The sequence below is a fragment of the Chaetodon trifascialis genome, chromosome 22 (assembly GCF_039877785.1).
Source record: "Chaetodon trifascialis isolate fChaTrf1 chromosome 22, fChaTrf1.hap1, whole genome shotgun sequence".
Taxonomy (NCBI): domain Eukaryota; kingdom Metazoa; phylum Chordata; class Actinopteri; order Chaetodontiformes; family Chaetodontidae; genus Chaetodon; species Chaetodon trifascialis.
This window is the reverse complement of record NC_092077.1, coordinates 20,261,026-20,373,525: the sequence shown is the minus strand read 5'-3', so window position 1 is coordinate 20,373,525 and position 112,500 is coordinate 20,261,026. Positions and strand designations below refer to the sequence as shown.

The following is a 112,500-nucleotide window of genomic DNA, read 5'->3' as shown; positions in this document are numbered from 1 at the left end:
GACAAACAGGAGACAAACATGAGACAAGCAGGAGACAGAAAAACACATGAGACAAACATGAGACAAGCAGGAGACAAACGTGAGACAAACAGGAGACAAGCAGGAGACAGACACATGAGCTTCGTGATGATGCTTCATGAATACTGAGCAGTGTCTCGCTCGCGGAAACCGTTTCCCGCCTCGCCGGTTCCATCCGTCGACTCTGCAGTTCCACTTCCTGCTCCGCTGTGAGATGATTTCCAGCCTTCGTCACGGGACAAATATTAATTATCTCTGATTAATTATGACAGATGAAGAGGAGGGGGAGGAGGGGGAGCCGCAGCTCACAGCCGTGATTAACAGAAAAGTTTTGATCAACAGATGAGGTTCAGGTTCAGGTCTCTCTGATCCGGATCAGAGCCTGGTTCGATTCCATGAGTCCTCCTCTGGACCTCCGAAACGTTACGAGGTTTCCTCACAGATCATTCACACATTAAACACGTTCTACTGGTGCAACCCGCCAGTAAATCACTGGTTTGAAACCAGTCAGTGTTACGAGCCGAGTAGCTGCTGCGCCACATTTCAGCCTCAGGGGGGCGCTAACGTGGCCGCTGCGCCACATTTCAGCCTCAGGGGGGCGCTAACGTGGCCGCTGCACTCTTCGCTCTTCTTTGACGTGGAAAACAAAGCTGAGCTGGAGGGAAGGCGTGTGATTGGTCGGAGCCGCTGAGTTGTATACATCCAACAGCAGCGTCGTCAATCTTTAATGAGCGAGAGCAAACATTAAAACGCTGAAATGTGGCTGTAATGTCGGCGGAGGACTGAAGGCGGTCTGATCTCTGTGTTTGTGTCTGAGCCCAACATGAATAATAAAAACAGCTTGATAAAAGTTCCTGAGTGGATCCAGAAGATGCTTCTTTGAATATTCTCCTCTCATTTAAAACATCCCAGGGACCAAATATTAAAAAGGTTCTGCCTCTGAAATTAAAGCTGTAACTCACCGATGACGACCAACAACCAGGATGTTAATGCATTCAGCGGCGCGTCGAGCGTCCCGCTTCCACGGAGCCGCTGAGGCTTCGCTCTTTGTTAACTGCCTCCACATTAATTAATTACACTCTGATGAAAGCTGCGTGCGAGGAGCTGCAGTCGGCGGGTTTCTTCTTCTTCTAATGACTCCAACAAACAAATGAAGGTGCAGCTGAAGCTTCCTGCGTCCTCCATCAGAACACATGGAAACAACCTGCTGTGTTCAGGTCACACAAGCGTCACGCCGTCGGACGAACGCTCTCAGCAAGCGGCGAACTGAACGCACCTCATACACCTGCATGGTGACGCTATGACCCGCCCCACTCTGCCTCTGATTGGCTTCCCCCGACTCTGACCAGTCTGGCTCCTCATGCTTAAGCCTGACAAACCCATCGACAGTCCGAACACTGCGACGTTTGTCCTGAGGGTGGCGCTAGACATTAAGCGTAAAGAGTTCATCCTCTGGACAGCAGGACAATCTGCAGTAAGCTAATCTGAGCAGTAGCTGTTGAGATGTCTGTCTCCTGTCCAAACGTCTGGACAGACAAATGGTCTGAACTGATGTCTCCTGTGATGAAGGGACAGAGGTGAGTCCATCAGCCAGAGGCCAGCGGAGTCCAACACACGACGATGCAGAGACTTAAGAATAAGTGTCCTCAGGCGTCCTGCAGAGACCGTCAGAGATGATGGATGAATGAGATGATCGTGGAGAATAAATCTCCGTCCTGAGCGTCAGTGAGAGGACATCAGTTTGGACGAACAGATGAATAAGAGACAAGTTTGGATGAAGTGATGCAGCGACTCCTGACTAAACTTCAGGCGCTCAGTTCAAACACATCCGGACCAGAAGAAGAACAGCGGGTCGTTTTCAGGGGAATAAATCAGAAGTGAAGCCTGAGCTTTGTTTTCATTTCACCGTCTTCACAGCTGGGGTATTCTGGAGACGTAGACGTCCATCAGACACCACGTCTCTGAAGAGGACACGTCACACTGGAGTGAGTCATTGTGCAGTAAACCAGCGTGAACTTCAGTTCTGGTCCCGGCGTCCTCCGGTCTGAATGTGTCTGCTGGGTTTAAGCAGTCAGACTGTTGGACGAGAGGTCGAGTCCACAGCTGTAGAGACATCTGGACCTGCGGTTGTTGGACTGGTAGACAGAAGGCTGTCCAGTCGTGGCGTGAACACGAGCACGGACTCGACTGACGCCGTTCATCCATCTGAACGAATGGAAGGGAACGCGGCCAGCCTCGGCCTCTTCATCACCTCTGTCTTTGACGGCGTCCTCAGAGACGGACGGTTTGTGCTTCATCCACCAGCTTTGGATCATGCAGCATCGAACACTCCTGACCTTCACAGACGTCTCCTGGTGTTTTGTCTCCTGGTGTCTTTTCATGTGGCTTTGTTTCATGCTGTTATTTTCTCATTTTGAGCGAGGACAGAAAAATGTGTCTCATAGAAACAAACTCGGCGTGACATTCAAACTCTGCTTTGTCTTCCTGCACATGACATTTTCCCTGCGGTCACATGACCTGAACCTCTCAGCTGATGATCAAAAACAGCTCCTGGATTCACTTGAACTCATCGTTTCCTCCTCTCTGCTCCTCATCTTTAAAAACAGAAATTATTCCGTGTGAAGAGGCGGAGCTGCGACCTGGACGTGACATCGCAGGTGTCTCTGTGCGAGCACATGAACCAAACATGAATCAAACGACTGGAAGCACCTGAATGCATCGCAGATGTTGTTACAGTGAGTCCTCTGCAGCTTCAGTCCTCTGGAGGACGGACGCGATGACGGACTCACCTTCAGAGGACGAGTCCTTCAGGAGGGACAAAGCAGGAGTGTGCTTCCTTTGTTTCCTGTTACAGTCCAATGACGAGCTGAGCTGCCGTCTGTCCACACAGACTGAAATGCACTATGTGGACAGGGGTGTCCCCGTGCGTCCATTGTAATCAGTCCAGACGTGTCCACACCTGAAGCATGTTTTAACGCTTCATGTGCAGATTTCACCCGTGATGATTCCTGTTTTATCCTTAAATGTGGTGGAAACGCTTCCAGAGGACTTGAGGCCTTTACAGCGGGGACAGAGCGTCCAGCTGTCCATATACTTCTGTCCATCCAGTGTCTCTCTCGCTTGCCGTTAGCAGAAGGTCTTTCCAGCTGTGTGGTCAGCAGCTGCATTGATTTTCTTTTGTCGGCCTGTTAAAAAGAACAAAAGCTGACAATAACCACGACGTCTTCATCCCGCCGCTGACGGCGTGCTGAGGCCGAGGAATTGTATTTCACTCATTCTTCTTCTTCTCCACAGATATTCAGGCAGCACAAGCAGAGAGTGAGTTATAGCAGCTTATAAGCAGAAATCTATAAGCTGCAGCCGCGCTGACAAATGATCCCGGTTTGATTTCCTCGGGGGGGAGGCCGAGTCTGAGCGAGCGTGTCTCAACCGAACGCGTTTAAATTTTTATCACATAACCAGCTTTTATTCGCCCGGAGTGAGGACGATGATAAAAGCACCGAGCGGCTGATGGGACGCGAAGCCCCGAGGCAGAGAGCTGGCAGAGCGCTGACCAATCACAGCGAGCGGAATCGTCACGGCGTAAAACATCCTCCAGATCTGTCCAGTGGACACAGGAAGCTGTGGTCTGAGATAAGGCGCCATCTCACGGACGGACGTCCGCTTATTTGAATGGAAGACACCGTTGGACACAGCAAAGACTGAAAAGGTTCGTCCTGTGGGACGTGGGACAGCGAGGTGACCTTTGTGTGACCTGAGGTCTGTGCACACGCATGTACATTTACATCATGTGAGGAAACCACACGCGCACGGAATCCCAGTTTCTAAGTCCTGAGAGCGCCCCCTTCAGGCCGGAGTCCTAAACCGACAGACAGACTTTGCACATCAAGCTGAACTGAAGCAAAGTGTCCTGTTTGTACTGACGCCGTCCGTCCCTCCGCGCTGCGTGTCCACCTCAGACTGGACTCTTAAATGTCCAACAGATGAGACTGTTGTTGTTGTTGACTGACCTGAACTGACGTCATGTTGAGCTCTGTTTGTTGTTGTTTGATCACAGAGTGACTGTGTGCTGCGTTTCATTTGTTCCCTCTTTTTTTACCCATCGAACTTTTCCTTCAGAGTCCAAACAGCAGACGATCGTCTGCCTGCATTATTCATCAGGAAAGTTTCTCATGAAAGAAACAAGACGGCAGCGTTCTGCTCGAAGCACCAAGTGTTTGTGTGTTTCTACCTGCAGCCAACAGCAGAAGACATGAGCCCCCACACAGCAGAAGAAGAAGACATGAGCCCCCACACAGCAGAAGAAGACATGAGCCCCCACACAGCAGAAGAAGAAGACATGAGCCCCCACACAGCAGAAGAAGAAGACATGAGCCCCCACACAGCAGAAGAAGACATGAGTCCCCACACAGCAGAAGAAGACATGAGTCCCCACACAGCAGAAGAAGAAGACATGAGTCCCCACACAGCAGAAGAAGACATGAGTCCCCACACAGCAGAGGAAGACATGAGCCCCCACACAGCAGAGGAAGACATGAGCCCCCACACAGCAGAAGACATGGGCCCCTCTGCTGCTCTGTGGCGCAGCAGTTAACAGGATGAAGGTGTTTGTTTGGGGTCGCGGAGCTGAAACCAACATGCGCTCAGCAGAACACGTGAGGCTGGATCTGATCTCAGCTCATGAATATAGATTTCAGCTCCGGCTCGCGCTCCTTCAGAGCCTCCACAGAGCTGCTCTGCAGTCCAACAGGATGCGACCTCGGACGCTTCGGCACCTTTACTCAGTGATGAACGAGCTGCAGGTGATTAATGAGAGAAATTTAAAGCTTTTCAGCGGAAACTGAAACCACCACAAGCCGCCTGAACGTTTGCTAATGAGGTGAAGATGAGTCGTTCGGGCTTCGGCTCGGTTTGGCTCAGTGAGGACACGCTGACATTTATGATGGGAATAATAATAAGCATCACTCAGAGAGGCTCTGCTGGAAGGCCGGTGCGTGAAACAACCAGAGGAAAGGAAACAAATGAAACTTTAGGAACTGGCCGAGTGTCAGATCGTGAATGTGAGCAGGAATTTCTTTTTCCTGAAACCTGTTGATTCAATCTGTGGATCGTCTTCTGTCACCTCAGCCTGAAGCCGGCCGCAGACAGATTGTGGTGTGCTAACCAGAACATGCTAAGAGACCAGCCTGTTAGCATCAGTGCTAGCTCGATGGCGTCAAAGTGTTTCGTTTCCTGCCGAATCGTCTTCACGCTGGACGTTTCGCTCCTGTAAACCTCCGTCTGACCCCCTCCTCTCTAACGTCTCCCCCCACGCTCTGATCCTCCTCAGCCATAAAGCTTTCTGAGAGGAGTGAAGTCCCGTGGACGTAATTACCTGCTGCTGCGAGACTTGCTGGAGCTCCAATCGGCTGAATTACCCAGAGGTCCTCTGGTTGTTTGGGGGCGGGGGGGGGGGGTGGACTGTTTTATTAACTCAGCCCTGAACAGCAGAGGAGGCGAACGGCTGCTGCTAATGGGATGATTCTGCATGTAGACAAAAAGCTGAACAGAAGGACGAAGAGACGGGACGTGGACAAACATGGCGTCATACACACACACTGTACGTCTGAGCTGTCCGAGGACACGTTCAGTGTTCTGAGTCTCCACCACGAGACATTTTGATTGTTTGATCACGAGCAGACGAGACGACGTTCGTCCCATCAGAAAACTGATGAACGACAGACCCGAGCGTGGACCAGCGCCCCCCGCAGGACGCTGCGTCACACTGCAGCCAAAGATTCATGAAGACTGCAGTGAAACACGAGTCACTTTAAGAAAATACTCGAGTACAAGTACACTAAATGTGTACTGGAGTACAGAGCTTGTGTAAATGTACAGATGTTAGCTGTTAGCCGTTAGCTTCCTGAATCTGCTTCTTCATCTCGTGTTTTTAAGAAAACAAATGAACTAAAGTCAAAGTTTGTCTTTTCTTCTTCTTCATCCACATCACACAGCTGATGTGAATGAATCCAGGAGGAAGGCTCACCTCTCCTCCTCCTCCTCCTCCTCCTCCTCCTGTCATCAGACTTCAGCTCGGTGAGTCCATGAACCATCAGGGACGTCAGAGTCCAGCTGAATCGAGCTGAAGTGAAGTTTCAGGGGACAAAGTCAAAGTGCTTTAACGTCCCGCAGACAGTCTCACAGGCTCGCCCTCCTCTCAGCCAATCAGACGACAGGCGTCACAGAGGTCTGAGGGGTTCCTTCAGGTCAGCATCGGCTCAGGTACAGGTGACTCTGACACGTCACTAACAGGCGTATCCTGTGAGACTGTGAGTAAAAACAGCAGAAGAAGAAGATGAAGATGAAGGTTTGTGTTGTGATGATGACTCATCCTGTTACACTGCAGAGCTGATCTTCATCTCTGTGAACGAGTCGTTTGTTGTTACTGTTGCTCATTGATTACAACCACGAAACAGAAGTACTTGTACTTCAGTTTTCTTATATACGTTATTAAAGTACTCAGCAGTACACAAAGTCATTAAAATGACTCCACCTTCATCAGCTGCAGCATTAAGAGATGAACACATGAACGCAGTAATTAGGAATATGATGAATATTATCTGCATAACGAGTTATACAGTACCCTGTGTAATTGTACTGTGATGCTTGTGTACTTTCACACTTTGAATGTAGGACTTAACTGGTAACACAGTATTTCTACACTGCAGTACTATTACTGCTGTTACTGCAGTGTTTGTGTTTTTACGGAGCAGAGAGTGTGAATAAAGACGAACGTCTGCAGCAGGAAGACGTCGTGTGACTCGTCTGCAGACGGTGCGTTCAGGGTCAGATCTGCTGTTCGCAGGTTACAGACGTGTTTGCTTTGACTTCCTTCACGTCCGTGAGGTGACGCACACACCTGATGGACCGTTAAACTGTCAGGCTGGCGAGGAGCTGCAGGAGGCGGCTGTCAGTCTGGATGTGAAGGGATGAACTTTGAAAATGAAATCCAGACGCTGAAGAGCACACGTGATAAATAATAAATCTGACTGCGTGGAGCACTCAGGATTCTGCAGAGCGCCGGCTTTTCTGCTGGAATCTCTTCAAGGCCAAACAGCAGCATCCTCACAGTTCACACGAGCTGCTGCAGACCCCAGGGGCTGATGGGAAAGGGGGGGGGGGCTCACTTCACACCTTTCCTTTGTGAAGATCGACCCGCGGCCTCCGCTGGAGCTCTGCGCTCTTGTTGTTGAGGTTTTTCTCCGTCAGCAGACGGACGAGGCCGTCGGGGGAGTTGGAGGAAGCTGCTGCCTCTTCTCTGGATCTCCTCTCACTGTCTGAGCGAAGACGAGTCGCACGGCCTTCTGGGAAACGGCGCTGGAGTCGCTGCGAGCTCGGAGGGGAGCGACATCAAACCGAACGTCCCCGAGCTGATCTGAATGCAGCTGCAGAACAAACAGTCAGCAGAAAGCTGTCGACCAGCTCTGAGCCTAGCTGCACTCACATGAATAATCATCAGGAAACTTTATTTAAACAGCACATTTCAGACAAACACGCGCAGCGCTGTGGAGGACGACAGAGGAGACACTCTGAGGCGTGAATAAATCAGACGTTTGGAACGAGACGTTTCGTCTGATGTCACACGAGGAGACAGAAACTACATCACACGTCCACCTCATTCCCCACCTGTCCACCAGACGTCCTGTGACTGTCCCACCTGTCCGGGCCTGGACCCTGACGGACCTGAACCTGAACCCTGGCCCCTCAGGTGAGCTCCTGCTCACCTGTCGTGTCCTCCTGTTGCCAACCTCTAACTCCTGAACATCACCTGGAGTGAATTTCCCATCATCCTCCCTGCTCTGCACCTGTCTGACTGTGAGCTCTCTCATTGGTCGAGTCACTTCGGAAGAAGTCAGTGAGCGAAACCGAAAACAAATGAAAATAATTATGATCTTTGATTTTTCATTAACTTTGAATTCACTAAATCACACAAATCCTGGCCTGATTTCATCCTGTTCATTTCTGTGTGTGTGTGTGCGCGCGTGTGTGTGTGTGTGTGTGTGTGTGTGTGTGTGTGTGTGTGTGTGTGTGCGTGCGTGTGTGTGTGTGTGTAATGGAGCTTCAGACATTGAAGGAAATCCAGGCTAGAAATGCCTTCAGGCCACTGCAATACACACACACACACACACACACACACACACACACACACACACTCACTCGCTGAGCTGCACACTGAACAGATGCTGCGTTCAGGTTCATGTGAATGACGTCGTGTTTGTTGATGAACCTGAACGATGACGACGAATAAAAACGAAGTTAAAGGCGTAAAAACTCGTCTGACGCTCGACGCGAACGCCAACAAACACCAGAGCGTGAAAACGAGGATGAGGAGAAACGAGCCTCCACAGAGGGAGGTGGAGGACAGGTGCGTTCAGGTGTAGCAACAACAGGAAGTCAGTCCTTGTAGTGTGAGCAGGAGGTGAAGACGCAGAGGAAACAACATGGCTTCTTGCCGTGGACGCCGAAGAGGTCGATACGTCTGTTTGTGTCCAGGAGGTGTGAACGTTTCAGTCGGAGTCTCCTGAGAGGCTGGAAGTGCCAGAGAAGAAGAAGAGCAGGAGGATCCATATCGATGAAGACGCTTACATCGATGTGGGAGGAAGAGGAGGTGTGAGGCCTTGTGGGTAAAAACCTTCAGAAGAGACGGTAATCAGACACACCGAGCAGAGAGAAGACACTCGTCAGTTCGTCAGTCTTTGTCTCGTGACGCTTCGTGTAAACAGGAAACAAAGGCTTCAAAGGAGTCTTCGTCAGTTGTTCATCAGGAGCAGCTTGAAGGTCTGACTGAAGGACGAGTGCGAGCGAGCGTCCGTCCAGCCTGGACGTCCTCCAGCTCCCTGGTTATGAGTGTTTTCATTGACATTCCTTCCGGCAGGCTGAGTCTCCCGTAAAGGTCGCGGCGGCTCTGATTGGTCGAGTTGTCGTAATGGCACTTCAAAGTGAATCATGGCGGCTCGGCCTCAAACTGATGAATAAAGATTTGTTCATATTTCAAGTGTGAGTGAAGCCTCCAGCTGACCAGCTGATCACTGATGTCCGCATCGTGTTTCACTCCTCGTGCTGATGCAACGTTCGTTTTTTTAGGATCACTGAATCTTTATGTCTTAACGTCTGCTGTGGTCAAACTGAAGGTGAGCTGGATCTCCTCACCTGTCACACCTGAGCTCTTTGCCCTGTGGGGCATCCGTTTGGGCAGGTGTGAACAGGTGTGTTTGTGGTGGGAACGGGGTTCGACGAGTGTGAATGAGTGAAGCTAACGGTTAGCAGCAGGTGAGTGAGTGAGTGAGTGAGTGAGTGAGTGAGTGAGTGAGTGAGTGAGTGAGTGAGTGAGTGAGTGAGTGAGTGAGTGAAGTGTCTCTGAGTCACAGCTGATTGAACAGAGTGACTGAATGTGAACGCTGTGAGTCTGTGAGTGACTAATAAGCTCTACCTGAAGTTGTTATTTGAAAATCCTGTCGTATCAGACTGCCGTTCACTTCCTGTTTCCTACAAACAGACTGCCGTTCACTTCCTGTTTCCTACAAACAGACTGCCGTTCACTTCCTGTTTCCTACAAACAGACTGCCGTTCACTTCCTGTTTCCTGCCAGTGGTCAGTGATGGTTTACATACGTGCGACAGAACAAACGTAATAAATATAAAAGTGTTCGACTGTTCGGGTTGGACGTCTCGTCGTGTGGACCAGGTGATCATCGCAGGTGAAACACCTGTAACAAAACTGAGCTCACATTCTGGAAACGGCTGACGCTGTCTTTGTGGTCACGTTTCCCTCGTTTCATTTCCCTCTGATGAGACTGTTTGCGAGTGTTTCTCTGAGCTTTTTTGTCCCTCCGTCTCTCTGCTGCTCTGTCTCCGTCTCTGTCATCTGTTTGTCCAGAGGGACGTGCTTCTGCCAGCAGAGATAAGGCTGAGAGGGACGAGTGCAACAAACACAGTCACATGTGACCGCTGAGGAAACCTCTGACTTTATCTTCCTCATCGTCGCCGTTGTCCCTCTGCTTCATCCGTCTTTCTGTTTGTCTCCTTTGAATCGAGGCTGTGGACAGACACAAACTACAGAATCGTTTGACTGAACAATAATCAATCAGCTGTGGAACAGAAGCAGTTAAACACCTCTGAACTGAAGGGACGTCTTCAGTTCTGGGGACGTCTTCATCAGAGCTGCCAGGTCCACACGTCAGAGTCCTCCTCCTCCTCCAGCGCCACCATCAGGTCACATGTTCCTCTCCTCTGTTGCTCAGGCTGTAGGGAAGATGGTGAGAAGTCTTTCTCAATCGATCTGTTTGACCTTTGACCTGTGAGATACAGACTCCTTCATGTTCGACCAGAGGAGAGCAAGGAGGAGGAGCTGGCCTGTCAATCAAAGGTATTGATTGTTTGTGTTTGCAGACTGAGCAACACAAAGCGAGCAGGATGCTGCAGTGATGTTGTTGTTAGCCTGTTAGCTCGTGTTAGCCTGTTAGCTCGTGTTAGCCTGTTAGCTCGTTGTGTCCAACGCTGCACGCTTTAAAGAGCAAACGCACTGAAGCAGCACGAGAGACAGAAGAAGTCCGAGCTGCTGCAGGGTCACATGAAGACGAGGGTATGAAGGCGACGAAGACAAGACAGGAAGAAACGACGATGAAGATGTTCTGAGGGCGATGAAGACAACACGAAACAAGTCAGAAAGACAAGAGCAAGTTCGTTAAAGACGTGAGAAAACTGGAGGAAATCAACAGGATCTCAGTTTATCAGTGATCTGATAAATCAGGAAACAACGTGTGTGTGAGCCCAGAATGACAGGAACACACACACACACACACACACACACACACACTGTTCACACTCCTGTTAGTTTGCACCGAGCCATCAATCAAACATATTGATTGATGGTGCACACAGGGACCTTCTGTATAATGTAAACACACACACACACACACACACACACACACACACACACACACACACACACACACACACACACACACACACACACACACACACTCAGCATTGATCTGAGCTCCTCTGGGTTCTTTTTGTTCAGTGATTTAGGAGCAGAGTGAAACCTCCTGCTCCAGCCTGCACCTCCCCGACTGCTGGTGTGTGTGTGCGTGTGTGTGTGTGTGTGTGTGTGTAAACAGCTTCTTTTGTAAAAAACAAGAACCGTTTTGTATTATCAGATCAAAGTTTTTGTTTTTCTGTTTTTTGTGAACTTCCTGTTTGCAGCTCGGTCGTCAGAGGAGCAGCTGAGCACGCAGGCTGCTGATTGGCTGGAATCACCTCCAGCTGCCTCCAGCTCAAACAAACATGATCATAAATATTATGGAGGAAAAGCAGCAGAACAAACAGCAGCTGCAGTGAAAAGCTCTTCATCCATCATCATCATCATCATCATCATCGTCATCGTCGCCATTGAAACCTTACAGCTGAGGCCAAACCGGTGAGTCAGACTCTTCATCAGCAGCTTCATCATCACACCGTTTGAAGGGGGGGGGAAGAAGAAGAAGAAGAAGAAGAAGAAGAAGAAGATGAAGATGAAGATGAAGATGAAGAAGAAGGTGCTGGTTCTGATGTCCCTCTGTTTGTGGGTGTCTCCTGTTGGACTACCGTCTGTCCACATAAATAAAGTTCGTTTCATCTCAAAGTGAGACTGAAGACAGAAGTCACGTGCCACGTCTGAGACCTGTGCGCGCTCCCTGCAGCTGAGCGCCGACCCGCCTGTTGACACCGCCCGGGCCGATTACCAAACACACCCCTGACACACAATTAACAAGAGGCCTGAAGGAACAACGTCTGAGGCGGCGCGTGAAGAGGCGCAGAGTCTCCATCAGATCCACGAGGGTTCTCCACTGCCACGCCCCCAACCGGAGAGAGAGAGAGAGAGAGAGAGAGAGAGAGAGAGAGAGAGAGAGGAGGGAGGAGGAGAGAAGAGGAGAGGGGAGGAGAGAGAAAAAAGAGTGAGGAGAGAGAGACAAAAAAGAGTGAGGAGAGAGAGAGAGAGAGAGAGAGAGAGAGAGAGAGAGAGAGAGAGAGAGAGAGAGAGAGAGAGAGAGAGAGAGAGGGAGGGAGGAGGAGAGAAGAGGAGAGGGGAGGAGAGAGAAAAAAGAGTGAGGAGAGAGAGACAAAAAAGAGTGAGGAGAGAGAGAGAGAGAGAGAGAGAGAGAGAGAGAGAGAGAGAAGGAGGAGAGAGGAGAGAGAGAGAGAGAGTAGAGAGTGAGAGGGGCGGGACTAACGTGGCTCTCCGTCTCTCCAGCAGCACCTGTGCAAACGGAGGACGCGCCGCGGCCGCTTCGCCTCCAGCTCAACATGTTCTGATTCTCCGCTCCGGTTCCGCTCGGTCCTCTCTCTCTCTCTCCGCGGGGAAACTCGTGTCGCAGCGGGCCGCTCACTGCGGGATCAGTTCGGGGACCGTGAGACTCCGGGGGGAGATCCAGAGGGGAGCATGCCTGCGGCGGATCTGTGTCAGCTCCGTGTCCGGGTCTGGAGCACGGAATTACCCTGATGCATGCTGGACTTGTTGCTGCTGGAGGAAAGACGCGCGGTGTGGAGGGAAAACACGACCAGCACAGCGGGGAGATCCTGCACCGAGAAACCGGATTTTAACGGATCTTTGAGGTAACCTGAAGCTCTTGGGGAGTTTTTTTCTGAGGAGGAGGGTTTGTGTTCTGGCTGTTTGCTGCTTTTACGCGTCCAAACAAGCGGACTTCTGATGAGGACAGACACATGTGGACTTGTCTGTTTTACGTGGATTCTTGAGCGTTTTCTTGGCTTTTACGCACCGAGTTCGTGCGTAAAAATCTCTTTTTCCTGGTGAAAGTCGGTCCATTAGTTCCATCTGTTGCCTGGCTTTCTGTCTTCTCCCTCCTGATGCTCTGTCGCTGCTCCGCCGCTCCGTAATTCCTCCTCCACGAGCCCCCGTAGAGCTCCAGAAGCAGCATGGCAGCAGGAGTGGCGGCGTGGCTGCCGTTCGCCCGCGCGGCGGCCATCGGGTGGATGCCGGTGGCCGGCGCGCCCATGCCGGTTCCCCCAAAGGAGAAAACCCGCGGGCAGGAAGGTCTGATCATGCTGAACGTGAGCGGCACAAAGTTTCAGACCTGGCGGGACACTCTGGAGCGGTACCCGGACACCCTGCTGGGCAGCACGGAGCGGGACTTCTTCTTCCATGAGGAGAGCAACGAGTACTTCTTCGACCGCGACCCGGACATCTTCCGCCACATCCTCAACTTCTACCGCACCGGGAAGCTGCACTACCCGCGGCAGGAGTGCATCTCCGCGTACGACGAGGAGCTCGCGTTCTTCGGCATCATCCCGGAGATCATCGGGGACTGTTGCTATGAGGACTACAAGGACCGGCGGCGGGAGAACCAGGAACGGATCCAGGACGACGAGGAGCTGGACCAGACCAACGATCTGGTCTCGGCGGACATGAGTTTCCGGGAGACCATGTGGCGGGCCTTTGAGAACCCGCACACCTCCACCATGGCGCTGGTCTTCTACTATGTCACCGGCTTCTTCATCGCGGTGTCGGTGCTCGCCAACGTGGTGGAGACGGTCCCGTGCGGCAGCTTGCCGAACCGCGTCAAGGAAGTCTCGTGCGGTGATCGGTACGCGCTGGCCTTCTTCTGCCTGGACACCGCGTGCGTCATGATCTTCACGGTGGAGTACCTGCTGCGCCTCCTCGCCGCGCCGAGCCGCTACAAGTTCGTCAAGAGCGTCATGAGCATCATCGACGTGGTGGCCATCATGCCGTACTACATCGGCCTCGTCATGACGGACAACGAGGACGTGAGCGGCGCCTTCGTCACCCTGCGCGTCTTCAGGGTGTTTCGGATTTTCAAATTCTCGCGGCACTCTGCGGGACTTCGCATCCTGGGCTACACGCTGAAGAGCTGCGCGTCGGAGCTGGGCTTCCTGCTCTTCTCCCTCACCATGGCCATCATCATCTTCGCCACCGTCATGTTCTACGCAGAGAAGGGATCCAGCGCGAGCAAGTTCACCAGCATCCCGGCCGCCTTCTGGTACACCATCGTCACCATGACAACGCTGGGGTAGGTGATGCTTGCTGAGTGAAGGGCGTGTGTGTGTGTGTGTGTGTGTGTGTGTGTGTGTGTGTGTGTGTGTGTGTGTGTGTGTGTGTGAAGCGGAACTTCTCGGCTGATCTGAAGTCAGCAGGTGTTGATGGAACAAGTGACACATTCAAAACTCCCTTTAGATTTTCTTCGATTTTTGTGGAAACAGCTGGAGGGAGAAAGCTTCACGTGGCTGTGACGTCACAGAGGGTCACGTGTCTGGCCTCTGTCCAGGTGTCCGCTGTGAACCTGTTGATGACCTCGTGGCGGCTGCTCTTTAAAGCTCGCTCAGCTGTTTTCGCCTCGTGTTTCTGGTCTCGTGCGGCCTTCGTGCTCTTCGTCGTGCTGAATGAGAGCGAAGCTGAAGTTCTGCACACCGAGCTGCTCAGCTCTCTGATCGGCACGTCTCACTCAGATTTCATCGATCACAGTGACGCAGGTGACGGCTGGCTGAGTGTTTGATGATGTCATGACCTGCTGTCAGGTGATCCGTGATGGCTGGACGTTACCTGAGCTCTGTTCACCTGTCAGCTAACGTCAGCTGGTCTCTGTAGTCCACGAACGTGTCCGAGCACTCAGACTTAAACTGGACTCTGGACTCTTTGATGAGCCTGTTGAGTTTTACATGAAGGCTTTTATTTTGTTGACTTTATTTTGACTTCCTGTCTGTGTTTTTCTTAAACTGGAGAAAATTTAGTTTTGAAGCTTTATCAGATGATGGTTCTCCTCTTCCTCCCTCGTCTTCCTCCTCCTCTATGAAGACTTAGATCTGTGCATGTGTGTGTGTGTGTGGTCACCTCTCGGTAACCTTCGTCTGCACTGAGCGCGCTCAGTAGAGTAAATCTCTTCAGCTGTAGTTTGATTCAGTTTGAGGATCAAATCTGCATCTGTCAGAGGGAAATACAATCACAGCGTCTCCTCCTCCTCCTCCTCCTCCTCCTCCTCCCCCTCCTCCTCCTCCTCCCTCTTCTTCTCTCCACCCTCAGTAACACTTCCTGTCAGCTTCTGCTGTTCGATTCAGCTCAAATATCCACTTTTTCTTCCCGTTTCTTTCCGTCTTTGGCAGTTTTTGCTCTTTCCCGTCTGTGGTGCTGAAACTGAGCTTCCATCTTCAAACCGTCTTTAACCGTTTGGTTTTTAATTCAGCCCGTATAAATTAATCATTTGTGAAAGATGAAGGATTATTTCCATCAATAATCTTTGAATGTCCGTAAACATTGAAAAATGTTTCTGATCTGAACTGAACGAATGTTTTCTGTCCGCCGTGCTTCTTCTTCTTTTTGTTTGGACATTTATTTGGACTGTTGGATGAACTCTTCCTCATCTTTAAAGCGTCTCCATGTTTCCTCCTCATCCTCAAACAAACCAACAAGAGCTGCTGATCCAATCACATCTCTCGGTTTCAAACACGACAACAGAGGCTGAAGTGTGTCAGCGATGAGTTTCAGGTGTTTGTTTGTTCAGGATGAAGAGCAGGCAGAGCGTTTGTTCACGCTCGTCTTCTGTTCGCTGATTGGCTGAACTGAAAACAGCTGATTTCCTGATGGACACGAAGAGTCGAGCTGTGTGTTTCAGCAGGTGTGACGTGTTCAATGACAGTGAGAGAGGCCTGGTTACAGAGTAAACACACACACACACACACACACACACACACACACACACACACACACACACACACACACACACACCTGCTGCTCTAACCAAACACACAGGTTATGTAATCACACAGGGTTTGGGGCTCTGGAGCTGCTGAACAAAGTGACACAAACATCACATGACTGAACGCTTCACCGTGACGACGTCCCAGCATGCACCTGGCTCAGCAGCTCTGCTGGATGAGGGTCGCCCATCGTCAAATACATTCAACGAGGAAAACATCAAATGATTTTCCAGCAAAAATCAGTGAAACACTAAAACAGATGATCAATCATTTCCTGTCAATCAGCTGATCGATTGATCGTGTCAGTAAACTGTTCAGTTTCTAAGAAAACACCAGATTTTATAAACTCTTCATGTTCTGTTGATCTGTCAGATAAACGCAGTACAAAGTACTCGAGTGTTACTTGTTTTGTTTGATCACAGTAAAAACCTCCTCCTCCTCCTCCTCCTCCATGTGTCACATGGTCATTGAGGTGGTTATAGTCACAGGTGTGTGTGTGTGTGTGTGTGTGTGTGTGTGTGTGCGTGCGTGTGTGTTCTCTTGTTGCAGCTCAGTGACCTGGACAAACACACATGTATTATTCAGTCACATGACCTGGAGAGATCAGATCTGTGATCAGAGTGAAAATCAGGCGTTTTTCAGACTGAAGGAAAAACTTTATTCACAGTTTAGTTTAAAGAGACGAAGATTTGAAGACGACGATCAATCGATCAACGTAACTGACCTCATCAGAGGGTAACGGACTGTCTGTAGCTACCAGCAGCCAATCAGGAGAGAGGTTTTAACTCTGAGCAGGTGTGAAAATCACTTTCCAGGTTAAAGATTCGACTGTTCAGTGTCGAGCTGCTGGACTGTGATTGGACGACGGCGTGCGAGTCCTTTAGAGAGATGACGCTCAGTGAACTCATCAAAGCTGTGTCACGCTGTGTTTGTCGGTCGTTCACAGAATTGACCTTAATCAGCCGCAGCGGAGCCAATCAGCTGCCTCGCCGCCGCCGGCACCTGCATGCGTCCCATCGTTCAGTCCACAAAGGTTCAGTGAGACTCTTTCGGTCAAAACGTGTCGTTTTACGAGTCAGACATGGCGTCTGTGTCTGTGTCCTCCTCAGCACCAACACCGTCGCTCCTCTTCCTCCTCACCGTGTCCACAGCTGAAGAGCCGCTGTCAGGACGAGCCGTCAGACCGTCATCACGCTGACATGCTGTCACCTGACCCCGGCCTGCTTTTATTTTGCTGTCCACAGTCAACAGGAAGTGAGAAATAAGCGTGACTTCCTGTGTGACCTCCAGGCTGCTGCAGTTCAAAGAGGTGATTCTGAAGCCTGGCAGGGAAGCGAGTCGATCACAGATCAGAGGCCCTGATGGAGGTCTGCGGCTGCAGGTCTGGACCTCAGGCTGTCCTCTCTCTTCAGGCTGTCCTCCGTCCTCAGGCTGTCCTCACTTCTCAGGCTGTCCACAGTCTTCAGGCTGTCCTCTCTCTTCAGGCTGTCCTCTCTCTTCAGGTTGTCCTCACTTCTCAGGCTGTCCACAGTCTTCAGGCTGTCCTCTCTCTTCAGGCTGTCCTCTCTCTTCAGGCTGTCCTCACTTCTTAGGCTGTCCACAGTCTTCAGGCTGTCCTCTCTCTTCAGGCTGTCCTCACTTCTTAGGCTGTCCACAGTCTTCAGGCTGTCCTCTCTCTTCAGGCTGTCCTCAGTCTTCAGAATGTCCTCACTCCTCAGGGTGTCCTCTCTCTTCAGACTGTCCTCTCTCCTCAGGCTGTCCTCACTCCTTAGGCTGTCCTCAGTCTTCAGAATGTCCTCACTCCTCAGGCTGTCCTCACTCTTCAGGCTGTCCTCACTCCTCAGGCTGTCCTCACTCTTCAGGCTGTCCTCCGTCCTCAGGCTGTCCTCTCTCTTCAGGCTGTCCTCTCTCCTCAGGCTGTCCTCTCTCCTCAGGCTGTCCTCACTCCTCAGGCTGTCCTCACTGTCTCTCTGCCCTCCTGACTGTCTTCGTCTCTCCGTGGGATGATACGCCGTTAATGCTGCTAATTAAATTAATGCATTAGCTGCTCAGAACACACACGCGGACTCTGCGTGTGTGTCTAAGTGATTCGTTTTAATGGGCTCGGTAATGAAGCCGCCTCAGAGGAGCAGCCGAGCAGAAAAGATGGCGTCGTGTCGTCGAAGAGAGCTCGCCTCGTCCCAAAACGCCGCTCCTGTTTAATTTGGAAATGACCGTTTTAATGACGCTCGGAGCGACTCGCCGCCAGAGTCCCGTCAATCTCCGGGTGCCAGACAATCAGCGGAGAGAGAAGAGGAGGAGGCTGATGAAGATCAAGTGTGAGGATTTACATATTTGGAGAGTGATGAGGCTTTTCCCAAAACTCCGAGCCTGACAGGAAGATGAACGGCGGCGAGCTGAGCGACAGTCGCAGGCCGGTGGCGGCTGAGTCCCTGCTGAGGTGAGGAAGATGGAAGACGTCCGCTGTGACGTGATCGAGGCTCAAACTGCAGACGTGCGAGTTCAGATAGAAAGTCACATGAAGACTTTATTTATCACTGACAGGAAACGTGGGGGGAATGTTAAGGAGCAGCTGGGGGGGGGGCAGCACGACGTCATTCCTCAGTTTGTCTTTGAGTCTCTTTTTAGTCCAATCAGGTTCAAACGTCCACAAAGACTCTGGTGGATCAGGGACTCTGTGGTGTTGTGCTCCATTTTCTTCTCCTCCTCCTCCTCCTCCTCCTCCTCCTCCATCCCTCAGTCACTCTGGAGGTTTAACTCCACCCCCCCCCCCTTGTGACGAGTCAGCCAAAAACGAGCGAGAAACAATTTAGTCGAGGTTTCGTCTTTAGACACCGAAATGAAATAATAGTCAGAGTGTCGGAGCTCATTGATCCAGAGCTGGCTGTGAATATCAATGACAGACAGATAAATACACTGCTGCACAGCTGCAGCTCACACACACACACACACACACACACACACACACACACACACACACACACACACACACACACACACACACACACACACACTCTGGTTCAGCTGCAGGAAGAAGACCTCCTTTTATTAAAGGAACACAGCAGCAGCTTCACTGAGAGGAGATAAAGACGCCCCGGAGAGGCTGAGCTCACTCTTTCCTCTCCCTCATTTCTCTCAGCTGATTTCAGATCAGCTGCCGTCAGCAGAACAAAGCGGAGACGTGCTGGATGTCCATCTGACACACGTCCCGCCGCCGCTGACGGGCGAAGGCGTGATGCTGCAGTTCAGGATGAGGAGAGAGTGACGAGAACAAACAGGTTCTGCTCAGTTTGTCCTCCGTCAGACGCTGCTTTCAAGTCTGCCTGTACGTCTGTGTCCTCTGTCCTCTGTCCTCTGTCCTCTGTCCTCCACCTCCAGGCCCGGTTCGCTGCTTTCAGTGATTCTTTGTGGACGTTCTGGCAGTGGTGACAGACTGATTGATCGATTGATTGAAGCTCGTTTAGTTTTTTCTTATATGATCGATTCGATTTGAAAGAAAGCTTTAAACATTTCTTCAGTTTGACTTTATGTTTCAGCCGCTGGCGGGGACACAGCCGCAGGTGTCACTCAGGTGGTGTTGCACCTTTCGGGGCCCCCGGGGGCCTCACCTGCCGCTGTGCACTGCTGTGATCCCTGAGTGCTGATCAGGATCAGCTTTCCTCTCCGCACGCTCGCTGTGACCTGATCTCCGCTCAGTGAACCACGAGAGGATCACCTGTCTGCACCTGTGACCTGCGGCCCCGCCCCCGAGTCACACCTGGAGCTCCAAACAAAAATAAACAAAAACGACTGATGAGCATCAAAACTGAAGACGCGGATTCAAAGAGTGGATTATTTTACTCCTCGTTTTATCTGCTAGCTTAACGTGCTCAGGTGTCCAGGTGTCCAGGTGTCCAGATCTGCTGAGAGTGTCCTGCTGAGACAGAGACAGGTCTCGGACAAAGTTGATCTTTTCCTGACACACACACACACACACACACACACACACACACACACACACACACACATTAAGCTTGTATGATGTCTGCTTCAGTGTAGTTCAGGTGTTGAGCTCCACCCCTCACCTGTCAGGTCACCTGTCAGGTCTCTGCAGGTGATTCAGACATTTGATCTGAAGCTGCTGCTGTTGGGTTGTCACGCTCAGACACATGTGGAGACGTAACATGATCACATGACCTTGCGTCTCTCTCACACACACGCACACACACACACACACACACACACACACACACACACACACACACACACACACACACACACACACAGTTAAAGCTGCTCGAGCGACTCATTCTGTTTGTTTCACAGATTAAAAACGTCCTCGATGTCTCCCAGAGGACCGAAAAACACAGTAAAACTCAATAAGAGCCGTTTGAGGAGAACTTCCAGAGTTTGATGGATGTCCTCTGAGAAGACGTTCAGCATGTTTTCTCTTCTTTATGATGTTTTCTCATTAAGGCAGAAGCTCCCTCGACACACGATGTGAATCCATTAACGGCGTCGTCGCTGCAGCTCGAGAGGCAGGAAACACATTAACTGCTAATATGCTAACGCGGCTATCAATCAAAGCACAATGATAACGCTAAACAGGAAGCTAACGAGACTCAAACAGCTCCGACTGTCACCGCACGGCTGACGCGTCCACCACCACCACGACCCCAGGAACTGCCCCACCAGCCCCACAGCCCCACCAGCCCCACCTCCACCTCCACCTCCAGCTCCATCTGGCACCAGGATGGAGTGAAGATCTGTGAGCGCAGTTTGCTTCACAAAATCAAATGCATTGATTTCAGCAGGCAATAACACAACGTGATGGGGGGGGGAGTCTGAATGAAGCTAAAAATACAAAAGCAGCTGCTTCTGTTTATGACTGCAGAGCTGCAGACACACAAACACACAGCAGAGCCTTTACACACTGGACATATGAATATATAATTATAAGGATATGTATTTATATTTATAGGGATAAGTATTTCTACCTGACAGGAGGTAAAGTACATAAAGTGCGCAGTGTTTCCGTCTTACAGTCGTCTCATCAGTTACATGAGATTTTCTCTCGATTCTGTTTGTTTTTCTTCACTCATGAAACTGAAGTCGAAATAAAATCAAACATTGAGACAAACATGTCCTCTGCCTGTACGGTGTGAAGGACGTCCAGGACGCACGAGGACAACAACAGTAAGACTGAGGACGACAGACAGACAAATGAGCAAACCCCTTAAACATCCATGAATATTCTAACAGAAGAAGATTGATTGATTAACTGATTGATTGGTTTCTTAGAATCACTGATCGTCTCACTTCAAAGCTTCTCGAGCTCCAGCAGCAGTTTGACGAGTTCACTGCCTCAGACTTTGTTGACCTCAAGGTCAATATGACGACTGATGGGACCAAGTGGAACCTGGTCTGGTCCAGTCTGGCTCTGTTGGACCTGGTGTGATCCAGCCTGGCTCTGTTGGACCTGGTCTGGTCCAGCCTGGCTCTTTTGGACCTGGTCTGGTCCAGTCTGGCTCTGTTGGACCTGGTCTGGTCCAGCCTGGCTCTGATAGTGTGAATCCTATATGTCATGTGGTTCTGGAGGTCTTGCAGTGGCCCCTGTTCTTCAGGAGGGTCTGGAGATCCGGCTCTCTTCCTCTCTGTTGATTTGTTGGATCCTCTCCGGTGATCTCGCTCCTGATTGGCCATGGGTCGGCGTGTTTTGGTTCGTCTCTCATGTCTTTTTAATTTGTGAAAACTTCCTGTTGTGTTTGCTGACTGAGTGATTTTCCCTCCTGATTCTCTGGAAGCTGAGACCTTCATCCTGCTCATCATCAGTGTTAACAGGTCGTTACGTCACCTGACAGCTGGGTGTTATATCACCATCCGTCCCTGAGGGTAATTACAGCAGCAGGTGTGGAGCTGAGAGGAGAAACTCACCTTGTTTCTACGTAACGGCAGGATAGAGTGACACACACACACACACACACACACACACACACACACACACACACACACACACACTCACACACACACACCTGACTGACGGTTGTATAAAACAACATCACTCCTGACAGCTGTTACCTGTGAACACCTGGCCGACGCTCTTTGTCTCCTGCGGGGAACAAACGACGCATTTCATGTTTTATCTGTTTATCTGGAAACTGCAGAAGAAGAAGTGACTCGTTAACACCAGTGCTGACAAACACACTGTGTCCCAGTTAGACCTGTTTCACGTGTCCTGTGTTCGTACTGGGAGAACTGGTCGGTAACCTCCTCCTCCAGTACCAACACAGCTGACATGAAGGAGCTTCTACATGGTTCTTGTCATCATTCAGGTGGCGGAAGGTCCTGCAGGTGGTTCTGGTGCTGATTTAAGAGGTTCTAGTGACCATTGAGGAGGTTCTAATGGTCAGTGGGGAGGTTCTAAAGGTGTCGTCCTTATAGTCGTTTAGGTGGTCCCAGTAGATCTTTGTGTCTTCAGAGGGTTCTAGTGTCTTTGTGGTTCTGGTGGTTCTTAGGGTCATTAAGACGGTCCAATGGTTGGACCTGTATGGGCCTGTAGTGGTTCTCGAGGAGGTTCTAGGGTTCTTTTAGGTGGTTTTGTGTCCCGTAGGAGTCACTGAGTAGGTTCTAGGTTCTTTGAGAGGTTATAGGGATCATGTACTTTTAGTAGTAGGTGCTTCTTGTGGTCGTTCTGGTGGTTCTAGTGGTCTGCAGGTAGTTTTTCTAGCCCTGGAGGTTCTAGTCTTTGAGGCTGTGAAGCCACCGAGGAGGTTCTAAGCATCCTGTAGGATGTTTTCGACGTCTTTTTGTGGTTCTTTGATGAAGGAGCTGAAGATGAACGAGTGTCGCCTCTTTGTCTCACGTCTCCTGTTTTCAGTGTGAATCAATAGAACCTCAGAGACGGATCATCGCCGATGATCTGTGGAGCCTCGTGTTGTGCTCAGAGGAACATCAGAACGCGAGCTGTTCTCGCTCTCATCACGGCGTGAACGCAGAGCGCTGAGCGGCGTTCTGCCTGCGTCTGCTTGTTTAATGCGTGTTAATGTTGTTCTGTGGACGTGATGGACGACGTGCTCTGCGCCGCTCTTTGTTTTTCATCGTTCTCTGGGTTTAATATCGATCCCCCTCCTCTAATGTACCGATCTGTTTAATGTGCTGCCGGAGGGACATCAACGCTTTGTTTCTATGGCAACAAACAGGACGGCTGTTTGGGTCCCACTGTGACTCTGTCTGTCTGTCTGTCTGTCTGTAGTCAGATCAGCTGACTGTGCTGCAGAGCACTGAAATCTGCCCGACGACGTCATCGAGCTTTGATGTTGACTTAATTAAAGGGGTAATTAATGGATAAACGAAGGATTGTATTACAGTGTCTCTAATTGATTTACCAAGACATCCATTAATATGTCCCTTTAAACAGAGACGGACAGACATGAGGAAGGTAAGACAAGGTGAAGGCTCTTCTTCCTCTTAAGAAACTCGACTGAAACACTTTAAAACATGAGAGTCATTAAAAACTCTGAAGAAGAGGAGGAGACGCCATGGACACCAGCAGTGTTTCAGGAAGTCAGCGGAAAGAGAAACTCACCAAATAATCGACTCTGTGTGCACACACACACACACAGGCGCGTGCACACACACACACACACACACACACACACACACACACACACACACACACACACTCACACTCCGTGTTGGATTAGGTGATGCTATCAGGATGAAGGTGTAGCGCCAACGTTCACCTTGGACAGAACATTATTATGGAGATAAAGACACAAAGTGATCTGCAGTGTCCTCCTCCCGCCTCCCTCCGTCCTCCCATCCTCCCCCTCTGTCCTCACCCCCACCGACAGGACGGCGGGACCGCCAAACAGCAAAGCTCTCTGGGAAAAACACAGAGGTGAGAAGTGAAGGATTGAGCTTTGGAGCAGACCAGAGTTTGAGAGGAAACGGGGAAGCGTCTGATTGGACGACGAGGTCACGTGATGAAAGATGAAGGATGAGCTGAATCTGGGGGATCAGGGCGTCCTGAGCTTCATCGTCCTCCTCATCCTCGAGTCAAATCCTCCACCAGTCACAGCTTTGAAGTGTCAGAGATCAAAGCTGCTCAGCAGGATGTGAGAGATCCGTCTCACAGGTACAGAGCTCACCTGCTGCAGGTCACATGACACAAACACACACACACACACACACACACACACACACACACACACACACACACACACACACACACAGTGTTTGTTCAGGTACTCAGGTGAGGACCAGCAGATGGGGTTTGGTACTCAGTCCACACATGGACGTGGTCTTCCTCTTCCTCTTCCTCTTCCTCTTCCTCTTCATGATGATGAAGATGGTGATACTTTCTGGAGACCAAACCTTCGTCTTCTTCTCTGGTGTCAGAAGCTTTGATGGCGTTCATTGATAACAAACCGTCCAATCCCGTCTCTGCGTTCACACCTGGTACTTAAACGTGTTCGTGTTCCTGACCTCTCACCTCTGTGGCAGCTGAGGAACATGAGGCCTTCGTCGCTGCGTGTCGTTGTGTTTGGGCTGTTTCAGTGCAGCGTGGAGGTGACAGCCACAGGTGACAACCACAGGTGACAGCACCTGTCACACACTCAGGTGTTTCTTCCTGTGTGTCAGTCAGGTCCACCTGTGTCACCGTTCAGGTGAATGAAGCATCAGAACAGACAAATCATCCGTCCTCAGAGGCGTCTCTCTCAGCCCCCCAGGTGTGTCCAGGTGTGTGTCCAGGTGTGTGTCCAGGTGTGTGTCCAGGTGTGTGTCCAGGTGTGATCAGACAGATATGATCATTTCCACCACTGACGAGCTTCTTTCACCTGGACATAGGTCACCTTTATTAACAGGTGTGAACAGAATCATCACACCTTCTGTCTCCATGGAAACATGATGTGTTAAACCAGGTGTTACATGTCCGTGTTGTTGTACCCGTTATCGTGTGTGTGTGTGTGTGTGTGTGTGTGAGTGTGTGTGTGTGTGTGTGTGTGTGTGTGTGTGAGTGTGAGTGTGAGTGTGTGTGTGTGTGTGTGTGTGTGTGAGTGTGTGTGTGTGTGAGTGTGAGTGTGAGTGTGTGTGTGTGTGTGTGACTGTGAGTGTGAGTGTGTGTGTGTGTGTGTGTGTGTGTGTGTGTGTGCGTGCGCAGCAGAGCGTGAACTGTGAACGCTCCGCTCTGCTGTATCGCCACGGTGACCAGATGGTGCTGCTAGGAGACCATCGCCAAGGTGACCTGTGAGCTGTGGGGGCGTGGCCTGAGCGAGACGACCTTCATCAAACACACAAACGTTTGATGTTCTGTGACGCGGTCCTGGTCCAGACCTGAACCCGAACCTGGTTCAGTTTGATGTTGGAGGCCTGTGTTTCATTCTTCATCAGCTGACTGAGGATGAGGAGGGTGAGGATGTGAAGATGAGACGATGAAGCTGAAATCAGAAAGTTTCTAAAAATCAGAAGAAATCATCAAAACGTGTTCAGATTAAAGGGATAAAAAACAGAATCACATGAATCAAACGTAAAAATAAGAAAGAATGAAACTGATCGACAGTTTAAAGAATTCAAATCTGTGAGTAAAAGACGTTTCTTCAGTTTCAGCTTCAGGAAAAGCAGAATGAAGCTTCTGGCATCCTGTAATAACTCTCATCTCCTTTATTTCCCCTGATCCTTCAGCTCAAACCGTCAGCTGCTGCACGTCCACCTGAAAACACTGCAGCTTCACACAGCAGCACACAGCAGCGTCCCTCCTCTTCCTCTGTGTGTGAATTGATGTCTGGACGTCAGCCTGGTTCTGTTTTTATGAGTTTTAATCCTACGAACTGGAGGAGGAAGAAGAAGAAGAAGAAGCAGAAGAAGAAGAAGAAGAAGAAGAAGAAGAGAAGAAGAAGAAGAGCTCTCTTTGTAGTTTGGAGGATGTAAAATGATGAAACAGTCGAACCTTTATGGAAGATCATTTCTGCCCAGAGAAAATGTCCCTCATGGTTGAGGTGGAGGTGAGCGGCTGACAGGAGGAGCTTGTCCTCTGTTCATGTGTTCATTCAGTGTCCTCACTGCAGCGATGTCAGCGTGAAGGAGTGAATCTGTCAGCATGAACGTGGAGAACAAGAGACAGGATAAGATGAGATAAGATAAGATAAGATAAGATAAGATAAGATATAATGAGTCCTGCTGCTCTCTGAGGCTCCTGCACGTCGTGACCTTTGACCCTCATTAGTGTGAGAACAAATTGTCCCTGAAAGCAGATTTAATGTTCAATAAGATGATCAGGTCTTAATGCAGGAGTCAGCAGAGTCAGAGGGAGACGGGAGAGGAGGAGGAGGAGGAGGAAGAGGAGGAGGAGGAAGAGAAGGAGGAGGAGCATGAGGAGGAGGAGGAGGAGGAAGAGGAGGAGGAGCATGAGGAGGAGGAGGAAGAGGAGGAGGAGCATGAGGAGGAGGGGGAGGAGCATGAGGAGGAGGGGGAGGAGGAGGAAGAGGAGGAGGAGGAGGGGGAGGAGGAGGAGGAGGAGGAGGAGGAGGAGGAGGAGCAGGTGGGGGAGGAGGAAACAGGCGAGTTGAGGAGAAAATCTGGATTCAAACCGTTTCTTGAAGCTTTGATCAGGTTTTATTTTCTGTCGTCATCAGACTGAAACTTCAAAGTGACAATGGAAGTACTCACAAGTACACACTAATATCACTAAAAACCAAGTACACAGTACTTTGAGGATGTGAGAAGTACTACATGAGCGTGTGTCCTCACAAAATGAATTAGAAAATGAAAGAACATTTAGATACAGAGGTGGATTAGCAAGTACATTTACTCAAGTACTCGACTGAAGTAGGATTTGAGGTAGTTGTACTTCACTGGAGTATTTTGAGCCCGTGCTTTGAATGAACGTGTTTGTGATGACGACACGATGAAGATCATTGCTCTCAGCTGACCCGGGGGCAGTGTTTCCTCTCAGAGGGTCACGTGACCTCAGAAACATCACAGCTAATGAGCCAATCAGGACGTGACGTGTGAACGTTATGAACGTTTGACTGTGAGGGGATTTTCCCTCCTGAGAGCGACAGATTTACATGAATGGATCAAAGACTCTCAGCTGATCTGATCATGTTTGTATTGATTAACCGCTGAAGTGTGATTATTCTGCTCGTCTGGCAGATTAACGAGAACTGGTCACATGATCAAAAACCAGTTAGCAGCTCTGTCATTTCCTCATCAGCACTGGTGTGCTGATCAATAACAGTGATCGGTTTGGATGTGAGGACAGGAGGCAGGAAGACTGAAGATATTAATCGGAGGATTCGTATTAATATATTTATCTATTTTCCTTCCTGCACTATTATTGATTATCAGTCAGTTTGTTGATCAGTGTGTGAAGGGAAAGTAACTAAAAGTACCTGTGAATGCATCAATATTAATACTCCAGAAACAGAATTCATCGCAGTACTTCTACTCAGGTCGTCTCTCTGGTGATACTTTGATTGTACTTTTACTTCGAGTAAAACACGAACCTCAGGACTACAGTATTTGTACTTTGGTTTTTGTGATGTTGCTGAGGAGGATCTGAGGACAGACCGCTTCCTGTCAGCGTGTCCTGATGCTTCTTTGGATCAGGATCACTTCCAGATGTGAAGACGCAAATGTCAGAGATGCATTTTCCTTTTCTCTGCATATATACTGCGATAGTATATATGAGGATAGTATTACTATCCTCACTGAATGAACTGATTTTTGAAACTGAGCTCTTCAATGTGAGTCTTCCTTGTTTCATTTAAGTCTTTTGGGCCTGAAGGGTTTTTGTTATTGTTGTTTTTTACCATAAAGAATCTCCAACAGCACATTTCTGAGCTTCATTGGAAACTTTGTCGGTTTTAAGGTCATTCTTTTATATTTAACGCTGCGCTTTCAGAAAGTGTTTCCAGACGTTGATTTTGTCTCTGCTCGCTGCGTCTGTTTGATCTCAGACGGACTTCCTGTTCTCACCTCTGATCCACAGAAACTTGTGCAGCAGTGAAGCCTGAACACAGAGAACATGAATAAATGATGCCGCGGAGAAAAGAAAGTTTGCACTTTTTTAAAGAAACTTCTCTCGCTGAAAACACACCAAACCTCCGTTTTACTGCTCCGAAGAGCTGTTGTTAAATCGATCTCAGCTGCTCTGCTGGTGAAATGATCAGAGTCAGTTCTGCACAGAAATAATGAGCTAAAGTCTACTTTTATGTACTTCACTGTATTCTCTCTTTGATGTAATCCCGCCGTGCAGCCGCATTAAAGATACATGAAAGACGTACAGTTCATCAAATGTGTGTACAAGAAAACATAAAAGCTCATTTCATTCTAAAAATATGAGCGTTTGTCACTATGGCACACATTCACGGCTCAGACTCATTTCCTGTCTGCTGCTCTTTCAAAGTAAAACAACCTGCTAACTGCAGTTTGAGCCCCAAAGCAGCAAATAAAACCTGTTTTCACCTGATGTCGAAGCTCAGGTGAGACGAAGAAGAGCAGCCGGTCGTTATTTTACTGGGATCCATTTTCAGAAAAGGAATCTGATGATCATGATTCTGTTTTCACTTGTGTAAAATCACCTGAAAACAAAGAAAACGACGTTCAGTTCAGTCGTTTTTAGCTTCACCTCCTGCAGTTTAACATGATGTAGAAATCAGACTCAGTGAAAGAGGCTCAGTCCTGGTTGGATTTAGTATCTGTGGCAGACAGACAACACACACACACACATGCACACACACACACACACACACACATGCACACACACACACACACACACACGCACACACACACGCACACACACGCACGCACACACACACACACACACTCACACACACACACACACACACACGCACGCACACACGCACACACGCACACACACACGCACACACACACACACTCACACACCCTTCAGGCAGCTAAGCTGAATTTCCCTCCTCACTCAGATGATAAAGAGCTCAATAAGATGAAGATAAATGAAGTGGGTCAGTGAGCTGCAGCGCATTGAGATAAAAACCAAACAAAGAACAAAGAAGAGATTCTTCTTCTGTGGTTCCTCCTGAGCTTTCTCCCACTTTGAAGTGTTTCGTTTGTTTTCATTCAGCCTTGACGGACGGCGGCGCGAACACGTGTCTGTTTCTGTCTCTGTGATGAAAACACCGAAACAAATGAAGTTTGTCAGAAATAACATCCGCTCACAGGAGCAGGGGGGCACTGAGGGGGTTTCCACGGCGACAGCAGCATCCCTCAGGCTCACCATGGTGATCACCTGAAAAGACAATCAGCCTCCACATCCTCCGCCCGGATTAGAAAGAGAACGCAGTTAAAGAACGTAGAACGTGAAGAAGAAGACGGGGAGGCGATTAGAAAGCTGCGGGTCTCTTCCTGCCTGGAGACGCTGCAATCTGTCCTCACAGCAGCACACAGGGGCGTCACGGCAGCCTCGTGCAGTCAGAGGCTGATCTGAGGACAGCCCCCTCTGCCTCTGTGCTTTTCTGTGTTCAAGGCTGGAGACAAAGCACCTGACACACGCCGAGAGACGCTGAACAGACGTCCTCGATGAGGCCTTAAAGGCACTGAAGGAAGTTTGAAAAAGGTCCCTGAAGACTTTCTGTGGCTCCTGACAACGGTTGAAGAGGTTTTAATGATGTTCCAGGGGTCCTTGAAGGGGCTTCCTCTGAAGGCAGGAGGTCCTTGAGGATGCTGTGAAGGTTCCCTTCAACCTGAGGGACGTTTTCAGGTCTGGACGAGGTTCCAGTGTTGACACATGGTGGAGGGTTCCTCAAGGTTTGGGGTTCTCCTTTGAGGAGTTTGAGGAGGACTTTGGAGGTTGCAGTGGTCTGTTGAGAGATCCTTAAGGAGGTCTTCCTGCCCGTCGGAAAGTTAACTTCACTGTTGTTTTTGTGTCTTTATTTGTAAACCTGGTAAAGCAGAAAGGACAGAAGCTGATGACGTGGACACGCGACTGTCTGAACGACAGAAAGTATTTTTCGGGAAAGCTTCCTCTTGGATCGTAGATACTTGTGAGTTATGATGATTGTAGTTGTTGACAGACTTTCTGTTTACATTTGATTTCCAATATGGCGGCCGCTCTGATGAGCAGCAGCCAATGACGTGTCTCCACGTCCTTATCTATGGACTTTGTCTAATTTCCACACGCTTCCTCTAACCAGCTGTCTGTCCTCTGAGTCCATGTCCTCTTAAACATCTTATCACAGACACGTCCAGCGAATCCAGATGTCTTCGGTCCTGACGCTTCAGTCTTGTCTCGGCCTCCGTCTCCACAGACTTTATTATAATATCAGTACGACTCAAAGATAGTGAAGGACTGAAGACGCAGAGCGGAGGAGAGAAGCGACGCAGCTCGCAGACGTCTGGACAGGAAGCTGTTAAAGAAGGAGCTGCTGATGAACCTCCGTCTCCTTCTGCTCCTCATGGAGACAGACGGTGAAGACGAAGCATTAAAATGTGTTCGTCCTCCCGCTGAGTCGAGTCCCAGCAGCTCATCGTTCACGTCAAGCTGTCACAGCGACGCTGATAAAACCCTGAACGTGGTCTGCGTGCCCCCCAGGACCGCCTCAGGCAGCTGATCACTGGACAGGTTGTTCTACCTGCTGGTTCACACCTGAGACACAAGCATCAGTCCTGTCTCCTCTCAGCTCCAAACAAACAAAGTTTCCGCTCTCTCAGTCCAAACGATGGTAAATAATACATCAGCAGCAGCTGCGATTGTTCCCGATCAACAACCACCGGCTCTGTGTATTTACTGGAAACACTACATTTTCCAATAACGCTCTCAAAGCTGCCATCTGGCTCTGTGTATTAACTGGAACCATCCATTCTCTAAAGCTCCTAAATTAGCCTGTGGAAACAGGAAACAACAGAAAGCAGCGGCGGCCAGAGACGATGTTAGACTGGTTACCGTGTGACGGCCTGATGATGATGATGATGATGGAAACGCATCATGACGAGTGCGCCATCATCGTGCTGGAGACGCGGTGAAACTGCAGCCGTTCGCAGTGTTCTTGTTTTGTCCTCACTGAAACAGCTTTTTCTGCCTCTCTTCATCTTTTCTTTGAGCTGTTGTCTTCAGTCCATGTTCATGTCATCATGTGTTCATCACAGATTAATTACCCAGCATCCCGTGCTGCTGTCTCATGACAGTGAGCGAGCGTGTGTTTCTGGTTTGATGGATTCTGGCTTCCTGTTGAGGGCGAGGAGATAACGAGCCTGAAACACACAAACATGCGTGATTAAACATGTTCATGCTAACGTATGCTAATTCAGACACGCAGCGGACACACGACTATAAATAAACACGGCGAGGATCAGAGTCGGACTGAAGCCGAGCTGGCGACAAAGCGTCAGGCATCAGCTGCTGAACACGAAGCCGACGCTGCTACAGAAGCACGTCTGATCCCGGAGCGTCCACCAGCTGCGACGCTCTGCTCGATCTGGTCTTCTCGTTGACTTTAACGCTGAAATGATTGAAAAGTCAGCTGAGCTCAGAGCTGATGTCGTGCCTGCTGACCCCACGTGAGGATGGATGGAGCTTTTTCTCATAAAATGCAATTTTTCATATTAAAATCTGCTTATTGAGCTTCCTGTGCTGGTGAAACGCTGACACGATGACGGAGAGCTTTCATGAACGTGGTGATTATGAGCTGCAGGTGCGTTCGGCGCCATGAACGCCACATTAAGGACGTGATCAGCAGGCATCGATCGTCCGTCAGATGGATCTCTGGCGGAGGCGTTGTGATGTTTCTTTAACGGGACAGAAAGCTGCTGCTGAATCAGGTCGAAATGATTTATTGTCTCATCGTTTTTCATCCTTCAAACCAAACAGAAGCTAAATCCTCGCCGTCTCTGTTGTTGTGATGTCAGCTAGTTGCCGTCACAGCGTTCTGCTGCTGATTCAGAAATCATCAATCGGCGGTGGGCGGGTGCTCTCCGTCCTCTTCTTCTGCAGACGCCGAGCGTGTCTGGCTTTAACGGAGGGCGGGCGTTTAGACGGTTCAGGGGCGGAGGGGGAGCCGGCGGCCTGAGGGAGCTCCAGCCTCCACAGCACGAGCCGCCGGAGGAAACTGAAGCTCTACAAACCGATCGATCGGCTCTGAGTCCATGAGACCTGATTCTCCCACAGCTCGGCTCGGCTCGGCTCGGCTCGGCTCGGCTCGGCTCAGCTCAGCTCAGCGTTGGAGCTGCTGAATCGAACGCGTGAAAGCAGCGGCCCGATGGCGCAAGCACTCACTGACCTTTGACCTCAAACTGAAGACAACACGTTCACGTTGGACAGAAAGGACACAAGCATCAAACGACGAAACGCTTCATGTTTTCTGCTCTGAACACACGTTGTACGGAAGCCCTGAACGGCCACGATTCAAACATTTCACTTCCTCTGTTTTCCAGCAGCCGCCTGGTTCGCTGGATTTCAGCCTCCTCGCCTCCTGCTCGCCTCCTCCTCGCCTCCTCCTCTCCTCCTCGCCTCCTCCTCTCCTCCTCGCCTCCTGCTCTCCTCCTCGCCTCCTGCTCTCCTCCTCCTCGCCTCCTCCTCTCCTCCTCTCCTCCTCCTCGCCTCCTCCTCGCCTCCTGCTCTCCTCCTCCTCGCCTCCTCCTCTCCTCCTCTCCTCCTCCTCGCCTCCTCCTCTCCTCCTCCTCGCCTCCTGCTCACCTCCTCGCCTCCTCCTCTCCTCCTCCTCTCCTCCTCCTCTCCTCCTCCTCGCCTCCTGCTCACCTCCTCACCTCCTCCTCTCCTCCTCCTCTCCTCCTCCTCTCCTCCTCCTCGCCTCCTGCTCGCTGCAGCTTTCTGCGTCACTTTCACCTCCTGTAGTCTCTTTCTCATAATTATTTATCAGAGCGAGTGTTCCTCCAGCGGCCGTGTGTTGTGTCTCTTCTCTCATTAGTTCATCGGTTTAGTGGAGACAGATGAGTCCCATCAGCTGGTTTTTACTGCACCTCATTCAGCCGCTTTAATGAACCTCTGCAGCGCTCGCCTCTGATTGGCTGCTCGAACTCCTGTTTCTGTCCACTCGCTTTAATGTCCAACTTGTTCTCAAACACTTTGTTTGCACATCCAGCAGTTAAAGAACAACCTGATGATCGATGTGGGGACGTGTTCGTGTCTCCTGATGGACGTCAGTCCAGTCTTCTCTGTCTTTCAGCTCTGGTTTTGGTCTCCTCCGGCTCCCGCATGCAGCGTCCGAGACGATGGATGTGTTGACGGTCACGTGGTCCTTCAGGAGTTGCTGTTGCGCTCTGGCCCTGTAGAGGGCGCTGTGGATGAAGCTACAAAGGCTCCTGCAGGGAAATCAGGCCAGTCGTCAGTAATTATCGTGTTTTTGGAGGCAGATCGTCATAAATTTGAGCTCTGCTGATGAGCCTCACGGCTTTCCGTCCACGCTGCTTCCTTTCAGGCTCACATGGATGCAGAAAATCCTCTGCGAGTGTTAGATGTTCTGATAAGGAGCCGTCACATTAACAGAGACCTCGCAGCTAATCTCCTCGCTCTCTAATAGCCCCATGATGAGGCGCCGCGCTGTCATTGGCTGACTTAAGTCTTGATAAATAGCAGCGCTGCTGCCGAGACGTTAATCTGGTGCCGCTGGAAGCCTCGTCGCCTCTTCATCTCATCCTCCCTCCTCTTCTTCTTCTTTGATTCCTGACAGGGGTCACAGCCGAGCTCAGAGGAGAAGAATAGGCTGAGCGCTCACATGATTCTACCGTGTGATGAGATGATTAATAGACCTCAGCTCTGAGGAAAGAAGGAGATCCTCCACCATGAAAACCTGAACATCATTCAAACAAAGTTAAACCAGTTCGTCCTCCTGCGGTCAAATGGATCAGTGCTCTGATCAGACTGGGACAAACCAGCAGGGTCTACAGCTCAGAGCCTCCTGGTTCAGTGTTCTTGAAGCAGCTCCGTCGGTCTGAAGGCTGGAAGTCGTTTGTTTGGAGCTGAAAAGGCTTCATGAAACACCTGTGACTCACCTGTGAATACTGATCGATTTCTCCCTTTGAAACAGTAATTAACAGTTTTTCCTGGTGAAATCTTTGTTGATGTCTTGAGAGTCGAGTCCATTGATGAATTTTTGGGACAGTTTTCAGCTGAACAATGAACACAAAGAAAATCTGCATTTTCGTTCCTCGCTGCGACTGTTTCCTCCTCAGATGAACAGCAGGAAGCTCAGAACGAGCAGCAGAAACGTCAGCTGTTCACGTTTAAAATTCAAATTCAAGTTTTGTGTTTTTGCCCCAAATTGGCTCAAAGAATCGTTTTTGTGAAGTGATCAAACGTCTTAAATGGAGCAGCACAGTTTTTGAGTCTTTGGGGACACAAGCAACATATCTGGAGGAAACTGTGCAAATTAGCGCTAACAGCTAACAACTCTTAGCATAGCAGAGGATTCAAACCATTGCAGCTAATTAAGAAGCTGAACGTTCACCTGCGATGATTGTGCATCATCTCCTCTCCTGAGAGAAAACTCTGAGCTTCTTACGAGGAGGGAAAGAGGTGATGTGATTGGCTGTAACTTCAGAGCTGAAGAGGTTAAGAGCGTCCAGTTTCAGCAGCATCACATCATAAATCCTCGTCTGCCCGCGGCGCTGACGCCAGGTCAGTTTAATATTCGACTCAACGCTGACGTGGGTCTCCTCTGTCGACACTGAAGCTCTTCACGGCGAACTGGCACGCTCAGAAACCACATCTCCCAGAAGGCCGAGCCATTATGTGATTAAAGGGAGCTGAGGCCGAGCCAGCTGATCCTGATTCACAGTTCAGCTGGAATTTAAGCCGCAGAGCTGATTCAATTATTCACATCACATCTTCACACGAGGGCACGTCGATGTGCACCGCGCCGCGTTCTGCACGCGCTCTGAGCGCTCCGCTTTACATCCTGGTACTTTACATGTGGCCACAGCGCAGAAAACAGACTACGAGGCTGTGCTGTGGTTTCATCGATGGTGGTTCTCGATCGTCCGCGTTGGTTTTCCAGTTTCTTCAGTCATGAAGTGACTTTGAGTCCAGAGCAAAGCTGCAGGCTTCAGTTTCCTCCAGCCAGCGCTGCACAGGATGAACTCTGCTCACATGAACATGCAAACGTTCCCCTTTCACGTCTTTTGGTCGGGTAGATTCAGACTGAAGGTTTCTTTAGAAATGAAACCGTTAGCATTGTGGCTAGCAGGGTTTACGGCCTGTTGTCTGGGCTGTCAGCTGGTTTCGTCCTGCTCTGACATGTTTGCAGAGGCGCCGCCGATGTTTCAGAAGAGAAAAGGAAATCAGGAGCTAAATGTGTCCGAGCATTCAATCCACACTTATTCTAACCCTGACCGCTCCAGCCGATAACGGCGTCTGACGCTGAGCGAACAAGTTCTTCCTGCAAACACAAACACGACCACAGGTTCTGCCCTTCAATCTGTCGGGTGATTGGTGGAGCCGCAAATGAGCGTCAGCCCAAACAAAGGAAGAAAAATGACTCCATTTAAAGAGCGGAGAGAGATGGTGTGTGTGTGTGTGTGTGTGTGTGTGTGTGTGTGTGTGTGTGTGTGTGTGTGTGTGCTTGTGCTTGTGTGTGTGTGCGTGCGTGTGTGTGTGTGTGTGTGTGTGTGTGTGTGCACGTGCATGCGTGTGTGCATGTGTGCGTGCGTGCGTGCGTGTGTGTGTGTGTGTGCGCGCGCATACGTGTGTGTGCGTCTTGACTTTCTTCTTCTGGAAGCTGAACAGTTTTGTTTCTCTGCCGTTGAAGTAAATGTGAATATGAGCTCATGCAAATGAAGTCACATATAGATTGGATGAGGGACAGAGGGAATCAATGCATGCGTGTGTGTGTGTGTGTGTGTGTGTGTGTGTGTGTGTGTGTGTGTGTGTGTGTGTGTGTGTGTGTGTGTGTGTGTGTGCATATATCAGCAGCCTGCATGTGTGTATCCTCCATGTTTAATTAACTCCATCACCCCCCGAGTATTTCTATTCATGCCTCTGGTACAGTTACTCACATTACACACACACACGCACACACGCACACGCACACGCACGTGCACACACACATCATTTCATCTTCTTCTTCTTCCCATTCTTCAGCCTTAAATATCATCAGCCCTCCCTAATGTGTAATCACAGAACATCTACTGTATGCACACACACACACACACACACACACACACGTGCACACACAGGAACACACACACACACACACACACACACACACACACTCAGCCGCGATGCTGCTGCAGATCGTTTGAGCTTCTTGGTTTAGTTTAAAGTGGATTGAAGAACCTGCAGATCCTGCAGAACCTGGAGAACCTGGAGAACCTGGAGAACCTGGAGAACCTGGAGAACCTGGAGCTTGGCTGAACTGATGGCTCACACCTGAGGAGGTGCAGAAGATGGAGTACGATGCAGTAGAACTGCAGTAGTGTGAGTACAGTGTGTACCAAAGACACACACATGTGAACTCACACACCGATGGTGCAGCACCTGGAGCAGGTTTGGGGTTCAGTATCTTGGATCAAGGACACTTCGACATGTGGAATCGAACCACCGACCTCCTGAGCACAGCCACAGCCGTCCCTCAACTCACCCACCAAACAAGGCTGACTGAGCGGCGCGGCGCGGCGAGGAGTTCAGGTCGGCCTCCTCTCATTGGACGAGACGCTCTGAGCTCTTTTATCAGGTGGTCCGTCGCTCTGACGTCACTGATGTCACAGCTGATGCTCTGCGCTGCCCCCTGCTGAGCTGGAGGAGAACATCAGCGTGATCTCATGAAGAGTTAAAACGCGTGAGAGTTAAAACAGGAGGATCCTGGGAAAATGTGGGGTGCATTGATCTTCATCCTCACGTTATTTCCTCAGCGTTCAGACAGACTCATCTTCAGAGGCGGAGATCAGGTCGTAACCGGAGATGTGATGGCGTGATGGGCATCCCTCCTTTTCCTCCTCTTCCTCCTCTTCCTCCTCCTCTTCCTCTTCTGCTCAGACTCAGACTCTCTGCTGTATCTCGGCGGTTTTACTCTGGCTGAACATAAATCTGCCGTGCTGCTGATTGAAGAGAAAGGAGAGCAGTAAAATGGAGGAAACGGCTCGCGAGGGAATAAACTGACCTGCTTTTCTCGCTCTGGTTATGAACTCTCCGCGGCTTTTTATGAATCGTAGAGTCTCTTCTCTCTCAGCGATGCTGTCCAGGGTCTGCTGATTTTCCCGACCTTGAGCTCCTCTCAGCTTCAGCAGAGGAAGACTTTCTTTTATCTTCCTTTAAAGCTTAAAAGGGGGGGGTCAGTGTATGAAACCATCTTTATCTCCATATTCAAGTTCATCTCTCCTCGCCGCCTCAGATCTTCGCTCTATCGTCCATCACTGAGCTCTCATGCTAATGTGCTGTCACGGTCCGCCTGAGGACGCTCGCCGCAAGGAGTCCGTCAGGATCCGTGAGGACGCAGAGCTGATCCTGGTTCAGCCGGGGCAGGACTCATACATAATGCTGCTCGTTTATCTATATCAGGTTATTTTTAGCCGGACTGAGCTCAGGGAGGCGTTCACTGACGCTGTGTTCACGTAAAACGCAGCATCCTGTTTTCATCTTCAGTCTCAGCTTTGTTTCGAGTTCATTTATGAATCACTCGTCAGTGAAAGGTCGTCAGCTGAGACCTTTTCAGAAATATTAGGACATCCGTCCTCCCTGGAGACACGCAGGACATCTGAAAGTCTGACATCACTGTAATCCTGGTGTAGATCACAAACTCTTGATGTCTCTTAAAATCTGAGACTTTTCAGATTTTTGTTTTAAACACACAAACGGCAGAAAAGACATTTTAGCCGTTTTCATTTTGCTGCTTTGAGAGTCGCTGCAGCCAATCAGCTGCTGCGATTCTGCCAAAGTGACCAAAAAAAAAAAGATTTCCTGAATCTCATAAAAACAGAGGAAAGCTGAAGAGGAGGAAGTGAAGAGGAGGTCATGAAGTGAAGGAATAAACCCCAAAGAAGCGTCTCGTCGCTTCACTCTGATGCAGCCAATCGCTTCGCTTCCCTGTTTCTATGACAGATGTGCTGTCAGCTGACCTTTGACCTCATCAGCGTCTCTGAGAGAGAAACAATAAAAAGCGAAGACGAGGATGAAGAGTTATTGCTCTGCCTCTGATCATTAAAGTCATGAACGTCTTCAGAGGCGTCGGCAGCGTTTCACCTCGTCCTGGTTTTCTTCATGAGACCAGATTCCGTCTCAGACGTCCAAACTTTACGTCCTCACAAACTGAAGCGTCCTTCAGTCTCATCTCCAGACGGCTGTCCAACAGTCGTGATGTCAAGTGCAGAGACCTCACTTTTATGCTTGAGGCGCTGAGAGTCAGCCGGGACCATCGAGGACAGCGTATGTCCATGTCCTCACAAGACCAACGAGACCTGATTTTCACTGCATTGTGGGGACGGTCCTCCCGGCTGGAGGACACCTTTGACTTGTTTTCCTTTGGCTGCTGTTTTTATGTGTCCTCTGAGTGGAAACACTGCTGACGTCCAGCTGGACAGGACCTACCGGTGTCCAGCTGGAAGGGACCTATCGCGTCCTGTGTCGTCCATGTCTCATGTCTGTTGAAATTTGACTCAGTTGTGTCTCTGAGGAGGAACCTGTGAATGTCTCTAGCCTCCTTCAACTCTCCAGCCGGGCCTTTGTGTCCGTCTTTGGTCTTTGTCCTGCTGAACGTCCTCCACTGTGACCGCATCAGGAGCTGAGTGTCCGTCTCCGTCCGTTTCTTTTGGGTGTTAAGAATCTAACAGAAGCTCGTTCTGATCAGATATGACTTTCCACTGAAACCTGCGTCTCAGCTGTCGCTCTGTCCTCTGTCCCCTGTCTCCTGTCCTTTGTCCCCTGCAGTGAAGGAGCTGATGGACTGAAAGCTGAGCTGTCTCCATTAGAGACACTGTTTAAAAGCAGTTTACAGTAATTAGAAAGTGAGCAAAGGGAGAGTGAGCTCTTAGTTTACAGCCGCTCATTAGAGGATTTTCACAGCCGGAGACCCGGCGGCCGCCTGCCGGGGTCAAAGGTCAACGCCGCAGCGCAGAGCCGACACATAATCTGGCTTTTCAATTAGTTACGTTAGAAGTGTTTCAGAGCCTCACAGGCACACAACTGAAAATTAGATTTACTCTCTCGTCCTCCACATTTCTGCTGTCTTCCCCCAGGACTCCATTTATTTTCTGTTATCTCGCTCCATCTCCTCCTCCTCCTCCTCCTCCTCCTCCTCCTCCTCCTCCTCCTCCTCCTCTGACAGGAGAATGAGTGAGAGTTTGAATGGATCAGCAGAAGACAGATTACTGAGGACTGAAGACGGCTGTAATATTTCCAGATGCTGCCTCTCAATCTGTCTCTGCCAGACTCTCGTCCACAGTCACAGAAATGGTCTCAGGTCTGAGAGACAGACGGACGGAGCTGGATGTGTGTGTGTGTGTGTGTGTGTGTGTGTGTGTGTGTGTGTGTGTGTGTGTGTGTGTGTGTGTGTTTGTGTGTGTGTGTGCGTGTGTGTGTGTGTGTGTGTGTGTGTGTTAACGAGCTTCATATTAATTGGATTAAAGCACATTAATGGTTTTAATGTCAAAGTGGATCCTGATCATTTAAATGTCTCTTTACTGTTATCAGTGATTGACAGGCGTTAATACAGCGCACACACACACACACACACACACACACACACAAGCGCGCGTGCGCACACACACACACACACACGCGCGTGCGCGCACACACACACACACTCTGAGGACTGATGTTAATCGTCTGTCTCGTCTCAGACTTCCAGTCAGTGAGTCAGTGAGACGTCACAGGTGAACTTCAAAGAGACAGAAACTGAACTGTTCTCAGATCAGATCACAGATCAAACTGCTGACTGATCTTCACTCGTCCTCTGTGTCTCAGGTTCGTCTGAGAAGACAGCACATGTCTTTCAATCCTCCTGCTTTTATTGGTCGGACATTAAAATTGTGTCTCAGCCTGGTGTCCCTCTCTGTCCCAGTGTCTCAGCCCGGTGTCCCTCTCTGTCCCGGTGTCTCAGCCCGGTGTCCCTCTCTGTCCCGGTGTCTCAGCCCGGTGTCCCTCTCTGTCCCGGTGTCTCAGCCCGGTGTCCCTCTCTGTCCCGGTGTCTCAGCCCGGTGTCCCTCTCTGTCCCGGTGTCTCAGCCCGGTGTCCCTCTCTGTCCCGGTGTCTCAGCCCGGTGTCCCTCTCTGTCCCGGTGTCTCAGCCCGGTGTCCCTCTGTCCCAGAGATGAGTCTCTGTCTGCGGTGTTTGAGTGACGGCTGTCTTATTAAATGTGCCAGCAGCTTTTCTGAAACTCAGATCTGATCGTCGTTGAATTGAAGTGAAACTTTGAGACTTTCTTCTTTGTCGTTCAGCTTTTTGTTTCCAGTCTTTGTTCCGTCAGAAGCTCAATGATTAATAACTCCATCTTCACTGTTTGGAGCAGCTCGTCAGTTTCTCAGAGGTCGAAGCTTCAGGTGAACTTTTGACAGCAGGTCTTCAGTTTGTGCTTCATTCTGAGCAAACGTGTCTCATGTCTCATGTCTCATGTCTTGTGTCTCATGTCTCGTGTCTCAGCTGCTGTTCAGATTCCAGGAAGTCTGAATCTGAACATTAAGGCCTCGTTTTATCACATTGATCTTCAATAAGACGACACGTTGGACAGTTCCTGATCAAAAACTCCTGCAGGAGCGTCTCTTGCTAAGACGTGGTATGATGTCCATGTTTAATGTGGACGAACCCTGATGTGTGGACGGCGTCAGAGAGGCTGTCCAACAGGAAGTCGCTGGGATGAGACGGTTGGACGGCAGCTGTTCAGAGCGTCACAGAGGACTTTTCAGTGGACGGTGTGTCTCATACAGACGATTAAAGACGTCTCGTGTGTCTGTATTGGACGTCGGTGGACGTGACAGAGTGAGAACTGGTTGACTTCCTGTTTCCTGCTGACAGGACTGATCCATCCGGCTGGTCTTCGTCGTCAAAGCCTCTTCAGTTTAAAATCAAAGGAACCTTGTGAACACATGAACAGCTCATGTCTAACCCCTGACCCCTGACCCCTGACCCCTGACCCTGACCCTCGCAGCTCCAGACGACGACCTCTGACAGACGGTCGTCATTTCAGTGAGATCCACCATAAAAGAAGCTGCTTTTGTTTGTTTCCGTCTGGAATCAGGACTCGTTGTTTGTGGGGATAAAAGAGGAACGCAGAGCGAATGATAATGAAATCAGCAGCAGAACCATCGTTCAGCTCAGAGCCGACGGCTGATTGGCCGTCAGACTGCAGTTCACTTCTTCATCCTGGTGTTTGGCTCCTCGTTATCTGAGCGCAGGTCAACAGAGCGCCGGCGAGGATAATTGAAGTGTGAGTTTGTAATTAAGACGTGAGGTGAGATAAGCTGAGAGAGGCGAGCAGGTGGTTCCAGTCTGAAACCGAGTGAGAAGACGCCGCTCTTATCTCTCTGCAGGAGTGAAGACGAGGACGGAGAGGATGGACGAGGACGAGTCGGTCCGTCCGATAGGAGCCGAAGCTGCTGTTGAACCAGCTCCTACAGTCGGCTGCTGCTTCGGTCTGCTGACACAAAGCTGAACCCAGATCAGATGGAAACCAGTCTGCTGGTGTCAGATTGAAGCCAATGGGAAGATTCACAGCTGGATGTGTGGACGGACTCACATCTGGGCTGTCTTCTGTTTGTGGTAGTGACAGATTTAATCTCCTGGGCCACAAAACTGGATCGAATCTCAGCGAGGCTCTAACTGCTGTGACCCCTCGCTGTTCGCCTGCACCGTCTGATCAGAAGACGAATGAGTGCGTTTGAAGACATGACAGCATCTGTTCGGCTCTTTGACTGCAGAGTTCATTACCAGCTTCTTCTCCTGAGGAGGCCCGCTGAGTCCTTCAGGAGGGTGTGGGGTCTTTGAGGAGACTCGAGGGGGCTCCTGAAGACCATGGAGAGCCACGTGTCGGATCATGTGACTCAGTTCCTCTTGTTGGGAGGAAAATCATCGTTTCACCAGCGGCGTTTAACTTTCCTGTAGAACGAACGACTATAAGATCGTCATGGACCAGAAAAACCAGTAAAGCAGAACTGGAAACCAGAAGAAACAGTCCGAGGTCGTTAAACAGCAGAACGTCTGTCACAGTTTCCAGAAGTCTCAAAACGTCTCGTTTGGTTCGACCGACAGATGAAAACCAGGCGAGGTTCAGGACGCCGAGCGAGCAGCAGATTTCTCTCCTGCCTGGTTTAAAGCTGCCGCAGATCACAAACGCTGATGAACACGTCAGACAGCAGCAGGAAGGAACGCCGGTCTTCATCTTCGTCATCATCACCCTCCGTTATGACTGGAAATCATGGCTCCATTCATGCCGTCTTTTGTCTCGCTGCCCTCATCGTCCTCTGTGCAGTTTGCGTTTGAAGGTCGGACTTAATTGCAAAGTTTCTCCGCTGCGTGGTTGAATGAACGGCTGAATGTTGGTTAAAGGCGGCGTGCTGCGTCTATTAGCGGCTAATGGCTGCCGGCGGAGCAATCAGTCACTTATTATCGTTATCGGCTGCGAGGAGTCCCAGTCAGACGGGACGGGAGGTGAATATCAAACATCAGGCCGCATGTCCGGACGCCGTGCTCGTACCACAAGGAGAACGTCCCGGAGAACTTTCCTCACACGGCTCGTGTCCACAGGACGAGCGGGACGAGTGGGACGAGTGGGACGGGTGGGCTGAGCAGGACAGGCGGGACGGGCAGCCATGTTGGAAAATGGAAGCGCTCATTGAGCGGGTTCTGCTGGTTCCACAGGAGGTTTTCAGGGCTCCTTCAGGTGGATTCAGGCCTCCTGCAGGAGATCCTAGAGCTAACTGTTGAACCTATGATGTGTGTGTGTGTGCGTGTGTGTGTGTGTGTGTGTGTGTGTGTGTGTGTGTGTGTGTGTGTGTGTGTGTGTGTGTGTGTGTGGTCCTCATTAGTGTAGAACAAACAGCGGCTGAGGAAGATATTTCCATCCTCTCGCTTCTTCTTCATTTGTCGTGCTCCTCCCCACTTCTTCTTCTGCTGTTCAGCCTCCACAGCTGCTGCTAATTGGTGTTTGTCTGGATGTGTGTGTGTGTGTGCGTGTGTGTGTGTGTGTGTGTGTGTGTGTGTGTGTGTGTGTTATAGAACACACAGATTCGAGGTTATTTAAATGTTATGAAGGACAAACTAAAGATCACGACATCATTAAGACTGTGCAGATTAACAGCAGTAGAAGAAGAACAAAGCCACTGAAGGGGAGAGATGGAAGTCTGTTCCTAGCTCCTCCTTCCTGATGACATCACACAGGTCGTGAAGGACGGTGAACTGTGATTGGCTGGGGACCAGCACGTAATCCATCACATCTGTCGGCCGAGTCATCACAAGATCGTATGATGACAGTCAAATCAAAGTGAGACACACCAGGTGTGTGTGTGTGCGTGTGTGTGTGTGTGTGTGTGTGTGTGTGTGTGTAAGAAGGAGATGGGTGTAGACTCTGACAGTTTTAATCTGTTTAGTTTCTTCTTCTCTCGACACAAAGAACAATAAAAAGAATTCAGCTGGAGCCAATCAGGTGCCGTCTTCCTCTCAGCCAATCACATTAGTGCAGATTGGAAGGTGATGTGATCAGGTAATGTTACACCTGCATAGTCACGCTCTTAGCCTGTTAGCTGTTAGCCTGTTAGCCGCTGTGAAGAGGAACCAGATGTATTAAATATGAATATAAACTGTTCATAACCCTGTGTGTTGTCAGAGTGGCCTCCATCACATCGCTGTGAGCGACCTGTTTGTGTTAACAACACACACACAACATGCACACACAACACACACACCATGTTCAGAGATGATGCTAATCTATAATGAATGTGTCTCATTAAGAAGCATTTTACTACACATCTGAGTGTGTGTGTGTGTGTGTGTGTGTGTGTGTGTGTGTGTGTGTGTGTGTGTGTGTGTGTGTGTGTGTGTGTGTGTGTGTGTATGTGTATGTGTGTGCGCGCGCATGTGTGTGTATGTTCAGGCTGTTTGTCGAGCACTTCCTGTTAGTGGCGGAGCAGAAAGCGAGGCGTCGTTCGGCCAAATTGAAACATGAATGATTCAGACTTCAACATGACTAAAACATGCTGTACACACACACACACACACACACACACACACACACACGTCTCTGTGGGTCTGTGTGGTCGATAAGGTAAAGGTGGTGGTGTGTGTGTGTGTGTGTGTGTGTGTGTGTGTGTGTGTGTGTGTGTGTGTGTGTGTGTGTGTGTGTGTGTGTGTGTGTGTGTAAGGTTGATGATGAAGGTGATTCTGAGGAAAAAGAAGAGAGAGAAGACCTAAAAATACAGAAGGGGAGCAGCTCTGACTGACCTCAGATCAGCTCTGTGTCCTGTTTGTCAGCTAGAGCAGCTCTCTGACTGACCTCAGATCAGCTCTGTGTCCTGTTTGTCAGCTAGAGCAGCTCTCTGACTGACCTCAGATCAGCTCTGTGTCCTGTTTGTCAGCTAGAGCAGCTCTCTGACTGACCTCAGATCAGCTCTGTGTCCTGTTTGTCAGCTAGAGCAGCTCTCTGACTGACCTCAGATCAGCTCTGTGTCCTGTTTGTCAGCTAGAGCAGCTCTCTGACTGACCTCAGATCAGCTCTGTGTCCTGTTTGTCAGCTAGAGCAGCTCTCTGACTGACCTCAGATCAGCTCTGTGTCCTGTTTGTCAGCTAGAGCAGCTCTCTGACTGACCTCAGAGCTGATCTGAGTTTGTTTCTGTTGTTTGTTTCTCATCTTTTAAATTTGGGTTAGTTATTGATCAGAGGGTCCTCATAAATACAGAAGCACACTCGTGTGTATGTGAGTGTGTATTAATGAGCAGGCATACACACACACACACACACACACACACACACACACACACACACACACACACACACACACACACATCCTTGATGAAGGACGCAGTCACATGACTGACACACACCTACACTCTGAGTGTGTGTTTCTAATTTTATATGCTTTACTGTGACACACACTCACACACGCACACACATAGACAAGGTCGCAGCCTCTGATTGGCTGTGACTCGGGGCTTTGAAGGTTTGGAGGAGGAGACGAGGCGATTCGTCTCTGACACAAAGTTTAGCGTCACCTTGGAGGAGCATGAGGAGCAGACAGGAGACAAAGACGAGCTGATCTCAGACCAGAGACAAACACGTGACTGACGGCTTTCTGGAGCTTTGTTCTGATTGGACGTCAGAGACACTGATGTCCACAGGAAGTGAAGTCAGACTGAGTGACCTCAGCTTGTGTTTCCTTCTGGGTTCACTCTACTTCACCTCCTGCAGTGTCTCTGACTCCCCTTCAGCTCCCCTGAGGAGGCCTTTGTCTTTGTCCCGCTGAGTGTCCGTGTCCATCCGAGTCCATGTCCTGTAGTCTCTCCAGGCTTACAGTAACGTCCTGAAGGCTCAGTGAAGACGTGGCTGTCCTCTTCTTCCTCAGCTGCTGTGGAAGCAGCTTTTAGAGAAACGTCCTCAGTTTCACAGCAGACTGACGGAAACGTCCGTCTTTATTCCACGTCTTTATTCCACGTCTTTATTCCACGTCTTTATTAAACGTCTCTTCATCCCTGCTGGTAAAATGAGTCAGATGTTCTTCTTCTTCTGTCACTCTGGACTCTGGACTGAACTCGCTCTGCAGATCTCTCCTGTATTTGCTGTGATGGGGAGTCACAGGTGAAGTCACTGAGGAGCTCCATGGCTCTCTGGCTCCTCCATGTGGACACTGACTGAACTGCAGCTTCGTTCTGAAAACGCTGCCTCAGCTTCATTTTCTGCTGATTGTCTGAAAAAGTAAATTGTGCATTTTGTTCAAACATGGAGTTTGTGTCAACAGCAGCCGACTGAACGCTCATTATTCATAAATACAGTTTGTCTGCAAGTTAAACTCTGCAGTACTTTAAATAGACATTGAAAAACACAGCAGCGTCTCAGAGTGTCATAAAAAGACAGAAGATAGGTCCATGTTTGAAGGGTGATCGTGATACTTTGGCTCATTGTGCTCATACACAGAACATTTGAACTAATTTTTAACCTTTTAACCTTTAGCTTCAGATTAAATGTGACATGTTTTGAATTTCTGCTCATTTCCGTCTTGAAAAGCTTTCCGTTGTGTTTTGTGAAGACATCTTGTCGTGCTGTTTGTATGTTGTGTGATGTGTTAAACTGTCGTTGGAGGTTGTTTCATGAAACTCCTGATCTGAAATCAGCTGTCTCTCTCCGTCAGATACGGCGACATGGTACCAAAGACCATCATGGGGAAGATCTTCGGCTCCATCTGCTCCCTGAGCGGCGTGCTGGTCATCGCCCTGCCCGTTCCCGTCATCGTCTCTAACTTCAGCCGAATCTACCACCAGAGCCAGAGAGCCGAGAAGAGGCGAGCGCAGAAGGTGACCACGCTCGCTTTAAACCCCAAACTTCCTCCAAAACACCCTGATTTCTTAAAAACAGCACGTTCAGCGTTCAGTTTGTGACATCAGTCGTGATTCTGGGCTGATGTTTGTGCATCGAGTGGTTTGACTGATCCTTGAACTGAGGACTCTGAACCGAGTCTGTCCTCGAGTTGTTGGTCTCTGAAGACGTAAAGCTGTCGGTGCAGTCAGAGGATGAAGTGCTGATGTGCTGTCGAGGGTTTGTTGAGTTCGCTGCAGCAGATCTCCACTTCATCAAGAGGAAAAGTCAATTTGAAGGAGACCAAAGAGGCAAAAACACAAAGTATCTGCCGTCTGATCACAGCTGAACTCGTGCTTTGCCCCTTTTTTCTGAATTAGAAATGTAGCTTCTGCGTATCCACGGGAGGACAGGGAGGAAGGAGGCGAGAGGAAGCAGTCCAGGCTTCACTTCCTCCCAACATCAACAGACGAGTTTTCTGCTTGTGCTGCAGTCTGTTTATCCCACAGGGAGGCTGAAGAAACACCATGCTCACAGTAAAACCACAAACTGTCTGCAGACCAGCATCGTTTTCTGCAGCCTCCAAACGAACCGTTTATCAGCACTGTAACGCGTCATCAGCACGAGTCCAAAATGATATTTGTGGCATCTTTAATGTTCAGATCTGTATCTCACTCTGACTGCTGTCCACGTTCAGACCTGCCAGGAAAGTCTTTTATACGTTTGAGATCTTCTTCATATCATTACTGCAGATTTAGTGCTGATCAGGTTTCTGCAGCAGAGCGCTGCGTCCACCAGAAGACAAAGACAAACTAACCGTGTCCTGATTCTCTGAAAGATGTGAAACAGCAACGTCATGTTTCATCTTGTTATCAAGTCTGTATTCACAAGATGAATCAGGACAAACGAATCTGAAACTTTACACCAAGCTTTTCAGTGTCTCTGTTCACACACACACGCACACACACACACACGCACACACACACACAGTGCGGTGGGCGGGCTAAATGAAGCCTTTGTGTGTGTTCACAAACAGAAAACCAGGCTTGCTAGAATTCGCGCGGTGAAGAGCGGAGGGGCTAACGCTTATTTGCAGTACAAACAGAGCCGGCTGCTGATTGACCTCGAGGACGAGGTAACCACGGACGTGCATCGTCGGCGGGTGGTGCTGCTGTTTTCCATGCTTTGGTTTCTTCTTTCTTTGGTGTTTTCGTCGTCCTCGTTGGCCGAACGTGCTGCAGGCTGCTGCATGCTGGATGCTTGATGTGAACCTCCTCACGCTGCCTTTCCTTCACCGTTCATTCAGGGATGTTTCTCCTTCATCGTCTCTTTACCATGTCTTCCTCTCTCTCTATCTATTGATCTGTTTGGCTCAGCTCTAGCATTTTGCAGCTGATCATAAAACTTCTGAACGTGATAAAAAACTGTAATTTTCACATTTGGTTTGAAACGTTTGACATGAACTGAAACATGCAGCCTTTTCGTTTGAAGCCTCTGAACACTGCAGTACTCATGAGTACTCCTTGTTCAGAGTCAACATATGCCGCTGAACCCGATCCAGCTCTGAGGGTCGACTGGTTCCTGTCTTCAAACCACATTAGAAACAAGGAGAAGGTTGTTGGCAGCTTTGTAGAACTGAAGGTACCGTCACTGCGAGCAGCGTAGAACGCCTCAGGCACCTTGTTTGTTCTTACTTTTGAGCCACATGGAGACGCTGAGCGCTGATGTGGCCTTAAAACTGATGCGGGTCAACAGGAAATGTTACTGTCACCTCTCACACTCACATAAGAGCAGACCAACTTTGTCCACCCCTCCATGCGTTCGTCCGTCACCTGTGCATGCCCTGGTCCTCAGGTGTGGGCCACCTCACCAACAGGAAACCAACATCTTCATCTACAGACGCTCTCCACCTCCATACCTCAGCTCCTTTCTTCTTCTCTGCTGTGCGTTTCCTTCTCTTCCTCTGTGTTTTGTTTGGTCTCATGCATTTTGATTGGCCGTCCCATGTGGCTCGGCTTTGACCGTTTGGCCTGCGCTGCTCATGACATCAACACTTCGCGTCTTGGGGTCCGTTGCTGTGTGGAGGAATGAGATCCGGCTGAGCTGCATGTCACTTAGCCAGCCACGCGGCATGCACAGGGCAGGCCAATGCGACGCAGAGGCGACGGTGGACGACAGCAGTGCTCGACAAAGTTCGCAGGAGCAGTCTGACATTTTGAGAAAATAACTTGTTCGATGTCTTACCCAGAGTCAGAGGAGGAGGCTGAAAAGAAAAAGTGTAGATTAATATAAAAGACAGATCTGGGACATACTTATATTGAACCAGGTGGTAAGCTCGGCCACCAGTCAGCCCTCGAGGTCTGCTGCAAGTCCTCGGGAGTGAGATGTGTCACCTCCTTTAGAGTCCCAACGAGGTCCCCCAGGACAAAAGATTCATTACTTGCTTTTGAAGGTTCATGACCTCCTTTACAGTCCTTAGGATTAAGGTGCATCACTTCCTTTACAGACTCGAATTAAATACTTGCCATCGTCTAAGATACCAAGAACTTGTGAGCAGACGAAGGCTTGTGTTTTTTTGAGTCCCCATAAAATAATAGGGTTACCCTAGGGTTAGGGTTAGTCCCCCAGGTGGGACTCTTAAGTCAGTCAGTCCAGGGCTGGCTTACTCTGACAGCTAACAAGCATATTTCCTAAAGTGCCGGACTGTTCCTTTGGCAGTATCTGAATTCCCCATGATCGCAGAGTCTTCAGTCCCTCTGTCCGTCCAACTGCGTCTCATTCAGCCTGAACCCCTGAGCAGTATGATTACGGTGGCTCTCTTGGATCAAATGAGGCTTGAACCAGTGAGCGCTCCGTCACTTTCTAACTCTGGCCAGCAGGGGATTGTGGGTAAAAGCAACTGCACAGATGAAACATTTTTACGGTGACTCTAAGAAGAAGGTGTGGGGAATGTTAGCCCCGTCCATGTGTGTCATGGTGGGACTGGCCTCTCTGGGCTGTGGTTCTGGGTGGGGTGAAGGTGTGTCCAATGGCGTGTTCACTAAGTGATCATGTGATGTATCTTTGTGCCCTAAAGGCGTCCAAGGAAGCAGGACAGGCGCTGGTGTGTAAGGCCAACCCAAACTTTGAGGTGCACCATCATCACCTTCTGCACTGCCTGGAGAAGACCACGGTGAGGACATAAAGCACACACACACGTCTGTAATATCGTCGGTCATCCACAGAGCAGCGTCAAACATGTTGGAAGTAGCAAACACAGTTTTCAGTCGTCAGCCAGTGAGGGACAAACAGCCAGTCTGTCCTTACCCACCTGTTCTGTGTGTGCTGTCCACCAGGAGTGGCCAAAGACAGGACGTTTCAAGTCCTACACACAGTTTCTTTAATACGACACCGCGATAAATGCTCCACCTTTAACCTTCTTCCTCAATGTCCTCTAATGTCCCACCACTGCATCTGTCTCAGAACCACGAGTTTGTGGACGAGAAGACATATGAGTCAAGCTGCAGGGATGTAACGCTGGTGAAGCAGGTGTCTCGCTCTTCCTCCATCGCCTCCTCTTCTTCACCTCACGGCTTCACCTCCTGCTGCTCACGCAGGAAGAGGAAAACCTTCAACGTCCCCAATTCCAACATGTCTGTGGGTCTGCAGGGCAGCATCCAGGAACTGAGCACCATCCAGATCAGAGAGAGGCCGCTCACCAACAGGTAGGAAGCAGATTTCTGTGGCAGGAGGTTTTACATAACGACTAGAAGTTTCCAAAGGTCTTTGAAAAGATTTAGTGATCATTGTCAAGGTTGCAGAGGTCCTCAAAGAGATGTTAGATGTTGTTAAGAAGGTTCTAATGATCCTCAAGTATTGTACCATTCATGCTTAGAAGAGGTTCCAGGGGTCCACATGAAGGTATCAAAAGTCCCAACGAGGTCTCAGGGTTCTTAAAGAGGTTACAGTGGTCTTTCAAAATGTTTCATAGGGGCTTGGACATGTTTGGTGAGCTCTTGAGGGGACTCCTGGCACACTTGTGAAGGTCCAGAGGCGATTGAGATGGTACCATTTGAAGTTCAAATGGTCTTTAAGGATAGTTTTAAGCTCTGTGTGAAGGCTGTAAAAGCTCTTGAAGAGAACGTTCCAACGGTCATAGAAACGGTTGCAGAAGTCCTCAAGGAGCTGTTCTAACACCTAACACCTGACACAAGACAGCCAATCAGAGAGGAGGATGTTTTCACACTTTGGTATAAAGGAAAATATAATGGTTTTATATTATCTCCCAAATCTTTTGTTGCTAAAGCTCAGTAGCTGCATCTGAATGTAATTTGTGAATTCTGACAAAACATTCTGCTTTAAACTTAAAATGTATTAATTGAAGTCAGAAACATTGACAGTATGAGCCTCACACTCACAGACCTGCTGTATATAAACACATGGCACGAGAGATCATGTGACTCTGTATTCCCATGTAGAGTCAGTGAGCAGGAATCCAGAATATGTCCAGCTGTGGGAGGCTGTGGGAGGTCTGGGAGCTCTGGGAACTTTCTCCTAAACATGGACAGCTGGGAAACCTCCTCCTCTCTGTCAAAGCCTCCTCCTGTTTCTGTCTGACTCACATTAGAGTTATCACTGCTGAAGCTCTGCTGCTCATCACCATCTCCTATGAGATAACACTTCCTGTTGGCTCAGTGAGCTTTCAACTGGTGACTCGCTGGTTAAAGGTTTAATCACCAAACTGCTGTACTGCCACCTTTAGGTCAGTGGTCAAATGTAACTACATTTATTGTTCTTGAGTTATTTATTTTCCTGCCACTTTATATTTCTGCACCACTAAATCTAGCCATGAACAAAACTATTCTAAGGTCTTAGTTTAGTTTAAATTCATCACATTTGGGGGCTTCAGTCCTACTTGAAGACCTCGACTTCACGTCTCTGTTGGTCGGACGGTTGCTTGATGTCTTTGTCCCTGAGCTTTCAAGCTCCTTCGTTTAGTAAACTGAGTTATCTGAAGTTTCCTGTTGAGTCTCAATCACTCCTCTGTCTCCTCTCGTAGTCGTTCCAGTCGATCCAGTCTGAACGCTAAATTCGAGGAGACGCTTCCTCTGAACTGTGACCAGCCGTACATCACCGCCGCCGTCATCAGCATGCCCACCCCGCCTGGCACCACGCCCGAGGGCGACGATTCAACCAGCTCCACCAACTACTCCCAGGCCAACATCGTCCGGGTGTCGGCACTCTAGAAAACAACATGCCCCTCCAAACACAAGAACACAAGCCACCCAGCAGGAGGACGATGGGGGCAGGGATCAGGCGCCAGCGGTCGACGGCCCTACACTACAACAGACTCAGACGGCGGGAGTTTGGATCATGTGTCCATGATGGAAGTAACGGCCTAGCTTGAACGCACCTCTGGTGGAGGAAAACATCAGTCTGTACGCACTAAAACTCAGCTGAAGCCGCCTTGAATCGCAACTTTTTCTTTTGTTTTGTTGGAAGGATTTCTGTCTCCTTCAAACGGTGCAGCGCTTTGGGTGACAACTCATCTCGATCTGAGAGAAACTGAAATTGTCACCATTGCTATTTTTCCAGTCCTGTATGTCTTTGAATTTGATGTCTTAAAATACAAAGAAAGTTGACATTGATTTCTTAATTTTGAAAGCAGATTAAAGGAAATGTTAATTCTTACCAGGGTTTGGTGAGAAATATCAGTTTCACATGTGTTCAGCCTAGCTTAGCACAAAGGATGGAAGTGGGTAAACTGCTAGCCGAGCTTCATCAAGCTGCCAGCAACTCCAAGTCAACTTAATCAAGCTAGTCACCAATCCATCCGAGTTAACTGGAGCCAAATTAAAGACAATTATTTCAGGTACGATGATGACAAATGAGCTTTTCTAAGCCATAAACACAGAGGAGCTCTGATGTTGGTCCTTCTTGTCCTCAGACTTTTGTATCTGTTGAGTTAAGCTAACAGTCCAGAGCTAACTGCTCATGTCTCGTTTTCTATTTAAAGTTTCTTTCTCTCGTAACATCAGCATTCACTTAGCAAGGCTAGCAGTTTCCTCATCTTCTCATCTGTCTCTGGGTGTGTTAGCCCTGATTCAGAACTGTCTAACTTCGTATCGCAGTCCTGGACAGCTTTCATACATAAAACTTCAATCGGTCAGACGCTCATAGAATTCAGAATAGAGAGAATGCTAAAAATACAAACTCACTGAGTGGTGAAGATGGAAAACAACAACAAAAATCAACAACAATAAAGCAACAAAATACTTCAAACAAGTCGAGTTACGTCTGCGACCACAGCACTGCTCACGTTACTCGGTCACTTAGCGTTTTCTATGCAAACCTTTATTCAGCAGCAGGTTGCGTTTTCGAAGTTTACCTGGGCTGAAACTAACGATGAAGATTTCAGCTGTTTCTGCAACACGATGAGCAGCTACAGCTACGAACACGAGGTCACGTGCTCAGTATTTTACAAAATAAAGATGACCCCACAAAATTTGATTGATTTGAAAATATTATTTAAAAAAAAATAATTAAAAATGACTCCTGGCACTGTGGTGAAGGATTTTAAAGAAAATGCATCTGAATAAATGAACATGTTTTCGTTGGAGTTTTGGTGGAACTTCAACTATTTTTAAGATTATTTGTATTTGACTTAATCTCATCTTATTTCATTTAATTCATTGTTTGTATTTATTCTAATTTTGTTATTTCTCGTTGTGATTCACATGAGGAGGTCTGGGGTCACAAACAGGGCATCCCACGGCCGTGATACGGAGTTGAGTTCTGGATCAAGGCTACAGAAAATGGCTCAGAAATCGTCTCCGGACGAGGAGGTTTTCCTCTGATGATTTGATTTATGGAGGAGGTTTTGTATTTGCAGCTGTGACGTTGAAGGAGAAGATGATGAAGATCTTCGAGCATGTTCAGTATCTGTGTGTGTTTGAGTGCATGGATCGGTGTGTTTCCTCTGCATGCAGATCTGTCTGAATGCGTCACCCACAGCTCGGGGTCTGGTCCTGACTCTGTATATATCAGTTTTTTACTGGACTCTCAGTCAGAGCTGCCTGCCTTCCTCTCTGTACAGAAACCATCATGAAAAGCACTGATGTCAGTTTGTGATAAGAAAAATGTTTTTGTTTTTGCACCGGAGCTTCTATCTTTATTGTCTTGCTTGCATTTGTTTAACGCACATGTTGCCTCATGTTTTTCTTTCTTAATGTATTTTGAGCACGGTGTCGGCCACATGTTACTTTTCTGAGTCCCCAGAAATGGTTTGAGGATGTTTGCAGAAGGTTTACATCGTCCACACCACGCTGCACTGACAGCGGCTGTCTCAATCAAAAGATGGCGAACTATCATAACTGCTGTTATTGCAACAATAACCTTTAAAACATTAAATGTCAACGTCCTTCACTCAGCTGTCCCCATAAAATGAAGCACCGTGGACACCGTTAGCAGCTTCCTCTACTTTTATTTCATGAGCTAGCCAAATGAACAGCTGATTGATTGAAAGCTAAATGACGTCCCGTATTCTTTAAACATTTGAAACGTTAGCAGTGAAAGAGTCTCTTGATCGCTAAACTGTGTTCTTATATATTGTAGCGTTAGCTTCCTGTGCACTCCATTATTAACCCGCACGTTGTAGCTAGATAGCAATGTCGCACTGACCATGCTGTGCAACAGATAAGCTAACAGATGGTAAATATTAGTCTGGATTCCTTAGTTATTTTTGTTAGCTCATAGCTCATCAGGACATGGTTAGCCTAGCTTAGTTAGCATGTACCTCCCTCCAAAACCACAAACTGTGGTCACAAATTCTTTTTGGGCAGATGAAACCAATGAGATATTTGTTCATTCACAGAGCTAGGCTAGCTGATTGATAGCTATCTAGCCGTTTCGCTCTGCTTCCAGTCTTTATGTCGCTAGGCTATTCCCCAAAATGTTTAACTATTGCTTTAACTGTCAGCTCATATTTCTCCTGTATTTCTTTGATCAGTGAGACGACACCACAGTCTTTACTTTCTGCAGGAGGCCCAGCTGAACACCTGCATCCACCTTTTCTTCAGAAAGTCGTCTTTGTGTATTCGGCCATCATCCAGTCAGAGTCGTATTAAGAACAGGCCCGCTGTATTTCAGGACTTCAGGGTGATATTTCAGACTACGTGTGGTTCGTAGGTCAAATTCAGATTAAATCTGACCCACGTTTTTTTAGACGTCCACGTTACATCAACATTATTTTATCCACTGATTGGATCTCAGCGTGCTGGTCGGATTTATCTCACACTGAAATATACTTGCTGTGGTTTGGCTTCTCCTGACACGTGGAAACTCTAAAAATGTGTTATTTTTGGTATGAACATGGTCAAATGTAAAGATATTGTGTGTCCTCTCTCAGAATATCAGTGTGTGGTCAAACCGCGGCCTCAGTGCATCGTTTCACCAGTTGAACTCGTCTGAATCCATTTTGATACGAAGGCTCTTCCTTTTCTTAAATAACGCACCTGGACTCCCCTGTCCACACCTGTACTTTCACTTCCTGCGTGGATTATGCAGATTTGTTGAATTGTGGATGGATTTCTTTCGGATTCGCCTCGTGGATGTTTCTACTCCACAGCTGGATTAGAGTTTGTTGGGAGAAACGAGCAGCGGGTACGATCATGTGGTCTGGATTTACTGGACTTTTGCTCTTTGTACCATCGTAGCACTGAAGCATCAAACATTCATGGACGGCTGAAATCAATTCAGCACTGATGCAAATATATTCTCATCTCTGAGAGCTGGAGTCTCATCCTGGACCTGATTAAAAGCAGATTGATTTCTTTGCTATTTGTTTTTTAAGACGGTCAACATTGCCCGATAAGTGGGCATGAAAATGCAGATGGAGACCCTGCAGCAGCCCCTAAATCAACCCAGCCATCCATCACTGACTGAAGTGACACATGCAACCAACTTCTCTTCTAAAGGGACCTTATGCTTCAAATTTAGGGATAATGGAAAAAATAGAAAAGTTTTGGGGATCAGATTCTTGATTTTTGGTTGTAAAAGAAAGAAATGAGGATTGTTATTATTCTAATTATGACTGTTGCTAGTGCATATGTGCTGTAGTTGTTCTTTATAGTGTAGTAAAGCATCTTTTTTTCAGTACTTTCTGTATGAAGCTGTAGTGTCTCATGTTCAGTTAAGATCCCACATCATATTTTTCTAAAGCGTCCCCGATACAACATGCATGCGTTTGGACCCGTCGTCACGTCGGACGTAGGAAGTGACAGGCCCACGTTACACCGTGTCCACCGAAGGATGATAACGCTGATTATTACTTTGGCTTCGTTACAGCTTGTGTTATATTGATAAAATATGAATTATTGAGGATAATATGAAAAGAGAGAAGCTGCCATGCTTTTAGTCCGGTGCAGTAAATAGAATAAAATTTGTCCTATTAAAACAGTGTGAGTCTTTGTTCTTTCAGTGTTTCGTGCATTCAGCCTGGAAGAAGCAACAAAAACCACCTGAAGGAAACGCAGGTGATGAACACGCTGATGAATTAACAGTGAAGTGATGAAAGTGAACCATGATCAGCTGGTTTGATGACCTGGACGCACGGCGCCAGTGTTAAAGGCCATCATCATCATCATCATCATCATCATCATCATCATCATCATCATCACTGAGCGCTCACAGGAGGCAGACTGTAGATTTTTGACGTGATGCTGGACGTTATGATGAGATGTGATCAGATCTGATCTCTGAAAACAGACGATGTGAAATCCTTCAGTAGTGAACGCAGCAGAGCCACGCGCGCAGACGCTGACAGGAAGTCAACTATTAATACACTCCACGGTGGTGAAGAGGTAGAATTTCATACATGCTGCACGATAAGAGCTTCTCACACTGGACAGCTGACAGCGTGTGTGTTCATGTGTGTGTGTTTATGTGTGTGTGTTCGTGTGTGTGTGTTACATTCTCCACTTTCTCAAACAGCTGCAGAACGACTGAAGGAATGTGTTTTAGATTCAGAAGACTGAATCTGCTCTTCATCACGTTTGGATGGACACACAGTACACACAGTATATACACAGTGTACACACAGTGCATACATTACATACACAGTGTACACAGATTACATACACAGTGTACACACAGTATATACACAGTGTACACACAGTATATACACAGTGTACACACAGTGCATACATTACATACACAGTGTACACACAGTACACACAGTATATACACAGTGTACACACAGTATATACACAGTGTACACACAGTGCATGCATTACATACACAGTGTACACACAGTACACACACAGTGTACACACAGTGTGTATGAACATGTAATATCTGTATTGTTGGATTAGACTCGAGCTTCCAACCTTTGAGCTCCTTAAAGTGCAGTAACGTCTGCATGTGCCCCCCATCAGAGGCTTGTTCTTCGGTGTGTTCTTGATTTTTTGCCATATTTTCTTTGCTGAGATGGATTTTTAGAAGCCAGAGGAGGCGAAAGGTGTGTTTGACTTACCTGATAAACGTTTAGGGGCCAGAAGTCTTCATTGTCTTTGTCATAATAATTCAACGCGCAGCAGAGACCTGAGGCCACCTGAGACCTTCAAAACCAGGAAACCTTGAAAACTTTTCAGGAGAACAAAATCATTTGTGAGTTTGTGATCAGGACGGCAGCTGGCGTCACCTGGTCATTACGCTCCGACACACCTGTACACCTGCTGTGTGTCGTGGTTTTGGTTCTTACTTATTTCCTGTTTTATGCTGAAAGAGTTTTCCTCATGTGTCATCTTCTGCTTTACTTCCTGTGTTTTCCCTCCTCTGCTCATCTGTCTCACCTGTCCCTCATTAGTCGTCCCTCCAGGTGTATTTAGGTCAGTGTTTTCCCTCAGCTTGTGCCAGTTCGACGTTCCACATCATGAATCAAGGCTTCCGGCCTTTCCGGCGTTCTCGCGGTCTTTCTGGACCTCAGTTCGGTTTTTCCTGGACCCTGCCTGTTTGGACTTCTGTATTCTGCTCGGTGCTGGCTTTGTTTACCTGTTTGGACTGCCTCCTTGAAGCTTTTTGTTCTCTGCCTTTTTGAAGAAGAAAAATGCACCAGCTCAGCGTTTGAAGTCTGGATTTGGGTCCTTGCACTCATGATCCTGGTTTCCCCGCATGCACGAGCATACGACAGGAGAGATATGGTATGATTGATTTGATCAGTGAGAAGTGGGAATGGTGAACGGGGCTCCCGGCTGATGTCCTTCCCCATCACCACTGGGTGATGTGGAAAGAACGCCGTCGTCTCGACGACTCATTGGACATGCTGATGTTTCACAGCTGCACCAGTGTAAACAATGCACGAAGGTCCCGAAGCTCCACACTCATCACCAGATGTTCAGAGGAGGATCTGTGTTTTTTTTTTTAAACAGTGAAGCATCGTCCACCCACGTGTCTCCAGCCGTCACCCCGCCCGGCTCATCTGCAGAGAATGGTGACTAAATCAAACGTCCAGTTTATTCTAAAGTCAACATCAGTGAGATTTGCTTTTAATGTGTTTTTATTCCAGTGAGAAAATGATCAAACACTCCAATAACTGTCATTAAATACTCAACACATGCACATTTTCTCAAATACAACTCAGATAAACACGTCTGCTTATCGTCCAGTGGGTCCTGACGAGCCTCCGCCACGAGTTCGAGGCCATTCCACACAGGAGTTTCTTAAATAGTCATCATTTTAGTCTTTTTAGTGGTCAAACAGGAAGACAGTTCCTCTTTTGTCCATAAGAGCTTCGCTTCACGTTCACATACAGTGAAATCCACAAAGTACCCAAAAAGCACCAGAATCCGTCACTTCAGGTTCAGCTTAGAGTTCGTGACGCTCTTCATCTACAACCTTGTTCTTTGTACCTCTTCATCATCACAGAGTTGCTGTTGAGTCGACTTCAGATCTGCAGTCATCACATGACTCCGGTCGCACCTGAACTCTGACCACGTTTGGTAGTTTTGTAGTTTCTCATTTCTATCTGGATCACAGCGACATTGCTGAAAAGAAACTCGAGCGGTCAGAAGATGGAAAGCTGGAAACAAGTTAAAGGTCAGTGACGGATGAAAAAAAGCAAAAATACCTTCAGATCTCAGATTTGGCAGCACCAGTTTTCTCATGTAAGGAGGCAGTTTGACCTCAGAATAAAGCACTGAAGATAATCTGGACTGCTGCTTCACGTGTTTAGAAGTTTAGACAGAAACGTTGAATAAAACCAGACTTGAACTTTCTTTTCCGTCAGCTGTTGTTTGAACCCAGCCGGCCGGCTGCTACGACAGACGCTCCATCTCAAACTGGAGCTCGCTCAGTTTGGTGGCGGCGGCGGCGGTCGTGACACTACAGCCTTTATTCATGCGGTGGCAGCCCGGCTTTGAAGCTTCGGCCGAGGGTCCATGTGTCACGGCGAGGGGGGTGGAGTCGCCCGGCGGCGCTGTTGTGGAGTCCAGCTCTGGAGACTTTCGGCCATAATAAAGCGCCCAGAGCAGCGTGAGGGTGAGCGCCATGGCCAGGATCTGAGCCACGCCGATGGACACGCCCAGGAAGCGCAGCGCCTGCAGCTGCTTCGTCCCTCGAATGAAACTGTAGATCTTTGGACCGCAGCCCTGAAACACAGAGAAGAGTCAAACCGTCCGTCCACAGCTGGAAGCTGACTGACAGAGACGTGAGACGAGTCCTCAGCCTCTCTTCACTCTTTAGTCCTCAGCACTGAACTTTTATGTGTTTATGTTTCCTTCTATTTTCCTCAAAGACATCAAACTATGAAAAGATTTCATTCTGCGATTGGATAAAAGCACCTCTGACTCCAGTGTTTCTCGTCCAATCAGAGGTGACGCTGTCTCACCTCTTGATGGAGGTCACTGAGGTCGTGGTAGTGGGCGTGTCGGGCGCATCCTGGATACGGATTGGAGCAGCAAGAGTCAGGTGGCCACTCCATCTCTGTCATCTCCAGCCAATCAGTGAAGTAGATCACCCCGCAGCATTTGAACTGTCCACAGGTAAACATGCACACCTGTCAGCACACAGGTCACATGACCACAGGTGTGTGTGTGTGTGTGTGTGTGTGTGTGTGTGTGTGTGTGTGTGTGTGTGTGTGTGTGTGTGTGTGTGTGTGTGTGTGTGTGTGTGTGTGTGTGTGTGTGTGTGTGTGTGTGCGTGACCTCTGACCTCTGTCTGGAAGCTGTTCCAGGTGTGTGTGAGCCACTGGTAACGCTGCAGGCCGTAGTTTGGCATCCGAGACTTCAGACTGATCATATCAGAGCGCTGCACTGAGGGCTGCAAACACACACACACACACACACACACACACACACACACACACACACACACACACACACACACACACCTGGTCAAGTTGGGTAGAACAAAAGGACGTTCAGCTTCATGTATATTCCACCTTATAAAACAAACCAACACAACAACAACAACAACAGAAAGCTACAGATTCAGCAGATCTGATGGAGGAAGAAGGTTCCAGACGGCTGAGATCAGAGGATCGGGTGGAGGAGTGGAAGTGGCCCGCTGTGACGTCAAAGTCACGACTCATCGGATTTAAGCCATCAGACTACTGTTGTCCTGATGGTGGCGCCAGAGGAAACATCAAAACTCAAATCATTGGTATTCACTTCAAAAATCTGCTGAAGTCACCTCTCTTTCACCCCGACCCCCCCCCCCCCCCCCCACCCACTGTACCCTCAGATCACCCACCTGTCGGCCAGGTGTGTCAGCTGTCTGCTCTGCTGATAAGAAACCATTCACGCTGACTACAATACCCACAAATCCCTGCAGGCAGGCAGGTCAGGCCTGTCGGCCTGCAGGTAAACACACACAGCTGCTCTGATCTGATAACCTGCTGCTGATTGTCTTCAGAAGGAACACTCTGCTTGACCTCACTGCAGCTGTCTCTTCAGGTTCTTCCTCTTCTTCTACTTTTCCCTTCCACTTATTTCTCTTCTTCTTCTGTGCTGTTGTGTACAGCACTTGTATAGTTGTTGTGTGTAGTTGTGTAGTTGTTGTGTGTAGTTGTGTAGTTGTTGTGTGTAGTTGTGTAGCTGCACACAGCTGTGTTTGCTGTCTGAAACTGGAGCTGATCTGAGAGCAGCAGCGAGCTGCTCGTCTCTGACATTTCTGGTTATTCTTAGAACTGAGACCTGTCGCTAATTTCACTTTCCATCAGCGGCGGCTCACTACCTCCTCTCTGATTGGTTGGTTTGAGACATCCAGAGGCGGATCACATCTTCAATAAATATTCCCATTTTCACTTTATGAAAGTTAAAACTACAACAGAGTATTAGACCACTGTCAGCCATGTTATATTATATATACCACTTTATAAGAAAAAAGTGTTGATTGTAAACATGCTGCGAACATTTAGAAAGCCTCTGAAGCGTTGAGTCGTCTCACCTCGTCGTAGGTCCACACGGCACTCGCCAGCTCCACACAGAAGATCACCAGCAGACTGCAGAAGTACTGAAACACACACAGACACAGAGAAGCTGCAGGTCTGTAACCCTGTAACACACACTGTAACACACTGTAACACACACTAACGCACGCTGTAGCGCACACTGTAACACACACCGTAACATGCACTGTAACACACACTGTAACGCAAACTGTAACATGCCCTGTAACATGCACTCTAACACACACTGTTCCGCACATTGTAACGCAGACTGTAATACACACTGTAACACACACTGTAACGCAGACTGTAATACACACTGTAACACACGTTGTAAAACACACTGTAACACACACTGTAACACACACTGTAACGCACGCTGTAACGCACACTGTAACACACATTCTAACACACACTGTAACACACATTGTAACGCATGCTGTAACACACACTGTAAACACACTGTAACACACACCGTAACACACATTGTAACGCATGCTGTAACACACTGTAAACACATTGTAACACACACTGTAACGCACACTGTAACACACACTGTAACGCAGACTGTAACACACACTGTAACGCACGCTGTAACACACATTCTAACACACACTGTAAACACACATTGTAACGCATGCTGTAACATACACTGTAAACACACTGTAACACACACTGTAACACACATTGTAACGCATGCTGTAACACACACTGTAAACACACTGTAACACACACTGTAACACACATTCTAACACACACTGTAAACACACATTGTAACGCATGCTGTAACACACACTGTAAACACACTGTAACACACACTGTAACACACATTGTAACACACACTGTAAACACACGCTGTAACATCATTCAACTGTTTTAACTGTTCATTTAAATTAATGATCATATATATTTCTTGCAGTGAAACGTCACTGTGAAGCTCAGTGGTGGAAAGTAACTAAGTACATTTACTCGTGTTACGACCGTCCTTTCTGTCAGCGGTGGTTAGTCTGGCCTCTTCCTGTGTGAGCCTGCAGTCAGGCAGTGCTGTTCAGGTAATGTGGTAGCACCTGGGAGGTCCCCCTCCCACCCAGGGCTGTACCCACCAGCCTGGTCTCATGGTCTCATCCTAGTCTCATTTCGCTGCCACCAACACAAAGGCCATCCCTCACTCATTCATACGCTTCACTGTGCTGCAGCTCATCTTCACTCCATCCCTCTCTTTGTGAAAAGTTGTTTCTTAGCTGCATCAAGCTGACGACCACAGTTTGCGGCACATTTGTGTCCGTTGCTTCTGATAAAACTCACAGACTGACTCACAGACAGTTTCTATGACAAATCTAAAAAGTGTCTGAGACGAAAACATACCCACGACAGCAGCAGCAGGTTACACCTGAGCGTGCCGCAGTATCCCACCATGGCCACGATGATGAGGAAGCAGCACACGGCGATGATGACGGGATGAACAGCTGGAGAATACGTGAGGACGGCCGCTTCCTCCAACCTGCAGACACAAACACAACGTCCAGGTCAGTCTCCTCTTCCCATGATGCCCTCTCCTCCACCACACCTCAGAGGAAAACTACTTTTACTGCACGACATTCAGTCTGACAGCGGTAGTTACTCTAGAAACAATGATTTTACACACAAAACATGAAAACTTTAGAAAATCTGATTATAAATCAAACGGTTCACAGAATCCAGCTGAAACGACCAGTTAATCGATCAGTGTCTTGACTCAAAGACTGAAGATGTTGGAGAGACGTCAGTCAGGCAGCGCTGCTTCTGCCAGCTGCTGTGTGACGTGGTTCAGGTGTTCAGGTGAAGCAGACTGACACCTTGAGGCTCCTCGTGGGTCTGACTGCGTTACCTGAGCTCTGCCTGTGTGTGAGACTCACCTGGTGTGTGCCGTCAGCGTCAGGACGGTGTTCAGGGAGTCTCTGATCCACGCTGCCACTCCCAGCACACATGCTGACATCAGCTGGACACACACACACACACACACACACACACACACACACACACACGGATCAGTTTCTGCTGCCTACAAATAACACCTCAGAATGTGAGACATGCTCTCGCAGACAGACGGTGGCCTACTTTCACTGCAAACTTTCACTATAAACACGCTGCAGCTGAAGGATGAAGCAAACCTTCACTGTGATGCACAGAAACTCTCCGTTTGGGCCTTTTAAACCAAACATGGCTGACTGTTTCCTCGTGGTCACGCCTGGATTTTATTTATCTGAAGTACATTTACTCAGTCACTGTCATCGTGTTTCATTACTTTCCTTCCATCTGACGCCACGTTGTATTTCTTTACACTCATTTTCATGCAGTTATCTGACAGCTGAACTCACTTTATAGATGAAATTCAGAATTTAAAATTTGCCCTTCTGTCTGTGTTGATTCTTTAAATCTGAGCTTCACGTGTCATAAATCACATGTTTATGTGGGAAATCATTACATGAATGCTTTCACATGAGAAACGTGAAACTCTTATATATAAATAGGCTACATGTCCAAAAGTATGTGGCAACAAACTCCTCAGCAGCCTGTACTTTGTGTCCACATACTGTTGGCACACACACACACACACACACACACACACACACACACACACACACACACACACACAGGAGGTAGCTCCTCACTGATGTTTCAAACACATTCATGTGAAATTATTGCATGAAACCCTTTCACATGTGAAGTTTGCACAAACATCTGAAAATCACATGTGATATTTTAAGTATTTCACATGTGTGAATGTGTGTAAACATCATGTGGCTGCGTGTTGCATTAAAAGTGAACTCTGACGTTACACATGTGAAATGTCTCAAATTCACATCTTCCACGTGGATTTATCACATGAAACGCTCATTTTTACACATGAAAGGTGACAAACACGTGACATGTGACAGCTCCGCGCGTGATTTTTTCACAGAAAATCGGATGTGAAATGTTTTCACCTGTGGAAAATGTGAACTTGTTTTCACAGGTGAGTTCTCTAAAACAAACGTGTGACCTGGTGCTCCACGTGTTAGAGGAACGTCGTCCTGTCTCGATCGATTACTGATCGATAAAGCTATCAGAGTGCAGTGTAAGCCCTGGCCGCATGCTGGCGGCTCCTCTCACCCAGAACAGCAGGTTGAGCGCGTACAGCAGGCAGCGCAGACACCTCACCGCGTCCTCCCGAGCCATCCCGACCGGAGCTCCGCCGTCCTGCTCATCTGAGCCCGGGGCACCATGGCGACATGCTCACTGCAAACACACAACACGGCGGCTGGAGACACGTCTGCGGAGATTATCGCTCATTAGACACGAGCCTCTTCTCAGAAACCGCGTCTGCTCCGTGCGTAAAAACCGCACTCCGCTCTCTACGCGCCTCTCATTCGGCTCTGTCCGGCGGCTTGTTTTAGCAGCTCGGGTTTATCCGTAAGAGGCTCCAGGAAACGTTCACAACAGGTGGTTTCTTACTTTCCTTCAGCCCCGCCGGGATGATGGAGTGTGCGGAGCTGACATTTCCAAATCAATCATCGCTCACCGAAAACGCGCACAGCATGGCTCGCTTTAGAAGCGCGTTTCTACGCGGACTCCCGCGAGCATTTAGGCCACATTTCATTTGTTTATGATCCAAAAACTTCAAGCCGAAACTATAAAGCTGAAAATACCGACTTAAACCCAAGAAAACGTCCCAACATCCAGCCTGCTGTAAATCCTCCTCCGCGCGCTGCGCAGTCTGACTTTGACGCGTCAACGTTCAAAGTCCAGACGGTCGAGCTGAAGTCCGGACTGTGGCCGCAGCTGAGCCCGAGGCAGCCTTGAGGGGGGCGGATCTCTGTCCCGTCCTGTCCTGCCGCTTCTTCTTCTTCTTCTTCCTCACTAATTAAATGCGTGCAGCAGCAGCAGCCTCCTCCTCCTCCCTCCGCCCGGCAGTCAGTGAGTCCTGGGGGAGGACAGAGGAATGTGTCCGCCTCCAGCCGCAGAGCCGCGGGGTCAACAGGGCAGCAGGCTGGAAGCGTTGTGCTGAAGAGGATGAAGCTGCAGAGAGGAAACCACACGGACACACGGAGGCCTCTGCCGGCGGCTCGTCTCCAAAAACTAAAGACCTGACGCCCTGTGTGTGTGTGTGTGTGTGTGTGTGTGTGTGTGTGTGTGTGTGTGTGTGTGTGTGTGTGTGTGTGTGTGTAATGGGTTGATAAAAGGGATCAATAATATAATTCTTCTTCTAGTGTTTTCTGTCCTCATACTTTTGTCCATAAAGGGGTCTGGGCACAAACTACGCAATAGATAAAGGATGTGGCCAAAAGTATGTGGACAGACACATCTTCTTCTCAGGAAGCTAATATAGCCTACTTTGTCCACATACTTTTGGCCAAAAGGATGAAAGTACCGTAGTAATTATCATCCCCATACTTTCCCCATACTCAGCAAGAGTACCTGTGATACTTTCCTAAAGACACCAGGTGAGTTTTCTGCAGGAGGAACACTCACTGAAAGGTAGATATGAGTAACTGTCATCATTTATTAGAAGCACTTTAATTATTAGATTGAATTCTATATTTTGTATATTTTGCTACTTATTGGAGGATGGTGGAATTTACCTAATATATAATAGAATTCGGTAATTAATGCTTGATTCTTAAACAAAGATGGAAATTCACGCTTAAACGCTGTGGTGACTGATTTGGGGATTTATTTATTTATTTATTTATTTCAGGAGAAAGAATATAAGCATTATTGTACTACAACTCCCACAAGGCATCTGTTGTCAGAACGCAAATCAACGCCAGCGTAGATTTCGACCAATCACAACACACGCAGCCGTTTGCGTCACATTCTCTGACCTCAATTTTTCGGGGTATGTTTTTGTGAGCGAAACAGCGGCTGGCGGCGCCATATTGAAAGAGAGAATTTGTTTCATAAAACGCTAAAACCGTCAAATTTACCACGATGTTGTACCTGGAGGACTATCTCGAAAGTGAGTATCGGATTCTAACAAAGCCTTAGAGGCCTCGTTGGCGTGTATTCTTCATTAAATATGTGTTATTCGGGGCCTGTGCGGCTCCGGCCGTTAGCCTAGCCGTGCTAGCTTAGTAACCGCTTTTTCTTCTTCTGGCAGTGATCGAGCAGCTACCCATGGATCTCCGCGACAGGTTTACGGAAATGAGGGAGATGGACCTGCAGGTTCAGAGTACGTACAACACAGCGGAATACACCGGTGTTAACGCACGGTTTAACATACGCATTCATGGTGAACAGCCCCGTAACGATTCAGTAAAACATTTCAGCCACATTATTTACCATTACACGGTCATTAGCATGAAGTTAGCTAAGCCGGCTAACAGGCTCTGCAAAAACAGACCGAGTTTGAACTGGAGCGTTTATTGACTGAACAGCACCTGGTTTGTCTGGTTGTACTTCAGAGCGGATCTCTGCCGTATTTACTGAAATAATAAACATTAAGATAGGAGTTACTGACACGATACAGCAACTGAAAAGTTAACTACAAACTCCCGTCAGCTTGTCATTTTAATATGTGTTTGATATTGGTTATCTGCAGTGATTATTATGTGTGAGAGCATTAATGTCCCGGATGGACAGCAGTCAGTCAACAGTATGGACCAAAGACGTGTACAACAATGTTCAAATGAAGCTTAATGGCAGCACTAAGTTATTGTTTTGGTGACTTGAAGAACTGAAACGACTGGTCGAATAATACTTGATCAATAAGTCTTAATAACTTTTCTGTCTCAGTGGACTGAACGTCTTTTGGTTTTGGACTCTAAGAATCTGAGATGGACATTTTCACAAACCCCCACCCTTGTTTCATATGTGGAAAGTGTCCATCTCAGTGTCTCAGAGACAGAAGACGTCTTCAGATGATTTGTTCAACCAGCCCTCCAAAATCCAAGGATTCAGTTTGCTGTGAAGAAAGAGAAAAGCAGAATCACAGAAAGTTAAATATTACAGTTCTTTTATTGTCTGTCCATTGATTCTGATCATTGATTGTGATCATTGAATATTATCATTGATTGTGATCACTGTCACTTTGGCGTCCAGGATAAATGTGAGCTTTAGTTGACTGATGTTTTAATATCTGTATTGTGTTTCTTAACTAAAACTAAATGCTGATTTTTGCTGAACAGGACATGAAGTAAACTGAATAAAAATGTGTGTCTGTCTCTCTGTGTCTCTGTCTTTGTCCCGTCCAGACGCCACAGATCAGCTGGAGCAGAAAGTGATCGAGTTCTTCGTCAACGCAAAGAAAAACAAACCGGAGTGGCGAGAAGAGCAGATGGAGGTCATTAAAAAGGTGTGAACAGCTGTCTGAAAGCACCGCCTGCTGTTTGTCAGTCTGATGTGTCTCCACTCTGCTGGGTCATGATTTATTACAGATTTATTAGAATGACCGGAGAGTAAATACTACACAGGTTTATGCTGAATACTACAGTGACAGTAACACAACTGCTTTCTGTTCAGAGCTCACCTGAGTCACAGCTCCCCCCCCTCCACAGGTGTGAGACACAAAGAGTTAATGAACAATAACTGTGTTTCAGGATTATTATAAAGCTTTGGAAGACGCAGATGAGAAAGTCCAGCTGGCCAATCAGATTTATGACCTGGTGAGTAAAGACTGTGTTCAGAAGACTGTTTGTCAGCTCTGTTCAGGTGTTTATCATTGAAGCATAAAGAACAGATCAGGTGGAGTGCAGGTACGGAAGCTGCTGAAGATCAAAATGAACCAATCAAACCCGTTCATGGTTGATCTGCAGGGAGTGAACAAAGAAAGTTCAGAACATCGACAGGATGAACGTTTTGCTGTTGTTCACTTCTCCAGCCACCAGGTGGCAGTCAGAGGTTCATGAGGTCAACACTGTCAATCTGAATCACCTGGAAACCTCCTGAGAACAGTGTAGAGATGAAGATGAACGTACTTCATTTAAGCTCTAGTTTGGACTTTAATCTACTCTCTGAACATTTTGAAAGCTGGAGAATTAGTTTTGTGGAGCGACAGGACGAGCCTTTAGAAGATGGGGGCCGTGTTTCTCTTCCCATCCTGATCCGAGTAACTCCTCTGTTCTCCAGGTGGACCGTCACCTGCGTAAACTGGACCAGGAACTGGCCAAGTTTAAGATGGAGCTGGAGGCCGACAACGCCGGCATCACCGAGATCCTGGAGAGGCGTAAGTCCCTGACAGCCTTTTGAAGAGGTCTTTGTGCCCTGAACTTGAGGAAGTGGAGTGTATTTCATTTACTGTCTTCTCCTCATCAGGGTCTTTGGAGATGGACAGTCCATCTCAACCAATCAACAACCATCACATCCACTCTCACACCACAACTGAGAGTAAGTATTGGCTCCTCAGAGCGAGTCCGTCCGCTCTGTCGGGTCTGCTGATTGGCCTCACCGGCCACGTTCAGAGCTGAGGCGAGGCTGTTTTTAACAGGAAAAGAGGAGATGATGTGTGTGTGAGCGTTTGTCGTGTTTGTGTTGGAACAGAGAGGAAGTACAGCACGCCAGCTCACCACACGACAGAACACGTTCCAGAGAAGAAGTTCAAGTCTGAAGCTCTGCTGTCCACGCTCACATCAGACGCCTCCAAGGAGAACACACCAGGTAAGCGCACGCTCACCTGGACGTGTGTGTGTGCGCGCGCGTGTGTGCGTCCGCTAACTGTGACTTCTGTCGTCTGCAGGCTGCCGTACCAACAGCACGTCCTCGTCCACCAACAACGTGTACAGCGTCAACTCGTCTCAGCCTCTGGCCTCCTACAACCTGAGCTCCCTGCCTGCGGGGCCCGGGGCCGGAGCCGGGGCCATCACCATGGCCGCCGCTCAGGCTGTGCAGGCCACGGCACAGGTGAGGACACGAACACGCCGACGCGGCTCATTTCTGCCGTCAGCCGTTCAGATCGTGGTAACAAACATAAATCCGACCCGGTTAAAGTCTGATTCTGGTCCCGTTCAGATGAAGGAGGGCAGGAGGACGTCCAGTCTGAAGGCGAGCTACGAGGCCATCAAGAACAACGACTTCCAGCTGGGCAGAGAGTTCGCTCTGTCCCGGGACAACACCGGATACTCCTCCTCTGCTCTGGCCTCCACCCTCACCCAGACCCTCACCCCCACCACCGCCTCTGACACCAGGGGGCGCAAGTCCAAGTAAGACCTGCGCGCACACACTGCAGGGACACGGCTGGTCCTGGAACAGCCATTATGATCGTTTTAACTCGTCCTCCTGTTTTCCAGAAGCGGCATCAAGTCTTCCAACCATCAGTCGTCGTCATCGTCCTCCTCTTCCTCTCTGTCGTCCTGCTCTTCATCGTCGGCGCTGGCTCAGGAGCTTTCCCAGCAGGCCTCGGCACTGCCCGAGGTCGAGGCCAACAGCCAGGTGGACTGGACCTACGACCCCAACGAGCCGCGATACTGCATCTGCAACCAGGTACGCCACAGGCCGACGCCCATTCAGCCCTCAGGCCCGTCGGTCACTGACCTCAGAACAGTGTTCAGGACAGGAAGTGAAACGTGTTGATGGCGGTCAGTTTGGACGTGTTAATACAAACAAACAAACATTCTGCTCTGATGTTCTCAGGTGTCGTACGGAGAGATGGTCGGCTGTGACAACACAGACGTGAGTGTGACGTTTATCACATTTATTGTTTATCAGATGTTTGTTGTTTATCAGATGTTCATTGGTTGATCAGACGTGTCCTGAGCTGCTGGGTCGTCTTCAATCAGCAGGAGTTAATTATCCTCATTGGTTGTTTTCCAGTGTCCCATCGAGTGGTTCCACTACGGCTGCGTCGGTCTGACGGAGGCGCCGAAGGGGAAGTGGTACTGTCCTCAGTGCACGGCCGCCATGAAGAGGAGAGGCAGCCGCCACAAATAGACCCTTCACTGTCCGCCCGCCATGTTGGATTTTTACCTCCACGTCGACCAGCGCGGGTCAGAGGTCAGAGGTCAGCGCCAACAGGTGGCTTCAAGCACACCGAGGATTCTGAAGACGCATAAAATACAGAAAGTAAAAAAGTGGACTGAACAACAGGTCATTTCCTCCTCCTCGTTGTCCTCGTCCTTGTCCTCCTCCTCGTCCTCCTCCTCCACACAGAGGACTCAGCTGATCCAGGTGAGCATCAGGTGTGGCACAGGAAGCCACTTTTCTTTCAGCTCAGCGTTAAGGTTTCAGTCTGAACGTCCTCGTGTCCTCACACGTCTGAGTTCATGAAGACCTTTTCACGCTGGACCGACCAGGTGTCCCCTGCAGCTTCCATACGTCCTGAAAAGACTCAAACATTTTGTCTCCAGTCGAACAACAAAAGAAGAAACTTGGACCTAAAATCACCTCAAACATCTTTCTTTGACTTTGTGAAAACAAACTGAATCAGAGCTCACCTGGCCAGGTGAGAGGTCAGAGGTCGACCTGTCCGAGTCTGACTGGAGGACGAGGACGAGGACGTCACAAGAAAACAAGTTTGACTGAAAAAAGAAAAAAGTTTTTTATCCTCAAAATTGTGATTTAAAGGTCAAAATCCAAAAGTGATGAATGAAACGAGCCGTCGACAGTTTGAGAAGAAAAACATTCAAAAGGTTCAGATGTGACTTTGAAAACGTAGAAATTCAAACAAAATAACTCAAAAGTGATTTTGTCTGCAAGAACTTCAACACAAACAACAACAACAACAACAACAACATGAGCGGCGTCTCACTGGTTCTGGCCTCTGTCATTGGTCCTCCTCCCTGATAAACTACAACTACGGAAGCCTGATGGAGCCACTCCACATTCAACCTGACGGCATGAACGATTTTATGTGTGTGTGTGTGTGTGTGTGTGTGTGTGTGTGTGTGTGTGTGTGTTTCCAGGGATGTTCAAACTAAAATCCAATAAACGATGTTTTTCTATCTTCCTGGTTTCAGTTTGTCTTTGATTAGTTTTTGCTTTCATTCAGTCTCAGAGCTCACCTGTCAGCTCACCTGTCAGACCACAGGTACCTGTGGGGCTGCAGGTAGACACTGTGTGTGTGTGTGTGTGTGAAGCTGAAAGCTTGTGCTCAGGTGACATCACTCACCTGTACAAATGCTAATGAAGTGAAGTCATCAGAGATCCTGTGTGAGGGAAGACGCTCCACTCTGCAGCTGCACTGAACGACCTGTAGTTCAGCAGAGTGAGACCTCCTTCCTCTACAGGATCTCAGTCAGTCTGAAGGGTGGACGGCATGATGGCCAGCAGGGGGCGAGAGAGGGCTGTGATTGTATGGAAGTCTATGGGAAAATGACTCCTCAGGTGAGTTGTGACCTCAGACAATTTCATGATGCGTTTGTGGTCTCAGTCTTCAGTTTGAGTCTTTCATTCAGTAAATTCTGGTCCCGTTTGGAGTGAAGTGGACGATAAAGCAGAGCGTCAGAACCACAGCAGGTCCTCAGTCACATCTTTGACTTGGATCAATACTTTGAATTGATCGTTTGGATCAGAGTTCAGAGTCTGTTTGACTTCTTCAGAACTTTGCTTTGATCAGAGGCTGAACGCTGAATGGATCCACGCTGAGTCCGGACTCGTTCAGGTGTGTTCAGGTGTGTTCAGGTTGAAGTGAGGATGACGAGTTGAAACAATTCTTTAAAAGTGATCTCAGTGTTTTTAGGAGTTCACAGAACTGAACTTCTGACTTTGAGTCCAGTTATTGACGGAGAACCAACAGAACCTTCATCCACTGCCAGGACCCACCCTGAGGATCCGGAGGTGAGGCGGCAGGTGAGCGTCCTCACTCTGCACCTTTAACAGTCCAACCATAAGTCACCTTTAACCTTCATGTTTTCTGCTGCAGTAAACTGAGACGATTCGTCAGCAGAAAGGTGTGTTCACACCTGGGCGGGCAGCCATTTCCTGCCGTCCACAGGTGACCAATAAAGAAGGACGTGTGTACTCACAGGCATGTCTCCTCACAGCGGTTCACACCTCATCATCATCGTCATCATCATCATCAGGTGGATATCCATACAAGTGTAGATGATCCAGGTGTGCTCAGGTTCTTTTTTGTGAATGAATGAATGGAATCAGGACTGCAGTGGTAGTACGCAGTGGTAGTTTTTTTCATGTAGTGTTGGACCTGTGCCCAGTACTGCTCCTGTAGTACACAGCACTACTGCTGTAATACTGTGTACTACAGGAGCAGTATTAATAGCAATAATTGAAGGTTTGATTTCTGACATCAGAAAGTTTAGAATTGAGTTCAATAAAGCAGTTTATTCAAGTACTTAAGTACAACTTTGAGGTACTTATACATTACATGAGTACTTCACTGGATTTTTCTGAAGCTTTAGTTACTTTACAGATTAAGATTTTTACATTAAAACACATAAGAAGTTTGTAAAATCTGACGTTTCAGCTGAATCAATCTAGAATGGAAAGAATCTTTAGTTTCAGTTCAAATGAGGAACGTCCTGCTGAGACATGAAGGAGGAGACACAATGATCTAAGAGACCAGAGACAAGAGGACAACAGACACAAAGATCTAAGAGACCAGAGACAAGAGGACAACAGACACAATGATCTTAGAGACCAGAGACAAGAGGACAACAGACACAGGAGACACTTTACTGCACTCAGTACTTTTACTTCACTACTTAAAGTACTTCTTCCTCATTATACTGACATACTTTTACTTTCAACGCAGGATTTTTACTTGTAACAGAGTATTTTTGACAGTGTGCTGTGTGTGTACTTTTACCATATCTGAATACTTCATCTCTGCCGAGTTTTACAAGAGATTCTAAACATGTTTCACTGACCAACACACACACACACACACACACACACACACACACACACACACACACACACACACACACACACACACACACACACGGTCTGTGTGTCTTCCAGAAATAACTCAGCCTTCAGAGTGTTTCAGCAGGAGGAGGAGGAGGAGGAGGAGGGTGAGGAGGTTCTGACCTCCTACAGAGCAGCAGCAGCAGTTTTTCTGTCCGGACTGAAAAACGCAGAAAAGCAGAGAGTTTCATCCTGTTTGAGTGGAAAACAAAGCGCAGAAGAAGAGCGTGTCCAGCGTCCAGTCCTCCAGCGGAGGACGGACTGAAACGTGAGGACTGAGGCTCCTTTTTCCTGCTCTGCTGGATTTAACTCAAACCAGATGGTCTGACAGACTCCACCGCCGCGCTGCTGCGTTTCAACCGACGCCACAAACTTCAGCAGCTTCTCCTCCACTTTCACCTCGAGCTGTGGACGGAAGCGCTCAGCTGGACGGGCTGTGGACGGACTGTGGACGGACTGTGGACAGACTGTGGACAGGCTGTGGACAGGCTGTGGACGGATTCTTCTGACGTCCGTCAAGAGTCCAGTTTTCCTTTGACTTTTCATCCGCTGACGGACGTCGGTGTTCAGCACAGACGCTGAAGTTGAAGCTCTGGATTGAGACGAAGCAGGAGGACACTCGCCTGAATGCAGACGTGTTGTCTTTGAGGTGTCTTCTGGTCGTCTGTCTCTGGAGACACGTGAAGATGCAGCTCGGCCGCGCGCGTCCCGGCGGCTCTCTGCCTGCTTTTGGTCCATCCGCTGCGCGCAGAGCGCAGACTGCAGGATCAAGGCCTTTAAAGTCTGATTGATCCGGATTGTCAGCAGGAGTTCGTAGTTTTCCAGACTCCCGCGGATCCTCCGGAACATCCGGCGTCGATACAACCGATTGAAAGGCTCGTTATTCCAGGAAAACCCGTCGCACTGAATCACGTCCAGCCGAGACGCGTTCATGAAACGAGCATGTCGCCAAACCACAGAGAAAAATAAGCTTTTTAACTTTGGGTTTGGTCATCAGCTGAAGTTCTCTGGACTTCCAACTGAAGTTCACACGTTTTCAGCCTCCTCCAGATTCACTGCTGGATCCGGGATCAATAGAATCGACCAAAGAGAGTTTCTGAAATTAAGCTGTCAGTAACAAACTCTCTGACATTGATGTTTGAGGCAAAGTGAACCTGAAACCAGGAGACGAAGGTGATGAAGATGAGGGATGAAGGTGAAGCCCTCAGGAATGTGAAGTGAAGGATCGGCCGTCTCATGCGGTGCCTCCTGGCCTCAGCCGGCGGACTCCTCCTGAGGGACGCCGGGATGCTGCTCCGCCGCCGGTCCTGCTCCGGCCCGCTGCTGCTGCTGGGGGTCGCGGTCTGTCTCTTCTACCAGACCCTGATGGTGGCCCGGAACCGCCTCCGGTCCGGACAGCAGCAGCCCGCCGCCGACATCCGAAGCAGGAAGCCGGCAGATGAAGTCCAGATGGAGGAGACCAGGAGGTTCATTTCTACTCTGGAGGCTTTACAGAGACACGCACAGGTGAGTTTAACCTGCGCTCAGGTGTGCGCGTGCTTCCGGTGCTGCTGCTGCTGCTGCTGTGACCTGCAGAGCTCTCAGCTGCGTGTAGAGGAGGACCATGAGGAGGGTTGAAAGCTCTGGAAAAAGCTCGTACTCAGACTTTGAATCCAGCTTTTTTTTTTTTTTTTTTGAGGAAAACGAGTTCATCACCAAACAAATTTCTACATCTGGACTTCTGACTTTTCTGACTTTTCAGATCTTCTCTTAAACGAGGCGCCAAAAAAAAACAAACATTTTATTTCAGTTTAACCAAACTGTGGAACAGAATGACGACATGAACGTGTGAATTCATGTTGAATGTAACATCAGTACACGTATATACATGTATATGTATATGTGTGTGTATATGTGTGTGTATATGTGTATATACACACAGTCTTTGACTTGAATAGAACAGAACTGAAGCCAGATGAATTCAGCGATGGACAAAACTAGTATATCACCAACTTTGTTCAGAAGTTTTGAAGCTTTGAAGTTTAAAACCTAAATACAATAATGTTTAATATAATTATCAGAAGTTTGGCACAAATATAATCAAACAATAGTTCATTTTGAAAAAACAGCCTCCTTCCAACACAGACGGACCAAAAGCCTTTGCCAAGGTTAAAAATCTGCCATGAAACAGTGAGTGCTGTTTGATTTGACCGACTGACTCCTGATCAGCTCTCTGAAAGCGAGGCGTCTTTAAAAGGACAGATTTTCAAATGGACTTTTGAATGGACCGTCTGCCTGTCACAAAGAAAGGAAGCCTGCTGGGTCAAACCTCCTGCTGGCTCATTGTTGCAGTATTTTTAGATTATGAGGGGATCAATGGCCGCGTGCAAGAGGTTTTATTTTACTGCAGGATGACAGACAGCTGGAGGGACCAATCAGAGTCAGAGTATCCTGTTAGTATGTGTGTTGGGTATTTTAAGTGTGTCCTGGTCCTCAGTGTCCCAGATCCAAATATTTGTATCATTAATCAGAGGAGGATACAGTTCCTGACAGATGACTGAGTGTGAGCTGACAGCTGACACACACACACACACACACACACACACACACACACACACACACACACACACACACACACACACACACACACACACACACACACACTCTCAGGCTGTTAATGTGGTCAGGTGTGGCTGGTCAAACTGGGCTGACCCTCCTCTCTGTGTTTGCTTTGTCTCATCGCAGCCGTGAGACGTTGGAGGTCTGAGGTGACGACAGCTGCTCCCTTTAAAGCAGCAGCCGACACGTGAAACGCTTGTGGTGTGAACGGAGTTCAGGCTCCACATGAAGTGAACTTACGTCAGTTTGTCCAGCAGCATTTGGACCACTGCAGCATGTCAACATTGACGCCGTCTGTCTCCTGAGCTAAAGACAGAAGGAGAAGATCTATTTTTAGAGTAAAGCTGCTGCTGCTGCTGCTGCTTTCTTAAAAAGGTCAAAGAAAAACCTCCACGTTGGTCTTTCAGCCTCTGAGGCTGCAGATTTTGGACGTCGTGCCAGCTCGTTATGCTGCGCTGACTTCCTGTTTACGCAGCTGATTGCTCTGATTGGACAGAGCTGCAGACGTTTCCCAGCAACAAACTGACTCCAGACTGAACATTTGTGAGGTTTTAATCGTTCACACACACACTTCAGGTCAGATGACACTGTACAGTGTGTGTGTGTGTGTGTGTGTGTGTGTGTGTGTGTGTGTGTGTGTGTGTGTGTGTGTGTGTGTGTGTGTGTGTGTGTGTGTGTGTGTGTGTGTGAGTGTGTGTGCGCACCACAGGAGGAATGTTTCTTAAAAAATGCAGCTGATGGACATGTTTGTCTCCTGGGTGTCTGTCCTCAGCGTCTGTGATGTGGTGTTAGCGGCGTGCTAACAGGCGAGCGTCATGTGATCGGAGTCTCCGGTCATGTGACGCTGATGATGGCGCCTCGGTTGAGCGCTCTGTGGTATGAGACCTCGTTAGTGTCTCTGTTTGTGGACACAAAGTTCAGCTTCATCGTCTTGAGGTGAGGACGACCCAAACTCTCAGACTGAGTACTTCAGTATCACTTTGTGGTACTTGTACTTCACTTGAGTATTTCCTCTTGATGCTGCTTTTCTTCTGTGTTTATGTGTCAGCTGCAGATCCTGGATCAGCTGTTAAACACTGAAACCATTTAAAGTTTGACTCGTTTCTCAGTTGAATAAATATCAACGTGTAACGAAAACCACTGCGTTTTATTTGAACTGTAACTTGAAGTCGACTGAAACTCTGACAGACTTTCTGCTCGCGGTCGTTTGTTGGCCTCCGTCGTCCATGAGAGGAAGAAAAGAGGCTGAAGTCAGACTGAAAGCAGAAGGTCTGCCAGCTTCTCTTCAGTCTGTGGACTCGAACTGACTGCAGATCAGAAGTGGACAAAGACACGAGGAGGACGACGTGAAGACAAAGTTCAACAGAGTTCGGCTTCAGTCGGCTCTGCTGCACGACTTTCTTCTTCTGTGGTTTCAAACAAACTCACTGACCCAGCTTCAGGTTTCAGCCTGAGTCTCCTCACAGGCCCCGTTCACCCGGATCCTTCGTCCTTCACCTGCCGGTGCGTCTCATCAGTCCACGTCCGTCTGTCCGCGTCACATTTAAGGTTCACCCGAAATATTCTGTTTTATTCTTTTACGTAAGAGACGTGTGTTTCCACGGCAACGTTATAAACTGACAGGCACAAACAGGAGGCGTCACTCTGTCTCCGTTTCCAGGAACCAGAAACATATCCGAACTCTCTGCAGGACACTTTGATCAAAGCAGGACATGTCCCAGAGACACGTCTAACATGTTCTCCTCCGGGAAAGAAGCTCCTTCAGCACCAAGTCAGTCACATCAGGAAACACATCGTCCAGTGTGACATCACTTCCTGTGGAGATCATTATCTCTGATGTCCAATCAGAACAAATCCACTGAGACACCAGAGAAGAAGACTCTGAGGAACCTCCCTGAGAAGCTTCATGTTTTTCAGTTTTCTTCAGTATCACAGTCTGGACAGCCATACACTGCTAACAGCTAACTGCTAACAGCTAACTGCTAACAGCTAACTGCTAACAGCTAACTGCTAACAGCTTATTCAGCAGAATGTTAATGGAGACACTTTGACTGAGTGGAAACAGCTCACAGCTGACTGACTGTCTCCATGGCAACATTATTCTTCCTGTTTACATCCCCCTGAGCATGATGGGAAGTGGAGGTCCAACGCTGAGAGCCTGATCATCGATGAAGCAGAAGAAACCAACGACCCGTGAGAGGATGTCAAACGTTTGATGCTGCAGAGCTGACGGCACTGAACCCTGCAGGACTTATATTTAGTTCATGTTATCTGACACACACACACACACACACACACACACACACACACACACACACACACACACACACACTCTGTCAGACCACAGCTTCGTATCAGGTGACTGATTCTTCGTTAAAGTGCACGTAAACACGTCGGCGGCTCGTTCAAACTTAATCAAACCTGTGAAACAGGCTCGTTGTTAGTTCTGGTTCAGGGTCTGAACGGCCTGAAGGACGAGGCTCCTCCTCATCCTCCCCGTGACCTGAGCCTGCTCTCGCTCACAGAGAGAGGAAGAGGAGGCCGCGAGCGCTCTGTTATTCCTCCCACAGAAGAAGAAAGCGTGTTTGTTGTTGCTGGGACGGAAACATGGCGAGCAGCAGGCCGCTGCTTTCCCTCGCTGTGACTGAGCTTCGACATTTCCTGTCAGATGGAAACAATCACAGACTGAAACGAGACACCGAGGAATCCACAGCAACAGACGGAAGGACGTGAGCTCGAGGGTCACATGATCACAGTAACAAACCTGCTGATTCAGCACATTTTCATGGACATGAAGGGACGAGCAGGTCCAACATTTCTGCCTTAACATCAGCTGCAGAACACTAACACACTGTAGCTCATGTTAGCTAACTGTGCCCAGCATAACACCGGCTAGCAGTTTCCCCCTGCTTCCAGCCTTTGTGCTAAGCTAGGCTAACCGCATCCTGGACCTGACCCAGGACTTTCATCACAGTGGAGGTGAATCATGAACATCAGCGTGTTTTTTCTCCGTGTCTCCTCAGGTCCGGGTCCAACCTCAGCCGCAGCCTCGGCGCCGTCAGGCCGTGCTTCTGACGGGTCGACATCTGGTCTCAGACACGGAGGTCCAGCTGTACCAGCGGGTCCTGCAGGAGATGGACTACGAGGTGCAGCTGTCCAGATACGCCGAGACCAGCAGCGTCCTGAGGACAAACCACGGTAACGGTCCACTGTCTGACCTGAGGGGGCGCTGCAGGTGCTGCTGTTGTTAGTGTGTGTGTGTGTGTGTGTGTGTGTGTGTGTGTGTGTGTGTGTGTGTGTGTGTGTGTGTGTGTGTGTGTGTGTGTGTGTGTATTTGTATTTGTGTGTGTGTGTATTTGTGTGTGTGTGGTGTCATACTATCAGTTCTTCAGTGAGTGTGTGTGTGTGTGTATGTGGTATGTATTCCGTACACTGTGGGGACATAAATCTGTTTACACAGTCACATTCCTCATGGGGACAACGTGCAGGTCCACATAATGTAAATCATTAAAGTTTAGGATGAAGCCTAAAGTTAAGGTTAAAGTTAAGGTTAACGTGAGGCATGTAGTGGTTTTGATTAACTTTCCAGGATGCAAGTCTATGTAATGTAATGTCCCCATAAGTTATGTATACATGCATGTGTGTTAGTGTGTGTGTTCAGTGTGTGTGTATTTGTTTTTATATCTTTGTGTGTGTGTGTGTGTGTGTGTGTGTGTGTGTGTGTGTGTGTGTGTGTGTGTGTGTGTGTGTGTGTGCTGGGTGGAGACTTCCTGTGCAGCTGTAGGTCAAAGTGGACAAATTTCCCTCAGACTGACTGTGTGTGTGTGTGTGTGTGTGTGTGTGTGTGTGTGTGTGTGTGTGTGTGTGTGTGTGTGTGTGTGTGTGTGTGTGTGTGTGTGTGTGTGTGTGTGTGAGTGAGTGAGTGTGTGTGTGAGAGAGAGAGAGAGAGAGAGAGAGAGAGACTTTAAGACATCATTAAAAGCTGAAAATGGACCAAATGTGCCCCTGTAGTTTTCCTGTCCTGTGAAGTTTCAAACGTGAGGAAACTTTTTCTTTTCTCTCAGGTTTGTCAACTCTGAACAGGAAATGACAGAAATGTCTTATTTTGAAAAGAATGGTGACATCAGGTCCTGTAAAATAACAATGGCTTGACTTTTGATTGAAAAAGAAGCTTCTGCACTGGAGCATTAGCGCCCTCTGCTGGGCCCCTGCACACTGGAGGGGGGAACCCCAACATTGCTCTCTGATTAGCTTCCTGTTGTTTTGAGTGTTTTCTTCATGTTTGTTGTGTTCATGATTTGTTTGTATTTGTTGTGTAGTTGAGTTCACCTCATTCTCACTGACGTTGTTAGCTTTGTTAGCTTGATTGTAGCTTCTGCTGTATGAACATTTAGACTTCTGTTAGCAGATCAATGGCTGGTTTGTGTGATTCATCACAAGTTCTCCACGCTCACACCGCACACACGATCTTTGCACACATCGTCGTTTCTTCACGTCCACAATGAACCTCCAGATATCCACTTCACTGAAGAGACGGTGCAGAACGTCATGATTTTAGTGCTAACAGAAGCCGCTAACAGGAGCCGCTAACAGCTAAGTGCTAACAGGAGCTGCTAACAGCTAAGTGCTAATAGGGGCCGCTAACAGGAGCTGCTAACAGCTAATTGAGCAGACTTTAACAGGATAGATTCACTGAAGTGGCTGAAGACAACGAGGCTCTGTAGCAGCAAACTCATCTACCTGCACCTCCCAAAGTGTGAGATGAAAGAAAACATGCCACTGTCTGAAGAACAGGTGTGTCAGGTGATTGACAGCTGTGTCTGCCTGTTCTGAGCTAGTAAACAGATGGGGGTTGGGTTGGGGGGGGGGGTGAAGAAGAAGAAGGAGACGGTTTGTGTTTTATAACCCTCATAAATCACAGAGTGACGACCAGCTGCTCTTCAGTCAGAGGACCCCCGTCTCTCTGCTAGCGAACTAGCTGTGAGACCATTAGCACTAGCCGTTAGCTGCTCCTGTAAACTGGTCTTACTGGTCTGCAGTTTAGACTGTGTTGTTGTTGTTGTTGTTGTTGTTGTTGTTGTTGTTTTTGTTCTTGTTCTTGTTCTTGTTGTTCTTGTTGTTCTTGTTATTGTTGTCTAACATTTCCTGTTAGCTGACGATCACTTCCTCATGTTTCTGTATGAGTCCATGTTTGGACAGATGTCTTCCTGTCTCTCCTCCATCTGACTCCCTCTGTCTGTCCTTTTGTGTCTCCCTCTATCTGTCTGCCTGTGTCTGTCTCTTTCTCTCTCAACATCAACAGTAAAAAAAGGTCAGGTTTTCAGGTTACAGGTGTGACTTCCTGTCTGTGTCTCCGTGGTAACAGGTGTGACTTCCTGTCCTTGTCTCCATGGTTACAGGTGTGAGTGGGTGGAGCCTGTTGCTGTGTCTCAGCAGTTCAGAGAGGAGCTGTCTGAGGAGAATCTCCTTCTCTCACCTGCAGCATCATCAAACGGTGAGACTCACCTGAACAGGTGTTCCAGCCAATCGGAGACAGTGTTACCTGAGCTGTAGTGAACTCACCAGTCCCTCTGTGTCCTCAGGTCAACTTGTTGCCCGGGGTGATGGAGGCATTCTCTGATGCGGGTGGAGGTCTCTGTCGCCTCTACACTCACTCACACCTGACAGGTGAGTCTGAAACAGCTCATGTGACCTGTCCAGGTGAGCACCTGACGTTTTGATGTGAATAATGTTTATACTGAAGATTAACCACCCACAGACTCTACCTGTTCTACCTGTTTGTGCTTCTCAGGATCTGAATTACCCATGAGACCATATTCCTGTGGATCAACCAATCACAAGCTGCAGTTTCCTCAGGACTCTGTGGGAGCCGACAGGTGAGCTTGAGGCAGATCACCTGAAGATAAATACACCTGCTGCGTGCGCTCATCCTCTTCTCTCCCACAGTCACTCACCTGTCGGAGCTCCGCCTCCTGCTCTGGTTGCCATGGTGAATGTTTACGTCCTGGTGACCTCAGTGAACCCGCTGACTTCCTTCCTGCATGACATCAGCGTGGTGATGACCAATCAGGAGCAGAGGGGGCGGGCCACAAAGGTTAAACACCAGTAGTAGCAGTAGTAGTATTCGTAGTAATATTTCTGATGTGTTCAAGCAGTCATCCTTCTGTCTCTTTGTCTTTTTAGTTTTTCATTGATTTAGTTTCATCTTGATCATCTTCATCAGTGCTGATCGATCTGATATTGATCGGAAACAGGGAACAGGCTTTAAACTGTCCAACGCTCTGTGAAAGACACTCATCTCCTAAGTCTCTAAGTCTCCGTTTCCTGTATCAGCTCTGGAACTTCCTGCTGCAGCAGCTGGGACCAACGACATCCCATGATGCTTTGGGGCAGGTGAAGGAGGTGATAGGTGAAGTGCTGCAGGCTGCTGCGTCGACCAATGAGAGGCAACAAATGCTCAACAGGTAAAAAAGACAAACAGGGAACTCTGTGGACGACGTTTTCATCACTTCACGTCTCTGCAGCTGCAACATGTCCACACCTGAGTTCACTGTCCAATCACAGGACAGAGTTTTTGTGCGTGCGTGTGTGTGTGTGTGTGTGTGTGTGTGTGTGTGTGTGTGTGTGTGTGTGTGTGTGTCTGTGTGTCTGTGTGTCTGTGTGTCTGTGTCTGTGTCTGTGTGTGTGTGTGTCTGAAAGGTATATTCTGAGATTCTGATCATTGATTGGTGGATTATTGATAATTGTTGATTATTGATTGTTTCAGGTGTGTGTTGTGTTACCAGCTGTTGACCTTCACTCTGCTCTTCAGTGGCTCCATCACACCTGTCGTCGTCCAGGTAAGAGAGGTCGCTCCTTTATCTGTGTATCGTTCAGGTGAGAGACAGGCAGGTTACAGACAGACAGGTGAGAGACAGACAGGTGAGAGACAGACAGGTGAGAGACATGTTCAGATCTGGTTCAGAATTTCTTAGATTTAATACAAACTTTGAATTATTGTTTTAGTAACTTTTTGCCTGCATCCTGTTTCCTTGACAATGTTTCCTTCATTCCTTTCCTACCTCCTCTTCTTCTTTCCTTCCCTGACCTCCTTCTTTCACTTGTGTCTCCTTATTTCTTCTCTTTTCCTTTCTTTCTGTTTAGGAAATGTTTATCATTTCCTTTCTGTCACAACTAACTCTTGTTTTTTTCTTGCCTCCTCTTTTGCTTCCTCACCTTTCCTCCTTCTTCCCTAACTCCTCATTTCCTGTCCTTTCCTCCTCCTCCTCCTCCTCCTCACCTTCTCACCTCTTCTTCACCTTTCCTACTTCCTTCTTTGTTTTCTCACTTTATTAATTTGCCTCTGTGCCAGCTCTTATCCTTCCTTCCTCGCCTCCTTTCCTTCCTCGTCCCCTGTCCTTCCTCAGAGGAGGACGTCTCTTCCTTAAAGGCTCAATCTTCACACCACTTGTTCTTCCTCTGTAATAGATCAGCAGTGGACAAACTGTACTGGGATCAGTCTCAGGTGGTTTGTCTTCACAGGTGAACTGACGGTAAACGTCCACCAGAGGTCAGCAGCTCGTCTCACACTCATGATATCTGTCTTCTTCAGGTGGACACTGATCTGACATTTTCTCCTCTGAGTGAGGACACGTTTGAGGGACAGATCACCAAAGACCTGATCCTGGAGGACACGCTGCACTTCCTGCTGCCGTCTCACACACACCTGTCCTCAGAGACGCCCCTGTCCTCAGAGGCACCGGTGAGACAGGTGAGACGGCGCACAGCTGACTTTACAGAGAAAATGAATCCGTTTCGTGTTTCAGCGTCAGAAAGCTGAAACTGATGAGATCATCACTTTGAACTGCGTCCCCGTACTTTGTCTCTCTGTGGTCAGGACGGCGGCTGCAGAGGGACACACAGCGTCTGTCTGTCAGAGGACGACTTTCTTCTTCTGCTTCAGTTTCAGCAGCGCATGAAGACGCCTTCAGCTTTCCGACTGGTAAACATCCTGCGTCAGCTCGCACTCACTGTGTACAAATACACGTCCCGATGAAGTACACGCTGTGTACTTTGCGTCCTGCAGTCTAAATGTTTGTACACTCAAGTATTTCTGACGTGAGTCATCAAACGCTGTTCACTCACTCTTTCAAGAGTCTGAATGTCCTCAGATTTGGAAACATGTCCATCATTTGTCTCACAAGTCTCAGTCTGTCCAGTTAAATATTTAGAGTTCAAAGAGAGACACTGATGAGACATTCTGTCTCATCTGAAGACTGTCCAGCTGACTCAGCACTTTATCTGTCCTCTGTCAGACTGGACGGTTCAGTCCTCTGACAGTAAGACAGACAACCGTCCTTCACTCTGTGTCTCCAGACTGAAGACGTTCAGGAAGAACTGGATCAGTTTCTCCTCACTGTCAATCAGATCTTGGTCTTTTGCTGGTCTCTGATCAAAGCATGAGATCCAGCAGGTTCAGGACCCTCATGAGGGGACTCTGGTGGACAGTGAGATGTCCTCCTCAGAGCAGGACTGTGACTGTGTGTTCTCTCTCTGTAGTTGTATCCCAGCATCTCGTCTTCCTCCCCCTCCTCCTCCTCCAGCGTCTCTGGTCTTCTGATCAGGATCAGTCGGTTCTACGAGCTCCAGAGAAACCAGAGCCACAGGTGAGTCCAGTCCGTCTGTAAGCTGTCGACCAATCAGCAGCTTGCTCAGTGACAGATGAACGACGGCTTTCATGTTTCCCACAGAGCTGAAGAGACAGAGGAACTGGCCAATCAGGAGTCAGCGTGGTCTTCTTCACAGGATGAAGGTGAGAGCAGCTCACACAACCATTAATATACCTACTGCTGACCAACAGGCGGCCTGCGGTCGCAGGAAGTGAAGTCACTCAACGTCGGTTTGTTATTGGTTTAATTGGTGCGTCTTTCAGGTCCCTGTGTGGACCCCCACCTAAGACAGATCTACACCGACCCCCCCCTCGCTCTGACCCCCACCTTCAGCCCCCGGGTGAAAGAGTATCGGGCTGAAGTGACCTTTGACACGGTGACGGTTCGAATCCGGCCAGAGACCGTCAGTCCGGCCTGTCGCGTCCACCTGGACGAGCACCGAGGCCCCAGGTGAGACCGGGACCCTGACCCCTGACCTCTGACCTCACAGAACAGGTTATTGACGGGCTTTTTTTTTCTTCAGGATGGCAAACTACCCGGTCGGCCTCGGGAACAGCAGGATCAGCATCCTGGTGACGAACGATGGCGAGCGAGAGTCCGCCGTCATGACCATCTACACCGTCTACGTGTACCGCGAAAGCCGACCCAGCCTGCCCACGTTCGGAGATCACGTGATGTGCAGCTTCCTGCAGGTAGGTCGGCTGTTTTCCTATTGGCTGCTGGGCTGTGGGCGGGGCAGGAAGTGATTCATGAAGTAAAAACGTGAAGAAAAAACGTTTGAAGTGTCAGAAATGGACGTTTGTGTTTTTGTGTTTCTGGCTCGTCTGGTTGGTTGTGAGAACACGTGGAAGTGATTAAAGGAGCAAACAGCAGACGGCTGAGCGAGCGAGTGAGCGAGCGAGCGAGCGAAGGACGGATCCCTCACACGGCGCCGTAAACCAGCTCTGAGGGTTTCAGGCCGAAAGCTCGCGGCCTTTTGTTCTCTCGTGGTTTCAGTGGAGCAGAAAACATCAGCTGGTGCTGTTTGAACATTTGTGCCTCATTTCCTGTAACAGCAGACCAAACCAGACCAGAAGAAACTGGCTCCATCCAACAAATGCCAGCAAACACTGACTGGGGGGACATCTGTGGTCTCCAGAGGACGATGTCCTCAAAGGATGCAGACCAGGCTGTGCTGAGACGTTTTCATGTGTCTCTGTTGCTCGTCCTTCTGACAGGAAGACAAAGTGATGAAGATCAGAGCGATGATGTTTCACATGTTTCTGAGGACCACAGACATGTGAGACAGGGATGATTGTCCTCCAGTCAAACATGTCTTCAGTCAAAGCGTCAAAGTAAAGTCAGGACAATGACCTGAAAGGACTGAGGCCTCACACTCAGTCCGTTACGTAACTGTGGGTATTTCTCAGGATCACTCTGTTAAATTGGCCTGAATCTCTGAGTCATGATCTAATCTGTGCTGATGGTCCACATGGACCAGATCCAGGACCACAGGACACCACCGCTGTCCTCCTTCACCTCACTAATTTTTCTGTCCTTCACACTTTAGCTTTTAGCTCTTTTTGGCTCTGATGTTAGCCTGTGGACCTAACAGTGATTGCAGCGTCCTTGTTGTCCTGCAGCGTCCTCATTGTCCTGCAGCGTCCTCATTGGCCGTCAGTTAAACGCCGTCAGTGCTGAGTGAAGTCAAAGTCCGGAGGAGTTAAACACTGAATCTGTCTCACTCAGAATGAAACTGTCCTATAAACGTATAGAAGACATTATGGTCAACGTGAATGTTGACGTCAAACTCTGTTTGACTGTGTGGACACAGAGACAGTTTGGACAAACCAGATTAAATCTGACTCTCACTTTTCTTCAAACTAAATGAAGAACAGAATCTTTCTTTCTGTCTGTCTGTATGTCCTCAGGACGTCTGCGTGTCCTCGTCCTGATCCGGATCGTCTCACAGCGTCACATGTCTTCAGCTCAGCTCTTTGATCAAACTGAGGATTATTTCTCTGTTTCTGTTGGACACGATGCACAAAATCAGACCTTCACTTTGAACTGAGACACTGTTTCCTCGTCCTTCAGGACTTTTTAGGACACTTTCTATAAAAAACTTTATGGACTTCATCTCTGACCTCAGATCAGCTCTGAACACAAACAGCCCAAAGCAAGTGAGGACAGAGAAAAGAGGAAATCAGACCCGTCCAAGTTCAGGAAAGAAGGGACAAGAGAGACAGAATACTGCAGTAAAACACATTTAAGAACACACTAATACTGTTTTCATTGTTCACAGCGTGAAGTATAAAGTACCTTTGATACATGAATCAACAATCAATCAATAATCAATATACAGCTCAATCAATAACCAGATGAATAAATCAAACAATAAAGTCAAATGATTAAAGTCACACAAACATCAAAAACAACATCTTTTTCTCTTCAGCTCAACTTTTACACCAAAATCAGACAGTCTTCATCTTCATCTTCATCTTCATCAGCTGCTTCATCACAATAAACACCATCATCATCATCATTCTCATTCATTCAGAATAACACGTTTAACAAGAAGCAGGAAGCACGGATTTCATCTTAAACTGTTGGTGGTCAAACGTCTCACCTGTCTGTCCTCTTCCTTTGATTTTGTCTGTCTTCTTGTCTGTCTTCTGTCTTCGGTGTGTGCTTCAGGACGATTCGTCTTGTTTTATTCTGAAAAGCTTTTGGACAGAGACAAAGCGCTGAGTCGTCGACGTGGCAGCGAGCTCTGAGACGGACGCTTGTTGTGGGATGAAAGGCGGCGTCAGTGTTTTTGGTGTTTCTCAGTGCTGTCAGTGTGTTTTGGCGGTCGGCGGCGGCTGATCTCAGACCAGCGTCCCGCCTGTTTGAGCGTTTACACTGAGCTCAGGTACGAACAAGAAAATCCCTGTTAAGTTTTCTTGTTGCACTTTGTTGTGAGCTGCGACGCCGGCGTGCGGAATGTGACGCCGCCGCGCCGAAACCTGCAGCAGAAGAAGAAGAGTGTGTGTCTGAGAGGACGTGTGTGTGCGTGACGGCGGCGGCTCTGAAGTCGGGGCCAGACGTGGCGGCTCCCACGGGGCCCCTGAGCTGAGCCGGTCGGGTTTATTTGACCTGTGACCTCTGAAATCAGGAGAGTTTAATGGGACGACGCTCACCAGAGATCTGTGACAAGAAGAAGAAGAAGAAGAAGAAGAAGAAGAAGAAGAAGAAGAAGAAGAAGAAGAAGAAGAAGAAGAAGAAGAAGGCTTTGATTTACAGCTGAGAACAGAAGAAGAGAAAGAGGTCAGAGGAGAAAGACATGAAGTCATGAGGACAGGAAGTCAAGAAGAAGAAGCTGCTCGCTGCTCCCAAACAAGACATCGATCAGACTGAGGAGTTGCCACCTCACTGTGGCCCTGTTGCATTCTGGGACATCTGTCAGTACTTCAGAGTCGTGTCCTCGGCCTGAGATGGCTGGACCCATCGGACGACTGTTTGTCTGAATGTCACCATGTTCCAGTGGACAGTGGACACACCGGTCCTCTGTGTGTCTCACTGAGCAAAAACTGACCCCCTTCCTGTTCTGGACTCTGTTTCAGGACTGTGGTTTGCTGGTTCAGCCGGATCGGCCCTGCGGTCTTCAGCCCTTCATGGAGCCTCAGAGTTCACTTCAGCCCTGCGGCTCAGGACACGTAGCAGGTCTGATGTCACTTCCTGTGTCTAATGGACCAGTCTGTCCCTGAACTCGTCTTTGTGTACAAAGTAAATTCACCGAACTGTCTCACCTGTCTCACCTGTCCCTCTGTCTCACCTGTCTCTCTGTCTCACCTGTCTCAGGTCAGTGGGTGGTTCCGTGTCTCAGCTGTTCTGACAACAGGACATGTGATTGGCGGGAGGTTGCCTGGCAACCAGACGGCTGTTATCACCCGATAGTCCACCGTCCTCTGCTGCAGGACTGTATGACGGACAGGAAGGTGAGGTCATGTGATCACTGTGACGTCATAGCAGCAGCACTTTAAAGTGAGGACGGTTGGAGGTGGACTTCTGCGTGATGACACTTCAGTGTCAAACAGTGTGTGGTCCAACATGTGGACCTCTGTCCACACGGTGTCCTGATGGACGAGGTGTATAAACGAATCATCCCTTCCCCCCTCAGGTGTTGTTCATCGGTGACTCGACCAATCGGGGGATGATGTACTTCCTGATGGAGCGAGTGAACTCCAGTCTGGAGGACTGGGGGAAGGCTCACCACACGCTGGTTTACAGGAACCTGAACGGAGGACGGACGCTGGTCAGCTACTCGTATTACCCTCAGTTCTGGCTGGAGAAGAGCCAGAGACCCACGTTCAGACAGGCTCTGCTGCAGCTGCTCGACAGGTGAGACGAGGAACACCGACGCCGGCGGTTTCAGCGGCGGTATGAAACAAGGTCATGTGATGTTTACTGGTGAGTTTCCTCCCTAAAGGTCACGACCTCTGGCGAACTCTAACCTGACAGTGCTGGTGGTGGGAGGAGTCCAGTGGCTCAACACCGATCACCTGAGGACAATCCGAGAGGTGCTGAACAGGTGAGCAGCTGCTCCGACGCCTGCAGCGACAGCAGAGTGTTGACGTGTCACGACAGCAAACACCTGAGCAGAATTTAAACGTTTTAAATTCTCTGTTCGGACGCCGTTTCTCCCATTAGCGTTAGACACAAAAGGACTCGACAAATAAATGTTGGTTTGTCTACAGTCATGCTAGCAGTGGTGCTTTGAGCTAAATGCTAACATCAGAATGCTAACGTGCTCACAGTGACGATGCTAACGTGCTGATGTTTAGGAGGTACAGTGTTTCATGTTCACTGTCTTGGGTCAACGTGTTGGCATGCTAGCATTAGCTGATTGCTATGACAACACGTCCACCTTGTCCGTCCCTCAGAGAGTCTCTCGGTGACGTCGTGGTGGTGGTCAAGTCTTTGGGGATGGGCTTCCACCTTCCTGTGGACGGGATTCGCTCTCTCAGTCTGGTACGTTTCTGATTCTCGTTGTTTCTGCATGTTTTCTGAAACATGACGCCGCGTCCACGTCAAATTAACGGCCTCTGTCTGCACCTGGACATGGACCTCTTTCAGACCGAGATCCAGGAGCTCTACACAGACAACCGTAACCTCATCGCCACAGCAAAGCATCATGGGTACGAGGTGATCGACACATTCAGCATCACCATGGGTCGATACAAAGAGTTCCTGCAGGGACGATGTGCCTGCCATTTTCACGAGGTAACGCCGCCTCACTGAGAGCGTTTGTTGATCCCTTAAAGGGTCATGTGACGTCTTTAACTGGTCCATGGAGACAGAGAGAGACGCTGTGGCATCTGCACTGGTTTCAACACATTTAGACTCAGCTGTGAACATCTGTCCAACAATCAGGTGACAGATGTTTGATTCTGTCAAATCTCTGTTCAGACCAGTTTTAGGATGACAAGATGTTTCAAACACTGTTAAACAAACGTCGCTCTGAACGCAGCAGCTTGTTAAACTCCACCAATGAAAAGCCAGATTTCAGCTTTCAAGTCCAAACCTGATCAGAAAAGTCCTGGACCAATCTGACAAGGTGATTTTCTGATTGGATATCACAACTTAGAAAATTAGAAACTTGAAATTAGAAATTCTTCCGCAGGTATCAAACCAGGTGTTGGCGTCTCTTCTTCTGTCCTGACAGGTGGAGAAGTTTTGGTCCTCCAGACTTTCAGACGAGACGACGTCCACAGCCAACAGAACCAGATCTGGCAGAGCAGGATCAAAACTCAGCAGCCAATCAACCGTGCTGGATGCAGAGCAGAGGGCGTGGCCTAAAGCCTTGTCCTATCACGTGAGAGGACCAGTGAACCAGGTGTACTCTGAGATCCTGCTGAGCCGCCTGTGTCCCAGAACCAGAAACTGAACAAACGAATGTGTGTGTGTGTGTGTGTGTGTGTGTGTGTGTGTGTGTGTGTGTGTGTGTGTGTGTGTGTGTGTGTGTGTGTGTGGACTCACCTGTGTCATTCACCTGCCGCAGGACTTGAAGGTTAGCAGGGTGTCGGTGAAGGGGAGGATGAATGGAAGGACAGAAAGGGACTGAAAGCTGAACATGTCCCGCTCTGTCCTGCAGGACTCAGGACTGTCCGTCCCTTCATTTCAATGTCAAACACAAAACAAGAAACGTTCAGAAAGAAAAAGTAAACTTCCAAAATGAAAACTTATAGTTTGTCTGACCGAAAGTTTCCCATGATTGAGAAAGTGTCTGAGAACCAGCAAAGTTAGCTTCAGCAGAGTTAGCTTCAGCAAAGTTAGCTTCAGCAAAGTTAACATCAGCAAAGTTAGCTTCAGCAAAATTAGCTTCAGCAGAGTTAACATCAGCAAGGTTAGCCTCAGCAAAGTTAGCTTCAGCAGAGTTAGCCTCAGCAGAGTTAGCTCCAGCAAAGTTAACATCAGCAAAGTTAGCTCCAGTAAAGTTAACATCAGCAAGGTTAGCTTCAGCAAAGTTAGCCTCAGCAGAGTTAGCTTCAGGAAGGTTAGCCTCAGCAAAGTTAGCTCCAGCAAAGTTAACATCAGCAAGGTTAGCTTTAGCAGAGTTAGCTCCAGCAGAGTTAGCCTCAGCAAAGTTAGCTTCAGCAAAGTTAGCCTTAGCAGAGTTAGCTTCAGCAGAGTTAGCTTCCGATGCTACAGCCACATTCTGCTGAGCACCAACCAAAGTGCGCCGGCGAGTTCCTGATGTGCACCTGCTAGTTTTACTGCACAGTACTTCTTATGAGTACTTCCTAGCTTTTGTTGCAGACCGGCTACAGGTCTCTGCAGTATTTCTGTACTCAGTATTCTGGCGCGTGCTAGCTCGCGTCAGTCAGGCTCTGTTCTCTGACGCTGACCTCAGATCAGCCTCTTCGTGCTTCCACACACAGACTTTATACCTCATTCACTGACTTTATCGTGTATATCTGAAAACCTTCAGCACCAAAGACTCGATGATCTTGATCATGAGAGACAAACGTCTTACGTGACCTTCTGCTTATATTTTCTATATTTTTCTACAGATGTATTTTGTGCCTTAAGCTCTCAACATGTTTACACTCTGGAAAACAGAATATATGAATATTTATATGAATGTTAAGAGTCCTCTCTGTTCTTTATTTTCTTATGAAAATGTTGACCAGAACGCAAACGGACACAAACACAATTTATCCTGAACAAATTCAACCATGAAGACGAGAAATCGGTTTCATTTTTAATAAAACTCATTTTCTTTATTTCTTTATTCCATGAATGTTTCAAGATGTTCACTTCAGAACTTTTTTTTACCTTAAACTTCAGCATTTTATTTTTAAAAACTGTGCAAATTGTGTCTTTATACATTTTAATATATCTTTGCCATGAAAGTGATAAAGTGACTGTTTCTTCTTTTCATATCTGAACTCACTCGTCTTAGTTTGAAGAGAAAAAAACATGAAAAATTCTGTTTCCAGTCAGAACAAAAACTTCTGATTAAAGCCCAGTATGAATGAGATGGAAAAGATCATCATTCATTAATTTATTATTGGCCAATCTGAACCAAAAATCTGTTTTTTTATGATTCATATTTTCTTTTTATATCTAATGTTGGTTGTCAGTCGTCTCTGATCTTGAATGAATTCAGCTGTAAAATGTCTTGAATTTTGAACCATTTTTTAATGTCCACGGAGTTAAATTGACAAACATTTGACTGGAGTTTGGTTTGATTTTGGGATCGTAGTTGTTTTGGCTGCTCTCATGTCTCACCATGATTAATCTTGACCCCAAAACCAAACTCCGTTCAAAAATCGATTGTTTAAGAGTTTTCTAATCTGTCACTTCCTTACAGAAGTTGACTGAATCTATTTTGTCTCGATCACGGATCAAACGTAAAATCGGCTCATGTGAGGTGTTAAATTGGCAAACCTTTGGCCGGAGCTCGGTTTGCTCTTTGGGTTTGGTGTTCGGTGTTTTGGCCTCTCTCTCTCTCACTCTGTGAACCTTCTCACCAAACTCTGAAGAAAAATCACTCAGTTAAATTTTTTATTCCTTGAAGATCTTTTTAATCTTTATAGACCAAGTGTCGCATAAATATCCAGAAAACTTTCTGCGTTTTGTCTTTTTGATCCTTCTGGTCGTCCAATCAGCGTCCAGCTGTGACGTCAGCTGCTGAATATGAATCCTCTCCTGGTCCAATGAGGAATTTTCGGGACTCAGATGGTCCTGCCTCGTCTCCTGCAGACCACAGCTGGCCTGGAGGCCAAACCAGGTCCCCCCTCCTCACATCAGTGCCGACAGTCAGAGAGGGACTGCGCGCGCCGAGGACCATTACGCACCGAGCCCAGGATTCACGAATGCGCTCCTGGACCGGGTTTTGGTATGAGACAGGGACTCCCGCTGATGGACAGAGTGAGAGCGCAGCCCGGCGGATCAGACAGGTGAAGAGGTCATGGAGAGACGGAGCTGTGAAGTCCGACACATGTGCGCTCTGACTCTGCTGCTGGTGTCCGTGTGCCCCCTGTGCTGCAGGGCCAGCTGGATGTAAGTATGACCCCGCCGGTCCGGGAACAAACTCCAGGAAAGAAAGGGTCAATTTAAGAGGGACGGTTCGCTCACAGCGCGCGGACTGAATCAAAGTCTGTACCGGATTTTTCCCCACAAAACACACAGAGCGAAGTTAAAATCTGGGTTTTCCAAAAGTTTCCTCGGAGTTTTCGCCGGACGCGCGTCGCTTTGATCCAGCGCAGCCAAACTCTTCAGAAAAAAGGGTCAGTTTAAGGCTTCTGATCCGTCCCTGCAGTGCGAGCACTTTCCAAAGTTTACTTATTTCAATAAAAACACCGAGTTGAAAGTTGGAATTTTCTGAATAAATCCAGTTTCCGCGGTGTCCATCAGATCTGCCCTCAGGGATCTGCTGGTTTTAACCAGATCCACTGAAGCAAAGTCCATTCAGGAAACAGCGAGTTTATGGCTTCAGTTATTATTTCAGGTATTATTTTATTATTTTATTTTATTTTATTTTATTTTATTTTATTTGTTTGTTTGTTTGTTTGTTTGTTTGTTTGTTTGTTTGTTTTTCGATCCACTGCAAATAAAATCGTTCTATTTAACTTTAACTTTTCTTCTCACTGATCTGTCTGTTTGCTCAGTGGAGACAAGAATTCATCTCAAAATCTCAAAATGTGGGACAGCATAGTGTCAGCACGGAGCCTGAAAACCAAGAGTTTTCAGGCTCCGTGCTCCAGGACCAGGACTCAGACCTGCTCAGCTCCTGTTTAGGGCTGAAGGACAATCTTTACGACATGTTCAGGAGCTCTTCTGTCAGTAAAATGTCTTTTTCATGTCGTGTTTCGTTGGATGTGAGTGTTCAGAAAGTGAACTTTAGGCCAAACTGACTGTCTGGATTATCTTCAGGATTATCTGAACAGCTTGTCTTTAACTCGATGCTCATGTCCAGTTTCAGCACTGGAAGCTGCTCCTCTTCATCGATAAATGACAGATTTAGGAAAATCCAAATTCCAGAGAAAATAACTGTTAAAATGTCAGATTAGAAATAAACCAAGACATTTAATCCATGAAAGGACAGTTCATCTCACACCGTGCAGGCCTGCTAATCCCGACCGGTGTTCCAGTATTTTATTTGAATTTGACTAAAAATGTTTTTTGTCGCTTTGACATTCACCAACACCAACGTTTTAAAAACCCTGAATAATCCTAACCAAGTCTGGCGTACTGTCCTGACCCAGCCACACCTGTCTCACCGCCGCTGTTGTCCTCAGGTGGCTGGGCGTGGCCTCGGCTGGACTTCCGGAGAAGCTGGGCTGCGCTGACCTCCCCCTGAGCCACAGACAGCGGGACCTGTGCCGGAGGAAGCCGCACCTGCTGCCCAGCATCCAGGACGGAGCCCGGCTGGCCATCGCCGAGTGTCAAAGCCAGTTCAGACACGAGAGGTGGAACTGCTCCACCAGGGACGAGCCGCAGGTGTTCGGATACGAGCTGACGAGCGGTGAGGACGAGGACACAGCATCAGAGGACAGGCTCTGTCCTCCGTGTGGCGGCCATTTAGGACATGAGACTCAGATTGTCAGACTCACTCTAGTTAGTTTTTAACTAGTTCAGCACTGCTTAACCTTCAGCTGAGCCTAAACACACCTGAGCCCAGGTGTAACTGAAGCACCTTTAACTTTGTGATACAGAAAGAAAAACTTAATGGAAACAGTTTTAATGCTGATGTAGATCATGTGGAGGTTTTATAAGCAGAAAAAAACTCTTTAGTAGTTTAAATGAGGTGCAGCCCTGATTCCACAGACATCTTTGTTTGTTGCTTAAGTAACTGCTAACAGCTGTTACACTTAGCATCTGTTAGCAGTTATCCCAGTTAGCCGTGCAGCTAGCAGTCTTAGTAGCTGAGTCATCCCCAGGAGAAAACCACCTCGGCCCTGTTTCAGTCAAACTGGCCTCTGTTGGTTGTGTTCGGTGGTCTGACCTCCAGCATCTGTTGATGGGGCCGCTAACATTAGCTGCATGATGCAATTGGTTCCTGTAAACACAAACGAATGTATGTGACAAGTCCCTCGCTAGCTGCATGCTTTCACAGGAAACATGTAAATATGAGGAAGCAAACATGCTCAGCGAGCTGCTTGAAGTGTTTTACCACTTTTATTCACATCTGGAAGCATTTGTGTTCTTCCTCTTGAATTTGTACTTGATGTGATGCTAACCCCCCCAATGTGATGCTAATCCTCCCTGATGTCACGCTAACCCTGATGTCACGCTAACCCTGATGTCACGCTAACTCACCCTGATGTCACGCTAACCCTGATGTCACGCTAACTCACCCTGATGTCACACTAACCCTGATGTCACGCTAACTCACCCTGATGTCACACTAACCCTGATGTCACGCTAACTCACCCTGATGTCACGCTAACTCACCCTGATGTCACGCTAACTCACCCTGATGTCACACTAACCCTGATGTCACGCTAACTCACCCTGATGTCACGCTAACCCTGATGTCACGCTAACTCACCCTGATGTCACGCTAACCCTGATGTCACGCTAACTCACCCTGATGTCACGCTAACCCTGATGTCACGCTAACTCACCCTGATGTCACGCTAACCCTCCCTGATGTCACGCTAACCCTGATGTCACGCTAACCCTCCCTGATGTCACGCTGACCCTCCCTGATGTCACACTAACCCTGATGTCACACTAACCCTCCCTGATGTCACGCTAACCCTGATGTCCTGCTGACCCTCCCTGATGTCACGCTGACCCTGATGTCACGTTAGCCCTCCCTGATGTCACGCTGACCCTCCCTGATGTCACGCTGACCCTGATGTCACGTTAGCCCTCCCTGATGTCACGCTGACCCTCCCTGATGTCACACTGACCCTGATGTCACGCTAACCCTGATGTCACGCTAACCCTGATGTCACGTTAACCCTGATGTCACGCTAACCCTCCCTGATGTCACGCTGACCCTGATGTCACGTTAGCCCTCCCTGATGTCACGCTGACCCTGATGTCACGCTAACCCTGATGTCACGTTAACCCTGATGTCACGCTAACCCTCCCTGATGTCACGCTGACCCTGATGTCACGATAACCCTCCCCCTCTCTCGGCCCATAGGAACCAGAGAAACAGCGTTTATCTACGCTGTGATGGCGGCGGGGCTGGTCCATGCCGTCACGCGCTCGTGCAGTCAGGGCAACCTGACAGAGTGCAGCTGCGATGGTCGGCTGAAGGGCAGCGTCTCGCCGAAGGACGGCTGGCACTGGGGCGGCTGCTCCGACCACATCCAATACGGGACCTGGTTCAGCCGCAGGTTCATTGACAACACCAAAAACATATCGACAAGCAGAGGAGGGTACACCACGACCACCATGAACCAGCACAACAGTGAGGCGGGACGACAGGTGAGGACACAAACGTCTTCTTACGTCTCCTCAAATGTTTGTCCATGTTTTGAAAATCTTTACTCAGAACAAATATCAGTAAGTTTTCTGTCGTGTCAAACATCTGTGGACGTAAACTTTATGTCCAAGTTCAACGATAAACAAAGTGAAAGACAGCAGAGACACGTCCACCTCAAAGAACCTCAAAGACACAGCAGAGCCAGAAGTTCTCTGTCCTTCATGTCTTCACTCTGTGTCATGTCTTCTCAGTCCTTCATGTCTTCACTCGGTGTCTTCTCTGTCCTTCAGGCAGTTCACAGGAAGATGAACACACACTGCCGTTGTCACGGCATCTCTGGCTCCTGTGCGTTGAAGACGTGTTGGAAGACGATGGCGCCTTTCGAGCATGTCGGCGTGTACCTGAAGGAGCAGTACGAGCGCAGTGTTCAGGTGTCGGATCGCTCGAGGAAGAAGGCGAGGAAGAAGAGTCCGCGCCGCCTCCCCGTCGACAAACATCAGCTCATCTTCTTCAACTGGTCTCCAAACTACTGCCTGGAGGATCAGCAGCGCGGCATCGCCGGCACCAGAGGACGCCACTGCAACCGCACCTCCACCGGCTCCGACGGCTGCACGCTGCTGTGCTGCGGCCGAGGATACAACACACACGTGGTGAGACACGTCGAGCGCTGCGAGTGCAAGTTCGTCTGGTGCTGCTACGTCCGCTGCAGGCGCTGCGAGAGCATGAATGACGTGCACACCTGCAAATAAAGACAACAGCACACCTGTAAATAAAGACAACAGCACACCTGCAAATAAAAACAACACACCTGTAAATAAAGACAACAACACACCTGCAAACACGACCACAACACACCTGTAAATAAAGACAACAGCACACCTGCAAATAAAAACAACAACACACCTGCAAATAAAAACAACAACACACCTGCAAACACGACCACAACACACCTGTAAATAAAGACAACAGCACACCTGCAAATAAAAACAACAACACACCTGCAAATAAAGGCAACAACACACCTGGTACCAAAGAGGACAACACGTCACACCTTGAGACAAATGTGCTGAAAAATATATTTTTTTAAGAGACGAGCGTTTGAAGACAAACTGATGTGTCAGGCTTGGATGACCATTACTGGATTCTCCTTCAACCAATCAGGAGCTGTTTTATGGAAAAGCTCTGACTCACACGATGATGTCATCAGATGCTTTGACGGAGATAATAATTTTAAGTCAAAAGAAATGAGGAAAAAATAGAAGGAGGGAGAGGAGGGGGAGAGGTGAGGTGAGGAGCCGGTGTGAGGTGAACGGGACAGGTGCAGGAAGAGGAAGAGGAGGAGGAAGTGGAAGAGGAAGTTATGGAGTGGAGAGTAACGCTTCAGTGTTTGACATCATGGAGAAAAGACTCTGCAGTTCTCTGAGGATCAGCTTCAGCTGTCTCCACTGTATCTCTCACAGTACGTCACATTAACGTGGCAGAGTCCACCGTTTCCATGCTGGACATAAAAGACATAAAGACATGTGGACTTTATGGACATAAAGGACAGGACGGCTTCACAGAGACACTTTTCCACATTCCACAGCTGCAGCGCCGCCGTCAGGAGAAGAGCAGAACTGTTTCTGAGCTGGAGCTCGGCTGCTGTGAAGGATTGTGGGTGAGCGTCAGTCGGCCGCAGTTTGACGCTCGATGAGCGACAAACTCACATTTCACGTCTTCTTTGAATCTGAATTTTCAGTTTTTGTCAAAGAGGAGAAAAAACAACGAGGCGAAAGGAGAGGACAAAGTTTGACCACAGTTAATGAGGACAAGTCCTGAGGACAGGAAGACAGGAAGGACAATTATCAGCAACAGGAAACATTTTCACTCATAATCGTCGTTTCGTCTCGTTCAGGAAGAAAAAAGAAAAGACGTCCTGATCAAAGGATGTAATTAAATCACTTTTTGTATCTAAATTTGACAATAAACGTTAACCAGTGTCCATTTTCTGTTTGATCTGTGTGAAATATGAACGAGTGTCGATGTTCACGTTCGAACTGTGAAGAAAAACAGCTTTGATGAAGTCGTCAGTTATTCCTGTGAATGATCCGATCACATGATTAGTGACACAGTGAGCGTCTGAGAAAAGCACTTTCTGATTAGTTTTCTCATCAAATCCATGAACATCATTCCAACATCACACGTGATTATAACAACAAAAGTGATCGATCAACAAAAACAGTTTGAACATAAAAGCTAAAAAAAAAAGAAGGAAGTGAAGCTTCAGACGAAGATCAGCGTTTGATTGATGATGATGAGTTTAAACAAACTCTGTGTTCGTGTGTCAGTGCTGCGACTCAGCAGTTTGTGTGTGTGTGTGTGTGTGTGTGTGTGTGTGTGTGTGTGTGTGTGTGTGTGTGTGTGTGTGTGTGTGTGTGTGTGTGTGTGTGTGTGTCTTATCAGCAGTGTGTGATGACAGAGCAGAAAGTTTCAGGAAAGAGAAAAGAGCGACAGAATCTTATTTACAGTCCAGGATTTCCTGCTATTCACCAAACACACACACACACACACACACACACACACACACACACACACACACACACACACACACACTGACTGTTAGCTTCATGTTATCTGTGCTCTGATCAGAAGTGAAATGTTTTGTTCTCCTGATGTTTTTCTTGCTGCAGGTTCCTCAAACAGACCTTCAGTTCTGGTTTAGAACCAATCATCATGTACGGGTTAGCTGATTGGCCGAAGGCTCGAGTTCAATAAACAAAACAGGATGTAAAGTGTGACGAGACGATGAGTCAAAGTTTAGGATGATGAAGAGCAAAGTGATGAAAAGTTCTTCATAATTCACACCTTTGACCAGGTGACAGCAGGGTCAGCTGATCCACAGCTGGTCCACAGCTGGTCCTCAGCTGGTCCTCAGCTGGTCCACAGCTGGTCCTCAGCTGGTCCACAGCTGGTCCACAGCTGGTCCACAGCTGGTACTCAGCTGGTCCTCAGCTGGTCCACAGCTGGTCCTCAGCTGGTCCACAGCTGGTCCTCAGCTGATCCACAGCTGGTCCACAGCTGGTCCTCAGCTGATCCACAGCTGGTCCACAGCTGGTCCTCAGCTGGTCCACAGCTGGTCCTCAGCTGATCCACAGCTGGTCCACAGCTGGTCCACAGCTGGTACTCAGCTGGTCCACAGCTGGTACTCAGCTGGTCCACAGCTGGTCCACAGCTGGTCCTCAGCTGGTCCACAGCTGGTCCACAGCTGGTCCACAGCGTCACTGATGTTGGTGATGGCTCTGTGCATTTCGACGTGCGAACCTGAGAGAGTGTGAGTGAACACCTGAACATTTCAGCTGTGTTCATGTGTTCATGTGTTCATAGACTCGTGGTCGAAGGATCCGTGACAGAAGTTCTGCTTTGTTTTCTTTGTTAATGACGAGACGCTGTCCGAATAATTCGTCTGCTCAGATCAACTCTGATTGTTTCTGTGTGAGCAGAAAGCGACGCCTCCAACAGAGTGAAGATCAGCTGACTCAGCAGCTTTCTCTGAGCGTCAGGAAACACATGGAGGACTGATGGAGGAGGGATCAGAGTGGAGGGAGGAGGAGGAGGAAGGATGGGATGCTGAAAAGGACGAGAGACACTGAGAGACTGAGCACAGATCAGCTGAGACACTCAAAGAGGACAGAAGTCATGGAGTCCTGTCAGAGCCTAAAGCTGCTGTTTGTCTCTCTGATGATGATGAGGATGGACGGGATGAAGATAAGCTTTGCTGCATCACAACAGGTAGAATCTCTTCATTTATTCAGACAGAAATTCATGTGTTCATATGATGTTGTTGAGAACATTAAAATCTATAAAACGACTCGTGTGGAACCTTCAGCTCTCGTGAAGGAACCTCAAGTTCAGACACAATATTTGAACCTGCATTCAAGGCCTTTTCCAGGCCTTCTCCAGGTCTGTTCCAGGACCTGTGAGTGTTTCATGGGTGCATTCAGATGGAGCGTCACGATGACCACGACAGCTCGGAGTCATTCCTCTCACTTCCTGTTTACGCTCCACGCCGAAGAATCTGAAAAACTGTTTAATTCATTTTATTCTGAAAGTCTGCCGTCAGGTCATGTGATCAAGTTTTGAAAGAAAAGTTTGACTTTCATTATAAGCTGCAATGATTGGTCGGAACACCACTGATCAAGAAATACCATGACCACTGCAACTACTACCAATACTACTACAAGTACTGCTGCTACGACTACTAGTAATAGTACCAAAGTCTCAGTCCTGGTTTAAAGGCAGAAGGTGTGTTTGCTTCGTCAGAACTTCTGCTCCAACTCGACGGTGATGAGGACTCGGACAGCGTGTCACTCCTGCAGCGTCAGCATGTTGATGCCCTGTCCGTCAGGATACAGACAGACCCCCAGATCCACCTCTAAGGACTGCAAGTGAGCAACATGACACTCTGACTTATCAAGTAAAAGTATTCATTTCAATGAGTAAACGTACAAATACAACAGATCAATACGCACGCACACGTCAGCTAACTGAACTCAGTGTTTTTGATACTTCAGAGTCCTGAAAGATCCTGTTTGTCATCTTATTCACAGACATTATTATCCTGTTCATGTCCTCTTCATGTCTGTGATGAAGGTTTTTCAGCAGCACTTTGAACAAACCATCTGTTTGCTTTGGATGTTCACGATGCGTCTTGACATTTAGCAGCAGCACAGAAACAGGTGTGTCTACGTCTGTGCAGGTACTACATCAGGACCTCGAGCCTGAGCCTGCCCATCAGCGGCTGCTCCTTCGAGTGCTACAAAGAGGTGGAGGTGAAGAGCTGCTGTCCGGGCTACTGGGGTCCAGACTGCATCGGTGAGTACAGGAACATGTTAAGGTCAGGGGTCATCGTCTGAGGAGCAGGAAAGTGATCGGAGATAGAAACGTTTCAGAAAAACTTTCCTTTGACGGTCCAACTGTTCCTGAGCTGAAGTCTGAATTTGGACCTCCTAACAGAAAGACAAGGACCACCAAGTACGAGCCCTGATGTACTCCCTCGTGTACTGTGGACGTGGTCTTTATTTGTTTCACAACAGAAGTCAAAATGGAGACCACATCCCGTCTCCTATCAGCACTCAACTTTCTTTCAACCTGCTGTACGTTGCAAGCCCAAACTTAACTTAACTTAACTTAACCGCAGATGTCAGATCAGGAAACTGTCGTCGTTAATAGTTTACAGTTTTAGAACGTCGTCCTGTCAGCGTCAGATCAGAAAACACTTCTGGGATCCAACTGAAGTTATATTTTTCTGGATTTCTTTAGACACTGAAATCAACGCGACAGGCCACTTTGACTTTTTCAGTACTGAACCAAAACCATCTCACCTGAACCTGAAGCAAGAAGCAAAATCCGAAAATGATGTAAAGTGATATAAAAACCGTCCAATAAAGAAATCAAAATGGCTTTTTTAAACAAGTCTTAAGCAGTGATTTAAAAAGATGTCACTAATTTCAGCCTCAGGTCTTCAGGCTACACAGAGGGGCCCTTCAGTCTTGAACCAGGACTTAGGAACAACCAAAAGGGCTTTGCCTGAGGATCTGAGCCTCACAGAGGAGCAGAAAGTCACCAGTTTAACTGATCTGATGACTAACTGTGCATCCACACGGCACACTTATAAGCCTTCAAAGGCCAAAAACGTAGTAATTGGAGTGTGGAGGAGGCCTCCAGGTGACGCCTGTCACATGGTCAGAGCTCAGCCCTGCAGGATGCAGATCATCCTGCAGGAACCAGGACTTCCTTCCTCTGCAGAGTCTCCGTCAGCAGGACAGAAATGTGCTGACAGTCACACACAAGCTGGACTGACTGGACGCTTCACGTTTAACCCCCCAAAGACAACAATGTATGTGTCCACAGGTGTCCTGGGATTCAAACCGGCAGCTTCTGCTCTGTCACGTCGCCTCTGACTCCTGTCTGTTGGATCCATGTAAACTTTGATCTTCTGATGTGTCCTGATGCTAAAAGTTGTAAATGACAGTCGGGAAGGAAACAGAGCTGTTTGGTGATCTGTAGAGATAAGAGGGGGACGGAGGGAGAGGACAGACAAAGACTGAAGAGAGGGAAGAGGAGGGGGAAGGACGTGGATCTGTTTCCTCACAGAAAACATTAAACAGCTTCGTCTCACATCTCTGCAAACCTGTGCTGACCGTTTCCTGTGGTGTCCTCAGTGAGCTGTGAAGGTGATGTCTGTGTTTCAGAGTGTCCCGATCAGGCGGACGGACCCTGCAGTGGCCGAGGACTCTGCTCTGATGGACTGGGAGGAAACGGGACCTGCAGCTGTCAGGTAACACCTGGACACAGGTACTGTCAGAGTCAACATTACACTTTAAAAAATGGAAACTGAGGTGTTACAGCAGCACGCCAAACAGACCAGATGCATGGTTTCCAAACTGCAGTTCCCATAATGCTTTGGGGGATGTAAACAGGAAGTATACTGGTGCCGCTGAGTCAGTGAGTGACGGTTCATGTCGGCAGTCAGGTGGTTTCTAGTGATCCTTCAGGAGAAGCAAGTCTGGGTTTATTTAACTTTGTGTGTGTGTGTGTGTGTGTGTGTGTGTGTGTGTGTGTGTGTGTGTGTGTGTGTGTGTGTGTGTGTGCGTGCGTGCGTGCGTGCGTGCGTGCGTGCGTGCGTGCGTGCGTGTGTGTGTGTGTGATGCATTCAGGTGGGCTTTGCAGGAACTGCATGTGAGGATTGTGCATCTGGTCGGTACGGTCCCACCTGCAGCTCAGGTAACTTGAAATAACACCAAACAATGAAATCAGTCTTTTCACGCACAGTTATTTCTCATGCATTCTCCATCTTTGCTTTCTGTCTGTCTGTCTGTCTGTCTGTCTGTCTGTCTGTCTGTCTGTCTGTCTGTCTGTCTGTCTGTCTGTCTGTCCGTCCGTCCAGTGTGTTCCTGTGTCCACGGTCTGTGTGACTCGGGGTTAAAAGGTTCTGGCAGCTGCATCTGTTTCTCTGGATATAAAGGTCCAAACTGTGATCAAGGTGAGTCTGCTGTTACTGATTTCTCTCCTGATCATCGTCAAACACTTTTTACAGTGTGAGCATCGGATCAATAACTGCTTCAGAGCTGGAGGCGAGCAGGACTTGGACTGGACCTTTACCTGTGCTGATGCTGTCTTCAGAGTGGTGTGCAGCTCTGAGCTGGTTCTCACCTGTGCTGTGATGTCACCTGTTGTGTTTCAGAGTCACCTGAGTGTGGCGCTCTCAGCTGCCAGCAGAACGCTCGCTGTATGGAAGAAGCTCTGACGGGACGGCTGGTGTGTCAGTGTCTGCCCGGGTACCAGAAATCAGGAGCTCAGTGTTTGTGTGAGTTAGAAAAGTCTCACCTCATCAACGATCGTTCACCTGCTGCTCAGGTTACACGCTCACGACGTCACTTCACTGCAGATTTATCAGCTGGTTTGGAGTAATAAGACTGATTGCTGAACCCAAGTGGAAAGGACGAGTCTCACACTGTACAGTGTCTAAAGCAGTGTTAGCTCCGAGGCTAGTCACGTCCACATTGAGACACTTGTCTTTTATAAAGTCAACTTTAAGAGGAAACTGTTCCTCCTCAGGTGATCAGTTTATTAAAATGTTGTTTAATAGTTATTAAATATTTTAAAAGAACAACTTTGGTTCCTGTCTGATTTGACCAATAAGACGTCCTACAGAGGACATTAAAATCATTGTGTGTTCTCCTCTGTCTCCACAGCCATAAACCCTTGTCTCCAGCGGGTCTGTCATGTCCAGGCCTCCTGTGTCCACACCGGTCCAAACCAGCACCTGTGTGCCTGTAACCAGGGTTACAGCGGGGACGGGCGGGTCTGCGTGGCCATCGATCCGTGTCAGACCAACCAGGGAGGCTGCTCTGCCGAGTCTGCACGCTGCGTCCACGACGGACCAGGGACGGTAAGGAAACACTGAGGACAGGGACAAGATCGAGATCAGGGTTAGGGTTTGCAAACAAGAGCAGAATCAGTATCAGAAACAGGGTCAGAAATTAGATCGCAATCAGGATCAGAAACAGGATTAGGATCATCTGGGACAAGGTCAAGACCAAGATCATGATCAGAAGCAGGTTCAGACTCATGACCAGGGACACCGTCAAGGACAAGATCCGAACAAAGGACCAGCATTAAGAACAAGATCAAGATCAGCCACATGTTTAGGATCAGAGTCCAGGTCAGGAACAACATGAAGATCTTGAACTGAACCTTGATCAGGAACAAGATGAAGAACAGGGCTGGGATCAGTTTAATTCATACGTATGTACATAAGGGGGCAGCAGTGCATCTGTTCACACTGAGTCTGCATTCATGGGGGAAAATGAACCTCTGCTGTGTTTTCAGTCTCACTGCGAGTGTCTTCCTGGGTTTGATCATCTGTCGGACGGCAGCTGCAGCCTCAGGGAGTCCTGTAGACCTGATTCCTGTCACAGGAACGCCAACTGCACCACCGTGGGACCAGGACGAGTCGAGTCAGTCACCGTGCTCTCTGGATGTACAGATGAACGTGTTGTTAACATGCATAACAGCGTTATTGGTGCCATCATACAAATCACCTGTCCCTGCAGGTGCACCTGTCTCCAGGGTTACCTCGGTAACGGTAAGGTTTGTTATGGGAACATCATCCAGCGTCTGAACGCTCTGAACACAGAACCTGGAGGGCAGTGGAGCGGTCAGCTGAGCAACGCCGTCGCTCTGTTCGGTACGATGATCATTTCCTCTTTTTCACTGAAGAACAAACGCCACAGGTCAAAAACCACGTGAGACAGGTGAGACAGACACCTTGTCAGGTGCTTGTGGGTGGAGTCTGTCTTAATGCTAAGCTAAGCTAACGGTGACCTGAACATGCAGTCATGACGGGGACTCAAACTGAGATCTTTGTCTCGGCAGCTCCTCCTCTTCCTCCTAATGCGACCACACGCCGCTCATGTCCCACATGAATCTTGGTTTTCTAGAAAGATCTGGACAAACATGTTCTCCACATTGACTCGAGCAGTTAAAACACGTATCTCCAACCGTTTGTGCAGCACGGTTTGTTTTCATGTCGAGTGTGTTGAGAGGAGGCCGTGTGAACGTCCTTCATCTTCATCATCTTCATTTTTGTATTTCCCAGCATGCCTCAGGAAAGTTGCTGCTGCTCTTTTCACGACGTTTGACCGTAACTTTTCTTGTTTCTTCAGGTTTTTTGTGTCTTCGTGAATCATCTCTCTGAACGGCGACTCTGTGCTTTCAGGTTCTCTTTCGTGGCCTCTGCAGAATCTGGGTCCTTTCACTCTTTTCGTCCCGATCAATAAAGGCTTCAGAGGAACTTCAGTAAGAATCACTTCCTGCGAACTGAAGGATCAGACTCGTGATGCTGAACTTTCATCAGCTGCTGTTCTGAGTTTGATCTTTTCAGTCTTATTTTGGAGCTCTTGCTTTCCTTCCTGTTGACGCTGATAACAGGATGAAATGAATCACTGATGGCGGGACGCTCTGCTGTCATCGTCTGTTCTGTCTGTTTGTCGAACAGGTGAGGACTCTGACGGCCGACCTGTCCAAAGCTAAATACTTGTGTAAGATGCACCTGGTTGCCGGGGTGATGCCCTTTGACACTCTGAAGAAAACTGATGTCTTTTACACTCTGACCGGAAAATCAGCTGAGACGGACACGTCAGAGGGGGTGAGAGTCAGCGCAGCTCGTCTTCATCGATCCACAGATTGATGATGACACTCTGAAGTTGGGTTTGGTTGCCTTCACACCATCAAACATCAGATGGTTGTGAACAAGCTTTGACTGACTTTTCCTTCCTCAGAACGTCTTTTCGTTGTCTTCCAGGACACTCAGACTAAAATCCGCATCCATGGCAGCAGGAAGAAAGGTGTGATCCTCCAGTCGGACGTCGTTGCGTCCAACGGGATGATTCACATCATCAATAAGCTGATGGACAGCGTCTCACCCACGGTGGAGAGCGACACACAGGTGGACAGACAGAGACGTTTTCATGTCAAACCTGTCCAGATGTTATGGATCATTTCATTGATTTGTTTGTCTCATCACACGAAAACATTTCCTCACAGGAGAATCTGATGAAGATCATTTCTGACTACGGGAAATTTGACAAGTTCAAGGTTTTATTAGAGGTACGTAGACCAGGCTTGTCTTTGGCCTGGACCTCAAACATTCAGACCACATTCAGATGAAATCACACTCAGACACTGAGTCTCCCTTCCAAAGACATGTCCTCATCTCACTGCTGCCCTCCAGAGGCTGCACCTCCCAGGTTTTAATGACCACCGTGACCGAGGTGAGATCAGCTGACTGTCCCACGGGTCATTCTGGACTCAATCAATAAACTGATAATCACATTTACTCTGGTTTCAAACTGGATGTGGGCTGAAGGTGATGAGGACAGACAACTGGACAACTGAAGAAAAGTGATGCTGCAATTTGTGCATATTTAACAACATTATTTTTTACATTTATTTTTTACATTCAGCACATATATGTTCTTATCCATGAGAACTATTTCTGTACATGCAATGCAGGTGAAGCAGAGCGTGCATTTTATATAAGTGTGTAAATAACTGCGACCAGAAGAGACCCTGACCCTGACCCTGACCCTGACCCTGACCCTGACCCTGACCCGACCCTGACCCTGACCCTGACCCTGACCCTGACCCGACCCTGACCCTGACCCTGACCCTGTACATGTAGACCACGACCAACTAAATCACTGCATACATGAAAATAAATAACTAAGCACATAAGCTCAACTCAAAAAGCACAAGTCTGCAGTTTGTCTCCAGATGTAAAGGCGACATCCTTTCTCTGCAGAAAACTGACCTGGCATCAGTCCTAGACCGTCCTGGTCCAATCAGCGTCTTTGCTCCCAGCAGTTCAGCCTTTGATGCGATGACTGAAGGACACCTGCAGTACCTCAGCACTGCTGAGGTAAGGACCAATCACAGCGCTGACCGTTCCCTTCAATGAGCCGTTATCTGACACGTTCGTCCTCCACCTTCAGGGTCACAACAAACTGGTGGAGCTGCTCAGGAACCACATCGTCCCGTCCACCGCGGTCAGTCCAGCCGACTTTCTAATGTTTTAATTCACTAATTACGTTTTGCATCCATCAAACCGTCTGACTCTGCTTCACTCTCCCGGGTCGAAGCTGGAGGTCTATAACGCCGTGTCCAGTCCCAGAATTGTGACGATGGCCAATCAGGTTCTGACGGTCAATGTGACAGAAAATGTAAGTGTGGATCTTAAAGGTCTCTTTCCATGTTGCTCTCACAGATCTGTGCGTTTAACCATTTTAAGATCCCAACGTCGCAGCTTCAGCAAGACAGAAGTGGACAATGAAAATGAGTCGTAGTAACAGAATGTTTCTCCAGGTTTGCTTGTCTGTCAATTTAGTTCAGTGTCATTTCATCGAATTCTGACTTTTCCAAAATAAAGTCCAAGATCAGGACTGTCATTAAGGGGTTCAAGAGCAGGAGCTTTATTTTGTCATCTGCACCAAAAACGGCTGCTCGTTAATTAACAAACCAACTAATTTCTCTTAGACTCATGTTTTCTTCTCAGGGTCAGATTTTGGTTAATGGAGCGGCGGTGCTGGAGGCAGCGGTGGAAGCTAAAAATGGACGTCTGTATGTTCTGGATGCAGTTTTGACTCCGCCCTCCATTGAACCTGTGCTGCCTCACAGGTGTGACGTCAACACTACCAAAATCATCAAGGTGAGCTTCAGCAGCAGCCATGTTCCTTCATACGCTCACCATTTTGGTCCTGATTTGATTTACTTTTACAGTGTGTTCACACCAAACGTGAAGCTAATTTTCACCTCTGGTTGCTGTGGCATCATTCATTTATTCATTCACCCAGAGTCACACTGGATTCTGCTCTGGATCCAGAGTCACACTGGCTTCTGCTCTGGATCCAGAGTCACACTGGCTTCTGCTCTGGATCCAGAGTCACACTGGATTCTGCTCTGGATCCAGAGTCACACTGGCTTCTGCTCTGGATCCAGAGTCACACTGGCTTCTGCTCTGGATCCAGAGTCACACTGGCTTCTGCTCTGGATCCAGAGTCACACTGGATTCTGCTCTGGATCCAGAGTCACACTGGATTCTGCTCTGGATCCAGAGTCACACTGGCTTCTGCTCTGGATCCAGAGTCACACTGGCTTCTGCTCTGGATCCAGAGTCACACTGGATTCTGCTCTGGATCCAGAGTCACACTGGCTTCTGCTCTGGATCCAGAGTCACACTGGCTTCTGCTCTGGATCCAGAGTCACAATGGATTCTGCTCTGGATCCAGAGTCACACTGGATTCTGCTCTGGATCCAGAGTCACACTGGATTCTGCTCTGGATCAGAGCAGTTACTTGCGACTCATCTCATTTCATGTTTTTTGTGTGCACCTTTGTGTATTTGCGTGGCATCGTTCACACTGTTGGTGTCTCCTGGCTGTTGTTGATTTTCAGGGCGAATGTGTCAGCTGCTCAAAAGTCAAACTGTCTCAGTGCTCGTCTGGAGTCTATACAGTAAGACATCTCGCTCCACCTCATGTTACATCTGCGTGAATTAGATCATCAGAACGAAATGTGATGATCTGAAACATGTTGATCCACCTCTTTATTGATCAGGGCTCCTCCACCTTCGGATGTATTTACACTCTGTCCATCAGCAGACCAGCCGTCAACCTTCCAGCAACGGGCTGCTCTCCTCTCTGCAACGCAACGGTCACGGTAACCAAACAGGACTCTGATGTCAAACACAGATTGCATCTTTACTGATTCATGTTCAGGATAACTCCTCAGATTAGCACCAGGACCATCTGCAGTTACAGATTAGTGGAACAGAAAGCCTGTAAACTAGAAACGTTTTTAAAGCAAACCGGTGTGAAGGAGGCCTTCGCTCAGTGTGTTTCTGTGTTTGTTCAGACTCCAGCATGTTGTAAAGGTTTCTATGGTCCAGACTGCAGACCCTGTCCAGGTGGATACCAGACTCCCTGCTCCGGACACGGTCAGGTCAGTTAACACGGCCTCAGCACTTTCTGATGACACCTGACGTGTGTCGTAACCATGAGGTCCATTTGGAGGGGATCAAAGGAAATGACGTGTTTGTCTCTGTTGCAGTGCTTCGAGGGGATTGGAGGAAATGGATCCTGCACCTGTGACTTGAACTTCGGAGGCTCTCGCTGTCAGTACTGCTCCTCCAGCAACAAATATGGGCCGAACTGTGACAGAAGTAAGTTTGAATTGTGACATCATGCAGACAGCTGTGACAGGAGGATGAAAGCTCACCTGGGTCAAACCTCTCCTGTCTGTCCTCAGCCTGTCCCTGCGTCCACGGACAGTGTGATAACCGCCCGGACTCAGACGGTCGGTGTAAGCAGGACTCCTGTCTGACAGGTTTCACCGGTCGGTTCTGCGATCGCAGGACGGCAGCCTGCGGCGTTCACGCTCAGTTCTGTCACGCCCATGCAGACTGTGACTTCAGCCAGGGAACCACCAGGTGAGTTCACCTGCGTCCATCAAACTCAGGTTTAACTTTACAACCACAATTCTGAGTTTCTTCACTTCATCCTCAAAAATCCAACTTCTGACGAGACGTTTAGGGAAACGTAGCGCCAACAGGCAAAGCTGGTTCATCACTGAACGTCCCAGAGGTGACCTCCATCACTGCTCTGCGTGTGTTCTCAGGTGTGTGTGTAAACCTGGTTACCAAGGTGACGGTATCACCTGTGTGGAGTCAGACCCCTGTGCTCCACCTCACCGAGGGGGCTGCAGCGTGAACGTTAGTCACTTATTAAACTAAAGATTTAAGGATTTTAAATGAAGACGTCTGGCCTATCCTGATCCTCGACGCTGTGTCTGCGCCCCCTGCAGGCTAAATGTATAAAGACAGGACCAGGCTCTCACATCTGTCAGTGTCTGACCGGATGGAGGAGTGACGGAGACGAGTGTCAGCCAATCAACAACTGCGATGGTGCTGACAGAGGAGGCTGCCACCCCAACGCCACCTGCATCTACGTTGGACCTGGACAGGTAACATCCAGTCAGGCTTCATCATTTTAAGTGAGGCTGCACGATCTAAGTCAAGCCTTTAACCCCTTCGGTTCAGCTGTTCTCTCTCTTTATTTACGAGCTGTCCATGTCCATGGAGCCCAAACAGTGAATCACAAAGACCGTTCAAACTGTCCAAACCAGAGAACAAAAACCAACTCAAACATCACATTTTCCTTTTTCCTTCATGACGCTGTGAACTCACAGAGTGACTGCTCGTGTAAAGCCGGCTACAAAGGCGACGGGCGAGACTGCGAGGCCGTGAATCAGTGCGTGACCACAAGGGGAGGCTGCCATTACCTGGTGAGTCTGATTAACGGTCAGCGGACTGTCTCTGTGGTCACTGTTTCGTCTCCTTCTCTGATGATGAGAGACGAAGCTGAAGACAGAATCAAAGACTGTGTTGTGTTCAGGCCAGCTGCCACCTGCTGTCCTCTGGGTGGACGTGTGTCTGCGATGACGGATATGCTGGAGACGGACGAATATGTTACGGTACCGTCGAACAGGTGAGTCTCCGCAGTGATGACACGGTCACCTGTCAGACGGCGTTTCTCTACCTTCAAACCTGAGTCTGTGGTCTGTTGTCTCGATGCTTCAGGAGCTGATGGCTCTGCCGAACGTCTCAGAGTTCTTCACGTGGATGACTGTGAGTATCAGACATGAAACACGCCGACGACGCTGAAAATCACTTCATGTCAACATGAATCGGCCTTACACTGATGACGTTTGTCTGTCTTTGACTCCAGGAGTCCGGTCTGTCCCTGTCTCTGTCGGAGCAGAACTTCACCCTCCTGGTTCCGTCTTCGGCTGCTGTCGCTAAAATGTCTTCAGAGGACAGAAACTTCTGGAGCATGAGGGGAAACGTGCCGAGTCTCATCAGGTCACAGCTCAACACGACCGGGCGGCTCAGGCTCATGTTTTGTTTGAGGGCTGGACTATTGAAATGATTAAAGTAAGTTTACTTCAGTTTGTCTGTCCTACGTCACAGAAATCACATGATCCCAGGACGCCATCCGTTTTACAGCCTGCTCAGCGCTTCTTCTCTGACTTCCTTTCTCAAGACAACACTTCCTGTTTCAGCAACCATTGAGGTGAGTTCACAGGATGATGGTTTACTTTTACTTTACTTTTATCATTTCTACCCTCAAGACTAGATGAAGCGATAAAACTGCCAGCAAACATCTTCTAACTTCTAGTGACTGAGACTGTTGTATTTATTGATGGTTATGTAAAAAGTAAAGCTGAGAACTGAAATCCAAATTAAATCCTGTCATTTCTCAAAGAACGGTTTTAGTTTGGCTTCCTTCTCTGGGTTGCTCTTCATCCTCATCCTCTCCTTCAGTGCCAACCCCAGATATCCGCTCTGGTTTTGGAATGAGTGCTGTTTTTCGGTGTTTTGTTGGTAGCTTTGTTGTCTTTGATGTGTGCTGCTCACAGTCAGGTACCTGTTTGCTGACCTCACCTGCGCTGTTATTGGCTGGAGGCAAAGGTTGCAGCCCAGAAATGTCCTGAACAGCAAAACACAAAGGACATTGGGGTCTCCTGAGAGGAGACGCTGTCCTCCTGCTCAGACGACCTTTGACCTTCCCTGGACAATGTTCACATTTGATCTGGTGTGTTCTCAGGTCGCAACTGTGGGAGGAGCGACCATCACCACGCCGAATGTATATGCTACCAACGGACTGATCCACATCATTGATAAGGTACAGAGCTAATAATGCTAACGATGCTAACGGTGCAGCGAGGCGACACTGAGACGCTGTTTGTTCTCTGTCCAGGTTTTGGTTCCTGACAGGAAACTGAGTGAAGGCCTGCTGGCGACGCTCGCTCTGAGGCCTGAGTTCTCTCTGTTCCGATCTCACCTCATCGTACGAACACGCCGCACACACAGAATCAGCCAGCAGAGGGAGCATTTATGACGTTTGTCTACAGTTTGTGTGTCGCTCTGTTTCGTTCAGGATTACAACCTGACAGACGAGATCGAACAGGCGGACGAGTTTACCGTCTTCGCTCCGACAGACGCCGCCATCACCGATTACCTCCAGAAAATGGCTGCGACTGCTCTGGTACTTAAAAGTTTTCAGGGGAAATATTTCCATTTCTGTAATTAAAGAAACATAAATAGTTCCATTTTAGTCGATAGCTGCTCATGATGCATTCATGTGAACGTTTTGGATGTTTATTTGCGTTCTCGGCTTTATTATTGTGTTTGTTCATCCTTTTCTTGTCACTCCTCGCAAAGTACAACCTCTGAATGATATCCCCGGCCCAGAAAAAGCTTGTTGTGTCGCAGTGAAAAATGTCTCTGTGCTTTTATTTTGTACAATAAACAGGATGTGAATACGACTCGTTACCACGTGGTGGCGTCAGAGCGTCTGCTGAAGACCGACCTTCAGCCCGGAGGATACAAACAGACGCTGCTCGGCTTCTCCTTCCAGCTCGGCATCTTCCCCCGAGACGGAAAGGTCTGAGTCTGGATCTCGCAGAGATGATCAGCGATCAATCGTCGTGGGTCACGACACAAAAAATAACCCAAACTCTGTTTCTCGTGCAGCTGTTTGTGAACGAAGCTCGGATAAACTCCTCCAACATCCTGAGTGGAAACGGAGTGATTCACGGCCTGTCAGCTGTTCTCCACATCAACAGGAACCGCTGCGATGAGGCCAAACACCTGAGAGTCATGGTGAGGTCATCACCTGCACACCTGGAGCTACCTGCAGAGCTCCGCCCACACAAACTCAACACCTGTCTGTTTTCTCTCCAAAGGGAACCTGCATGGACTGTTTGTTCCCACAAAGCAAAATCTGCCCCAACGACACAGTCCCAGACGTAAGTAAGATGTCCGACGTCCACCTGAGAACCAGGAGG

The 112,500-nt window shown here is 48.4% G+C and overlaps 6 protein-coding genes across 7 annotated transcripts in view; 5 read left to right on the top strand and 1 right to left on the bottom strand.

Moving 5' to 3' along the window:
• The first annotated feature begins 12,391 nt into the window (after positions 1–12,391).
• Positions 12,392–55,588, top strand: kcnd2 (potassium voltage-gated channel, Shal-related subfamily, member 2). Of its 2 annotated transcripts, XM_070992622.1 has the most exons (6): positions 12,392–14,083; positions 46,001–46,163; positions 47,201–47,299; positions 49,241–49,336; positions 49,627–49,868; positions 51,203–55,588. In XM_070992622.1, the coding sequence occupies exons 1-6, from the start codon at positions 12,972–12,974 to the stop codon at positions 51,387–51,389; spliced, it is 1,899 nt and encodes a 632-aa protein (XP_070848723.1). In that variant the 5' UTR covers positions 12,392–12,971; the 3' UTR covers positions 51,390–55,588. The 2 variants fall into 2 exon arrangements, with proteins under 2 accessions (XP_070848723.1, XP_070848724.1); XM_070992623.1 differs by lacking the exon at positions 47,201–47,299.
• A 2,100-nt stretch (positions 55,589–57,688) lies between these two features.
• tspan12 (tetraspanin 12) lies at positions 57,689–64,584 on the bottom strand. The gene is made up of 7 exons (XM_070992231.1): positions 63,719–64,584; positions 62,482–62,564; positions 61,952–62,087; positions 60,586–60,651; positions 59,350–59,457; positions 59,027–59,170; positions 57,689–58,787 (listed from the first exon to the last, which is right to left on the bottom strand). Exons 1-7 carry the CDS (start codon positions 63,782–63,784, stop codon positions 58,455–58,457), a joined length of 936 nt encoding a protein of 311 aa, XP_070848332.1. The 5' UTR covers positions 63,785–64,584; the 3' UTR covers positions 57,689–58,454.
• Positions 64,585–65,433: 849 nt separating this feature from the next.
• ing3 (inhibitor of growth family, member 3) lies at positions 65,434–70,484 on the top strand. The gene is made up of 12 exons (XM_070992187.1): positions 65,434–65,564; positions 65,706–65,777; positions 66,799–66,899; positions 67,144–67,209; positions 67,673–67,769; positions 67,859–67,930; positions 68,084–68,200; positions 68,280–68,443; positions 68,552–68,742; positions 68,830–69,022; positions 69,173–69,211; positions 69,353–70,484. The coding sequence occupies exons 1-12, from the start codon at positions 65,537–65,539 to the stop codon at positions 69,467–69,469; spliced, it is 1,257 nt and encodes a 418-aa protein (XP_070848288.1). The 5' UTR covers positions 65,434–65,536; the 3' UTR covers positions 69,470–70,484.
• Positions 70,485–73,498: 3,014 nt separating this feature from the next.
• Positions 73,499–91,016, top strand: cped1 (cadherin-like and PC-esterase domain containing 1). Its single transcript, XM_070992121.1, has 21 exons — positions 73,499–73,909; positions 78,025–78,199; positions 80,401–80,495; positions 80,584–80,668; positions 80,793–80,877; positions 80,948–81,095; positions 81,335–81,465; positions 81,768–81,840; positions 82,593–82,751; positions 82,878–82,982; positions 83,540–83,646; positions 83,731–83,792; positions 83,913–84,099; positions 84,173–84,341; positions 87,231–87,330; positions 87,469–87,605; positions 87,788–88,008; positions 88,097–88,198; positions 88,551–88,638; positions 88,744–88,890; positions 89,333–91,016. Exons 1-21 carry the CDS (start codon positions 73,640–73,642, stop codon positions 89,552–89,554), a joined length of 2,868 nt encoding a protein of 955 aa, XP_070848222.1. The 5' UTR covers positions 73,499–73,639; the 3' UTR covers positions 89,555–91,016.
• Positions 91,017–91,970: 954 nt separating this feature from the next.
• Positions 91,971–96,448, top strand: wnt16 (wingless-type MMTV integration site family, member 16). The gene is made up of 4 exons (XM_070991999.1): positions 91,971–92,175; positions 93,414–93,640; positions 95,273–95,559; positions 95,848–96,448. Exons 1-4 carry the CDS (start codon positions 92,084–92,086, stop codon positions 96,304–96,306), a joined length of 1,065 nt encoding a protein of 354 aa, XP_070848100.1. The 5' UTR covers positions 91,971–92,083; the 3' UTR covers positions 96,307–96,448.
• Positions 96,449–99,211: 2,763 nt separating this feature from the next.
• The window catches only part of stab2 (stabilin 2), a 25,272-nt gene continuing 11,983 nt past the window's right edge, over positions 99,212–112,500 (top strand). Inside the window, 36 exon segments of the mRNA XM_070992413.1 lie at positions 99,212–99,325; positions 99,857–99,981; positions 100,293–100,408; positions 101,788–101,873; positions 102,253–102,319; positions 102,483–102,578; positions 102,780–102,902; positions 103,291–103,487; positions 103,928–104,055; positions 104,152–104,285; positions 104,817–104,896; positions 105,096–105,245; positions 105,402–105,545; positions 105,644–105,706; positions 106,401–106,517; positions 106,591–106,644; positions 106,738–106,818; positions 107,151–107,303; positions 108,049–108,108; positions 108,211–108,312; positions 108,508–108,594; positions 108,703–108,814; positions 108,901–109,081; positions 109,270–109,363; positions 109,456–109,614; positions 109,840–109,935; positions 110,046–110,138; positions 110,231–110,278; positions 110,379–110,512; positions 110,621–110,723; positions 111,258–111,335; positions 111,411–111,500; positions 111,591–111,698; positions 111,966–112,097; positions 112,187–112,315; positions 112,399–112,461. Coding sequence (XP_070848514.1) covers positions 99,233–99,325; positions 99,857–99,981; positions 100,293–100,408; positions 101,788–101,873; positions 102,253–102,319; positions 102,483–102,578; positions 102,780–102,902; positions 103,291–103,487; positions 103,928–104,055; positions 104,152–104,285; positions 104,817–104,896; positions 105,096–105,245; positions 105,402–105,545; positions 105,644–105,706; positions 106,401–106,517; positions 106,591–106,644; positions 106,738–106,818; positions 107,151–107,303; positions 108,049–108,108; positions 108,211–108,312; positions 108,508–108,594; positions 108,703–108,814; positions 108,901–109,081; positions 109,270–109,363; positions 109,456–109,614; positions 109,840–109,935; positions 110,046–110,138; positions 110,231–110,278; positions 110,379–110,512; positions 110,621–110,723; positions 111,258–111,335; positions 111,411–111,500; positions 111,591–111,698; positions 111,966–112,097; positions 112,187–112,315; positions 112,399–112,461 — 3,876 coding nt within the window. The 5' untranslated portion in view covers positions 99,212–99,232.

What these genes read in the sequence shown, in the direction of transcription:
- kcnd2 (XM_070992622.1), top strand. Translation starts at nt 12,972, where the DNA reads ATGGCAGCAGGAGTGGCGGCGTGGCTGCCGTTCGCCCGCGCGGCGGCC. An exon ending in AGAAGAGGCGAGCGCAGAAG is followed by an intron (nt 46,164 to 47,200) that starts GTGACCACGCTC and finishes GTTCACAAACAG; the next exon opens with AAAACCAGGCTTGCTAGAAT. An exon ending in ACTGCCTGGAGAAGACCACG is followed by an intron (nt 49,337 to 49,626) that starts GTGAGGACATAA and finishes CATCTGTCTCAG; the next exon opens with AACCACGAGTTTGTGGACGA.
- tspan12 (XM_070992231.1), bottom strand. Translation starts at nt 63,784, where the DNA reads ATGGCTCGGGAGGACGCGGTGAGGTGTCTGCGCTGCCTGCTGTACGCG. An exon ending in CGCTCAACCTGCTGTTCTGG is followed by an intron (nt 62,565 to 63,718) that starts GTGAGAGGAGCC and finishes GTGTGTGTCCAG; the next exon opens with CTGATGTCAGCATGTGTGCT. An exon ending in GGAACAGCTTCCAGACAGAG is followed by an intron (nt 59,171 to 59,349) that starts GTCAGAGGTCAC and finishes ACCTGTGGACAG; the next exon opens with TTCAAATGCTGCGGGGTGAT.
- ing3 (XM_070992187.1), top strand. Translation starts at nt 65,537, where the DNA reads ATGTTGTACCTGGAGGACTATCTCGAAA. An exon ending in AGATGGAGGTCATTAAAAAG is followed by an intron (nt 66,900 to 67,143) that starts GTGTGAACAGCT and finishes ACTGTGTTTCAG; the next exon opens with GATTATTATAAAGCTTTGGA. An exon ending in TCGGCTGTGACAACACAGAC is followed by an intron (nt 69,212 to 69,352) that starts GTGAGTGTGACG and finishes GTTGTTTTCCAG; the next exon opens with TGTCCCATCGAGTGGTTCCA.
- cped1 (XM_070992121.1), top strand. Translation starts at nt 73,640, where the DNA reads ATGCGGTGCCTCCTGGCCTCAGCCGGCGGACTCCTCCTGAGGGACGCC. An exon ending in TGATGTGCAGCTTCCTGCAG is followed by an intron (nt 84,342 to 87,230) that starts GTAGGTCGGCTG and finishes ACTCTGTTTCAG; the next exon opens with GACTGTGGTTTGCTGGTTCA. An exon ending in CTGCTGCAGCTGCTCGACAG is followed by an intron (nt 88,009 to 88,096) that starts GTGAGACGAGGA and finishes TCCTCCCTAAAG; the next exon opens with GTCACGACCTCTGGCGAACT.
- wnt16 (XM_070991999.1), top strand. Translation starts at nt 92,084, where the DNA reads ATGGAGAGACGGAGCTGTGAAGTCCGACACATGTGCGCTCTGACTCTG. An exon ending in CGGATACGAGCTGACGAGCG is followed by an intron (nt 93,641 to 95,272) that starts GTGAGGACGAGG and finishes CTCGGCCCATAG; the next exon opens with GAACCAGAGAAACAGCGTTT. An exon ending in ACAGTGAGGCGGGACGACAG is followed by an intron (nt 95,560 to 95,847) that starts GTGAGGACACAA and finishes TCTGTCCTTCAG; the next exon opens with GCAGTTCACAGGAAGATGAA.